General features: G+C 28.6%; 2 long non-coding RNA genes across 2 annotated transcripts; one reads left to right on the forward strand and one right to left on the reverse strand.

Annotated features, from left to right (window-relative positions):
- Positions 1-14,266: 14,266 nt before the first annotated feature.
- Positions 14,267-52,790, forward strand: LOC122269371 (uncharacterized). The gene is made up of 2 exons (XR_006225149.3): positions 14,267-16,630; positions 52,611-52,790. It is a non-coding gene; the product is annotated as an uncharacterized LOC122269371 (long non-coding RNA).
- On the reverse strand, positions 50,280-117,961 carry LOC122269372 (uncharacterized). Its single transcript, XR_006225150.3, has 3 exons — positions 117,749-117,961; positions 108,167-108,246; positions 50,280-50,456 (listed from the first exon to the last, which is right to left on the reverse strand). It is a non-coding gene; the product is annotated as an uncharacterized LOC122269372 (long non-coding RNA).
- Positions 117,962-144,179: the final 26,218 nt, after the last annotated feature.

A 144,179-nucleotide genomic window follows, 5' to 3' on the forward strand; every position in this document is an offset into this window, starting at 1 on the left:
GACAATTGTACACCTGTAGCAGTAGACCAATGTGCTGCCAGCTGCCTGGAGGAAGCTGTGCGATCATTCACCGCCATGCGGAGCAGGTGTCGATCATCGCGCTCTGACGTCACCTTCTGTCGTCCAGTGCCTGTTTTTCGAGTTGTTCGGTGCTCGTCGGTCCACTGCTTCCAAACTCGCATCACTGTGGAACTGTTCCGCTGCATACGAGCTGCTATTGCGCGATAGGAAAATCCTCCTTCTCGAAGGCCGATTATCCTCCCTCGTTCAAACTCCGTAAGTTGCTTGAATTTCTTATTCTTCCGTCGAGGAGGCATACTCAGGTCTCACTAAACGTTTGCCACTAACAAATAATCATAGACTATTTTCAACGTCCCGCTACAGCACTTTATTTATACGCTTTCAGCATCAATTCAGAGGGCGCTGCGCGCGCCACGCACGCGCGATGGCTCTGAAACTTTATTAATTTGCATAATATCCTATAATTGACATTTGCTGCGAATTTCATTTGATTCTGATGATTCCTTCATGGTGTTGCATTTTCTACAAACAGCAGTTTATATATATATATATATATATATATATATATATATATATATATATATATATATATATATATATATATATATATATATATATATATATATATATATATATATATATATATATATATACTAAAAATATTTGGCTAAAGGAAACGGGTCCAAGTGCAACATAAAATTTGGATATGAAACAATACTTTTGGTTATTAATTTTGAGACGCTGGATTTGAATATATTATTATTATATTAATTTAAAGGTCTTTTTAATGTTTCTTAAGTCCTGGGTCCTCCAAGCAATTATCTATTTGAATGAAAATAAAACTTTGCTAATATTATCTCTTTGAAATGAAAATAAAACTTTGAACAGCCGTTTTGAAAATTATTTGGATGACTCCAAGCCTAATAAGATTTCTTAAACATTATATTTCTTATTATCTCTTATGAAAACCGGTTAAGCACAAATGAAGTAACTTTAATAACAAATTCTCTACTTTTTATCGATTGTTGTTGAAAGACATTAGTGCGATGGTTTCGCACTAATTTTATTTCCAATGGAGAAAGTGCAGTGCCTAAATCAATCTATCTTAATGGTTCGACGGGATGATCTCAAATATTCTAATTGATTAGTGCAGATGGTGCTTTAAGTAACAAAATAAGACATTTTTTTCTTCTTCTGTGAATAAGTAAACCTTGTTTTGACGTGTCTTAACCCACAAAATAATGGAGTCCAGCCGCATCATAGAAAATATCATTCCAATAATTTGGTCAAAGGAGCTGTCGAAGTTTTACTCTCAATGACTCTCAAATTTTACTCTTAATCACATTTTTATGGTTTTTTCCATCTTGAAGAAGTTTTGAAATTTTTATTTTTTTAAGAACTAGTTAACCAATTATCCTCCAATTTTGGATTCTGTAATTTAAAATTAAGTTTGGAATTCGCTTAAAAAGCTCAAGAAATATGGCGAAATACGCGAAAAGTGAAGTTAACATTAATGGGGCCTAATTTTTGATCGTTCCTCTGATTAAACTAATAGGATTATATTTTCTAAACTATGGCAACCCCACCCTCCTCCTGAGGATCAAGAATCCAAATCCGACGAAAAAAGGGAATGTTTTAAGTTTGTTAATAGATAATATGTTTTTTTTGTGTCTGTTTTCTCAACTTAAATTATCGTATGTACTAATTAATTTAGCATATTTAAGGTTAGTCTTACAACCCATACATAGAACGCGATAATTCAATCCTTACATCAAAAATCATTAACGTATTTACTTTTTTTATTTTGCTCACCGTTCAAATCTAGAAGTTGTTCTAAACTTGTAGGTAGTACGGTAATCTTAATTTTTATTCTTTTCCTACAAAAACTATAAAAATAGAAGCCCTTATTTTGCATTTCCAAATTAAATGTGAAAAGATGATCAAATTAAAAGGGGAAGAACTTCCCAATAAGAACTTCGTAAAACTAAATAAGAGAGAACTTGGAAAAAAAGAGAAAAAGAGCAAACTACAAAAGTAACATGTGACTGATTTAGAACATTCGCCCATTACTCTTTTCGCCTTTCAATCAAATCATAACCGGATGTAACAGGAGTGGACTTGATTAGCTGTTAAGAGAGATTTTAGGGCAGATTCACCCATTCGTGTCATAGCATTAGCTGCATAGCATCAAGGCTAATTTTGTGATGATATGTTGCATAAATTACTTTATATAAATAATTTAGAAACCACAAAAGTGGGAAGAAACTTCTAAAGTGAAGTGAATAAATAGCATATTCGAATTCAACGCCTCAAAATCTATAGCAAAAAATTTGATCTATATCAAAGTACTATATTATACTTTGTGCCATTTTCTTTAAAGTCGTATTTGATTCTTAGATAATCATCTAATTTGAACAGTCCGGGTCCACTAAAGAAGTATGTGCATAACAATAGTGGAACAAAACAAAGCCTTGACCGTGAGAGAAAAAATTATTAGAAAAAGTTGAAGTGGCCTCGAAATACATTACATATTCGGATTCAACGCCTCAAAATCTATAACAAAAAATTTGATCGATATCAAAATTCTATGTTACACTTTATGCCATTTTTTTAAAGTCGTATTTGATTGTTCGATAATCATCTAAATTAAATTGTCCGGGTCCACTAAAAAAGTATGTTCATAGCAATATTGGAACAAAACATTTGACAAAGCTTTGACCGTGAGAGAAAAAATTATTAGAAAACACTGGAGTGGTCTCAAAATACATAACATAATCGGATTCAACGCCTCAAAATCTATAACAAAAAATTTGATCGATATCAAAATTCTATGTTACACTTTGTGCCATTTTTTTAAAGTCGTATTTGATTGTTCGATAATCATCTAAATTAAATTGTCCGGGTCCACTAAAAAAGTATGTTCATAGCAATATTGGAACAAAACATTTGACAAAGTTTTGACCGTGAGAGAAAAAATTATTAGAAAACACTGAAGTGGTCTCAAAATACATAACATAATCGGATGCAACGCCTCAAAATCTATAACAAAAAATTTGATCGATATCAAAATTCTATGTTACACTTTGTGCCATTTTCGTTAAAGTCGTATTTGATTGTTAGATAATCATTTAAATTGAATAGCCCGGGTCCACTAAAAAAGTATGTTCATAGCAATATTGGAACAAAACATTTGACAAAGCTTTGACCGTGAGAGAAAAAATTATTAGAAAACACTGAAGTGGTCTCAAAATACATAACATAATCGGATGCAACGCCACAAAATCTATAACAAAAAATTTGATAGATATCAAAATTCTATGTTACACTTTGTGCCATTTTCGTTAAAGTCGTATTTGATTGTTAGATAATCATTTAAATTGAATAGCCCGGGTCCACTGAAAAAGTATGGGCATAACGACAGTGGAACAAAACATTTGACAAAGCTTTGACCGTGAGAGAAAAAATCATTTAAACAGTAGCATACTAATATGCCTTGCGTTTCAATCATCTCATATAGAAAGAATCAATCATAATTACGAATAATTTTGTTGATAAATGAGGTTGTCTTATTTATGTTACTTAATTCTATTTATAATTAATTCTCGATATCTTTTTTAGCAGTTTGCTCACACGGAAATTTCTAACTGAAAATGTTTCAGTTTTCAAAAATAAATTCATTTTATTTTGCTGTGGTTATGTTTATTTATGTGTAATGTTTTTAATCCGTTCTACTTATTGAATTGTGAATATTTATAATACGTATTCTTTTAAGTTTATTTTTCCTTCATAAAATAAATATTTTTTTTTTCGTTTCTAAATACACTTTCTCTTTTGTAAATTGCTTTTATACGAAAGTATAAAAATTACTCCAAGATTTTAACTGCTATTTAAGTACAATAATAAATTTGAAGATCGTATTGAATTCTTTTCTCACTTTAGTAAAGAGAAATGAACTGAAGTAATAAGTTCACAAAGGAAAGAAATTATCGAAGACAGTGTCAATATATTTTTGCAATTTGCAATAAATAAATAAAATTGTTTTTATTATTATTTTTGTATCTGGAGCTAAGGAATTTCTAATACAAAAAATGTGATCTTATTTACTTGAAATTTTAATTTTATTGATATATCTAACTAAAATTTTATAGCATGTAGTTTATTTAGTTTGTAAGCAGAATTTAAGTCTTTTATTCACCCTTAATTCTTTTAGAGTTGTATAATTTAAAAAATGTTATTTTAAGGTAACAAAAATTGCACATACAAGATTTAAACCGTCACTATCCAATGAAAAAAATTTTGCAAGAAATCACTTCAAAATTTTCAAAGTTTTAAGTTTAAAGTATTAAAATTCGTCGTTGAGTTTTCAAATCTGGACACAACTCGAACTGCGTGTTTCCGAAAATGATCACAGCTTGAAATGCGTGTTTACGAAAATGGACACAGTTCGAAATGCATGTTCACGAAAATGGACACAGCGCGAAATGCGTGTTTACGAAAATGGACACAGCTCGAAATGCGTGTTTTCGAAAATGGACACAGCAAAAAAGCACCTTTTCAGTTACAAGTCAAATTAACAACTAAACGAGGAATTAAGCGCTTACTTTTTCTTACTTATTTAAACACTAGGCACAATCAATACTGGGAAAGTCCAGGATTTCGGGATGGCTAGGTATGTTACAAATACGCAATGTAGTAATAATATAGCAATTGTAGTAATAATCAACTTAAATTTACTATCACTATTAGAAATTAAAAGCAACCTTGTAAAAACAACAGTTGACTTTTAATATATTTTCAAAAAAAAAACTACTTTAATGAAATGTTTCACGTGATTTATACAAACGGACGATATCACATAACGAATTTATTTGGATTCATTAGTTTATTCTTAAAAAAAGAACAATACTCATAAAAGAAGTTTGAAATATGGAATTAAATGCTATATTCATCTTCTTAAATTGCTATGTCGATTTCTGTAAACACACATCTCAAGTTTTGTCCATTTTTGAAAACATGCACTTCTAGCTGTGTCCATTCTATAAAAACGCACTTTGAGCTTTGTTCATTTTCATAAACACAAATTTTAGCTGCGTCCAATTTCATAAACAAGAGTTTCGAACTGTGTCCAGATTTAAAAACTTACCGACGAATTCATAGAGTTAATATTTGCAATGAAAAACAAGATTGACAATATTGCTGTCTCCTATTGTAGCAGAAAACTATTCATCACTACTTATTGATAAGAAATGTTGTGAAACAAGCTTTCAACATTTAGATAACTGCAAAATGAAAAAGTAAATATGCACTGATGGAAATTTATGATCTTGTTGTGACAATATGGTGTAATTTTGTAACCTTATATGGTGTAACCTTATTACAGTACCAAGTTGAACCACAGTATTCTGCAGATTATGATATCTTAAACTTGATTGCATGACACAGTTCAAATTAACACCAAATTAAAGTTATTATGGATCAAAGCACAAGTACAATATCATGGTTCAACGTTGAACCTATTTTTCTCAGACTGTACAAATAGTAAATGTAGAAAACTAGGGCTATACAATAATATAAATGAGTCTTTAAACAGGTTTTCCTTTGTTCAACAACGTATGTTTAAAATTGAAATTAGAAAACAATTCTAAAAGCTGCTATATATCAAATCGGTTTTTAGTTCGAGTTTTCTTAAATTTTCAACAAAACTTGTACCTTTTCTTATTTTAAAACATTATTTTTGGACGAAATATGACATATCAAGACACCTATTGGGTTACAAAATATTTTAAAGTAATAGATTGAAAGATATTTTAAACATATTTTTATAAAAATATGTAAGTTCAGTTTTCTTTTTAACAATTGGAGACAACTTAAAAGAAGAAATACAAAAAATAATACAGCATTTTATTGGGTTGACAAGAAAGAAATTTTGGTTTTTTAAAGTGAACTGAGACTCAATTTTTTCTATACAAAAATTGAACCTTTAGCAATAAAATATTTTTTATTCTGTTCGATGATCGTTTGTCGCCATTTTCTGGTAACTTTCAGATTCCTTGCTCATAGAACTTCTGGTCATAAAAAAAAAAATAAAAAATAAAAAATAAAAAAAAAATCGAATCGACTTTATCGAATGCGATTTAAGATCATCGCTATTTGTGAAATTTGTAACATTGAAAAAGTTTTGTAAACATCGAAGTAAATGGTAATCTGATACTGCGAGGTCGGAGCCATGTGGGGGATGTGGTTTCACTTCACAACCAAGCTCCAATAATTTCGTACGCGCTCCTAAAGATGTGTAAGGCCACGTATTGTCATGAAACACGATTCCTTTGAAATTTTCAATCCCGACTTTGCACCATCGTTTGTTTAAAAACAGCATTTTGTTTAAAAAATCGATGTACTGTTAACAAACTAATATTGTTTATTTATTTTATCTGCTTTCCTTAATGTTAAGGTATGCTCGAAAAAAAATCGGCTTATTATTTAAATGTAATATTGGTGCCTTGAAACGTAATAAGGTGCAAATTTTCTACGACCTTAATAAATTATTCAATTGCACCATGATATCGTGTAATCAAGTTTAAAAAAGCAAAATAATATTGTTCAACTTAGTACGATATTAAAGTTGCAGTAAATTTGAAAGACCTTATGCAGCTCGAAATTTTTTAACAATGTATAGACAAAATTTCATTCATATTTTTCTAAGAAAAATATTAGTACACAGAGAAATTAATCCGGAAAAATTACTGCGCAGTAAGGTAATGGCATTTCTGGGGAAAAAAATAAACCATAATTCTGGTTAATAAAATAAAAATATACGGTATGTAAACCATTCATTTGGAAATTTTTCCGTTCATATGGTAACAGTTTACAGGAAATTCTGATTTTCAAAATAATAATTTTTCGTACCTCACATTTAGTAAAAAAAAACAAAACTGAAAAGTAAATTTAACAGAATAAATGGCTTTTATGCCAAGGTCTACGGATCATAAAAAATATCAAATTTCACCTCACTTAGTAAGTTGACAGGGGTTAGGGAACTGGTTTTGCACCAGAAAGGATCTGGGTTTGAATCCCGGGTAAGATAGGGATGTTCCTTACTGTCCTTAGCGTTTAAACCCTTAAGAAGCTTTTCCATTACTATTTTGGTATTTTTCAAATTTTTCTAATAATTTATTCGCTTCAAGTTAAAAAGTATTTTTCATGTTTTTCATGCATAATGAGCTACTATACTCCAAGTAATCTAAAGGAATATTTTAGGTGTAGTGGAACACCTAGATCCAAGAGTTACGTATTTTATTAATGGCAGTTATGTATAAATGTATGAGCCGCAGTTATGTAGCATGTATTAATTGGAAATTATGTAGTTATGTATTAATTGCAGTAAAATTTTCGTACTGCATGGTAATATAACATTTCTAGTGAAAATAAAATAATAATTAAAAAGTAAAACATTCTGGTAATAAAAGCAAAAATATAAACCATTAATTTGGTAATTCTTCCTTTCATATGGTAACGGTTTATCGGAAAATATGCTTTTCAAAATTATTGATCTTATTACGACACATTTAATAAAAAAAAAATAAAAAAATTTAACTTTAACCGAAAAAATTGGTTTTTATGCCAGGTTCTAAGGTATTTTGATTACCAAATTTACCTAATTTTATCACGGATTATAAAATGATATATTATAAGTTTTACTAAAATCATTACCAAAGCTCTTCGGTGAAAAGGTCCAAGCTTGTTAGTGCTCCTATAGAGCCAGAACCACGATAAATTTTACCATATTCTGGTAGTTTTGATCAAGCTTATTTTCTTGGTATGGTTCTTATCTAGTTTAGTTTTGTTTCCAAATGCAAGTACTATAGGCTTTTATTCTCTAATAAAATTGTTTGAGGAAACAATTATTTAGCAACTAAAGAATAATATTCTAGCACTCGAGGACTAACTCTAGCCCATGCTTGTAAAACTCGAAATGTTTACCACGTCTATTGATACAGGTATCAACTAACATACTGAATGCAAAATTCCTTCACTTGGTGCCTCAAATATTTAGACTGGTCTAAGGAACATTTACTATCCTAAGTCTCATCTTCATGTTTATTAAGAGAAGGAAAGAAAAGATTCTAAATAAGATAAATGTATTTTTTTAACAATGTATTCTTTATATTCTCTACTTGTAATGTAATAATTGAAATTGATAGTTAAAATTAAAAATTACAAGTTATAAGAAAATACGAAATAAGTTTTAATAATTTTATTTTTAGCTTGTGTTTCATTAAGAAACGTGTTTAGCGATATCAAACTAGCTGCTTTCTCTTTTATTAACGTGTTTTTTCGCCTTTTTTGCGTATTACGTATGCTAGATAATATTTTTGACGGAGCATCTCTCAAATTATTTAATTTTTGTATAACCGTTTGTGTAATGTAAAACATATTTTCTACTTAAAAAAATCTTTTAGCTTCAAGAGTTATATTGAGAATAAGTATTATTTATCTTTATTTTCAATTTGAATACAACTTACTACAAATTAACAAGCAAAAATATGAAATAACACGAACAAATGGAATGAACAACAAATGGACAAAATAATGGAAACACTTCTATACTAACACATTTTTTTATTTATTTTTCTCAAAAAATATTAAGAAAATTATTTGATTTAATTTAGAATTGTTAAAATCATACGATTTCCCATACTTATCAATGAAGTTTAAAGCTTTTAGAGGTTTGAAGGACCGACAATAAATTACAAACTCATAATAACGTTTTTGAACTGCCTATGTCAAAACATGTGGCAATAAATTTGTTACTTGTAACAACTATTTTGGTTATTAAATGCAATAATTAAAAAAATTAGTAAATCTGGCTTAAATATTTATGGAGATATGGACGTTTTTACACAAAACTCATTTTTTTGTCTTACGACTTTTCGCAATAACTTAATACTCAATAAGATGAAACAAAATTTTAGGAAAAATTTAAAATTATTTGTATGATTATTGCTTTAAAATCCGAAAAATATTCGTTAGAAAATGCGCAAGATATGAGTAATTAAAGTAGTTATTTTATACTGCGCATAAGCAAGAAAAATTTAAATTTTTGTTTTCTTAATTTTGGTGCGAATCGTATTTGGGAACTAATAAAAATAAGTCCGATCATAAGAACCTACAAAGTTTTAATCAATTTTCTAAATAGTTTTCGTCTTTTTAAAAGAAAACTAAAAATTATTAAGGGGTTTTCTTCAAATTTTCTTTTGTGCTATTAAGCAAGATTTATTAAAAATGACTTCAAGATTGTTGAGGATCTTCTGCCATCAAAGTACCTTTTCTTTCGCATGTTTTATTTCTTAATACCATCACACTTTGTTGTCCAGACCATTATTTTAGGACATTATCATTTATTAATAAATTTTGCTTTACGATGCAAAATAATATTTTAAGAAAACCCTTTATCTTTTTCAGCTTTTATTTTAAAGAAAGTATAAAAACTACTAAGAAAATTATTTGAAACTTTTCAAATTTTTAAGATATTCACATCGGACATTTTTCATTAGTTGCCAAATGCGATTTCTTATAAAATTATAATAAATTTTTTAAAAATTTTTTCGGCGCATACGCAGTACAAAAGAACTGCTTTAATTGCTTATATCTTGCACAGTTTCCAACGAATATTTTTCAAATTTTAAAACAATAATTATATAATCAATTTCAAATTGCTCCAAAAATTTTGTTTAATTTTATTGAATATATTTTAAGTTATAGCAAAAGACGGGACAAAAAAAAAATTGTTTTCTTATTTTTTTTTTATTATATAAAAACGTTCATATTTCCGTAAGTATTTAAGCCTGATTTTCGAAACTTTGTGCAATTATTGCATATAATAACCAAAATAGTTGTTACAAGTTAGAAACATATTGCTGCATTTTTTGGCATTGTCTGTTCAAAAACACTATAATCCGTTTGTAATTCATTGTTGGTCTCTCAAACTTCTAAAAGCATTAAACTTCATTGATATGTATGAGAAATCGAAAGTTCTAAACAGTTTTGAAGTTGTAAAAGGATTCGTTAAGTATTTCTTGAGAAATATAAGAAAATGTATTAATATAGAAGTGTTTTCATCATTTTGTCCACCCTCTGTATGTTTCCTTAAAAAACTCTTTTCACTTTTACGTTATCAAACCAATTTTTCTTCATTGCTTTTATACATTTTCACACCTTTGCTAAGTATGTGTACGGCATGTATGATTTTCTCCGGTTTGCCAGCCGAAATATTCAGTTTTGGAATCGCTATTAGTGTACAATTATTTAAAAACGCAAATCATCATCTTAGATAATCACATTAAGAATAAATGTTATTTATCTGAATTCTATTATTTTGCATACATTATCCACTTACAAAAATGCTTTTTAAAATGGGTAATGTAATGATGATGTTATTAGAATATGCATTTGTAAGTAAATAATGTAACAATTTTTTAAACAGATCTTTTAGCTTTGGAAATTGCAATTAAATTTATTGTTATATATCTGATTTTTATTTTGCTTTAAAATTTATAATTTATTAAAAAAAAACATTTTTAACTTTTCGCACTGATTCTTCTTTCTTTAATTAATATATTTTTTCACCTTTTTTGATTACATAATAATTATGTACCGCATGTATGATTTTCTACTGAATGCCTCGGGAATTACGGAGTTTTCGAATTACCATTTGTGTAAATTATATTAACTATTTTTTTTTTTAAGTAGAAGGAAGGATATTAACTTTTTATGTCAGAAAATTGCATTAAGATTAAATTATTTATTTCGAATTTTCATTTTGCATTAAAACTTCTAATTTATTTCAAAAAAGTCTTCAACTCTTAAGGTTACACACTAATTCTTTCTTTAACTAATGTATTTTCCGGCAGATGTGAGTACATAATAATTACGCACACCATATATGATGTTCTACTGAATGTCTTTCAAATTACGTAGTTATCTATTTACCATTTATGTAAAATATATTAACTATTAAAAAAAAGCTATCTTTTAACTTGGAAAATTACGTTGAGTTTAAATGATTTATATCTAATTTAAATTTTGCATTAAAACTTATAATTCATTAAAAAATGTTTTTTACTTCTAGGGTTTCATTCTAATTCTCACTTTAATTCATGATTTTCTTCTGCATTTTTACGTACACAAGAATTGCGTGCGTCATATAGGATTTTCGACTAAATGTCCTTCCAATTACGTAGCTATCAAATTACCATTAGTGTAAAATATATTATCTACTTGAAAAAAAAGCAATTTTTTAGTTCAGGAAATTTTATTTAAATAACTGTTATATATCTAGTTTTTATTTTGAATTAAAAATTATACTTCACTAAAAAAACGTTTTTTATTTTTTATTTTTGCGACATCAGATTAATTCTTCTTCATTTAATTAACATATTTATTCGCCTTTTTTTGCGTACGTAATAATTACGTACGCCATGCATGATTTTTCACAGGATATTTCTCTAACAACGCAGTCTTCAAATTATCATTTGTAAAAAATATATTATCAACGAAAAATATATGTATATATATAAATCTTTTAGCTTAAAGAAATCGCATTAAGAATACATGTTCGGCGAATTCAATCGAAATTACTAGCACTGAATTTTGTGGGGATTTCTTACTTCAGAGCTCTTTTCTCTGACATTTGATTAAGCGAAATAGGTGCTCTGACTTGTAGCCCACGTGTATCAACGAATTGCAATGAAATTACATATCCCGTCATATCCGATTCTTGATATTCACATTAATCTTGTCGCTCTGTCAGTTAGACCATCTTCAGATGAAATTATGCTAAATGATGTTCGGGTGGCCCTGCGGCAACTATAATAGATCTTCTTTTCTTCTACTGTTATTCGGATTCTCTTATTTTGTTCTTGAAAAATTGGGGATTGTTATATAGTAGCGAAGTGGTTTTTATTTTCAGCATTCAGTTATTAATTCGGATATTGAAGAACATTAAAAAAAATAATTTTATGTTATTGATTACATTTAAGGAAGATTTAATAAAAACAACTGTAAATAAATGAGTTTTTTTTCTTCCGACTCATTTTAGCTGTTTAAAAATAAATCTCATATTCTCATAAATGGTTCAATTTCTCATAAATGGTTCATTATGTTTACCCAATTTTTTTATTATTTATTTGAATTTTTTTGGAAAATTTTTGATTTAAAATTATAAGTGAATGGTTTTTGAGAAAAAAAAACTTTGCAAATTTAATATTTTTCGAAATATTAAAATTTTAACAGTTCAAAAGATCATTTAAAAAGTATATAAATTGCTTTAACCCGTTTTGAAAGTTTTTTAGAAAATATTAAAATTCGTGTTGGCAAAACTACACTGTAAAAAACTATTGCTCAAATTTTACGAAACTTCTTAGTTTTTGGCGAAACCGTTTCCGGATATATGTTCCGAGCAGAAATACAAAATAACTATACTGCGAGGAAACGAAATTGGTCAAAAGTAACCAAATATTTCATAATTTAATTTTTTTTTCAAAAAAAAAAGAAAAAAGAAGAAAAAGAAAAACAAGCAAACAAACAAACTTTCAGCGTCTAATGTATTTAACTTTTCCAAAAAAGACTTTATCGTTTGCAAGATATAGGTAGATCAATGTCCTAACAACACAAGCAGGACAGAAAGAATGGAGAGTACGAGGCCATCTCCTTGATCACCATACAGAGTGGTTGATTTGTTTCGTCACTTTCTCTTGGATCGTCTAGTCTTCTTTCGTCATTCTAGTCAACATTTTCGACTACGATAAGGAAACATTTTTGTCAATTATTTAAAAGTTCCTTTCTTTTTATAAATCACATGATTTCACGACGAAATGATTCTCAAAATAAATAGAAAATATATATATATATATATATATATATATATATATATATATATATATATATATATATATATATATATAGCTATATTATAAAGCTATAAATATATAGCTATATAGAACTATATTATAAAGCTATAAACGCTTCTAAAAAAAATTCTACTCATTTTTGAAAATTGACAAATACGTATATTATATTTATTTAAAAAATAGAAATAAAAAATAATTTAATAGAAAAATAGTCTAATTTTTCATACTGAATATTAGGAATATAAGGAATATAAATTAAAATGTAGCACTTTTGTAAAGAATTTTATTGAAATATTTTGTTTTATTTGAAAAAGAAAAAAAATCAGTTCATTTAGATAATGCACTCAATATCTTTTGTTTTTAGCACTAAAAATATTATTTTGATTAATGATAACAGAAATGGCCTTGTACAAGATCCTATAAAAAACTTATTCTCAATCTATACTTGAGAAACTAAAATTGTTAAACAAAATTTTTTGTTTTCGTTTTCGATTTCTAAATGTTATTATTAAATAGATGAGTTTTGACTTAAAAACTATTCAGAAAAAATGCACCCAAAAATTTGCCTATAGCAGAAGCAATAGCTTCCACTTGTTTAAAACTTATTTTTAAATAATTTATTAAAAAATAATTTATAAAAGAACAATAATAAAATAGAGCAAAAATGGCGATTTACCGCATAAATTAAATCCAAATATTATCTTTCTCTCTTTCTTTTGTTTTTTCTTTTATGCTATAATTTTAAAAAGTTTTTCTATTTTTTTTAATTTTAAGAAATACGAAACATTAACTTGTTGAAAACCTGTTTTAAAACAACTTGTAAAAATAAATAAATATATATATATATAAATAAATATATAAATAAATAAAACTAAAAAATAATGATTTACTTTACAAATTAAACATTTCACATTTTCTATCTTTCTGTTTAAACCTATTTTAAAACAATTCATAAAAAATAAATGAATAAATAAATTAAACAAGGATGACGATTTACCGCGCAAATTAAACCCGAACATTTTCTCTTTTTTTATTGATTATTCCATAATTTTGAGACGTTTTAAATAAATAGAAATGTCAGCACTTTTATGATAATATAATTCCCTGTATGGAATTAAACAGTAACTAATTAACAGAACAATATCAAATTGGTTCTCTTTTCATAATTCATCTTCTTTTTCCCGAAACATAGAAATCTTTCCCACAGAGGGAGCATTTCATAATTATAAATACAACCAAACTTCGGACTATCAACAAGTAAAAAGCATCTAACTTAATTTGTGTTTGCTCCCTTTATCGAGGAATGCACTTGGACATGAAAATCTACATACGTTTGGAGTGTTGTGAGGATGTGGCTCATAAGGTACTCTTTTGATCATTTTCCTCCTCCTCCCGAGCTATTTATCCTCCTGAGGAACAGCATCTTTGAAGCTGTCATGTTCTCTATTGCAAATCGCATCCACTCATTGCATCGCTTATTATTGAAATTGCAATAATCACAGCGTTTATTTGTCATGGGATAAGAGGGGGGGGGGATCTAATGGGGATAGCCATAATACTTGCTTTCTCTCTTGCAGTCTTGTCTCGTTTTTAAATGCCTTTTTAAGTCATGTCCTCCTTTTCAAATGCAGCTTTGTTTGGTAGTGTGGGGGGATAGGAGAAGGGATGGGTTCAATGAAAGAGAAGTGTGCAATCACGAAATGATAGAGGTCCAAGCGAAGCGGGTTAATTGAAGCACAGATGGCATCCATTGGACCAACTGCATGGTGATTACGGCTCAATTTGCACGTTTGTGATTGCCTGCACTGCCATAAAAACCCTTGTCGCTATTCAGATGGATTCAGAACTCTCTTAGATACCTTCTTTAGGCGAATAACTTTAAAATATCATAAAGAAACAGTTATCTCATTTTTTTCTGGAATTTTCATAATTTGCATAACATCAAAAAATACTAACTTCGTAGGATTTTACAAAGGTATGCTTCTGAATTTTGCATGAGTGAATGAACTTCGTCTAAGTGGAAAAAGAAATATATTTCATATTTTCTTGGATTAGTTTTAAGGTCTTCCCTGAAGTCCGGAGGAATTGTGAGCTTTTAAATAATGAAAGAAAGAGTTGCATTATTTTTCTGGAACTCTTTACTTAATTATCATAATATCTAAGACTACTAACTCATAAAGACTTTTACAAAGTGCTATTCTGGATTCCGGAGTGAACTTCTTGAAAGTGAAAAGGAAATACATTCCATACTTTGTTGGATTAGTCTGTCTTTAGCTAGTTGTTTTCTCTGAGATAAGGAAGAGGAAAAGTGCTAAAAAGTGTAAGTGAAAAAGTTATAGAAAAGTGCTATTGAAAAAGTTTCCCAGGCGTCTTTTCTTTTGGCGAATACCTTTATCCTGAAAGAGAAAGTGATCTAATTTTTTCAATTTTTTTCTGGAACAATTTGCGTCATTTACTTAATGCCTAATAGCTGCTAACTTCAAGAGATTTTACAAAGTGTGTTTTTGAATTTTGCTTCAGCGCAAGAATTTCTTCAAAGCGAAATATATATATACATATATGTATTCTATATTTTTTTGGATATCAAGGGTTATTCTAGCTGGCTGCTGTCCTTAAAATAAGGCGGTGGGAATTGTGTGCTAAAAACTTAAGTGAAGAAGAACTCTTAAATAGAGAAAAAAAGAAAAGAAAAAAAAATAACCAAGAAACCTAGGTGAAGAAGAGATGAAGAAGAGAAAAAAAGCCTTAGAAAATCGATTTAAACGTAAACGCTCAAAATGGAAATGTAATTAAAAACGAAACAAACATATTCCATATTTTATTAGACTGATACTCAGATCTAATCTAACTGATTATTTTTCGTTGTACAAGGAAGAAAAATTTTATGTAGGAAAGAAATGGTACAAAAATAGAATTTCGAAATATCGCTGAAGTGATTTTGAAAGAAATTGCAAAATGAAAGCAAAAGACATGTGTTCCATTTTTCACTAGATGTAAAGCATCTAATTTCATTTCTCCAAATAAGGATGAATGACTTGATGTGAAAGAAAGGAGTAAGGAAAAAGATATTCAAAAGAAGAATTTTAAACCGCGTGCAGTTTAGTTGCATCTAAGTTTGAGCAAAATAGCATTTAGAGGTTTTTGAGCACGATTACATAATTTATACAGCTTAAGATTAATTTTGAAAGGTAATTCACGTAAATGATTAAAAAAAAATTTCATAAAATCTTACAATATAATTATATGATTACAAGACCTGTATTATTGATTACTAGAAAAATTTATTTAAACAGCATTATGACGAGTTTACATTCCTTAAAGTTTGAATACATAATAATATATAAACATCCTTTTACCGAGTAGCTGGACTTCCAATATTTGTGAGAACCTCAGTGGAGTAAAATACTTTAATCAATCTAGGACAATTTCTTGACAAATTTAAGTCACTTTAGTACAAATTAAATCTCATTTGCTTTCCTTGAAACTTTAAGCAATGCAAAGTTTTGCATAATTTGAATCCAATTTTGCGTTATCTTGTTCTTGTTATCAATGATCTTGTGACGAATTTTGACGAAGAAAAAAATCATTTTTTGACACGCAAGTGTTTTCAAGACCTATACCTATGAACAAAAAGGAAGACCCTTTCGAGTTGAGAGGTTTTTTGCTGCATCCGCTTCTGCGGTTAAAAATTTGAGCAACAGGTGCGCTTTTTTTTAATTTTTTTATCTGTAATCCCTAACTTCCTTTATCTTGTGAAGTTCTCTTACTTCTTCCTAAAAGGAAACACTAATTCTAATTTTTTATTTAAAAAAAAAATTAAACCTTTAACTTGTATATTTTCTTATGTAGTTATTTTTTTTAAAAAGAGATTTTTTTAACAATAAAATTTTTTTTTACTTACGATCAAATGAGAAATTAAACTTGAATAAAATTTTTAAACAAGTTATAAATATTTTCCTTAGATAATTTTATTATTATATCTTGCTTTGATAAAAAATTATGATAAAAAATAATTTGATAAGTGATAAAAAATTAATATAATTTTACTCAATTGTACCTTCAAATATAAACTTCAATTTCAAAATCAAGGCAAAACTTATTATATGTCTATATTAAGTTACAATATGTTTTTTTCTTCTTATTTGTAATCTTAACAAATATGTGCTCAGCTTTTCTAAAATAATTTGTATTTAGTTTTTATAATTACTAATTTTGTCTTTAAAAATATTAAATAATATCAAACATGCTATGTCAAGTAAAAAAGAAAATCTGATTTATTTAAATTCTTTAAGAGATTTATAATTAAATCAGTAAGATATTGTCAAAAAATTTAATTATTAAGAAACTTCACTTAACAGTTTTTTAGTTCTCCAAAGTGATAAAAACTGAGTATAAACACTAAAGAATAAATAATGAATATGCACAACAAATAAATGAGTTTTAGATTGTATTTATAGTATAAATATTATTTTGTTTCTATGTTTATTTTAAATTAATAAATTTGTGTTGATTTACACTTTAACTTTCGTTGTTTTTTGTTTTGGTTACCCTTTGAAAAAAAGAACTAATTTTTCGTTATTTATTTATAGTGTTAATTCCTAATATTGAAACGTAATTTCGTATTTCAAAATTTTATTTTGCTTAAATAAGCCAAGATAAAATAATAATTTTTTTAAAAATTTTGTTTCATAATAATTAAATATAATAAATGTATTAGAATAACATTTTCATTACATTTGTAATTTGAATAAACTCAAATAGTTCGTTTATATTTTATTTGTAGTTTATTAATGTTTTTTAGGCAAACAACATCAACTTTATAGTATGTATAGAAATTTTTCTTGAACTATTTTAAATATCTCAAACTTATTAACGCCTGGTAAATGAGTGCGTTACAATTGTTATTATAAGAGTTAGGTAAAATTTAAAACAACAGAAGTTTTGTTTTGTCTGGTGAAATATTTTTTTATTATTAATTATCTAAATTTGAATACTTACGAATTTTTGATAAAGGCCAAGCGAAAAGTAAAACAATATTAAAAAAAAAAAATAATGAGAGTTTAATTTATTTTGGACTCTGATGGTAAACAATAATCCTCTATATCGGTTATGCTTCAGTAAGCACTTGATAACAGGTTCAATACATATGGTTATTTGTTGATATATATATATATATATACATACATATACTTTTAACCATCTGAAACCCAGCTTCCAATATATTGTACACTATTTGATATAATTTAATCCCTTAAAAATAATATTTTATGATTTCTTTTCTGTGTAGATACTTTTACAAAGCGATTATCCATGTAAAATTACAAAAATAATTGTTTGCCTAAGCTTTTAATTAAAATGAAAATTCTTAAGTAATGCAAGAAATTCGAATGCAGTAGACTTATGAGCAGTTTCGAGGTATGTAAATGCTTAAATATTTAAGAATAAGTGGAGTTTGTTACATGACCAAAAAGTGAAAAAAAAACCCATAAAAATAGCCTAAAATGCGTAAAAAATCGAAAAAAAAATCGAAATTTACAGTTTTTACAGCAAACTGAAAGTATTTAGAGAAAATTAATTAAATTAAATTAAATTAATTGAAATTATTTTTAAAATAATTTATTGCATTTTTGTGTTCACTTTCTTCTAAACTATATATTTTAACGAAAAAAATCTCATTTTCTGTCATTTAAAGCTTAGGTCTCAAGAGATTAAATATTTCTAATTTTTCAGAAACATGAAGTTCAATATCATATTACAAATATTTTTTTGAATTAAAGAATAGTAATATTAAAAAGCTGAATGTAAAATAAATAAGATTAATTTTGAATTTTTTATTGGTGATAGGATTGGTTTAATTTACTTATTTTGAATTATTTTTGTTTACTTATTTCATTTAGTCAATAATTTACTTTCATAAATGTTTCATGCCAAAAATTTTGTGTTTTAGTAGTAAGTATAAAATACAAAGTTTTGACTTGAAAAAATGTATTATCTAGTTATAATTTTAATCTTTAAGTTTTATTCGACTTTATTGTAATGTTTTATAATTTTATAGTTACATAAATATTTAGACAATATGAAATGATGTAACATTTTAATGATCTACAATATTTTATAACATTACAATACTATTTTTAAAAGCAAAAATATATTCTTTTTTAAATACTTTTCTAAGAAAAAAAAGCAAGAAAATTGTATCAAGTAAAAGTGACACAAAGTTTATATTTTAATATTAGTTAAAGGAAGAATTATTTTGACAAATTTATTTAACTCATTTCCCATTTCAAGTGTTTTATTAAAAAAGTTAAAGCTTGTAAAGTATGATCATTAAATTTTACAAATGGTACGAATTCAAAAATTTCTTTATATCAACTTTTAATCAAAAGCATTTTATTTGACTAATTTGTTTTAAAAATATGCTAAATTGACTTTTCAAATTTTAGAATGTACAATTAAAAAATAATGCTATTAAGGATCAGATCTCAATCATGGAACATTTCATTTTTAAAAAGTACAGTTAACTGAAAATATGTCTATAAGAGACAATTTTTATTTATATAGTTCATTGTTTTATGAGGAAACTTTTAAAAATGCCGATAAATACGGGACAGATACTTCTATTTTAAATTAATCACAACAAAATAAACTTAATTTGCATTTTTTATCTATCATTTTTTAAACATTTATTTATCTTTATGGAGATTTATGGGGGCTATAGGCTTTCCACACCTTAAAAATAAATTTTTTCATTTTAATATTTTAATACTTGTAGAAATGCTAAAAACCAAATTTATTAAATGTCAGTAAGTGAGATACTTAATAATACTCTCGTTAAGTTATACAGAATTAAATAAATTCCTTGCTCAATTTTTTTTTCATAATTTGAAATTTTAAAATTTTTTGTTAAAAGTAGCCCTTACACAAAATCTTTTACAAAATGTTACATAAAATCTTTTTCGAATGCTTTGTTTGAAGTACAATATTTTGAAATAAAAGCCCTTTGCATCACTTTTGTCACAAAATTTTTTTAAAAGAAAAAGTTAAGATTGTTTAAAAAAAAACTGCAACAAAAGGGACTTTTTTAATTAAGTGCAATTGAATATATATTTAAATTAATGTCTCGCTTTTTTAATAATTTGTTTTGAAAATTTGGCACATTAAATATACTGTATATGCATATTTGATACATGAAAAATAAGCAGATAGAGCATGGAGGTAAAAATCTTTTAAAGGTCCACTGTTTTCCGAAATGTAAATAAATTGTAATGTATTTTAGATTATTAGAAGAAAAAGTTTAATTAGTTTTTTCAAATATATATATATATATATATATATATATTTCAAGTTATAATTTTTCTTATGTTAGATTTTTTTATTCTGTTTTAAATATCTTTATTATTTACAATAATGATTAATGACAATAATGAATAAATTAAAAATTGTTTCATTACTTGAATTTTAAACTCCTAATAGGCAATGATGGTTATTAGATCAAGATAGTAAATATTTTTTATATTGAAATTTAATTCACGAGTAACTTCAACACTTACCTACTTTTTCCTAACTTTGTTTGAAACTATTATTTAATAAAAAAGGTTTTGAGTATGTTATAAAACTGATTTTAATTATTATAAGTGTCATTAATTCTGTGTATTATAACTAACATTTAAATTGCTTAGTAAAAACATAAAAAGTTTAAATTCAGAGTTTCTGTTTGGCTACGGACTTCAAAAAAATAAATATTCACTGCTTCTCCCCCTAAGAATTGCACAAACAGTTTTGTTTAGTATATTTTCTGTACAAAATATTAAAAATGCATTGCTAGTAATTACAGTAAAAATGCTTTAATAATTTTAATTTTTTATGTTTTTAATTATATTTAATTTTTATTAAGAAGAAAGAATTCATAACACATAGAAAACATTAAAAAATTGTATTCAAACAGTTTTTCACTTCCAGACATCTAAGAATGTAAACATTTTTGGTCACTTATCTTTAATAATTGTACAAACAGTTTTGTTTGCACATTTTGTTAGTACATTCTTTTCACGTTGGTTTTCTTTTAATTACTTCATTACTCTTATCTCAATTTTTATTCATAAGCTATTTATATCTAAAGAATATAGAAAATTTAAATGCTTTCGAATTTTTTTTTTGTAATGAAAGAAGTAATATTAGATGGAATAAAATTTTACGAATTAAAAAATATCTAACATTGATAATCTTCCCCATCTTAGAATTGTTCATCGTTCAAAAATATTTTCTTGAATATTTAATATTTCTTACAGATTCTTGCAGCAACAAAATTCGTCTTTATTTCGCAAAACAATAAAATATAATATAAAAATAATCATTTGATTATAAATAAAATTTAACAAAATTCGTGTTTATTTCGTAAAACAATAAAATATAATATAAAAATAATCATTTAATTATAAATAAAATTAATCAAAAATATTTTACTTTTTGCATGATCAAAATTATCATAAATAGTAGCACATCTCATTTAATTTTCTTGCTCGGCAATTCAATGACGGAAATTAAACTCGTATTTAATAATTGAAATTATCGTAAAATTTCAATAGAAGACATACTTTTATTATAAAATAATTGAAACGTTGAATTTTAAACTAATAATATTAAAATTAAATAATACTTAATAAAATTTATGCAATAATAATTTATGTAATAACATTACAAATAAAAATTGTTATGAAATGAACAAAGAACTTCGTTATATCAGATTACTTGTTATGTATATGTCTCCATGCATTTTTACCTGCAATTGAAAATCAGTGTGGTAGTTCGTCATTATATCACGCTTGAATGAGGTCAAGAAAAACGCAAGATGTATCCGAATGTGCGATTTAATGAGAATGGTTGAAAATAACAAAAATGGTAATATATAGGGCAAAATTATTAGCAACATAACAATAAACAAATTTTTCATTTCGTAGAGCAGTCTGACATCAATTATTGTAATTGACTTTATTGAAAGAGTATAATCCTGCTCTAAAATTCTTATCGCTTAAACTTTGGTTCAAGCGATATGACATAAAGACAATTCTTACATCTTCAAATGTAATGAATTCATATAGAATGTAAATTATTATTTTTTCTCGAAAAAAAAAATCTCGCATATTTTTTGGCATTTTGGGAGCTAATTACGCAGAGAAAAGAAAAATAGTCAAAACTACCAGAATATGGTCAAATTTACCGTGGTTCTGGCTCCATGGGAACACCAAAATTCTCGGTAATTTTTATCGAAGCGCTTCTGCAATGATTTTTGTAAAACTAACTATAAAATATGACTTTATAATGTGCGATAAAATTTAGTAAATGTGATAAAATTTACTAATTTAAACATGATACCTTGGAGTTGGGTGTAAAAACTATATATTTGGTTAAAATTATTTTTTAGTTTTTGTATTTTTTACTAAATGGGTTGTAATAAGAACTGTAATTTTGAAAACCTGAAATTTCTGTACATCGTTGCCATATGAACAGAAAAATTATCAAATGAATGGTTTAAAAACCGTATATTTGGGTTTTCTAAAGGAAAGTTGTGTTTTCTTTTTTTTTTATTTATTTAATTTTTATCAAGAGAAATGTCATTACTATGAAGTACAGTAATCTTACCAGAATTATTTTCTCCGTGTGTTTTTTGAGTAAATGTATTTTTTTCGAAAATACAAATAAAGAAAATGATAATGCGCGATATAACAAAAGGTTATTGCATTTTAAGGTTTAACAAGCAGTAAAACGAAAATTTCTGTTTGATTTCTGTATCACTGTTATAAAGGTGAAAATTACACAAATAATGCACTATTCCTCAGCGGTACGAGAAAAATATAATTTTAAAGCGTTTTAATGTGGCAATTCTCTCAACATGAAGTAACGCAATGTTTGTAAGAAAATACATTAAAGTCTTCGTTATTATTTTTTATAATATAAAAACTAAATGTTAAGTTTTAAAGCAGAATAAATAAGTTGATTTCAATAAAAAAGAAAAAAAATTGCAAATTATATTTTTCTACTTCAAATAGTCAAACGCCAATAAATAAACCAGCTAAAAAATAAATTAAGTTCAAATGAAACAATATCTGTTAAAAATACGTTTCTTAAGTTCGAAGCTTCAATAAGTTCTATGTGATATGTTTTTAGGCAACGCTTCGAAATATCTGTTTGTTTTAAAAGAAATACAATATTACAAAATATGTTTGTTCTAATGGAAATTTTTATATTAGTTAACATTAATTAGAAATATTTTGAGTCCCAGTAAAATAATATTTTAGAAAATTAAGGTAAAATGATCATTATATGTATGATTTAGTCACCTTGTAGTTTTTTTTTACCTACTTTCTTTTTCAACTTCCTAAAGAAGAAAAAAAAACTTGTCGAAATGGTACAGTTTTTTATTTTCTTAAAAGGTTTCATAATGTTTAATTAATAAACATTAAATATAATTGTAATGAAAAAATGTTCGAACAATTAATTTTACCAAGCTTTCTTTATTATTACAAATTATTAATTCTTTATTATTAATATTCTAGAAGTCATACTACTAATTATTTCATACTGTAATTATTGATAATACTTTCTTGTACCTTACTTTTATTAAATCATTTCACTATTATTTTTAAAGAGATAAAAAATTATTACACTTCGGTTCGGTAAGTTTTTTTGTTTTTTTTTTTTGTTTTTTGTTTTTTTGAAACAGAGAAAATAAATGGATTTAAAATTATTATTTTTTTTTTTACACATTAAAATGAATTCGTAAAAGCATTTCTTTATACTTCACTCGTATTAGTTATTTCTTCGCAATTATTTGTAACAAATTCGATTTCATTCATGTTACAAAAAAAATAAGAACAATTAATTACATATAGAAATTGAAAATAAATTCAGAAGAAACCTATAATATATAATTTGCTTATACGACTTTCATTTCCTTTTATTAATTAAATTTTTTGCACACTGTTCTATTTTTAGGCTTGATATAATTTGTTGATAATTAAATATAAAGATTGTGCTTACTCTGCTTGTTCAGCATGCGGCATAATAAAATTTTTTTAGCCATCAATTTTAATTATTTTCTTTAAATTAATTAAAAACTAAACGATATTTTTTGGTTTATATATATATATATATATATATTAGAACTATAAAAGATGCAATTTACTATTGAAGCGCTCTTTTCAATCACTAAAACTGTGTCCCACTATTGTTTATTTCCAAATTTGGTGTTCCCTGTTTTATCAGTAAAATTTAAATTGCTATTAATTAAAATAAAATTAAGTTTAAAATACATTAATGAGCATTTTACAGTTTAGTTTATTGCAGCTTAAGTTATACTACTTTATTTATTTTTCTTATTTTTAAAAAAAAAGTCATTCTAATAAGAGAAATATTACGCATAAATTTTCTTTTATTTTAATCAAAATATTTTAAATTCTTCTATGTTCAGCTTTTTATTTTAAAACCAGTTTATTTTCTTGTCAATATTAAAAGTAAATTTGATCAATTACTTTGTAATGTGTCTCACAAATCGTGGGTCTCAAGATTTGGGGAACTCGAAATTGGGTCGCATTAAATAATTTTGATGACAAGATTATGGAAACCCTTTCTGAAACAAACCAGTTAACATATATTTCTTGAACCATTGAAGCTGTGTCCCTCTTTCTTCAATAGCCAAATTCAATATTTCTTGATTATACTGTAAAAAGTTAAATTGTTTCATATGTTAAATTAAAACTATGTTTTAAATTAAAAAAGTTAATTTTCTTAATTTTCACAATTGTGATATTAGCTTCAAATTCTTTATGAAATCACTTGAAGAATTTGAACTCTGCAATCTTCAATAAATAAAAAACTTCAACACTACATTAAATAAAAATAAATTAGAAATAAAAGTAATAATTAATAATAAATAAATATATAATAAAAATATAAAAAAATAGTAATTAAATATTTGTATAATAATAATAAATAATAATAAATAAATAAATAATAAAAATAATAAATAAATATATAATAAAAATAAATATATAATAAAAATAAAAATTGTAACTATCATTTTATTGATACAATTAATAGACAGGAAAATGACATTACCTTCATGACAAGAAAAAAATTAAGGAAATTAAAAATTAACATGGACAAAATAAGGTTCGAATTTTACACTCCCACAGCTGTTAAGGACAATTTTTTTCCGTAAACTAATTTGATATGAAAATATCAGTCATATTTATTACAAATATTATCAAAAATAATTTAGGGATAATCTAGGATTATTTCAGATTTTTTATTAAATAAACAGCCAGCAGAATTGTTTTTTATTACTCCGCTTTTTATTTTCTTATCTTGCTTTATTATTTTATAAAGTCATTCCTTAACTTTTAATTTAGTTATTAGAGAAGTCTTCTTTTTTTCCGAACTGTATAAAATAAGCCTGTTTTAGGAATTAAATCTTACCCCCTTCGACATAAAAATGATTCATTCCCTAATTTTCAATTTACATTTTAGAGTACGCAACTTAATTTTTGTTCATATTGTATGAAGTAATAAATTTTATTAATTAATTCTTACTCTCTAGCGTACATAAAAATGATAAATTCCTTTACTGTCACTTAATTTTTTTGTGTATGCAACTTTTTTGTTTTGTTTCGTACGGTATAAAATAAGTAAAATTTATTAATTAATTCTTATCTACTTGCATACATAAGAATAATTCATTCCTTTACTTTCATTTTACTTTTTAGAGGTCGCAACTTTTAGTTTTGTTCCGTATTGTATAAAGTACGTAAATTTAATTAATTACTTATCATCCACTTACATAAAAATGATTCATTCCCTTATTTTCAACTTACTTATCAAAGTACGCAACTTTCGGTTTTCTTCCGCATTGTATCAAATAAATAAATTTTAAATGAATTCTTACCTATTTACATATAAATGATTGATATTTATTAAGTATTAAATTCTTATCTCTTAGTCATGCATGGCAAAGAAAAAGGAACAACGTGATATAAATATTATTATGATAGTGAAATACATTTAGATAAAATTTTTTATTGCATTGAATAGATAAAAGTGTTATTGTGTAGGAGTCCCTTGTTTTTGGATTGCATTTCCTATTTTGATGTGGCAGCCGACCCCTTCAAGTAGGAGGATGTGACGTCACAGGATGTAACAGTTAGTACCTATTAAGGACCCTTTTGCGCGATTTGTTGAGTCGTGGGAGATGATCTTGTCTCTATGACTCATTGTCCTTTTGAAAGGCTCAAATAAATCTCTCAATGAAGAGTGGCATCCCCAATAAAGAAGGTCTTTAATTTAGATGGCTTTCCAAAACATGTGGCTGATGTTTACAATATTTTTTTTTCGTGACAGTTTGAGAAGTTTTGTTAAAAAAAAACAAATAACTTCCTTTTTTTTTAATTCATAGATATAAAAATAATGAATGGTAATTTCTAGATAATTGTTTTCATAATTGTTTGAGATTTTTAGAAGGTTTGAAAAATTCTCTTACCAAAGATAATAATAATAATTTTATAACACTGCAAAAAATTCCGGATCAAATTACGATTAAAAGTACTGGCACCCTGGGAGCAGCATTCGGAAAATCCATTTTATCTTAAAATTTATTTTAACCCTTAAATTTTATATCATAATTTTTAGAGTGATATTTAATTATTTACAACAATTCAGTGACTTTAGAATAAGTTTTAGTATTAAAATTACGGTATTTAATTACAATGATTCAGAGATTTTGGAATAAATATTGCTGCAAAAATTACGCTATGTCAGACTTTTTTTCCTTGTTTCGTAAAATTTGACTGTGAAAATGGATTTTACGGTAAGAGTACAGGCACCCATTCCAGAATATAGCCTTTAATTTGAATAGCTTTCCAAAATATGTGGCTGATGTTTGCAAGAATTTTTTTTTTTCGTGTCAGTTAAACAAGTTTAGTTAAAACGAAACTTCACCGTTTTTTTTTTTCTTCTTTTTCTTTTTTTTCTTCTTTTTAATATTTGATAGTTTCTAATGCATAGATATAAAAATAAAGAATCGAAATTTTTAGTTAATTGTTTTCAAAATGGCTTTTGATTTTTAGAAGTTTTGCAAAATTTGAAATCTTGCCTAAGAAGGATCAGCGAAATTCTCTCACTAAAGATAATGATAATAATAATTTCATTACGTTTTTCAAAAAAAAAAAAAAAAAAAAAATACCGGACCAAATTCCGGTAAAAAAAAATACTGTCACTATGGGTGCAGCATCCGCAAAATCCACTTTATCGTAAAATTTATTTCTGCCATAAATTTTATTCCGTGATTTTTACAGTGATATTTATTTAATCACAGTGATTTAGTGATTTTAGAGTAAAAATTACTGCAAAAGTTACGCTACATTAGATATTTTTTGTTCCGTAAAATTTTACTGTAAAAATCGATTTTTCGGTAAAAGTACTGGCACCCTAAGTGCGGGTATTTTTGACCGTAATTTGATCCGCAATTTTTTACAGTGTACGTGACCTAGGCCGCAAGACTCATTCACAATTTCCTTAAGTAATATTAATATTAATAATAATAATAACAAAGCCACTACTTGAATTCCTTAAACTCGAAGCAAAGCTTTAATTCTAAGCTATATTTACTAAATCGCTGCATAGAATTGACTCGCAAATTACTTAAAAATTATCAAAACTCTCTAATTGCTTATGTCTATAAAGAATTAGTTAATTTTTGAAAGAATTGCGAATTCAGACAGATTTTTCCACCTGGAAGTTTTTTAAAAACTATGCGTAATACTCAATTTTTGAATATTTTTATGAGTTTAAGCAATGTTTCATTCAATGCAGCGGATATAGTTATTTTTCACAAATGCTTTTTGTTTTCATATAATTGATTGTTGATATACATTGATATTTTGTGACATTTTTATAGTTAGCATCGAAAGCAATGGTTAAAGATGGGCAAAATTTAGTTCATTGATAAATGTTGCAAGCGCATTACAGTTATAAAAAAAATAGTTTATTATTTATTATTCACTGAAAAACGTTGTTCCATATGAGAAAAAAGCGTTTGAGAATAGTCACAGACAAGTTTTGCCATTTTTTAAAAAATATTTGATAAGTTTTAATGCCTAGATTTAAAAGTAATGAGAAGAAGTTTTTGGCATCTTTTTACAAAATGATTTACAGTTTTTAGTGATTTTCAAAATTTCAATGTTTGTCTTAAAAAATTTCTTATGAAAATCATGAATGTAACAATAGCAGATTATTAGTAGCTGATGATGAAAATAATCAGATAATCTTTAAGATATTCATAAATAAATTATGGTTTTCTGAAACTGTAATATAAAATTTTCTTCAAGAAAACTAATTAAGCATTTAAATGATGTTTCATAATTAAATTAATGAAAAAGCTTCTGAATTCTTTTACTCTAAATTAGAATTCAGCAAATCAGAGAAATTGTTTCTAAAATAGTTTTGCATGTAATCTTATCACGCAAGCATAGTTGGCAAACTTCCGTGCACAGCAGGCCTAATAATTCGACAGTTGTCGTATTTTCTTAGCCACAGTTATTATGTGCAAATAATAACTACCATAATTGCAGGTGTGGAAAAAATGAAACAGCTAAAGTAGTAATAGAGTTTTGCAAACATTATTAATTTCACGATTTATTACTTACAGCAATTTTCTAATTTTAGTGTGAAGGTAATAGAACGCTTACTTACGATTCAATCAATGGTTTTTAGGATTTTTAAAAGCCGAGATTAAGTGGTTTACATAAAAAGCTGTCGGTTATGCACCAAATTCTTAATAGGGACATAATTATAATGAAAATTAAGCAACGAATAAAAAAATGTGGTCAAAATTACCAGGATATGGTAACATTTACAGTGTTTCTGACTCTATGGGTATAATTTTAAAAATGAGAATTTCTGATAAACCGTTACTATATGAACTGTAAAGTTACAAAATGAATGATTTAAGGAAATATATTTTAATTTTATTAACCAGAATTGTTTTTTCGCTGGAAATGTCATTACCATACAGTACGGTAATTTTATCAGAATTTTTTTCTCCGTGAACTTATGAATTCTTTATTTAAGAATGGAATTTGAACATTGAATTATTTCATGAGAGAAGAAGGACGTTTATTATAACTGAAACAATTGTCATGGCTTATTTGTGACGAAATCTTAATTTATAAATTCTTCAATTAAAATAGATTTTAAATATAAAAATGTATTATATGGAAAATAATGCAAGCATTCCATTGATAAATATACTCCAGGTTATCCTTTATAATCCTTCAACTATTGTATTGATTTCTTTAAGGAGAAATTTTAAATCCTTAATCAAAAATCCATCTTGAACTTAAAAATTAAAGTAGGTAATAAAAATATGAGAACGTGCTATTGTCATATACACTCGTGGTTATTCTTTATGTACTTCAAGGGAGCCATTGCCATAGACTTTTTTTATGAAAAAATCGTTACTAATAAATTTTTCTTTTATAATCGATTTTGAACTTAGAAGCAAAATTAGGGAAAAATAATGAGACTGTTCTACTGTTACCAAAATTAGACTGTTTTACTGTTACGAAAATGTTACTCAAAATTACCCTTTATATAATTCAAATCATAGCAGCTACTTTTTTCTATGGAAATTGTTACCAAAAATCTTTTATTTATAATTGATTTCAAATTTTAAAATAAACTCAGCAAAAAATAAGATTATTATATTTTTAATAAATTATTCTAGATTATCTTTTATTGACTTTCAAACCATTATGAGTGACTTATTTCTGAAGAAATTGTTACCTATAAATCTTTAATGATCTAATAAATCCAATTTATTTTAATGAAGCTTAACAAATTTTTTTCTCCAATTTATTTTCCATAAGCATAAAAGCATCTTAAAATTATCATGGGAATGTAAGAGTATTTAGTTGTTGGTTTTAAAGTTAGTTGGTTAAAATATATTAGCAAAGTCATTAATAAGAAGTACAGATCATCTTATTTTTCGAATAGTGTTTTCTAATTTTTTCCTTTTAATTTCTTGTGTGATAAGTGTAGGTATTTGGACCAGTTTAAATATTTTTCAGATATAAAATGTCTGCCATCTAGGAAACAACAAAATATTTCATTCAGATATAAGCAAATATCTCTCATTCAGGCATTAGCAAACATCTTTTATTCAGGCTTTAGCAAGTATCTCTCATTCAGTCTATAGCAAATGTCTCTCATTCAGGCTTTAGCAAACAAAGTAAACAACTCTCATTCAAGCTTCAGGAAAGATCTCCCATTCAGACATAAGCAAACATCTTTAATTGAGGCATTTAGCAAACGTCTCTCATTCAGGCACTAACGAAATGTCTCTCTTTCGTTCATTAGCAAACACTCTTCACTCAATCATTTAAAAAAGCAGTCAGCATCTCTTATTCAGGCATTAGGAAACATCTTTAATTCAGGCATTATAGCAAACACGCTTCAACCAAGGAATTAAACAATAGTAAGTAATTTTTTTTGCATAAGAATTTTAATTTTTTTAACCGATTTTGGAAAAAATAGAAAACAATGCTAGTTTATTTTGAAGTTTTGGATTTTGTATTAAGTCCCTCCAAAACATAAATAACAGATCCAGATGTGAATTGATTTCTAAGTAAGTTGTCTACATACTTATCGTTGAAATACAAAAATATTTCTCGACGTCATAGTCAGATGGAGACTTGTTGCAAAACTCATTTGGAATCGTGAATATGTGGTTGCATGTGAGCAATTCCGCTCTCGGAAACAAGGATTCTCGATTTCGAGGTTCTGTCACGTACATTTTCTAAACATCTGCAGTAAAATATGACCCATAATTGCGGGAAATTCTATCTAAGCAATCCATTCATCAACCGCTCCCATTTTATTTTATTATTATTGTTATTATTTTTATTCTACTTTAGAGAAACACTTGCTCTTCGAATTAAGCACTTTTTCTTCTCCCTCCCAGCACATTCTTCCCCTTCTACAAAACTTTCTTACCATCTCCTTCTCCCCCACCCCCAAACGAAGCTCATCATAATCGTCACACTGCAGCTCGAGAAATATGTTAGAGAGTAGCAGCATGTAAAGGGGGGGCGCAAACGAAAGAAACAAAAATGAAACAAGATAAAGAAAAAAGAAACATTTATGGGGAAGGGGGGCTTAGAACTTCTTTGTCTATCATTAAAGATCTCCTCCTTTCTAGATTCTTTCTCTTTCTCTAAGAACAAATTTTTCCCAACCTTAAAAGCCTGGGGATATGAGAGCGAAAAACCGTTTCTGTCGAATCTGAAATTGGGGGAATATTTCAATAAAAAGGGGACCGAACCCTAATGACCATTCCCTGGGTTTCGAAGGGAAGCGGGGGAGAAGGAGGTTGGAGGTATGTCCACTCTGTGGGGCCAATGCCTATTGGGCTCGGCCTTAAAACTGAAGCTTCTTTAGTCCTTTTAGAGCAATTATAACGCGCGGAAAAAATAGGGAGTGTGCGGTCTAGCTGGTGTAAGACATTCAAGAAGGGGGAGTTTACTATAAAAGAGAAAAAGGGCAGCGATAAGATCCTAACCGCCTCCTTTATTAGCTTGAGAAACCGGCTTTATTGGTGTATGAAATCATTTTGATGGTGCAGAGATATCAAGAGTAGAGTTAATTGCTTTTATGGAAATCAAACACTGCCTACAATATAGTTTGCGTAATTATATGGATCTCGTAGCGCAACACTGTTACTCTAATTATATAGGGCACACTCGAGGATTATTGAATGAAGATTCTACAAACATAAAAATATTTTTATTAACTGCGAAAAGAATTCCATTTGGTGTGGTTTTCTTCAAAAAGTAATTGTTGTAGCTGTTTCGTGAGAAAAATGAGTTCTCGCCGAGTAAAATGCAACTCAATTATGATACCTTATATCATTGCTGAAGAATTAAAAATTGGTGTAACATATTTCTTTAAGGAGTTTACATATTATTGAAAACCCTGCTTTTTGAGAGTATGCTTTACCAAATCGATATTGTGGACTTTTGAAAACGTAATTATGTTTCTATTATTCGTTACTTCGTCAATGAAAATATTTTTAAGGAATACAATTAAGGAATGACTATAAACATCTGTTAAACATGGAGCAATAAATTAATTTTGCAAAACTCTTGCTTGGACTATTTGTCAATTGATACCTGTCAAGATGCAGTAGATAGGAGGCAACAACAGAGCTATACTTCGGAATCTTAAAATACCTTTTCAATATTATTGCAGTCAGCGTTTGATTATATTGAACGAAGACCCAACACATTATTCGTTAATCGTTACTTTGCTAATGAAAAAAGTCTTACATTTATTTTTTATGTGAATATCAAACTAACAATACTGCTGAGGACTGTTTATTGACTATGAATTTCTTGCTCATAATTTAAATGAAGGACTGAGAACGTCTGTTAAAGATAGAGCAATAAATTAATTTTGGGAAATGATTGCTTGGAGCATTGGTCAATGGATATAGCTGTCAAGATGCATTTGACAGGAAGCAACAACAGAGCTAATTAGGAATCTGAGAATACCTTTTCAGTACTTTTGAAAGTAGAGTTTGATGATATTGTACGACGACACGGCACATAATCATTTAACTACAATGACTGAAATAAAATATCCTCCGTGGTAGACAGACAGATCATGTGTTAGAATTAACTTGTCGTTTGGCTAACCGTGGGTGCTTTTCGTGGTTTTCCTTTCCATGCAACGCATATACGGGCTAGTTCCACCAAAAAGTCCTCCGCGGAGACTAGTTTGTCCCATTGCTTGATCCTGGAGTTACCTTATTTTCTGTGTTGGTTTGCAAATTATAAGGCTACGGAGTTGAATTTGGTAGTCGTAAACTCAGAATCAGATCAGCTGCTTAACACCGGTTATAAAATAAAATAAAACTTCAACTGCTTTAAAATCGCATCAATATTTTTTCCCTTCAGTGCTTAATATAGATGGACATTGCTGTAATGACACAGCAGTGCATGAAATAGTTAGATATTCGAAGATTTTTCTTCTTCTTCTGAGTCCATTCTTTTTTTATTAAATAATCTAAAAGAAGGGTATCCGGGGTAGATATTTCCAATTATTCAAGTTATGCATGCTTTGCACGAAGCTATAATATCACTTTGCATAGCTTTAAATGCATCTTTCTATCATATAGTTGAAGCTAGAAACAATGAGAATAATTTAATTTCTTTCTTATGGTTACATTAGAAGATGGAAATGCTTAAAATCGACTACAGACAGGACCAGCCATACAAAGCTAAATCCTAAGGCCCTATATAATTTAGGATAACACAAATAAGCATTCATTTTGTATAAATTTAAATATTGTTTAATTAATGTTATTTGTTTAATTTTTTGATATTTGTAGGTAACAATATATTGATATAACAGATGTAATGGTGTAAAATAAAGAATTTCTATTTGTTTAAAATTGATGTATACATAAATTATTAATTATGATGCTTGATGATGAATTGTTTTTCAGACTTGATTGCGTAAAAATGAACAGTTGAAATTAATAAAAAGAAAAGTTTTTAGTTCTAAATAAAAGTATAATGGCATTTCATCATATCAAGAAATTCTTTTATTACCTTATTTATATTATCTCAAATAAGAGTTTATCTCAAATTTTATTATAATGAAGATGACGCCGGTTGTCATTGGATAACTTGTAATTATTTATTGTTTTATTACATTTAATTTTAAAATGCTCTAAATGTACAAATAATTACATTACTGTATAGGGATAACATTCCTGGTGCAAAAAAAAAAATTAATTAATTCTGGTTAATAAAATAAAAAAATTAAAATATACTGTATTCAAACCATTAATGCCGTAATTTTCCATTTCAAATAGTAATGGTTTAAAGGCAATTCTAGCTTTCAAAATTATTGTTCTCATTACCGATGTTTAGCAAAAAATCCAAAATTGAAAAAATAAATTTTACCAAATAAATGATTTTTATACCAGGCTCTGAGGAATCATTATAAAATAACCAATTTTACCCCATTTATCAAAATTTATTCCAGATTATATTTTATTGTTCATTATACCCAAACCATTACCAAATCGCTTCGGTGAAAATTAGCGAGCTTTTTGATATTCCCATATAGACAGATACACTGCTAATTTTACCACATTCTGGTAGTTTTGACCATACTTTTCCCTCAGTGTACTACAGATTACTTCAATTAAATTCGATTAAAAATATATATATATATATATATATATATATATATATATATATATATATATATATATATATATATATATATATATATATATATATATATATATATATATATATATATATATATATATATATATATATATATATATTTAATTTTAAGAAAAATTTAAAAAAAAATAGACCGAAGAGAAAACGGGAAAAAGGGAAACTCCTTTATTTTATTTAGGTCAAAAATACACAAAAGTAATTAATAAACAACACCATAAACACACACTCTATGCTTCTTCGGAATAACAGAAACATCACCCTAATTTAATTTCCTGTTTCTGGGACATGAAGGAGTAACTAAAAGAGAAAAAAAAGGGACTAAATTATGCTATTGGTATCAGATATTTGCACATGAAACAATGTCTGCATCATTTACGCAGTTTCGAGAAAATCACTATGGTAACAAAGCAAGGGCGTGTATAAAGGCGCATTAAGGTTTTAATGCCAGTGGAATATTTAGCACCACAAAACCCTCTGAAGTCTACTTTTTCCCGGGTGTCTACATGTGTTTCACGAAGCGTGCACAAAACCGACATCAGTCGTCGCGTACACATTTGTTAGTATGGATGTGTGGATGAATAAATAGATGGTGGTAGACCCTTTTATACCATACCCAAATCGATAAATTCTTAGCCATCATGCATCTTTTCTATGGGGGAGGTGGGGCATTTAGCGGCAGAGATTAATTAGTTTCATTAAATAGGCCTTGCTTTAGCGAGGCCGCGTTCCGAAACTAGAGACCATTTCTTATACGATGACTGTTAGGTGTTCTTTATTCCATTTCACCCACTCGCTACCGCGTTTGCTTGTGTTATTAATAAAGCGAATGGTGATTAACATGGATTTTTAACATGCACGGGGCGTACATTAGTGGTGAATATTCCTGGCTCGCGAGATTCATATGCGTCTGTTTGAATGACTTCCAATTCTGAAAAGAAAAAAAAAAGATAAATGTTCACTCGTAATGATAGCATAAAAAAGAGGAATATAAATCTAACAAATGAGTCATTGTCGAAAAATAAATTAACTGCTATACACTTTAATTTTTTTTTATGATTGTGAAATGCTTTTCGATACCTCTCTACTTAATTTTTAAGATTTATTGGGTACTAAATTTTATGGTGTAAAGGATTAAAGCCAATGTTTAAAAAGATTCACTTCATTTGCTATCTTGTCGGTAAATATTTATTTAATTTGTTTGTGTAGTTTAAAAGAATTTTAATAATAATAATTTCTGCGAATAATTTCTTCATTATACGTTCAATTAATTAATTTATTATTTTCTTGCGCTTATTACTTTATTTTTAAACAATAATTTCGATGAGGATTCCGAATTCGTCATTATTTCATGACGATTTTATTCTATAACGATTTTATGTCATTATTATAAAGACGATATTTTTTGAAAACATTATAAGATAAGCATAAATTAAACCGACTAAATTGCAATTTTGGAGCAAATGAAAAAATTTTAATCCAAAATTTAAAAACAATAAATAAATAAAAGTTTTAAAAGCAATAATAAATAATAGTTAACTTGAATTCGTAGGAAATTAATAAAAAGCAATCAAAATGTTGAATTTTGAAATTGAGTTTACTTAATTGAGCTTACTTTGTTTGTAATAAAGAAAAAAAGTATAGTAAAAACTATCAGAAAATTGTAAATTTGAGGTGCTTCTGGTTCTATGAGAACACCTAAAAGCTCCGTAATTTTTACCGGAGAGCTTTGGTAATGAATTTGGTAAAATTAAGAATCAAATATGGTTTTATAGCATCTGATGAAATTTAATAAATGTTGTAAAATTTTTTAATTTTATAATGATACCTTAGAGCGCGACATAAAAACAATTTATTTGGTGAAATTTATGCTTCTCAGTTCTGTGATTTTTACTAAATATGTGGAAGTAAGAACAATAGTTTTTAAAACCAAAATTTCTGTAAACCGTTATCATATGAACGGAATAGCTACTAAATAAATGGTATATATGATTGATTTTATTATGGTTTATATCTTGATTTTATTAACCAGAATTGTGCTTTTTTTTTCACCCAACAATATGGCAATTTTACCAGATTTTTTTTTCCTTGTGTATAGTTTCGAAATGAAATTGAAACGTAATCAAAAGTAATTGATACAATAACATCTCTTTTAGTTGAGAAAATGTAATTCAAAAGCACAATATTTGCCGTAGAATTCTAGGCAAATAGCAGAATCTCTAAAAAAAAATCAACATTTCTTCGTGATTTGAAAATTGGCCAATAATTGATATTAATAACATGATAAAAATATCTAACAAAATACTCTTTTGGAAAAGTATGACGCAATTGGTTTTCTTCGCCCCCCCCCCCATAACAATATGCCTTTCCCACCAATACTATTCTACACCAATTTATATTACTCTTTTAAAAGAAATCTATTAAATGGCGTAAGAACTTTTCTCCATTTTTAAAGTTAAATTCAAATTTATTTCAGTTTTTTTCAATGAAGTAAACATCAATCTTTAACATATCATAAAAAGTTTTATTTTATGAACTCATAAAAATATAATTTTATTAACTTTTTCAAAATTAGAATTGTTTTCCCTTTTCTTGGTTGCAGACCAATTCATTTCATAACATCATTGAAAATTACAGAAAAGTATAATATTCTTAAGAAATTGGGGAAGTTTTTACTCTAACTACTATTAAATTCATTATTTAGTTAACCTGTACCTTTCAGTCTCAGCAATGCTAAATAAAAACATGTTTTTTTTCTCCTTTTTGTATAAAAATAAAATATACTGTGTATAAAAATATATTAACTATTTCTAAATATTTTCTCCTTCATCTGAAAACAGTGAAATATTTCCAGGAATTAAAGAAAATATTTCTTGATTATGTTTCACACTTAAGGGCTTAAAAAGTTAAATTTTTTCAAAATGGTTTTCTTTTTTTAATTTATATTGTTTTTATCAATTTTTTAGAAGAATCATGTTTGAAAAATTAACCTGTTTATTAAATAATTTTAATACGTAACATAATAGATAATTTCGTATTTTATTTAAAAATATTAAAAAAGCAAAAAATAATTTGCTGATATACTTTTTTTACAAAAAGTTATTTTACTAAAAACGAAAAAAATGCTAAGCATAAATTTTTATTTTAAGTCAGTTTCAATTCAGATATCGTTATTAAATTAGATAATTAGTAAAGAGGCTCCTATTGTTTTTAATTTGTTTAAAAATTTAATTTGAATTGTTATCTAAAATTATTTTACAATGTATTGTTGCATATTTGATATTATTTTTGTTACTACTTTAATTATAAGAGACTTTTTTTTTTGTATACATATCTTTTTCACTCCTTCTGTTGAACCAAAATAAGGGCACCTTGGATCAAAATAATTTGAAATGCAATTGCTGCAATTTTATATACAGAACAGTGTTTCTGTTCAAGTTGAATCACATTATCGTGTAATTAAATTTAAGAGGCATTAAATTGCAGGATTATATGTTTCAATTTGACATAGTATTAAGATTTCTAGTGAATTGTAATGATATTAGAATTCAATAAGATCCAAATTTTCTAATAGTTTATTAAATTGCTAGCAATTGCACAAGGTCAAAAAAATTCGTTAATTGAACCATAATATCGAGCAATTTGTTGCAATCATAATAAGGTGCTGAATTGAAACATGTTTCCTATAAAGTTCAACCAGTTCTGCCATGCAATCAACTTTACGAAGGATTGATTTTACTCTGCCAATTACAATATGCTTTTATTTGTCAACTTAATTCATTGTGTAAAATATTCTCGTAAGATTACCGTACTGCATAATAATAATATTTCTGGTAAAAAAAGAAAAAAACATAATTTTGATAATAAAAGCCAAAATATACGATATTTATTATAGTCCTTATTACCACAAATTTAGTAAAAAATACAAAACTGATAAGTAAATTTAACCGAATAAATGATTTTTAGGCCATGCTCTAAGGTATTAGGTAAAATTACCGAATTTTATTACACATTACAAAACCACATTTTATTGTTAATTTTACCAAAATCATTAATAAAGTGTTTCGGTAAAAATTACCAAGCTTTTTGGTGTTCTTATAGATTCAAAAACACGATAAATTTTACCATATTCTGGAAATTTTGACCGATTTTTTTCTTGGCGTATAATAGCTGCAAAATTTGTGCTATAATTAGTTCAACATATTGCAATATTTTTTACAGTGTACAATCAAAATAAAATCTTGATTAACTATAAAAATGTTTCGCCATTATTAGAATGTAAGGTGCATATTGAACCATAAAATCGCTTAAATTAGTGGCAACCGTAATATGTTGAACCGCGATATAGTGCTTTTTAAACATGATTAGATGGTACTATAGTTCAACTTGGAACGGAAGTATAGGACTTGGAACGGAAGGGAAAATTTTAAATGGAATTTAACACAATATTAAGGTTACTCCAAATTAGCACCATATTATGGTTAAAGGTAGCGATGTTATGGTTCAACGTTGGGCCAGTTGTTTTTTCGGCGTGGGTGTTTCGACTACCATTGCTTGCATTTAACCGTTTATGTCATGCAGGAATATATTAAGGTAAGAAATCTTGCAGAAACTTGAAGGTATCTCGATAGAATTAGACTATGTTAGCGCATTTAATTTTCTTAAACATGTCTAACATTCTAGAAAAATATAATTTAAAAACTTCATTTAAATGTTAGAAATTGATTCTCTTATTTGCTTTTAAGTTAATTTTATTATAATTTAAAAACTAATGATTTCATAACTAGAGCAAATCGCATTAGTTATAAGAATTTTAGATTTGGATATAGTCAGCTTATGTAAATTATCTATGAGTTACTATTTCGTTATTAGTGGCCGATTAGTTATAAATATTTAAACGGTTGTAAAACAGTATGAAAATGAATATTCAGGTTTTGAAATTTTATTTTTTAAGAAGTTTCACTAAGTTAGATTAATGATGTGATTAAGTGAGTTTGAATTTGTAAATCGAAGAAAAGTAATATCTGAATAAAACAATATATTACGTTATTTTAAAATTTCTAATAATTTCCACCTTTTGGCTATAAACCTATTTTTAATTTTATTTAAATTGAATATGAATTCTCAAAGCAAATGTATAAGCATTTTAGATGAAAAAAAAATAATTAACATCTTCCCTCCCTTTTTCTAGTAAAAATGAAAATCTTATAGCAAACAGATCAATTCTCTTCGCTAAAAAAAAAAAAAAAAAAAAAAAAAAAAATTATCTATTATTTTTTTAAAATAATAATTTAAAAGAAAGTGTGAGTATATCATCAGATTCCTCAGAAATGTGTATGGGATGTATGAGTTCGGTGAAAAGATAAATATTAAAAAACGAGTATGTAACTATTCAATAAAATAATAAAATACGACACGAAATAATCGACATAGCCTTAGAAATATAAAAGATAAATAGAATAAAATCTCAAGTCTCAATGCTTAATGACTCAAACAAATTCAGTTAAATTATAAGTGTTTTCCCGAGAGGGGTAAAAGTGGATTAAAATGCTTTTATTTTTGCAAAGTGCATGTTTTTTTATTTTTGAAATTTTTTTGGAAGATATTTATTCATGAGTGACTAAAATATTCTCAGTAGTAATTTTATTTGACTATTAAATGGAATAAATACTTAATGAATGTCGTAACAAGCAAATTTAAACCGATAAAACTGATCAAATTATCATGGCATAAATACAAATAAAATTCTAAGAAAAGGATAAAAGAAATTAATTATCAATTTTTTTGTTATGTTTTATGAACTTGGCTCAAAAGTTTGATCTCATAAAGAATTGAAGAGAAAAAAACCCACACAAAAAAGAAGAATAAACTATGCAAAGTTTAAGACAATCTATGGGCTATTCGTAGCACGAGAAAAAATGATTTCGAGATAATTTGTCTTACGCACGCACGTTTTCATGGGATTTTCAAGTAAAATGAAAATAAACTGAAAAATAAATAAAACGCAAAAGAAGATTAAAAGTTGCCGCAATGTTGAAAGGAATCACTCAGAAAAATCCAGTTTTGTCTGCCTCTGCTAAAAAGATGATCTAGATAAAAGCATATATTTTTTTCTCGTCTTTTCTTTTCAGAAGGAATTGTTTTAAAGAAAAAGTGCAGTTTTGAGACGCCTAATTTTTGATAGCAAGAAAAATTCTTGTTTCACATCAATCCCATCAGCCATCAATTTCTGTCAAAATAGCTGCCATAAGAAACAAAGATCCATCCATCTTTGCCTACAGTGCCGCCAGCGGGTCTACACTTCCCGAATTCTCTCCGCATACAGTCAAAGGTCAAGTTAGTGCTCCGCCCACCCTCCTGCTCTCTAGCCAACCCGAACGGACGCCCCGCCCAATTAAGGTGCAAAAAATACACGCTCATTAGTTTGTCCCGTGTAAAAGCCCTGTACAGAAAGGGCGTTAGCCCTGCAAGGTCTCGGGTTCGGCCTCCTTTCTACGACTCGACTCGCGAATTCGAGCTTACCTTGTAACTCAGGTGTAGAGATTGGGATTGGTGGAATTGGGCAGATGTGCACTGTCTTTTGCTGCCATCTAGCGGTAGGGAATATTTTTTTATAAAGAGTTCCTATTATTCTAAACAATAGTTATTTCCGATCTTTTATTTTGTTTTTCTCAAGCTCTATTGCCGTTAACATGCTTGATTAGTCATAACAAGTAATCTAATATCGAAACGTATCTTCTGAAGTTGTTTTAGAATTAATCGGTACTTAATTAAAATAATTAGAAATAATTTTTAATATTTTTTTTTTAAATGAGTTTTTTTAAAATCCAATTTTGTAGTCTGAAGAGTTATTTTTTAAGCAACATGTTTTTAACTGATAAAATTACTGAAAAGCATTTAGGTGATTTTAATTTTTATAGAGTCCTAACATAAATCGACAACTATTCCGTATTATTTTTATTTATTTGTTTATTTATTCCATCTGGCACACTAAAACCTATATGGAAAAAAGGCTTGGATTTATAAAATGCAACAGATTTTAGGAATTAATAATGACAATGATAAAAATAAATAGTAAAAAAACTTTAATAAAAAATATTTTAATTAAAAAAATATTTTCAAATGTTTATTGAAAAGTTTGGTTTAATTGCATTTTGTAATTTCAAGTTTATAAATCCGTATTCTTTTCAAATAAAGAGCTTAATGAATGAGCATTTTAAATAAAGTTTTGAGTTAATTTGAATTAATTAGTTTTGAATTAATTAGTTTAATTTAAAATATAGAATCATCATGAAACTATATGTTTATCTATAGAATCTATCGAAATATGTTAATTAATAGAAATTCACTTCGTTTACAAACTTAATAAATTAAAATTATATACATCACTAAATATACTAAAATCACTTAAAATCTTCGAATGAGCTTTTCAACAGCCAATCCCCGTTTTATGTGGATTTGAAAATAAATATGCTTATGGTTGTCAAAAGAAATATAAATAATACTGTATAATAAACATTTATATACGACATCTAAGGATTCATTAATTCAGTAATAGAAAGATATAAATGTGTGGCTCAAAACTGAATTGAAAACCAACAAATATTTCTCTTTATGTATCTCAAAAAATTTTATATATTAATGTGCAGATAGTACAAAATACTTATTCTTTTCGATGGAATTGCATTGAAATATGGTCATCAATTAACTGCAAAATTCATTTTATTTTTTAATGGGTAATAATGACGAAATAAAATTTTTTATGAATTTTTTTATTCATCATGAATTCCTTATTTTTGTAAATTTTTTATTTCATAAATTTTTATCAGATTAAATTTTTTTTCCAGTTTTTACAAATTCTGATTTTGAACAACTTTAAAAATTTTTAAATAAATTTTTATTGGTTTTAAATCACTAGGCATTAAACTTTTGCTCTTACTAAAATAAGAATTTTTAATAAGAAATTATAGTAATAAGATAAATAAGCATTTTTAAGTAAATGAGTGTTTTTATTGAGTATGAAGTTTTTTTTTAAACTTCCGATACACCAAGTGACGCATCAATTGCCTTAATAACAGTTCATTATGCAGATGTAATTAGCTACTACCAATTTCTCAGACACTTATGACTTAATAATTTGGCGATTCATCAAAAAATTCATCTTAAATTTTTAGAGCAGAACTTTAAAATTTTGCTTTTACTGAAATAATAATTTTTAATAAGGAGTGATAGTAGTAAGCTAAATAAGAACTTTTAAATAAATGAGTGTTTTAATTGAGCAGTTCCGATACACTAAGTGACATGTTAATTACCTAAATAATAGGTCATTATGCTGATACGACTTGCTATTATCTCATTTCTCAGAAACCTCTTTTGACTTAATAATTAGGCGATTCATCAATATATTCAGCTAAAATTTTTAGAGCAGAACTTTAAAATTTCCCTTTTATTAAGATAAGAATTTTTAATAAGAAGTGAGAGTAGTAAGATAAATAAGAATTTTTAAGCGAATGAGTGTTTTCATCGAGTATGAAGTTTTTTTAACTTTTGATACACCACCAAGTGACACATTAATTGCCTAAATGAAAGTTCATTATGCTGATGCAACACTGTACTACCTAATTTATCAGACACTTTGTGATCTTCTTATGACTTTATAATTAGGTGATTCATCAATATTAGTTCTTCAGTTCAGCATATGATTCTTTCCATTCACCAGATAACTAACTGTAAGGTAGTTCATCAAAGTAGGTTCCTTAATGACATAAACAATACATCCGTAAAGTAAATAGTTTTAAACGTTCTATCAAATAAGGTTTTTTAACTTTCTTAGACCATTCAGATTCACTCGAAATTTTTACTTTAAAGCGTTTCACGAAGTTAAATTCTTAATTTTTCGGACAATTTCTATGATTTTTGAGTTAAACTAATTTTAAAGCTTTTCATCTTATTAGGTTTTTAACTTTAAAGCGTTTCATTAAATTAGTTTATTTAACTGACGATACCTATATCTTTCTTAAATTAATTAATTATGAAATGTTTAATCAAATGAGGTATATTGATTTTTTCCCAGGCAATTCCTATTATTCCTGAGGTAGCTAATTTTAAAGCATTTCATCAAGTTAGTTAAATTTTTATGAGGTAATTAGTTTTCAAGTGTTTAGTCAAGTAAGGTGTAAAGATTTTTTTCAGATGGTCAATTTATTTGTGAAGTAACTAGTTTTTAAGAGTTTCATCAAATTAGGTTTTTCACATTATTAAACTATTTCTATTGTTTATCAGGAAATTTCTAACTTCAAAGTGTTTCATCAAATGACACAATAAAAAAAAAATCCATATGAAAATACGGACATAGTCCCCGATAGATTTGCTACATTGTCCGTAAAAAAAAAAAAAAAAAAAAAAAAAAAAAAAACAAAAAAAAAAAAAAAAAAAACTAGACCTTAAATTACGAATCACTTGTAATTTTACATTGTAGTACACAGTAATTTTACATTGTAATTTTAAAATATAGGATCAGTCAGTAAAATTAGCACTATTGCCAATAAAATAACAATTGCTACGTAAAAGAACCCTAGTAAAAGGATGGACACTGTCCATAATAAAACATTAGAATAAAATTAAATTTGGGACCAACAATTCACCTCAATTTCGAGACCGAATGCATAATTGCGATAATGCTGTCAGCCTTAAGCGCACGCCACCTATCGGACGCTGGGAAGACTTCAAGTCGCCACTGAGTATCGAACCCGTATTCTTCAAGGTGACAGCTAGCTTAGAACAAAACTTTTATATTTTTATAGATGATATGACTAAGTAAGATTCTATATTCATAAGTCATTCTATAAGTCACTTTTCAAATGGGGTCATCTTGGTAGCGAGCAAGTGAGCTTGGTTTACAAAGTATAATATCGCATGGCAATCTTTAAGGGGTCGGAGAGCCCCCGAAAGCAGAGGAAGGAGCCCACTTGTGGTTTTAATATAGAAAATAAAGCTTTCTGTGATGACGTCACTGACAAGCTTTCATTTGAAGGCATTTAACTCTGAAAAAAAAAACCGTTTTGTTGTACATTTGAACAGCCTGCGTGTATAAACGGATTCTGCCCGTAAAAACACTCTAGTATGCTACAGTTATACACTAATAACGTGTATTTACGGAATTTATCGTTTGGCTAGAAAAGCGGACTTGGTCCTTAAAATTATACGTAAATTGTCGCTAAATTAAATTTTTTGACAGTGTGTTTTTTCTTTTTGTTCTCATTTTTTTTCTTTTTCTTTCTTTCCTTTTTTATTTTCTCTTTTTCTTTCTTTCCTTTTTTATTTTCTCTTTTTTCCTTTTTTTTCTTCTTTTTTTTCTTCTTCCAGACAATTTTTGCAGAGTATGAAATTTAACGTTTTACTAAATTAGGTTTTCCACCTTGTGAGGTGATGCCTATATATTCACTTTAAACTTTAAAGCGTTTCATCGAATTAGTTTCTTTACTTTTCAGAAAATTCCTAACATTCCCTAATTTACAAATTTCAGAATGTTTAATTAAATACTTCATGTTAGCTGATTAAAATGTTTCAACATTTTATTCCCCCTCTCCGTTACTAGCTTGTTATTGCTGCTCTTCCGTAATTTCAGGTTAAAAACCTTAGATCTTTTTTAAAACAGTCTAATAATAACAAAAATCACAGTTGAAACCTCAAACATTTCTTCGGTTACCTGAATATTTCACGCGCCTCGCTGAATGTTTTTAATTGTGTAATTTGCACATAAAATTTCATTTTATGTCACTTAGATCTTCTTACAAAAATTTTAAACTTTTTTATTGAATGATGTCTTAAAGAATGAAATACTTTGCAGCGAAACTTAAAAACTACATGTATTGTTACGACAAAAACGAGCAGCAGAACGTAGCTATTTTATTTATTTTATATGTAATTACGTGTCAAAGCTTGAAAGAAAATTCTCATTCACCACATTATTTTGTTATTTATTACCAGAACTAGGATGTTGAATGCATTTTTTTTATTTTTAGTTTTCTATTTTTTTTATAAAGCATTATTAATATTTTTTCTTTCTTAGTTATTTTTATGAATTTTGAATGATATTTTTCTTTTTAGGAGCATGTTGCTTGTGAAATAATATTTTTTTTTATTTCTTATAAATTATTGTAAAATTTGCATTGAGTCTTTTTATATTAAATATGCGCCAATTACAAGTGTTGACTTTGATAGGATTTCTTAAATATATATCAGTTTGCTTTTGGACAATAGGCGTTCCTTCGGTATCAATAAAACAAAAATTTTTTGACAACACAATGCAATTCTGATGTTCTTGTAGATAATAATTACAAATTAATAAATTTCTACTTACTTTTATCAGACATTTATTTACAAATTAATTTATTTATAAAGGACATTTTCTTTCCAATTATCACTTTGTTTTTTATTAAAGTTACAAATATAAATTACAATTTATATATAATTTATTTAAAGCTACTAATGGCGTCGAAAGCGGTTTTCAAGATTTTTATTAAAACTTTCATTTTCAACGGCATTTTTAGAAAGTTTCAGTTCATCATTATTCTACCTCCATTTATTACTAAAAATAAATAAATAAAAAATAAAGTAAAATTAAGAACAATACATAATGAACAATGACAGTATGAAAGTACTTAAAAACACTACAAATCATTATAAATTCATCTTTACAGATATTTTATTGTTCATGATTAATTAGCAAAATAAAAAAAAAATATTTTTTTTAAAAACTCAAATAATTATCAGATAATTACAGAAGCGGCGTGCTATTGAATTCATTGTTAACTTCCAAAATATATTAAGTGCTTTGTTCATTGAAAATTAACTTCTGCTTACGTTTGATACACTCATATCCTCATGCTTGACCTGTCAAGTGATCAAAGAAATCTATATCTACATTGATATAATGCCATTTACATATAAATGGAAAGCGAGAAATAAATAAATAAATAAAACCTTAAATGTAGTTTGCACGATCAAATGACACGCCATATTTGTAAATAATGGAAGTTACTTTTGAAAAGTGATGAGCATATGTACAATTGAAACACTAGTGCTTGATGACATTTTATGTCATACGCTTGGAAAGGCATACATAAAGTAAATATTTTTGTTCACTTTTGTTTATTTATCTTATATTTCATTGACGGTCATACTTCGTTAACAGTAGCTGTTGAAATGTTTTATTTTTTAGTGCTTTATAATTATGGACATCGCTAATCAGTTTCTTGTTGTGCAAATTAGCTGAAAATTTTGATTTTTAAAAAATATTCAACTAAAGTTTTTATTTTATTTCTTCATTTTTTTAAGCATTTTATTAACTATTTGATTTAAAACATTAGTTGAAAAAAAAACATAAGTTTTAATTTCGTGGCTGGAATTCATCTTTGAAAAGTTAGTTTGAAGTTTCACCTGCAAAAAATAAATTTTTGTGCATTCTCAGAAATATTGGCTCAACTCTGAGCCATAAAATTGGGGCCTTCATCCAGGTCATAATTTCGTACCAATTTAATATTCAGCTCATTAAAATGAACCATATCTTGTTCAAATGGAACATTAGTATTGTCTAATCGAATTAAAGAGGAGCGATAATATGGTTCAACTTAGCACCATTTTAAGGTAGAATTCATAGCTAGAAAATGAGTTTGAAGTTGCATCTGGAAAATTAATTTTTGTTCTCTCTTAGAAAAATTGGTTCAGCGTTGAACCTTAAAACTAGTACTTTGAGCTATAATGGTGTGAAAATTTGCTTCAAACTTGATAGCGCAAACCATGTATTCAAGTTGAACCAGAAAATCGTTTAATCAAATTTAAGAAGTTTGGTAATATAATTCAACTTATTACTATAGCAAGATTGCAACACATTTAATCATATTGGGCTGAAAATGTTTTAACGTACCTAACAGTGTATGGAATCATCTCTAAAAGAATCAATGAAAAATTTTGTTTATCACATAGTTGTATGTTTCATCTAATTGCACAATTTATATGTAGAATAATTTTTATTAAAAATGCACCGTATTATTCGTTTTGAGTAATTTAAAATTTTAATTCAGGTTAATTGACCAATGAAACTGATTTTTGAAAAAAATTGCAAACAAATTGTGATGAATAACTTTTAATTTAATTATTTGATTTTTGATTTAAATGGGATTTAAAATTGCTGATAGATAAATTTGGATTCATCTTATTGCATTCCAAAACTGAGACTGGTTCCTAAATTTGTAAGCCGATAAAATTAAAATATAGTAAGTAAAATTATTTTATCAAACTTTGTCTAACAATTTAAGCTTTATATTGGAATGCAGAATCTGTACCAATATACACTTCATATATCAGTTTAGTGTGCGTTATAATGATAGAGAGAGGAGAATATTAATTTTTAATGATCTGATTACTAGCTAGCAATCTGATTTTCATCAGTAGTTTAAAGTTTTTCTTATAAAAAATAATCTTTTTAATTTTACTTTTGTAATATCCTTTTTGTACCTGAATTAAACCTAATTTGGAAAAATGTGGGTATAGTATGAAGCATAACATTTTAATCTTCTGTTGAAAACATCAGTGTTGCAAAGAAATATAACTACCTTGAATTTTTAAAGATAGAGATGATAAGTAAAGCCTGTGCCCATGTTTGTAATTAGTGCTAGAAAACGTTGTACTTTTGCTCAATGTTTACTTTGTATTTTTTTATGCAAAACGTAATAATCAAAATGAGGAGTAATGCAATTTTCTAATGAACAAATATTACCTTATCGCTACTAATTTTTTTTGTTTTTTTTTTTTGATGTAAGAAAAATCGGTACAACAAGGTGTTGCTATTTAGCCCCGGAGGGCAGTAACATCGAAGAAAGATGAAGCTGCCTGCTGTAAAATATACTGTTTTATTAAAGATAGCCTCGCACGTATTCTGTGAGATTGAGATAAGGAGAAAAGATAAGCTATGACATGCACCCTCTTATCGAAAATTCACTCGCCTGAAAATTTTGCAATGCGAATAAAAGCGTTGTCCATTTGAAAAAACGAACTTGGGCAACCAATTCTCTCGTCAAATGGCATTAAATGAGCGTCGTATAATTGGAAGGTTTTGTGTGATCTGGAGAAATAGACATATTAAGTTTACCACCATTGACAAAGCCTTCTCACAATTAATGAACCTCCATCAGGAGTGGAGAAATTCATTCTTTCATCGTCTACTTTTCTTTATTGATTTGATGGTTCAAGCAACTTGCGACTTAAATGTTGAAAACTATCAACAAGCAAAGATGAGTTGAAAAGAAAAACATTTGCATGGGCTAAACAGCATTGCGCTTTATTGGCATGTCATAAAAAATCTGTTCTAATTTGCAGTTACTTTACTACTAATGTACAGCTACTCTAATGTCGCATGAAAGCTACCGATTAAAAAAATATACTAGAAAACCATTCATTGCCATTCGCAGAGAGAATTGATTGGCCATGTTGGATTTTTCAGCAGCATAATGCTCCCATTAACTTTGCGAATACCTCACTGGAAAGGGCTTTAGGATAATATGGTGCATGTCATGGAGTGACCCGCCTTTTTTCTGATCTCATTTTCCAAGAAAACGTTCGTAACTTCCGTTAGACTGTATATGCCAATGATAGGCTTGTTCAGTCAGGGCCGGAATCAAAGGCTTATATTACGGTTATTTTTATAGTTTTCTTATTTTATTTTATAACCGTCGTTGAACAGGCGACAAAATTCTTTTTGGGCTTACGACTACTGATGTTCACCTCTGTAGCCTTGTAATTTTGAACCCAATACAGAACACGAGGGAACTCCTGGATCAAGTATTGGGAGAAATTTGCCTCCGTTCAGAATTTTTCGATGGAACTGACCCACATTTGCCTTACATGGAGTGGAAAACCATGAAAACCTTCCATGATTAGCCTGACCTCAAGGTGACTCTAACCCATGATCCGTCGACCACTGAGGATATTTTTACTTCAGTACTGTGGTTGGTGCAAGCCCGATGCGGCATTCGTATGGACTAGCTATTGCTGGGATTCGAATCTGGTTCACCTCATTGGAAGGCGATAGCTCTATCTCCTGAGCCTTCACTGCTCTATATTACTGTCGTTGTCTTATTGTCTTCTAGTGATCTGTAAATGGTATTCAATATCATATATTGCTGACCCATGAATAAATATGACGTATATATTAACAGCATTGGCTTTATTATGGAGTGTATATATATATATATATATATATATATATATATATATATATATATATATATATATATATATATATATATATATATATATATATATATATATATATATATATATATATATATATATATATATATATATATATATATATATATATATATATATATATATATATATATATATATATATATTAGTACAGGTGGGTAGGAAATAAGTTACTCCTTTTAAATATACATTTGACAAGTTACTGTGCACAATCAAGGCTGCTTTATTTCAGTGGGACATACCTTAAAATTTCAACAAGTTAGAAAATCCACTAAAGTTTAAGAAGCAGGAAGGAAACTTTACGTAGAGACTTGCGACTAAAAATAACTTTGTTTTCATGATAATAAGATACTTCACAGATATCTCGCTTATTAAATTTAATGCAAAACAATTTTTTAAAATTTGATGTATAAAACGCAAAATAAACATTTTTTAGAGAAACACTCTAAGCATCACTGGTTTGAAATAAAATGGAAAAAAAACTTTTTCTTCAAAAGACTATCCATTTTATTGAGTTATTTGACAGGTTTAAGATAAAATAAAAATGAAACCCTTTTTTTCCCTTTTTAATTCAAAAGACTATCTATTTGGTTAAGTTATTTAAAGGGTTTAAAATGAAAAAAACTTTTTTTTTCTTCTTCAAAAGACTATCCATTTTATTGAGTTATTTGACAGGTTTAAAATAAAGTAAAAAAAAAAAAACTTTTTTTTATTTTTTATTTCAAAAGACAATCTATTTTTTAAGTTATTTGACAGGTTTAAAATTGAAAAAAACTTTTTCTTTTCTTTTTTCTTCAAAAGACGATCTACTTTGTTGAGTCTTAAACAATTGCAATTCTTCGGTTCTTGTTACCAGAGCAATTTCATGAAGAATTAAAAAATTCGCTCATCCAAAAATTTACGTCTTGAATATTTCTCAATTAAGGTGACAGCAAAATATTCCACTGATAACCTGTAAAAGATGTTTACAAATTATATCATTATATCAGTTCAACATAAAATTTAAAGGTTACATAATATTAACGTGACTAATGCGTTAGAAATGTCTTGCAAAGAGACATAATATTTAAATTTTATATGAGTTGAAAACCATGCATTTTGTTTCAAATTTATAACTCAAATAAAAATTTTGACGAATATTGTAACCAGAAATGTCCTGATATAAAATGCATAACTCTAATTAAATTTTTAAAAAAACATATAGTGACATAATATTTAAATATTATAGTGTGGAAATTCTTCAAGAAATTAAGCTAGAATGAAATTTATTTTCTTACCAGTTTTTGTCTTGATCTTTATAAAGATGTAATAACCTTATTATAGACCTCTTACAGATTTGGATACTGTGTCTCTAATGTCTTTCCATAAACCAATCAAATTGTTTTCTTTCAGTATTCTTGAGGTACTTTTAGATAATAACCTTTTGTAATTACCTTATTAGGGACCTCTTACGGATTAAGATACTGTGTCTCATTTTTGAGTTACTTTTAGAAAAATAATTGATACTGATGAAAAGTAATCATTGGAAGGATGATAAAAAAATAATAAAAAATATCAATTTAAAAAAAATACATTTAATCTGCTTTTGGTTGGAAAACAAGAAAATTATCTTTCAAATTTTTTTCGTGATTCTGCTTATTACTGGTCGATCTAAAATGTAAAGATACGCTTTAAAAGTGGTTGTAAAATTCTGTTGGACACTATGGTAATCAGTTTCTTTTATTTTAACTACAGTTAAATCAATAAAAATAGTATTTAGATATGACATCCTATTTGATTCTAATAAAACTAATTTTACTAAGTTACCAAAATTTACTAATCTAAAAACGATTCATCTACTCTAAATTTTTTTTAAAACGTTTTATTCGATAAATTAGTGTTACCCAGCAGTTTTTCTTCACTGTGAAAAATGTTGGTGTACAGTTGCCACCATTTTTTTGATGAGGTTAGCTAAATACATTTTAAAGTACAGAACTGCTACTATAATTCAAAAATTTCGATAAAATTGACAAAATAACAATAATTAGTGTAATTATATTACAGAAAATGCACTTGCTTTTTAAGCGAAATGATTTTGCAATGATCTGCATAAAAATCGATTCTAATGCGCATAAAAATGTGTGTTGTCAATAAAAACACAAACAAAAATTGAATTAATAAATAAAACTATAATAGTTAAAAAGTAAATGAAAAATGTGTCTACATACACAATGAAAGATTTTAGTTTAGCTCATCAAGCTCGCAACCAAACAAAGTGGCAACTATACACAAAAAAATTTTTTACAGTATTTCATGCAACTAAAGTTTAAATTTCTTCAAATACTTTTAAAAATAGTTATTTTTAATACCTTGAAATATAAATATTTACCGAAGGAGTAACATCAATTTTTGATAATAAAAATAAAGTTAAAAAAAAATCGAAATTAAGGAAATAAAATGTGATTTACCAATACATTTTGAGAAAAATTGGGTTAACTTTGATTCATAGTATTGGTACTTTGAAAAGTGTGTAAATGTGCTGAAAACTTAATACGGTATTAAATCGAAATGCTCATTAGTTCAAGTTGAACAAGCTGCGGAGTTGAGCCATAGTGAAATCAAATTTAAGAACAATTATTTTACACGATAATATTATTTAACTAGTTTATTAAACTACAAATTAATAAGAGAGTAGCTAACTTTTTTTCGTCAAAATAACGAATTATTTTGACGAATGATTATCAAGGGTGATCACGCTCACAAAAATGAATTTAATTCATCAAAATCTTTTTAATTCATAAAAATCTTACTTTTTTGCATAATAAATTGCAAACCCATTTCAGTTCGATTTGACAATTAAACTTGTTTTTGCTTATTCTATTCCCTTCTTTGTTTAGATCAACCTCGAAAATAATTCATCATATTTTGACAAAGTTTGTGTTGCTTCTAATTTTAAAATTAATTTGCGAACTCCCATGTACATATTTCTTCAATTTCAAGCTTTACAAAGATTCTAAGAATCTGCACAAACAACGTTAATAATTTGAAACATACATTTTTTTCCCATTCTTTATTTGTTTGCTTATTTATATTCATCTTTTAATAATTATGAATTAATTTTTTCCAGAGAAAAGTTGAGATTTCAATGGCAAATTCATAGAAGAAATGGAAAATCAGGATTTCAGAGAATCATTGCCTGTTTATGTTTTCCAGTCTCTATTTTAAGGAAATTAATCAGCTTTATTTGCTCACATACTTGAGGATATTTTGTAATGTTGCAGTTAATAAAAAAATTTCATGTATGTAATAATTTATTCTCAAAGAACTCACAATTTGGGTATTCTCTTGCAAATGAATTTTCATTCTACACTGTAAAAAATTCCGGTGAAAAGTACCTGCACTCAGGGTGCTGGGACTTTTTACCGTAAAATCAATTTTACCGGGAGATTTTACGAAACAAAAAATCTGAAAGCCTTAATTTTTACAGTAATAATTACAGTAAATTACTGAACCACTGTAATTAAATAAATATTACTGTAAAAATTACAATATAATATTTTATGATTAAAATGGATTTTGTACTTCATACAGTAATTTGATCAGGAATTTTTACTGTGTGCATTTTTTTTACATATTTTAATCAATGTATGAATTTTTACGTTATGTTTTAGAAAGAAATTGTTAAAACTTCAATTTTGATTGTTTTTTTCCCATTTATTATCAAACAAAACTTGCAAGCCAAACAATGGAAAATAAATAAATAAATGAATAAAAGAAAAGTGAAGCTTTTCCTTATTAGACACCCTCACCACATTTTGGGTAACCTTTCCAAAACGAATCTGTACTTTCTTTTAAGACAATGCCTAAAGCATTACCTCCATAATAATTTATGCAATCTAAAAAGATTCTTCTAGACAAAAAAAAAATTTTTTTCTGAATAAAAAAAAGGGTTTAAAAAGGTGAAACAATAAATTTATCAGGGTGCGTGAGGCATACTTTTTACAGCCCCCGTAAATCATAACAATAAACGAAAGATTTATACCCGTAGGCGTGCTGGTTTTAAAAATGCAAATCGATGCATGAAACTGATAAGGATGAAGTAAAACTAAGGCATAATAACTCCAAAAGTGCATGTTTCTTTAAAAAGAAAAAGAATCCCTGATAAGTAATTCAAGCTATAAATAGTTCAGCGGTGGAAATTATTATAAAAACAGTAAAATGCATGAGGCATATTAAATATATAAATAAGTTAGTAAAGCGTATTCATTTTATTAAACATGCCTATAAATAGAACTCAAATTATTGTTAGACTAGATGGTAACAAAGTCTCTTAATAATTTTAGATTTTAAAGTGAAACTAAATCATTAAATAAATTTATCATACTTATTAAAGTATTCAAATATATAGGCCAACTTTTTAACAAGAAAAAAAAAAGTTCGAACATTCTTAGAAAAATTGGTTTAAGTTTGAATCATATTAACATTATCGGTGTTTTGAACCAAAGTACCAATAAAAATAATAATTTAACCATATAATACCTTTAACTATTAATTTAACCATACAATTTCAACTATACGACTTTAACCATACAAAAGCCAATTTAGACCAGTTTCCCATTCAATTTGAGCAGCAGAATCAATTGTGTAATCAAATTTAATCTGCTTATAATATGATTAAACTTGACAACGTATTAAGTTTGTAGCAATTGTGAATGATACTATGGTTCAATATTAAAAGGGCATTGAAGCGCTTTTGCATTAAGAATTGACGTTCACAATCAAATTAATAAAGCACATTAAAACGGAAATCAATAAAGCTCTCACATATAATAACATCATCCAATCAATGATAGCAAAGTTATAAGGGATTTCTTGCCTCAAATCAATAATATAATTTGCTTCAGATCAATAACTTTTTCAGGTACACTTTTAAAATAATTCCCCCTAAAGAAATGTAGGGCCATATCATAGGACCATAGTCACCATATTATAGAAACTAAAATGAGTAATGGTAAATAGATCTTCTGTTCCAGGATAATAGTGTGCCAATGTTCTGTATCTTAATTAGGCGCATAGCATGATTGCCTTACATCTAACCTCACCATCAGAAGAAATCAAAACTCAATCGAATGTGGTTGCCCCTATTAAAGAATTTGTAATAAAATGATTGCAACGTTATCAATTGATATCAGGTTAGTAATGGGCCAATATTCGCTATTTTTATTCGGTGTATAACTGTTTTTAATGTGACCAATCGCTCCACTAGAGAAAGCTAGGAGTTGTGATATGCTTGCCTTGATTGGCGGTCAATTGCTTTAAAGATTCCAAAATTGTATTGAATGTGATTAAGCATTAGTAGGAAAAATTTGCATCATTAATCCGTTTGCTTTTCAAAAGCGACTTATGCAACTCACTTATTTTAGGAACAGTGACTTTAATTTAAATATCGGATAATTAAATTTGATACAATGTTTGGGATCTAAATGATTATCGTTGAAACCGTAACTCTGGAGCCCAAGTTGCAATTTTACAATAATATTCCGTTAATCCTAAATGGCGTGAAATCAACTAAAAATTTTGCCCAATTTTAAAATTGTTAGTTTTATTTGTAAAAGTAGAGAATGCCAGAAAAAGCATTAATTAATGGGAAATTCCAACGAAAAAAGCATTCTGAGATACATGTTTATATTATGCTGAAGGCAAATAAATTGATTTATATACATTTAAAGAAACTATCATTTTTTTTTCTTGATCTTGAAAGTAATTACTTTCGAACTTGAATCTATTTGTTTTATAAGAAAAAGTACTAAAATTACGTGAGATTCCATGAAAAAAAAAGAAATTACACTACCTGTATTTACTGAAATACTTCATGAAACTAAAATATTTAATACAAATAAATTAATTAATAGGTTTTTAAGCAAATTAACACTTTATTCTAGACATTACGAACAGTTAAATTAATGCAAAAGGCTACAATTTAAACCGAATGCTTGATACGTGCTGTCAATTACAAAATTGGAAAGAAAGAAAAACTTAAAAATAGCTTATGTCACATTTATATTGAGTTTATGATGCACTCTCACAAAAAGTGCACTCTCACTTCCTAAAAAGGACTGAAATAACTAATGGTTAAAAGAAAAAAAAAGTTTATTCACATAAACCACATCAGTCATTATTATTCAACTTGCTAAATTGATATCACAACACGGATGACGATTTTGGTGAATGCTTTGTGTAGCATTAATAATTACCAATCCATTGTCAACAATATACTTTTGAAAGAAAAACAAATTGATACATTAACGCTCAATTATTCTAAAATAATGATTATCTACAATGGATCTTAATTTTTGGTATTATGTCATTCCTGTAGGCAATGAACTAAGACTTCTGCACTTGAAATGCGTATAATGCTCAATTGCTGTTAAACTGATATGGTTGATAACTTGTTTCAGTCCTTCTTTTCATTCTGGGAAAATAATTGTTAATCACGAAATAAATCCATCATTTTGAGAGCACACCTGATACATCAACCATTTTTTTTCAATTATACTCAATTGTTGTTACGTGATAATTTTCATAGCTTATCATAACAAGAAATAAAAATAACGGTTTTTATAAAAAAATATTTTTATACACCACAAAATATTTTTGAGATTTAAAGCCTTCTACAGGAATAAAATTTAATTTTTAGAATATTTGCAATTTTTTTCACATATTTTTTTGAAATTTTATACTTTAACAGTGCATCCAAGATTTAAATTATTTTCTCTTCTTATGCACTCAATTGTACACTGGTGTTTAAAATTAAGAGAAATTCAAGATTCGGTCAGTTATCTCCAGAGCTTTTGGTCAGATTTAAAAAAAATTGATATGGACATTAGCTTATATTACGAATAAAATAACAATTTAACAGCTCTGATGTACACTTGTGACCGAGCATAGCACTGGTTGGAGCCAGAACGTACACAATAGTGGTCACAAAATCAAACTGAGAAAAAAAAAAGATTTATGATAGTAATAGCTGCCTCTTACAGACAGACATACACACTATAAAAAATGGAATCTCAAATATCACGAACCAGTTTCCTGGTATATGCTTCGAACAAAAATTTCGCATAAGAGACGAAATAACTATCGGAATCTATTTGATAATTTTATTAAGATACCTTAGAGGAACCATTTTTTAGGATAAATTTAATTTTCTGTTTTGTATTTTTTACTAAATGTGAAGTAATAACGCCTTTTATTTTGAAAACTAGAGTTTCCGGTAAGTCGTCTTATGTGAACGGAAAAATTACCAAATGAATGGTTTAAATACAGCTTGGTTCTTAAGAGAAGAATTATGGTTCTTTACCAGAAATGTTACTACCAATTTATAATTTTACTACTATTGTGGAAATTTTACCAGAATTTTTTTTCTCCACGTGGAAATTTAACCAATGAATCAAGCCAACATTAAAAATGCTGTTTAAGATTATCTTTAAAAACATTTTTAGGGAGTTCAACTTAAAAATACGAGCTTTGAGATTAATTTATTTAAACGCTTAAATGTATCATGAAATTTTATTAAGGATAAGTAAAGGGGAAATTTATCATCAATGCGCACGTGATTTTAAATGATCCAAGACTTCTCTATCAATGCATGATCTAATGATGTGATCTAAGACTTCACTAAGTTGCTATTAGCACAGGAAAATTGGCTACATGAAATACGTTCCCTACATCAAATTACATTGTAATATTTTTTTGCTTCAAAAACTGAGATTCAACTTTTTAAATATGATGAGATTATATTTCACAAAAATTTTCGCTTGCACGAAAATGGAAAAAAAAAATACATTTGTGAATTAAAGTATTTAAGTTAGCATCGCAAATCTAATTTATGGAGATTACTTATGACAGAATTTATTTTAAATATCTGATCTAAATGTTCATGTTACTAATAAATATTCGTTTTTCCCCGTCAACATTGAGGCATAATATCTTCATTTTGATTAAGTTCAGAGTTTATATTAATTGTAACAAAAATCACGTTTTTCTTGCTCTCATTGTTTTAAATATTATTCAAATGGATAAAGTCAACCTGGAGTTTAATACGTAAGCTATGGTAGATTTTTATCTAAGAAACATCATATTTTTAAACTGAAATATATCTAATTTATGTTACTTTCTTATAAATATTTCAGTAGTTAAAATTTTGTTAGAAAAATACTTGCTGATTTAATAGGCTTCAGAAAATTTATGAAGTACTCCTGAAACTTCACTTAGTTTTTAATAAAATTTCCCATTGTTTTATTCTCGTTCATTTATAAATAGATATAAAAATAGATATATATACTGGTTTGGTTTAATTTCACAAGAAACTCATATATACGAGCCTAGTCAATAAATAAGAATAAAAATAAAAATAATATATTTGGAAAAAAATTCGGTCACATTCTGCTTTAAATTTATTATGTAATTTTATCACATTGCATGAACTTTGAAATATTTTACAAACCAGATTTGCTAACTTATATAGAAAGATTATGATCATAACTAATAAGTACTTTTGCATCGTTTTATTTAAACCAATTAAAGCAAGGCCAAGAGCTTCTTCCTACAGCTAGAGCCTTGGAGATTTTAAAGCAAAACTACTGACTCTATTTGAAATATCCCTATCACATGTAAAAGAAAATGGCGTCCAATTCATCTATAAGATATTTGCACTAACTTTAAGTTAGCTGAATAGTTTCTTCCTATTACAAGTGTCTCAGAAACTTTTAGAGAAATATAAATATCATTTCTTTTTACAATACATCGATCACATTCATTCAGAAATGGTATTAATTGTACCTAAAAGAATTTAAACTGATTAAAGTAAAAAGAAGAGTTTTTCTCACTACAAGTACCTTGGAAACTTTTATAAGTAAAACTACTGCCTCATTTTTAAGTATCGCAATCACACACAAAGGAAAACTGCGTTCAATATATCAATAAAACATTTGCACCAACTTTAAGTTAGCTGAATAATTTCTTCCTATTACAAGTGTCTCAGAAACTTTTAGAGAAATAAAACTGTCATTTCTTTTTAAAAAACATCGATCGCATGCATTCAAAAATGATATTCAGCGTACCTAAATGGAATTTAAACTGATTAAAGTAAGAGGAAGAGTTTTCTTACTACAAGCACCTTTAAAACTTTGAGAAGTAAAATTACTGCCTCATTTTGAAATGGTTACATACTTAGAAAAATAGTTTTCGAAGTATAGGTAAGACATTTGTGCTAACTAAAGTTAGCAGAAGAGTTTCTGCCTACTAAACGTCTTTTATAAACTTCAGAAGGGAAAATACTGCCTCATTCTTAAACATAACTATCACACACATAAGAAAATAGCGTTCAATATGACATTTGAATGAAAGTAAGTCTAAGAGTTTCTAACTGTTGTAAGTGACTTGGAAACGTTAAAAAGTGAATATACTGCCTCATTTTAATATGATTACATTCATAAGAGTCCCGCAGTGGACTGATCGCCATGACACGGTTCCCAGCAGATCACCGAAGTCAAGCATCACTGGCTACGGTCAGTGTTAGCGTGGGTGACCACTTGGATCAGCCTGCGTAGGGACCGAGGGTGTGCGGTATGGGTCCTCGTTAAACTGTTCTACCGTAAAGGGCTCGACTTAGCGTGCAGGTCGTCGGGCTACCGAAGCAGGGGTGCCATCCCCTCTGAAGAGGATCAAAATTGTGATGGCATGTCTTCGGATCATCTTCAGGGATGTTTCCCAGACCGTCGCCAATAGCCCATTGTGCAGCTCTAGTGTCACATAAATGAATAACAACAACAACATTCATGAGAAAATGGTGTTTATTGTATGTTTGTGATATTTGAACTCCCTAAAGTAAGCGGAAGAGCTTCTTCTGCAAGTTGCAAGAGGAATTTTTATAATCCGAAAATGTTCATCCCATTTTGAAAGACAGTGATCAAGATCAAAGCTTTTAGAAAACTGTGTTTATTGCATCAATACAACATTCATATGAATACAAAGTGGAAGAATTTTATTCCACGGTATTAGCCTTGGAAACTAATTAACTTAAGATAGCTCATTTTGAGAGGGCTTAGGTAAAAAAAAGGGAAAAAGAGAAAAAATAGGGCCAATGCAGGCTATTGAGACTTATATCAAGCAAAAGAAATTCAAAGCTTGGTACCTTTTGAGAAACCATTGTTTTAAAATTATTTTTTTAGTTTTTTTTTTTTTTTTTTGAGAATTCGATAGCCTTAATTCATTAAAAAGGAAAATAGACAGATTAACATACAAAATTACTTATTAAATATTAAGAAAATATTAAGAGTCAGGCAGAGTGGTATTTTTGATTTTGCTGAAATTTTCGGGATATGTTGTTCCTTTGTGCAAAACTATTAGACATGTGTGCTCTTATTTTTAAGTTTTTGGGAGGTTAAAACTGTAAGTTTTTTGGTATTTTGAGAAAAACGCATCGAATTACATATTGTCAATGCTTTTTGGGCCATGAGTGAACCTCAGCATTGACACTTATTTTGTGTTCTTCTGTTTCCACATCAACTCTTATGACATACATATGATTGACACTTGTCACAAGAGTCTTAAGTTCACTCAAAGTTCTGTGTAAGAATACTTATATTTCAGATTTTGAGTGCTGAAATCTAATCAAGCCAACAGAGAAACATAAAGGTTTTTATTTCAGAAAATACTTACTAAATAGTACCTAAAAAACACAATATATCTGTGGCGCACTTTTAACATGCCATTAGAATTGACGTAAAATTTGTGAAAAGCTGAAGTTTTATTAAAATTCAAAGGTCATTAACTAATTTCGCCAAAAGTAAAACGGTGTGAAATTTCTTATAAAAGAAGCTTTAAATATAGCAAAAACAAAATCATTTCCAAAATCTTATTCAACTTTATATAATGCAGCCGTAACTTTGAGGCCCATTCCTGAGCAGTTGATTACTTAAATAATTGGAGGAAATTTGAAAAATGTTTTAAAAGCGGTGCTTTAATCCCAATATGGTTATAACCTTTCACCTTTTGTACACTATCTTGAATTAACCGAGGTGTAGGAGGCCAAACGGGGTGAAATTTATTACGCTTTTTTTGAGAATTTTATGAAAGATATTAGTAACCAAAGAAACAACTACAAGACTTATAGACAAATTGAATTTTGTCATTATTGTATTTGTCTAATTATTGTTTGGTATTTGGTTTCTCCGTTGCTGCATCCGTTTCTACATGTGTGTTCATGCGGAGTGGTTCACTTTGGCAAATGATGTATATCAAGGGTAACTATTGGAAATAATAATGATAAAATATGAAAAATAACTCTGGAGACACAGATAATTATATGAGAAGAAGAGGAAAGCACATATAATCAAAAGTGGTTGTAGGAAGAGCAAGCATCTGATTCAAAATTTGAATTTCCTTTTTGTAAAAATAAATAAATAATAAAAGTTTAAAACCTGGTGGGATAAATAATTACAATTTTACGCAGTACTTTATTTTCCAAACTACCTCTTCAATAATAAATGCAGCAGAAGCAGTGTTGCATGAAAAATATGCCGAAAAAAAAGAGAAGTGTAAAGTCCAGACGGTCAGATAAAAAGAGACTATGGGAGTTCCATAGGAACACCGTCCAAGCTTTTTCAAACAATAAAAGGAAAAAAATGCACATAAATATTCGTTGAAGGCTATAAGTGACACCTTGGTTTTTCGAAAAAAAAAAACGAAAGAATAAATACCCTCAAATTAGCTTCAATTTTAACTCAAAATGTCGTACTCCTTATTCTCATTCGCATCTACATACCTTAAAATTCTACCGTTTCATCCTTTCTAGTTAAACACACTTCCCATATTATATATAATTTTTTTTTAGTCTTTCACCCACACGGAAAATATAGCTTTAACCTACCGCAGATGAAATGGAAAGGGAATTTATGGCTTTTTTTTGCCGTCATGTCCGAAATTGAATAAAGTAGAATAACCATGTTTTGAAAATTTCGATTCTAACTGTATTGTCGAGTATTCATTCCTAGGGAAATCCTTTTGGATCAAGAATTGTTGCGTTTAATGTAATGCGCGTTTTCCGACAAGAGTTATTTTGAAAACAATTTCCTTCTGTTTGTCTTATAATATTGTTATTTATCTTTTTCTTCTATATTTGAGTCTATTTATGCGTCTGAAAGTATATTAAGTGATTTGCATTTTTACACTGTTAGAAATTTTGGAGCGTGTTGTTGTTGGTATTAATAAATTAACAGAAAACTAATTGTTAGCTTATCTAGCATCCTACTTTTTAAACTTGATTACACGATAACTTGTTTATATTTATCATATTAAATAGCTTTCTTGTGATTTTTTTTTCTTCATTTTTTTAAGAATTTCAGTTAATTATTTTTCATACTATCTAAAGTAAACTTTTCAAACCTTTTAAAAACATAGTCTAACGGTCTTATTTAATTCCTGCTTGACTTTTCACTCTAAAATACCGTTTATTAAATTAGAGAATTTATTTATTACAGTGTATTAAGTAAATTTATGGCAGACTAATAAAGCAACTAAAATTTCAGACTAAATAAATAATCAAAAATATTAAATTTTTCAGTTAAAACAATGAATCTATTATTAACTGAAACACGCTTCTCCATTTTTTAGTTCTTAAAATTATTTAAAAAAATAATAATTTTCATATTATCAACGCAGGCATTGTACACAAAAAAGAAAAATTTGGTAAAATAACTATTCTGTAGGGTAATAATTCTGAAAAAAAAAAACGTAATTCTGGTAAATAAAATCAAAATATATCGTATTTGAACCATTCATTTAGCATTCTTTCCGTTCGAATAGTAGCAGTTTACCAGAAACTCTGGTTTTCAAAATTATAGCTCTTATTTTCCAAAGATTAAGTAAAAAATATAAAACTGAAAAATAAATTTAGCCGAATAAATGGTTTTTATGCCCCTCTCTAAGGTATCAGGCAAAAATGACCAAATTTACAAAATTTTATCACAGATTATAAAATTATATATTATTGTAAATTTAATAAAAAAATCATTACCAAAGTGCTTATGTAAAAATTCTTGGTGTTCCCATAGAGCCACGGTAAATTTTACCATATTCTGGCATTTTGGACCATACTATTTTCTAACCAATGCATTAATTAGTTAGAACTGAAACTAGTTTTTATTTAAATTACATTTAGTATTTCTTCAGCCCATAAATAGTTAGTTAAAATTAGAACACGTATTATTGCATTTTTAAAATTATTTTGGTTCAAATTTAAATATTAAAAAATTAACTAAGAAATAATTTTTTTCTTTCATATTAATCTTGGTTAACTCTACAGTAGGCTTGAATTACAGTCGTGTACAGTGTGTACTGCTTAAACTTTTGTGGCCATAACATAAACTAGAATTCTGATTATGAGCACCTACATTTATAGTATTATCTTTTTGAGGGGCCGAAAATGTATTTAAAAATAAAATTTCACAAAGTCAGAATAATTCTATTTTAACTCTAGTTTAACAAATTATTTAAATGAATTTTTTACATTATTTTGTTTACTTTGTGATTAGGGTTGAAAGGAGTCCTTCAAAGAGTTGAATCATTTATTTGATAATGTTTCAGTTCATTACTATTATGGTTTATAGGAAATTCTTGTTCTTAAAATTGTAGTTCTTATTACCTAAGCATTTAGTATAAATACTGCACTGCAAAATAAATATAAAAGAAAAATGGCTTTCTAGAAATACTCTGAAGAAACATGATAAAATAACCAATCTATTCTTCAGAAAATACCATTAATTTGATCATATATCTGATAATTTTGATGACAATGCCGTTTATCAAATAGAATAGTAACAGACCTCATAATTTGTTTTCCATACTTTCTGGTATGGCTAATTCAAAATGGCGGGACTGCGGATGGATGAGGAGTTGGATTACGTAGATTTTTGATTACGCGCTCCAAATTATTTTTTTCCTTTTACAATAAAATTATAATTTCTTTTCCTTCACTTTACCGATTTTTACTTTCCCTAAAATATTTCTTAATTATGACCGAGGGAAAATGAGCAGTATTGATGCTTTCAAGTGCTTAATTGTACTAAACGTACTAGATGTTAAACATACTAGCTACTTGTATGTTAAGTGTATTAAACATTCTAGACTCCTGGAGCCTCAATTTCATGTGGTGGATAATTGTATTTACGATTTCTGTATAATTTGACTTTGACATAGCGAAATAAACTACTGTAGTTATAACAAGGAAATGGCATCTAATTTAACATTAAAGTTTGATAACAAACAACATTGTTTTATTATTATTATTTATTTATTTACGTTAATAAATCTTTACTTTTTATGCATTTAACTTACATTTTTAATAGTTTTTGCATATATTTTTTCGCAGTATGAATTCCAATATAGTGCTAAGTTAAACCGCATTACTCCAGTTTTGAACATACGAAAGTATGGTTCAAATTTAAGGAGATTATGGTACAATTTAATACTTAAATAAGGTTGTAGAAAATTCGAACCTTATTGTGGTTCAAGGCACCTCAATTATGGTTCAACGCCGAATTAGTTTTTTTGAGAGAAATTAACGTAATTAACGTTTTCAGAAATTAACGTATAAAGTATAGGAATAAATTAAGGAGCAGAAGGAATGCAATGTCAAAATTTCATGACGCACATTATAATTACATGAAATTCACCTGGATTAAAATTTAAGATGGTGGTGCTTGAACTGATTTTTCAAAAATGAAATATGACCAGACCATATTCGCAATCCACAATTTCAATGGACCAGGCTATTGTTGCTGAAATATGACTAGTCCTTATTTGCAATCTGGAATTTCTTAATCTTATAGAGAAAAATAATAAAATGAGTTTTATTTATTTAAAAAAAGCACTTTCGAAATAAATAGTTCTAATGGTAATAAAAATATATATACCATCTAATTAAAAAAAATGCTCTACATACGAGAAAATCTTTATTTAAAATAGACCACAGATTTTTTAATAGATTTAGATGACTCTGTCTATAACATATCCAGGTTGGCGTCAGGTAACAAGATACTCCTTAATAATTATAAGCGTTCTATCTTGACTGTCCGGGTTTAAATGATTTATTTGGGTAAATACTCCAGAAAATTGCTTAATTCTACCTTTCTTGCATCGAAAGAAGGTTAACTTCGTGTGAAAGTCAACTTTAACCCCTAACTCTACAGAAGAGCTACGTACACTTGATGTTTATAAGAAATTTGGGGTATAGCCCTAAGGGTATTCTCAGTGAACCACATGTAGTTTTGTGGTTCCTCTGTCGCCAGTCAAATTTTGTTTTTCGTGAATTTTTGATACAAAAAGTTCCCAGATGGTGAATGCAAAAGGAAAGTGTTTACAAATTTCTTAGCGAAGAAAAAAATTATTCCTTTTAAGGTTCTCAATTTAATTAGACTCCACAACTAAGCAGTTAGCACTTTGTAAACAAAGATTCAGACAAGACAAGACATATAAATATATATATATATATATATATATATATATATATATATATATATATATATATATATATATATATATATGTATTAATAACGTTTCACAATGATTAAAAATTTCATGATCGAGTATTTTTTTCAATTGGTAGAATTTTATTGACCTAAAATTTGTACCAACTATAGTGGACAGGAGAAATTTGAAATTTGTTTCTTTTCTGGGCAACAAAAATTTTGAATACATTTATTTTTTTACAAAACAAACCATTTTTATAGAATTATTTTTTTTAAATAAATAGATCCGCTAAGTTAAAGCAATCAGAAAAATATGCATTTTGTTATAAAATAATGATTATTAGAGTCAGAATTAGAGCAATTTCAAAATCACAGTTATGCAGAAAAGAACCCAGCTCTAAATTTTTTCCCTTTATCACTAAAAAGACATCCTTTTAAATAATTAAAGACGGTTAAGAGAGGTTGGGACATATTTTGTGTGGGTACAATTGGCATTATTTCATGAATGATTGATCATGAAATTCAAATATGTGCTTGTAGTTTTGATAATTAAAAGTTTTAGGGATCTTCAAAAGGGGAGGGGGGAGACCAATATCACCAATCACCAATCACCAATTTCTTAAGTAATTACAATGGCAAATATTTTTTCAAAGATTCTTTTCTACCGAATAGAATGGTATTTATTTTGAGTTATTTCGATTATTCCGATTTATTTTGATTAAAATATACACTGTAAAAAATTAGCGCGAAAAGTACCAGCACTTAGAATGCCGGTTATTTTTACCGTAAAATTCATTTCTACAGGAACATGTTGAGGGACAAACATTTGATATAACGTAAATTTCTGGAGTAATAATTAGTGTAAAATCAATGAATCACTCTAATTAAATAAATATTACTTTGTAAATACGCTATACTATTTTACGGTAAAAATGGATTTTACGGATGATGCACCCACCTCACCGGTACTTTATACAATAATTAGATCTAGAATTTTTACAGTGCATATTGATATTTTTTATAACAACATTATACATTTGAAATTATTTTATGCTAAAAATTTATATTATGTCATCATAACATTCGAAAACCTTTTTGGTTTGTTGACTTTAAATTCTGAGTGACATTCTCCACAAATTTCAGAAATTTTGGAGTATCTTGTTCCATATCATAGAGTGCAAAAATTTCAGGATAAAATTACTGTAAAAAATTACTGTCACGTTGAGTACAGTATTAGTAAAATCCAATGTTACAGTAAATTTTTATGTCGTAATTTTTGCAGTTATAATATTATTTAATTACAGTGATGCAGCAATTTTACAAAAAATATTACTATAAAAATTACGGTATATCAGATTTTTTGTTCCGTAAAACTTAACAGCAAAAAGTACTGGCACACAGGATGCCAGCACTTTTTACCGGAAATTTATCCGAAATTTTTTACAATAGTTCAATTTTTTGCCATAGTTCAAATAAGCTACAAGCTTAATATAGCGACAAGTAAAACCCTATTATCGTACTTCATTAACCTGGTTGCATGATGTTATGGTTCAATTTAAATGAAAATGTGATCAGTTTATTACCTTTTTGAAATTGTATAAAATTTTCACTGTATTTTGGATCATGGAGATTAAGTTATATATATATATATTTATATATATATATATATATATATATATATATATATATATATATATATATATATATATATATATATATATATATATATATATATATATATATATATATATATATATATATATATATATATATATATATATATATATATATATATATATATATATATATATATATATATATATATATATATATATATATATATATATATATATATATATATATATATATATATATATATATATATATATATATATATATATATATATATATATATATATATATATATATATATATATATGTATGTATGTATGTATGTATACTCGAATACTATAGCCCTAAATAAATAGAAAGCAGCCTTGAACAAAAAGGACATCCTTTTAAATAATTAAAGACGGTTAAGAGAGGTTGAATGAAAGGGACGAAAAGATGTTGCATGTCTTTGGAAAGTCCTTGAACATTTTCGGATTTCAAGTGAAAAAATGTTTTCTTCAAGGACGATTAAATATCATGATGTATATTTTCTTCGTTCTGCTCCTTTACTTTATTTTTATTTTGTTGTTAAATAAGGTATTTAAAAAAACTCTTAACAATCCTTCGCTTCATTTTAATGAACTTTTTTTTCCTAGCAAATCATTGTTTCTATTGTATTTTAAAAACTTCAAAACTCTTATTGCTTTTTATTAGTCTAATAATTATTGATGTATTGGGTATATGGAGGGCAATTATGAAGACAACATACATTTTAAAATTTTTCTGGGATCATTTGGAGATTTCTGGAATTTTTCTTAAGGTGAAAAACGTAATCAATTTTCAGGTAGGTAATGAAATGTTTCTGTGCATTGCGGTGTTATCTAGTAATAATCTAGGAATCTTTATTAAATTATTTTTAATTTCTTGTAAAATGAAAATACATTGTGAAAAATTTAAAAAATCCTTTTTTAAACTAATTTTTTTAATTGAAATTTGAAGTTGTCAAATATATTCCTTTTGTTTAGTAATTTTGTATTTATTTCGACACTTAAAGCAATTAGGGAAGTGTAATGGCAAGGTACATTTTCGCATATTTCTGGAGAGTGTTCAAGATCCTTTTCGGTAAAAAATAAAAATTAAATACTACGATTTTCATGTCAACAATAAGACATTTCTGTGTATTGTGTTTTTATCTATTGAAATTTTGGATACTTGTTTAGTATTTTTACTTTGCTGTAAAATATTATATTTTAAAAAAAAGTCTCACAATCTGGCGTTTTTTTCTTAAACTGAACTTTTTAAATTAAATTTTTGTTTCCTAATTGAAATTCCTCTGAAAACAAATTCATTACTAGTAGAATAAGAAATCTTTTTGAAAATGTCATGCATAAAATTCATTTAATGTAAGAATTAACAATATACAATTTCACTTTTTTTAAAAATTGATATATCTATTAATCACATTATATAAATAAATATAATGTGCATATTTATTTAAAACATTATAATAAAAAGATATGCACATTATATTTATTTATTATATAATCTATTATTTGATAAATCTATAACACTTGAGGAAAATATGATTTAAAGGGATCCGGAACATATTTTTAAACCTTTTTTTTTTAAAAAGGATGTACTGTTTTATCATTTAATATTGTGTTTTATGAGAAATGCATACAAAAATGTTCACAATTCTTCTGTAAGCAACTAAAAAATAATAATTTAAGAATTTTAAAATATGGTGTTTCTTTTCTTTTGTATATTTGAAAATATTATGATTCTATATTAAAATTTTTAATTCATTTTGTATAAAACTACACATACTTTAATATAAACTAACTATTAAAGTTTAACGTTATTTAGCAAATTTTTAAAATTAAAAATTCTTCTTTTACGTTTTAATATCTTTTATAAAAATAAAAATAGGAAAATGCTTTACAAATTGATGCATGCTTTACAAATTGAAGATAAATTGAAGTAAAATAACTAAAATATATAAAACTTCATTCTGTTATCTTCAGTGGGTTTTAAAGTATATTATTTTAAAACCAGAAGAAACATGAAAAAATGAAGAAATGAATTTTCCAGTTTCAACATCAGTTGAAGTTCAATAAAGTAAAAAAAAAAAAGGAAATCACGTTTTACCTTGCTTTCTTATTGAGAAATTGTGATTAATTTAACTGTTCTTTTAAACAATAAAAGCTCATGATTTTTAAGATGTTAGTGTTTTGGACTTAATTTATTTTTATATGCGGTTTCCTAAAATATAGTTTCTAAGCTGTGAATACATAATAACTAATTTCTAAAGAAATTAGCTTAAAAATGAATTATTTATCATCACTAATGTGAACGCATAATTTTACATCAATACCTTTTCTTAAAAATAAAAAAGTGTATATTTTCAAAATGAAAATGAAATTGAATCTAAAAGAGATGATAATGCACATTTGTAATATAATGGATAGCTAATAATTGGTTTCTATAATTGATAATGGAGCATCTAACATGTTAATAATAAATTGCAAAATAAGTCATGGATGGTAAATGCGTAAAAATGTGTTTCTTTTAAAAGCATTGCTTTTGATTTAAAATGATCCAAAAATTCTGAAGGCAAAACTAAATGACTTATTAAAAGGCAGTTGCAGTTTTCATAAAACCATGTCTTGAAAAAAATAATAATAGTAACCAATAATGGTAATAATAATGGTTACTTTTACAGAATTTCAGCCGTTCATATCTTTGAACCCGATTTAAATAGACAAATACCAAAAGAGTTTTCGTTTTATTTAAATGCAGTGCGATAGCTTCACAAACCCTTATTTTTGATGGTTTGTTTTCATTATGCAGTTTCAAACAAACAAGTAGAGCTTTTTTTTATTTTTATTAAATTCAATTTGTTTAGGCGTTCGGAAGAATCGTATACAAGACAACTTAAGATTCAAAGCCATTAATTAAAATAAAAAATAAAAAATCTTGTTTACATTCCTTTAAATGGTGGCGCCAGACAGGAAAAAAGAAAACCGTTGAAGAAGAGTTTGTTTACAACTTACTTATGTTTGGTATACCTATTATATTTTAAATGTTTTTTTTAAAAAAAAGAGAAAAAATTTTGGAACTGTGAGCATTTGTTTGAATTCCATCACATATTTCTGTTCTAGAATAATGCTTCAGTGCAATTTAATAGTCGGTAGGAAAAATTTCATATCGGAGGCTATATATTATGGACTGTATTCAGTCCAAAAATAAAAAAAATTAAAAGCGTTTCAGCACTGTTTTGCTTATGATGAAATATTTTAATTTTTTAAATTTTGATAGAAGAATTGTTTATTTGCCTCTTTACAATTTTCGTTCGAGTTCAGAAAATGCAGTGATTTTAGACTTCAATTATTTCGTTATTGTTTAATAATGTAGATTTTAAATAATATGTTAGATTTTTTTTTTTTCAGAAAATATCTTCGTAAGGAAAAAGCTAGTACTTTTTCAAATTTATAACTTAAAACTAAGCTATACTTTCTTTGCAATATTAAACTTTTGTTAGTTATTATTCTAATAAATCTTATATAATTGACTAAAATATATCCAATTTTTTTCAATTTCTTATTGTTCAATTTTCTATCACAAATATATTTCCTGTGGATTGCCCAAATCACAATATGTTTTATGTTATGTTTATGATAAATAGGATTTATTTTAGTCACTTAAAAATTTCATGAAAATTAAATTTTAATTGCACTAATATTCAAATTCATTCGGCTAGCAAGTTTCAAAACAAGGTAACTCAAAATGAATGTAATCCAAAGAATGGCATCCAATTGCCCAAGGTACAATACCATGTTATATCTAAGAATTTTCGTTCTAAGAATCTAAGAGCAAAATTTTAAGAGAAAGAAAAAAAAATTATGTATATATGCGTGACCGAATTTTTTCACTAAGTCATGTTAATACACAAAGAAAAAAAATTCTGCTGAGATCATCAAACTGCATATAGTAGTAACATTGCTGGTAAAAAAAGAAAAAAAAAATGTTTTTTTGGTTAATAAAACAAAAATATATTGCATTTAAGCCATTCATTTGGTAATTTCCTCTTTCATTTGGTAACGGTTTTCTGGAAATTCTGGCTTTCAAAATTACCATTCTTATTACCACACATTTAGTAAAAAATAAAAAGTTGAAAAGAAATCTAACAGAATAAGTGGTTTCTGTGCCATAATCTAAGGCATCATGATAAACTCTCTAAATTTTACCACAATTACCAAATTTTATCACATGACATAACATCATATTTTATTGTTAACTTTACCAAAAATCATGACCAAAGTGCTTCGCCAAAAATTGCCAAGTTTTTGATGTTCCCATAGAGTCAGAAACAAATTGTTTTTGACCAGATTCTAATAGTTTTGACCATACTTTTTTTTCTTCTCAGTGTAGACAAGTATATAATTTATTTCCCTCAAAATTTCTGAGTTATTTTAATCATTACTAAAAATAAATTATTTAAATTGGCTCAATGTACAAAGGTCACTTCCCTACACACTTTTACATTTATTAATTTTAACATGAGATGAAACGTGTAAAAGAAGTATTTTTAAAGATGGTATAAAATTCTCGAATTTCGAGAATTGAAATAAGTGATAAATAAAAAGTTTAATCTTTAATTACTTGCGCAAAGAGTACAGATTTCTGAGTAGCTTAACAAAAACTTACTTGCTCTTCTTTTAATTGCATTTCTAACTTTTCTGTTACACAAGCTGTTTAAAAATGATCTATCAGATTTTAAGCGCTTTATTGAAAAAGAAGTTGTCACGCTTGAAATATTTAATGGTACATGAAAATGGGAAATGTTAAGTGGCCTCTTCCTTCACGGCTGAATTAAACAGTCAGAAGAGTGTGAATGGAGGGGAAATGATAAGTATACTTTTTTTTTAATTATCTTGATTTAATTTTAACAAATAAGCTAAAGATTGTTATTTAATCTACTTTTAAGTGTTTTTCGAAACACATAACGTAAAATAAAATCGCCCATTCAGATGAAAAGTTATTTTTTAATTTCTTCCGTTTTTCCTTTTCAAAAATACACCGATCCATTTCCAAAATTAGAATTTTCTGTATAGCCGGGATAGCCTGGTCGGTAAGGCGCTGAGTTCATGTCCAAGAGTTCGTGGGTTCGATCCCCGCCGGCCGAAGAGTCCCCGTGTAGTTGGTGACTGATGCACGTTAAAATTCTGTCGAGTCGCAAAGTCCTTCATGTTCCCATAACAAATCAATACCTCTGAGGATACTGGGTTGGAGATCGATCGTCTCTGATTCAGGTCAAAATTACGATCTGTAGATGAATGAATGGGTCCGCCTTATAAACAAGTGTGACGTATGGTGTGGCAGAAGTCGAAGTCTTGGCCATAGATGGCGCCACTGGAAAACAAGAACAAACGCACCCCCTCTGCCTAAACAGGCATATGTCAACAACAACTTCGATCCATTCCAAAATTAGAATCTTCCGTGGGGCTATTTAATATTATGTGTCATTTTGTTTTTCGATTTTGAAAATTGTTTTTGTGTTTGCGTAATTCACATTGCGATGGAAAGTATGGTTAAAACTAGCAGAATTTAGTCAGAAGCACCTTGCTTTGGGTTCTGTGGGAACACCAAAAAACTTTTAATTATTACCGAACCGCTTTGATCATGTTTTCAGAAAAATTTGCAATAAAAAATGGTTTTAGAATATGTGATAAAATTCGGTAATTTAATTATAATACCCTAGAGCTTGGATGGCATAGAAACCATATATTCGGATAAATTTCCTTTTTCAGCTTCACATTTTTTACTAAATATGTGATAATAAGAACTATAATTTTGAAAACCGGAATTTTCGGTAAACCGTTACCATATTGACGGAAAAATTACCAATTTTTGTTTTGTTAATCAAAATTGTGTGTGTGTGTGTTTTTCAAGAAATGTCAGTACTATACACTACGGTAGTTTTAGCAGAATTTTTGTTTCTCCGTGCAGATTGAAATAAAGTACAGCATTGGTTTTATGAAAATAAAAATAAATTTTAAAAAATAAATCACTTTAAGTTTGACAAATTTTAGAAAAAAATAAAACGGTTTAAAAAGCTTTAAGTTACTATGTACTATTTTCTCCCGATATTTAAAAAAATATACAAATGTTTTGATATATTTTTGATAAAAATAGAAGTTTCAGGCTTTTATAAATGATTTTTCCTAATTATATTAAAAAACTTATGAACCAGTTGTTCTGAAAATTGGAAGAGTTATTCTTAATTATATTCAACCTTTTTAAAATAAATTTACAAACAATTAAACAAATATTTGAGGAAAAATGGAAAAAGCAATTGAATATTACAATTCAATTTTACCCTAATAAAGCATGATCTTCAATTTTCACCTTTCCTAACCGAAATTGCACTGTTAAATGATACGGCATCTTAAAAAGTTCCTAAAGGCAAATAAATAAATAAATCTAAAAATGAAAAAAATAAAAAAATAATTTTACTTAAAGTTTAATGCTGCTTTTAAGTGTCCTTTAACATTAAACGTGAGATGTTTTGCAAATATTACAACAGATGTTTTAAATAGAATTTTTTTCTGAAATTTAAAAATCAGGTGATAGATTTATTAAATCACAATTCGTACCATATTTACACTATTTAGTTTTGAACTTAGAAATAAAATTACTAAAAGAAAAAATACAGGGCTGAAAATTATTTTAAAACTGTAATAGAATTTATTAATTTATAGTGTTGCGTTTTACCTTAAATCAAGTTCAAGTACTCATTGTTGAAAAAACTTGTATATATCACTTTAATAAAAATATTTTTGTTCAAACACAATACAGTTCATGATTTTTTGATAACTTTTTTATGGATAATAATTATAGTCCAAAAAAAGCAACATTTATTTGCGAAGTTTTTATTGAATATTTACGAAGCAAAAGTTCAAAACATTGCTAACATTAAAAGGTCGACATCTTGTATTAATGAAATTGCTGTTAATTTTTATTCGGCAATTCAGAAATAGAAAAAAAAAATGTTTTATTGGTACCTTACTTCCGCAAACCGTCCTGCACCATTAAGCATCTTAACATTTATTGAAATGAGTTTTTTTCCTTACCCATTATTGTTCCGCGTGGCATAGATGGCGTTTAAATGATTGTGGCGACCGCCAAACGACTAGTTTTTAGTTCGTTCTAACTTAAAACAAATTGTTTATTCTTAACCTTATGTCTCGCGTAACAATTTGGTTTTATATTTCATATCAATCATTCCTTTCAGTTTCTCTTTATCTGTATAAAAATAGTATAGTAAACACATGATATAACTAGCTTTTATGTGTTTCAAATAAAGATGATTAACATTTCTAAACATGCAACATAAAATTTATGAAAATAAACAAAATTTTCGTAATCTTTTACAAACAATTTGTTTTAATTACTTTTCATTTTTTTACCCGAATAAATACTGAATTGTTGAAAAAGTTTTTAACCGACTGACAAAGTTTAACGAATGATTTAGAAGCGTTTAACGTTTAATAAAAGGGGGGGGGGGAAACATTTTGTTAGTAGTTGATAAAAATATCCAAATTGGTTCATTAAAAATTTCTTGATTAAATTTATTTAAATATCATCTTGAGCGCAATTTGCTTATTACTAGCATTAAATTCAGGTTTCGTCGCTTTTCAACTTTATCTAATTTTTTTCGGCATTCAAACACGTTTTGATTTAATTCCCCTTCCTCAGCGTTTTTTGCGCTTTCCTAGCTTAAATAGTTGTTACTGACTCTTAATGCGTATAATTCAGTTTTGATTTCATTACGGCACGAACTCTAAAAAATATAATAAGAGCGGTTGTTGTGGAACACCCTGTTTATATACCAAGGGGAAAAAAAGAATCACAATGAATAACGTTTGATCTAATGATCGGATTTTCACGAATTAGGGCTCAAATCTGATGGTTCTCGGGGGTGATCTCAAATATGTTTATTAATTTGTGAAGACAATATTTCAAGTTACAAAATCAGACTCGAAAACCTACTTTTTCTGAATAGACGCACCTTTTATTTCACGTATTTGGATTCCTTACCTTCACAAAATAGGGCTGAACGCAATCTAGGAAATATGGTTCCAATAGTTTGGTTAGGAGGGTGGTCCCAAAGTTTGCTAACTTTTCTTTTTAGGTATTTCACTATATCTCGAGAACTTTATAGTGACTTGAAAATATTTCAGTTATCCATATAAAATTCATTTATCCAAAGATAATTCCCAACAAAAAATAATTTTCGATAATTTTTTATTATTTTATTTAATAATAGTCGAAAAATTTTGAATTGTGAGGCATAAAATTTTTGCATTCTTTAAAGGAATGCAATTTTATATGACAAGATACAAAATGTGAGCGAAACTGAACGAAAAGTTCCTGAGAAATCAATTTTAAAAAAGTTGCGTATTTATGAAAATAGAATTTGAAATATTTCTGTCATCAGCCTGTAGTTAAAGAGAAACACTATCGTTTTAATAAAAGATGATTCTTGAGACCGAAACTATTTAAAACACGGTATATATTTAGGATGAGTGAGACTGAGTCCTTGCTTCCTAATGAGCGGATCCAGGTTCTAATTCGATCAATTTGCATATTGCTCTCAGCTCGCACCATTCTTAATGCTGAAATTTCTAGTAATATGGTTTCATTGGGGTCCTAACTATTGGGTTCTCCTCCTTATGTTACGTAAAAATGCTTTAGTTTCACACATAAAGTCATCTATGTAAGCAAGTTTAATCCATTGTTTGATCCGAAATTCCTTTTATCTCCCATGTTGGTTTTAAAATTACAAGGATAAGGCCGCAGTTTTGTTACGCACCAGTAATTTAATGTCGGAGATAAAAAATAAAATATTTCTCAATAGATGTTTTAAAACGCTTACATTTTTAGTGCTACCAACAATTACCTTTATAATGTTCACTTTCCATCGAGCTTATAAAGCCAAACTAAATGCATTATTTTGAGATAATAATATTATGGAAAATCTTGAATAAATAATATCACCACAAAAACTGCTAATGGTATGTATTCATTATTACCTGCATAAAATAAGAAATTATTATAAATTGTATTTTTTTCTTATACACGGAAAGTTATTATATCTCTCCTAAGAGTTTGAATTTTCTATGTTTCAATTGAGGAAAAAAAAAGAATGGTAAAACAAATACAGTCTATTTTTAATTATTTAGGGATCCTGAGGGAAAAAGGAAGAGAGGAAAACCTCTTATTAGATGGTTAGATGATATAATTGAGATATGTAGGAGTAAATAGATGACGAGATAGGGATGGATAAGCTGCATGAGACAACAAACGCTGGCAACCGGTCGTTGTTCTATCCAATTGAATATCATCCAATATCATACAAATATTACATTAGTATGTTTTTAGCTATTTTGGACACGTTTATTGCCACGTTTTTGTGAAACGTTTCCATTTCTTTTGATGCAAGTAGCTTGTAAGCTGTTCATTCATTTTTCGGATCCTAAATAAATAAATACTACGAAATAAAAATAAATATATGTTAAAAATAGGCTTTGTTTCATAATGAAGCTTTTGTTAGCTAATGAAACAGAAAGATTTTTTTAACTGATGAAACAGAAGCATCACCCCGATAACGGAACAAATATTTTGCACGATGATGGCGGAATTAATGATTCTGCACGAGGACGTAGTGAATAATTTTTGCACGATAACGAAACGAATGGGTATGCACAATGATCGATTGACTGGGTATGAAAAATTACGGAACTCATGAGTTTGCTAGATAATAGAATGTTTGTATTTGCATGATAATTAAAAAAACGAAAAGATTCTAAGCAAAAAACATCCTTTTAAAATATTCACTCCAGCAAACATATTAATTCGATAAACGAAATGGCAGCGAAAAGAAAACGTATCAAAATCATCTACGCGATAAAGGAACGAATCAGCCATATGAAAATGAAGAGATAACTTTTTGAAGATTGCGAAATGAAAATGATTGATACGAAGCGAAAAAACGAAAAGGTTCATTTGATGCTGTAACTTAAAAGTGTAACAATAATTGCACAAAACTAAAATTAGGATTATACGAGTATTAACAAACAATTATGAACAATTCAATTAACAATAGTTATGTGGGGAAATACAACAGTAAAATACGAATTTTTTTATATACGCATGATAACTAAATAATCAGTAGTTTAGACAATTTTGTATGTACTTACTTTTAATTATTTACTTTTGTGCAACGATGATTGGCAAACGAAAAATCGAAACTCAAAAAGTGCGACAACGATGACGGAAGCTGCTCGAGAAACAATAATGAAAGGAATGCATTAGTAAGTTAATGGAATAGAAAGATTTTCCTGAAAACGGAATGAATGGTTTTGCAATGATAATGGGCGAGTGAGAAATAAAAACTAAAAAAGAGCGTCAAGGATAGCAGAAGCTACTCGAGTCACAATAATGAAATGAATGCATTTGTAAGCTAAAGGAATAGAACAATTTTCAAGATAATGGAATGAATGGTTTTGCAATGATAGTGGGCGAGTGAGAAATAAAAACTAAAAAAGAGATAGCAGAAGCTGCTCGAGTCACAATAATGAAACGAATACATTAATACGATAATGGAAAAGAATGATTTTTGTGATGACGGAATGAATGGTTTTGTACGACGACGGAACGAATAATTTCGAAATATGATAGAACTCTCAAGTTTTAAAGCTAACACAACTTCGCTTGCACTATGACGAAACAAAAAATACTCACGAAAATGGCGCAGAATATTACTGTGATAAACGAAATGAAAAGGTTTCGTATTAAGAAAACTGATCAGAAGGTATTACGCGATAACGGAACGAAAGCAGTCGCTGGATAATGAAACGAATGAACGAACTTTTCACGATAACTAAATGAATATGTTTCTGCAATAAAGACATTAAAAAAAAAAAAAAAAAAAAAAAAAAAAAAATATATATATATATATATATATATATATATATATATATATATATATATATATATATATATATATATATATATATATATATATATATATATATATATATATATATATATATATATAAATATATATATATATATATATATATATATTTATATATATATATATATATATATATATATATATATATATATATATATATATATATATATATATATATATATATATATATATATATATATATATATAATATATATATATATATACATATACATATATATATATATATATATATATATATATATATATATATATATATATATATATATATATATATAGTATATGGATAGATGTGTGTGTATTATTAAAAAGTAGTTTCTTTTAAATTTCATTTTATTGTTCAAAGTCATTTGATTTGAACTCAATAGCTTAAGTCACAGACAAAAAACAAATATTTCATTTTACGACGTTTAGTCAGAATTAATAGACATTAAAGACAGAAGCAATAATAAATTACAAGCACTAAAGATTCATTTTGTGTGAATAATGATAGTAAATATTATTAATTTCATAATTAAAGCTTTGAAATTAATCAATAAAAATAATTTTAACGCTAGAAAAAAAAAATCATATTATGTAATTATTCTCCTCACAGCGCCTTCTATGTACTTTCTTGTAAATGCTCGAAATATAAAAGAGGAAAAAGATGTTTTTTTTTATTGAAATAAAAAAAAAATATGTAATTTTTTTCTGCAGACAAGCTGCTCTGTTGTTATAACCCGGATGAGGGTACAGCCCTTTCTTTTCGTATTCTCGAATCTTATAGGTGGTTTTAGTTTATGTGGGGTGGAAACCTCTCATGTAATTAATGACCACAAGGGGGGGGGGGAACAAAGAGAAAAAGTAAGGAGGGATACACCTATGTGTTAGTAAAGAGAGAGAGTTAGACATAGATAAATGGATGCAGTGTAAAAAGATGGATTGCCATTAATTGTTATGCGTGGAACCATGTCCATGAAGCATATAAATATTTTTTGTTACTTCCTTTTTGGGGTGAAGTTCGTTTTAATTAGCCTGTTGTGGCTCCGTTTATAAATTATTTTTTCGCTGCTTGATTTATATCTGTCTTCTCATTTTGTACAAGTATTAATTCGGAGTGGAAAAATTTGCATAAACTCAGTAGCGTTTAAAAGAATGGAAGATGGCAAACTTTCCCTTTCAAACGACACATATCTGTTAAGTTTGAAGAAGAAAAAAAATTCATTTGTCTAGTATTAATGAGAGAAATGCATTTGCTTAGTTTGATTATTAAAGATTTCATACTTTAATTTCAGTTAAAAGAAGGTCAATAAAACTTTGATGTTATCTCTCATAAACTTTGATATTATGATGTTTTTCCTTTCATTCAACAAGTATTCGACAAATTTCGAACAAGATAAAAAATTTCGTCTGTCTGGCATTATTGAGAAAAATGCATTTGCTTAGTTTAATTAATAAATATCTCATATTTTAATTTCAGTTAAAAGTATGTCGATAAAACTTCGATGTTATCTCTCATAAACTTTGATATTATGATGTTTTTCCTTTCATTCAACAAATAATCTGCAAAGTTTTAAGAAGATTGAAAATTTCGTTTGCCCGGTTGTCGAGAAAAATGTGTTTGCTTAGCTTTGATTAATGAAGATTTCATATTTTAGCTTAAATTTAGAATATGTCCATAAAACTTCAATATTATATCTCTTTATAACTTTGATATTACGAGGATTTTTCTTTCATTCAACAATTCGGCAAAGTTGAAAAAAAAAAATGGAAAAAGATAAAAAAATTCGTTTGTCTGATACTTGAGAAAAATGTACTTAATTGGTTTTATTACAGAAAGAGATTTAATATTTTATTTTTAATTCGAAGTATGTGTTGAATGTTTATATTATCACCCAAAAATTCCGATATTATAATGTTGTTAATTTCATTCAACAAATATTTGGGAAAGTTTGAAGAAGTTATAAATTTTGTTTGTCTGATATCACTGAGAAAACTATCTCTGCGTAATTTGATCAATAAAGATTTTGATCTTTAATTTTAATGAAAAGTATGTTGATAAAATGGTGACATTTCCTTCTAAATATCACTTATTATTCCCAACATGTATGTACAAGTTCTTCAAATTTTTCAAGTTCCAAGCGCATTAGTGAAAATAAGAATAATTAATAAAACTTCAAAAATCCATTTTTAAAATTGTCTAAGATCATGAAGAAAACTGTTTGGTAGTAAAATCATACTGTTTGGTAGTAAATATGATAAAATTTGGTAATTTTATCATGACACCTTAAAGCGTGGTATAAAAACCATTTTTTTGGGTTTATTAACTTTTCAGCATGGGGTCATTTGTAAGACGAATGGATGGGGTCATTTGCAAGACAAATGTATGAGGTCATTTGCAAGACAAGTGTCTGCACGAACAGTTCGACGACGTTTGCAGCAGCATGGACTGTCAGGCAGTGCACTATGCATACATTTATAAGCATATACTTAATACACTGAGAAATAAAGTATGATGAAAACTATCAGAATATGGTAAAAATTTAGCGAGTTTCGGTTAAATTTACTTTTTAGTTTTGTAATCTTTACTAAATGTGTGGTGATGCACTATGATTTAAAAATACGGAATTTTGACAAACAGTTGCCATATGGACGAAAAAATTACCAATAGAATTTTTTAAATACCATATATTTTTGTTTTATTACCAGAAATGTCATTATCATTTTAGTACCATAATTAATATGCAATTTTATTTTTCCGTGTAGTATTAAAAGATACATTAAGAAAATTATAAAAATAAAAATATCATCTATCATTCATAAGAAACGTCAAGAGAAATGCTCTTAAAATTTAAAAATTATAAATAATCAAGATAATTACAATGTTTAATGAAAAGAAAAATCCGTCATTGAACTTTTTGTTATTAATAATAACAAGATATTCAAGTAATTTAATCTATTCATGTAACTATAAATTAAGAAAAAACAAAAAAACATATTTTTTTTTTCCTTTTTTAGTTATATGCAGTTTAGTTATAATACTTCTTTTCTAATATTATTATAATTATATTTTTTTATTGATTGATTTTTTTCTGAAAAGTTGTTTTTATTAAGACCAAACATGTAGGAAAAATATTCCCGACATATTTAATTCCTTTTAGCATATTAACTTGTTCTTTCTTTTCTCTAAATAAATAATAAAAATATACTTGAAAAATGAAATGAAAAAAACTTTATTGAAAAAAGTTTTTTATGACTATTTTTTTTAAAATTTTTTTAATTATTTTTAATTATTTTTTTAACAGATTTGGAATAAATTTCACTTGCTAATTATAAATTAATAGTTGTTGGACTTGTACATTAATTAAAATAAGTATTATGAAGATTAATAGAAAAAATTAGTTAAACTTCAGTTTCACTTGCTTTTTTTTCTAAATATAAATGGAATCTAGTTAATATTTGTAGCTTATAAACACTAACCCTATGCAATTAGTGGTAACAAAAACAATAAATAAAGAATATTTGAACATCATACATACAAATTAGTTTTTGTATCAATAACAATAATAATAATAATAATAAAATAACACTAGATATCATTGAAAATGATGCTTAGTTTATTCTTTTGTGTCCAGTTTCTCCAAAAACCTTCTTCTTTTTAACTGGTAATCTATAAATAACTTCAGTTGAAACATAACTATTGTAATTCTCTTTAAAATGTTATAAACTTTATTTAGTAAAAGTAAAATTTTTAAAATTGGTTTATATATGTGAGCAATTTATCAATATTAGTTTTGGTTCGACGTTTATAAGTAATTCGAAGCTTATTTTTTGTAGTGTTGAGCTGAACCATGTTATCACTGAAGTTGAACTATTGTATCTTAAAACAGTATCTGTTATGTTGGTAATGTTGAATTAAAAAGAATTTTTTTTAAACATATAATATCGACCACATTATATTTTATCGAAATCAGTTTAATACTAATCTTATAAATAGAAAAATGTAAATTTCCTGAGAATAAAATATGGATAAATACTTTTTACATCGTTAGAATTTTTGAATTACAGAATTTATAAAACATATATGTGCTTGTGTGAGTATAAAAACTTTGATTTATATGCAAAAAAGTTAAGTTATTAAAGTTAAATAATAATAACTGAAGCAGATTTTCTAAATGATAATTGCAAACATTTTCTTCATCAGATTTACTAAGAAATATTTATACTGTACATTTAAATTAAAGCAAGAACCTTCTCTTGCCTTTTGAATTAAAAGCCGTTTTTTTCTTTTTCAATAAACGTAGGAGTAATTTAAAATTTAAGCCATAAAAAAGAGAGTTTAGGTGAACCTAGATTACACCATGAAGTTTCGAAAGCTGAATATGTATTTTCTAAATAACTTTTTCTAAACTTCGAATTATTGAGGGAACGTTGGAATACTAATGAAGGGAAAATAGACTTAGCCTGGAAAAGTATCTACCTCGGTATAACGTTCTGGTAAGAAAAGCTGTGAATTTGAATGCTGCTGTGAATAATACACTCCAAAATTTCTAACCGTGTAGTCCTGTTAAACTCATAAGATTATTCTACTTCTATTTCTACCACCTGGTTGAATGGAGAGGAAAAAACCAAAAAATGGATCAAATCAAAGTGAGAAAAAAGAAGCTTAGGAAAATGAAAGTTCCAACAAACTTTTAGGTTGTAGCAAATATGAACAGTATTATGATAAAATACACTCCAAAATTTCTTACCGTTTAGACTTTCATCTTATAAGCTTTGAAGCTCAGAAATTAGTTGTTACCGGAGATCCATTGCCTGGCTGAAAGGAGAGTAATTATCCAAAAATGGATTCAATCTGAACGGAGAAGCATAGCCAAATGAAGGTTGTAGCAAATATGAGCAATATTATGATAAAACACACTCCAAAATTTCCATCCGTTTAGACTTTCATCTTATAAGCTTTGAAGCTCAGAAATTAGTTTTTACCGGAGATCCATTGCCTGGCTGAAAGGAGAGTAATTATCCAAAAATGGATTCAATCTGAACGGAGAAGCATAGCCAAATGAAGGTTGTAGCAAATATGAGCAATATTATGATAAAACACACTCCAAAATTTCTATCTGTTTAGACTTTCATCTTATAAGCTTTGAAGCTCAGAAATTAGTTTTTACCGGAGATCCATTACCTGGCTGAAAGGAGAGTAATTATCCAAAAATGGATTCAATCTGAACGGAGAAGCATAGCCAAATGAAGGTTGTAGCAAATATGAACAATATTATGATAAAACACACTCCAAAATTTCTAACCGTTTAGACTTTCATCTTATAAGCTTTGAAGCTCAGAAATTAGTTGTTACCGGAGATCCATTGCCTGGCTGAAAGGAGAGTAATTATCCAAAAATGGATTCAATCTGAACGAAGAAGCATAGCCAAATGAAGGTTGTAGCAAATATGAGCAATATTATGATAAAACACACTCCAAAATTTCTATCCGTTTAGACTTTCATCTTATAAGCTTTGAAGCTCAGAAATTAGTTTTTACCGGAGATCCATTACCTGGCTGAAAGGAGAGTAATTATCCAAAAATGGATTCAATCTGAACGGAGAAGCATAGCCAAATGAAGGTTGTAGCAAATATGAGCAATATTATGATAAAACACACTCCAAAATTTCTATCTGTTTAGACTTTCATCTTATAAGCTTTGAAGCTCAGAAATTAGTTTTTACCGGAGATCCATTACCTGGCTGAAAGGAGAGTAATTATCCAAAAATGGATTCAATCTGAACGGAGAAGCATAGCCAAATGAAGGTTGTAGCAAATATAAGCAATATTATGATAAAACACACTCCAAAATTTCTAACCGTTTAGACTTTCATCTTATAAGCTTTGAAGCTCATAAATTAGTTTTTACCGGAGATCCATTGCCTGGCTGAAAGGAGAGTAATTATCCAAAAATGGATTCAATCTGAACGGAGAAGCATAGCCAAATGAAGGTTGTAGTAAATATGAGCAATATTATGATAAAACACACTCCAAAATTTCTATCCGTTTAGACTTTCATCTTATAAGCTTTGAAGCTCAGAAATTAGTTTTTACCGGAGATCCATTACCTGGCTGAAAGGAGAGTAATTATCCAAAAATGGATTCAATCTGAACGGAGAAGCATAGCCAAATGAAGGTTGCAGCAAATATGAACAATATTGTGATAAAACACACTCCAAAATTTCTAACCTTTTAGACTTTCATCTTATAAGCTCAGAAATTAGTTTTTACCGGAGATCCATTGCCTGGCTGAATGGAAGGTAATTATCCAAAAATGGATTTAATCTGAACGGAGAAGCCTAGCCAAATGAAGGTTGCAGCAAATATGAACAATATTGTGGTAAAACATACTCCCAAATTTCTTAGCTTTTAGACTTCCATCTTATAAGCATTGAAGCTCCTAAATTTATTTTACAAGAGATCCCCACCACCTGGCTGAATTGAGTGTAAATACCCAAAAATGGATTAAATCAAAGATGAGAAAGAAGAAGCTTGGCCAAATGATTTTCCAAATTTATCCAGAGAATATGGGTGTGAGACAAATAGTGAAACATGGCTTTCCAATCATGAGAATGGGAGATACCGAGGTGTGAAAGTGCAATGAGAAAAGATGGAAAATGTCATTAGTTTGAACGATTCTGAACTTCCGTGGGGTGGGCTCCACTGACAGTAAGTAATTGTTGTCATTATCCTAACGAGGACTAAGCTCAGATCATTCTCCCATTTTAAAGCGGTGTACCCACGAATCAGAATTACCTTTAGATTCCACATGGAGGGTCTGTTGAAAGAATTGAGAGGAAAAAAAAAAGAAAATGCTTTCGATTCTCATAACGATGCTTTTGCATAATGGCACTCAATTCAAATGTTGAATGGAGTTGAAGGAAATTCAGTAAATATTATCGCATAAATGAAAGGCATTATAACTTATTGGGTGAGATCTTGAAGTTGAAGTTTTGTTAATTCACGAGGAAATAAATGACTTTTTTGTTTCTTAGAAAACTTTCATACTTTTATTTTTGAGGAAAATTTTTAACATTTTGAATTGTTCCTGAGATGTGAGAGGAAAAATTCAAACATTGGTTAATTTCTTTTAAAACTTAATAAGGAAAGAGAACGTTTTGGAAATGTTTTAAACTCATGATAATGTTTATTTATTTCACTTTTAAAAAGGCTCAATGCACTCAAAATTATTGCAATTTAAAAAGAAAAAAAAGTTTGGTTCGCTGCTTTCGTGAAACGTCTGCTGACACAGCAATAAGTCCATTATAAACAATGGTTCACTATATCCAAATTCTTTGAAAAATTATTTTAAACGAATCACATTTATAAAAAAAAAAAAAAAAAGAAGCTTAATAAGCAAAGAACACGTTTCGGAACTTTTAATGTCATGATAGTGTTTATTTAATTGACGTTTAAAAAGTCTTCATATATATCTGAGACTCATATTTATTGCGATTTCAAAAGGAAAAAAAAAAGGTTGGTTGAAAAAAGTTTGCATAGTCGGATGTTGCTATACTACTATACAAAGCAATAGGTTCGATCTAAACCCAATGTTTCACTTTATCTGAATTCTTTGAAAATTATTTTTCATTTATTGTCGGAAGTTGAAGTAATGTTTGCGCCAATTCATAATTTGCTTATGAATGAACTAAAGACAGTAGAATCTCCTTACAAGGAAGTTTCCTTACAGTTAATTTCTCATTGTAACAAAAATTTTATGGAGACTAAATAAATTCAATATATTCACCACAAAACGAAGAAGTGTAGCCCTATAGCGAATTTTTTAAACGCTTATCTTTTTGATTACCTTCATTTTTAGGAAAGTTGCATTCGCTCTCTCCTGTGCCTTTTTTCTAGAACTACTTGCATTATTGATTACAGTGACAACACATACCTATAGAATTCTATGTGTAAAGGTAAGTGACTAATTTCAAACACTCTTTGATGAGCCGTGGTGGCTCTGGGGATAGAGCATTCAAATTCGAAAGAGCTGAACCGGGTTCGAATCCCAGCAATGGCTGGTCGATACGAATCCCACACCGACCACAATGCTGACGTAAAAATATCCTCAGTGGCCAACGGTTCGTGGGTTAGATTCCCCTTACCTTCAGGCTAACCGTGGTTTTTTTATGGTTTTCCTCTGCATGTGACGCAAATGCGGGTTAGTTCCATCACAAAGTCCCCCAAGAAAGCAAAACTTTTCTCAATACTTGATCCCGGAGTTCCCTTGTCTTCCGCATTGGGTTCAAAATTACAAGGCAACGGAGTTGAACATTTGTAGTAGTAAACACAAAATTAGGTCGGCTGTTCTGCGATGTAAAACACTCTTTCGTGATATGTACTAATTTTATGTATGTTACTAAATTTTTCACACAAGGGCCATAATTATATACTTTTAAACTTATCATATAAACTTAAAATTTCGTAAAATTTATTGAAATAATTCCAAAAAAGAAATTTAAGTTCATTACCCATTTTTTTTGCTGTCATTGTCCAGTTCATTACTATTAAGTTCATTACCCACACTGTAAAAAATTTCGAATCAAATTAGAGTATAAAGTTTCCGCGCATTGGGTGCACTGTTAAAATTTTCATTCTGAAATCATCTTTAAATAACTGGCAGCAGTCAGTTCATCCGATTAACTGTAAAGTTTACGGTAAAGAACGATATTTACCTTTACAGTTTTGAAACCGTTTACATATAATGTGGTTAAAAAGTTATGAATGCAAAAACTATATAGGTTTTTGACCATTTATAACTAGCTTGGTTTCAAAATCATGTAAATAAAATTCCGGTTGTTTAACCGTATTTGATGAAAGCAATTAATAAATGGTTTTCATCACTGATAACAGTTTGAATACCATCTTATTTATGGTTATTTGACAATTTTGTTTGAATATGTTGAGTTATTATCTAACCATTTTTTCCCGAGAGATTTCTAACAGTGTGTATTATCCGCAAAATCCATTCTTATCGTAAAAAATTAGACGGTAACTTTCGCTTTAATATTTATTTAATTGGAGTGATTCAAAAATTTTACGGCAATTATTACTGCGAAAATTACGATATATATTAGTTTTTTTTTGTTTCATATCACGCTAAGGCAAAAATGAATTCTGCGGTTGAATGAACAGGCACCCTGAGTGCTTGTACTTTTTATTGTAATTTCATCCAGAGTTTTTTTACAGTGTATAAGTGTATGAAATAACATTAGTTTAGCAGATCGGAAGAAACCACTAAAAAAGCTCACTTGAACCGAGTGAGCTATAACCCGGGAAGTAAGTTTTTATTATTTATAATAAAATAAGGATGACTAATGACGAAAATGAAAATTTGAGTTATCTGTTATTTTTCATAATGTTTTACGCAAAATATTAGAATGATATCAAGTACGAGAATTTGTGAGAGCTAAATAAGTTTTTATTCTTCTTTATTTAATTTCAAAAAGTAAATTTCTCATGTCTGCAATTTATTTTACTCCACAGTATTTTATGAAGTTTTATGAAGTATCAGTTATTTTTCTTTATGTCTTGCGCAGAATATTAAGAAACCTCTTTTCTCACGAATGATACCAAATTCGAAAATTTGTAAGAGTTAAATAAGTTTTTAATTTTGCTTTAGTAAATTACTCGTGTCTGCTATTTATTTTACTCAGCAGTATTTTGTGAAACATACAGCATTTAAAGATAACAAATAACATTCCGTCAAAATGCGAAAGACATCAATATATAAAAGTTGTCTCTTCTTAAGTTATGTTTTTGTTTGTTTATTTCGTAATTAATTAATTTTCTTTTTATGTTTAAAAATATGCTGATACAAAGTTTTAAACAGCGTTATAAGAAACTCATTATTTTTTCAATAATTATAATATTACTATAGATATCGAATTTGAATAAGCTGTTACTTAAAAACATATAATTTTGATAATGAACCACAGTTGTGGAGAAACACAGTACTTTTTCAGATTTTACAAAAATGAAATCTTTTTCAGCTGTTCAGTATTAAGTTTTTTTTATGCATTATTATTTTCAATTATATACGTTTTGCTCCTAGTCAGAGTATTATTTTCTCAGTAATTACTTTAATTCAAAACTATTGTAAGTATCATTAATTAATGAACTGGAAGAAAAAAAAAGGCTGCATTGAGTTAGAATTTCAAAATAAAATTGTTAAATCAGTAAATTTTGACTGATTTAACAGTTCTATATGGTGAAAAAAAATCTGGTAGTTTTTTGCAGTGGTACCGTATTGATATTCCTGGTAATTTTTTTTTGTATGAGTCTACTGCATTAAAAGGATATTACCCTTTTCATATCTAGTATCCAGACAGAAGGAATTTACTTGACAACTATAAAGAATTTTTGATCTTCAGAAAAATTGTCGAACATAACTGAAGAATAAAAAAAAAAAAAAAAAAAAAAAAAATATATATATATATATATATATATATATATATATATATATATATATATATATATATATATATATATATATATATATATATATATATATATATATATATATATATATATATATATATATATATATATATATATATATATATATATATATATACATATATATATATATATATATATATGTATATAAAGTAAACAAAATAATTAAATAATAAACGAAAAAACATCATATTAATTGTTTAGTTTACTTCCTTCTAACCAAGTATAACTCTTCTAAATAAAATTTTGCTTTGAAATCACTATTTTTCAAAGTATGCAATAAATATTACTGAAGCATTTGAAAACGTGTCATATTATCTCTCATGGAATATAAAATATAAGCCGCTTATTAATAACAAGTTTCGACTTGCAGTACCACATTTATATTTACTTTCAGTCGGCAGTTTATATTGATTTCATAATACTGCATCAATTAAAGAAATAACAATTATTGAAACCAAACAAAGATTGTTCTCTATGATATGCAAATGGAATTTAAGTACAACCCTAGCGTAAGTATTAAAACAGAGTTATGTATCGGCAGAAAAAAAACAATAAATGGGAAGATAGAAAAACCCTGCAGTAACACGTGTAATAGTTTTCTACAGAAGATAACAGACCTCACGAACTTACAGAAAACATGAAATAACAAAGGACAGCACAAAAAAGTACAACCGAATGCCGTATCATTGGAAGCGCATTGTCCGAATGGTGGCGCTGCACTAATGTGTCAATAGCGTGTCAGAACAGCATAAGGCCTTGTCATAACGAATTTGTTTCGACATTGCTTAGGATAATACACACGCCAATGAATTTTCGTCCCCCCCCCATTTACCATGTCGACCCTCCCTGCCATCCCATCCGTATCAAGAAAGTGTCTAATGCAACTATGCCATTGTGGGAGCGGTTCCTTACATTTCTATGAAACTTTTCTTTAATCATTTATGTATTTTCGGACCTAAACTTATGGAATTTATATGAAACTCCTCCCTGTAGCAGAGATTTCCGTGCTGCGATTCGATTATCCCTTTGGTAAAATAAGTTTGGAGTCAAAAGATGGAAAAAATGACACCAGCTGGAATTAGTCCAAAAATTGGCTTTAAATATGTTTGTTACAATAGTAATAAATAATTTAAATGCAATAAGTAATCAGTTAAAATACAAATATGATTAGTGCAATAAGCATAAAACAGCTATTTTATAGCAGCATGACATCAGCGTTACATTTCTTTCCCGTTTTTGTCGCAATTAAATTTCAAGTATAAAACTTAAAACACGAAATTGTTTTAGTGAATATGGTACATTTATATATTGTACCCTGATTCTACTTAGCAAAATATTCTACAACGACAAAATATTATTATCATTGTGTCATATTTTTTGTTGTCTTTACAATTTTAAGCGCTTTGTATACATGAAACTCCACCCTACAGCAGAAATTTTCGCTCTACGATTCGATTATCCCTTTTCTAAAACAAGTTTAAAGTCAAAATATGAACAAAATAGACACCAGCTTTATAATAACGAATTAAAATGCATAAAGTAATCAGTTAAAGGACACATTAGTGCAATAAGCATAAATATTTAATTAATTACACCATGCTACAATATCATATTCCTTTAAAAAAGAAAAAAAAAAACTATAGAACAGTTTATTGGAATGTTGAAGCTATGCGTATTTTCTTTCATTTTATTTAAGAGGGGGAAAAAAATCCATTTTTTGCTGCCCGGGAAAGTATATAAACTACACTGGTTATCATAAATTAAGGAAAAATCACAAAAATAGCGATAACTCTTTCAAAAGTAAGCCAAACCGTGCAAAATTTGCATATGTTGTCCACTAAGAGTAGCTGAGTAAAATTGCAATATGCAAATTAGTGGCGCTGCACTCGGCTTACGTCATCTGCCTGGAGCATAAAAGTCCAAGTTTGAGAGAAAGCACACAAATTTTACTGTGATTGCGACATTGAAAATCTGAGATAGCCAATTCGTAATAATGACCTCTAGGCATCATTTGCCTGAAGAACTACGATGGAGAGCCATCGGGAGACTAGAGGCAGGGCAGAGTCAATCAGAAGTGGCCAGATGGCTAAATGTGAGTCCATCTGTGGTTCATAGACTTTGGAGGCAATTTCAAACCACAGATTCGGCATCTAGGAGGTTCAGTCAAGGACGGCCAACTGTTACGACCAGTGCCGATGACCGATATTTGACATTAAGTGCACGCAGGAATAGAACCGCTACTCCGACACATCTTAGATCCTCTCTTGCTGCAGCCACCGGAAGGTTGGTGTCAACGTCAACTGTGCGCAGAAGGCTCCACGAAGGTGGTCTGTATGCGAGACGACCAGCCATTTGCGTGCCGCTCACATCACGCCATAGGAGAGACCGTTTGCAGTGGGCCCGACAACATGTCCACTGGACGTCAGATCAATGGAGGCCTGTTCTCTTTACGGATGAGTCCAGGTTTAGTCTAGAAAGTGACAGTAGACGTTATTTGATATGGAGAGAACCTGGGACCCGTTATCATCCATCAAACATCCGTGAAAGAGATGCATACGGAAGAGGCAGTGTCTGTGTTTGGGGAGGCATATCCTTAGGAGGGCGCACATACCTCCATGTCTTTCCAAGGGGAACCGTGAATGCTCAGGTTTATCGAGACAACATCCTTGATGCTTATGTGCGCCCATATGCCGGGGCAATTGGTGATTGCTTCCTGTTACAGGACGATAATGCAAGACCACACAGAGCTCGCATTGTTGATGATTATCTTCAACAGGAAACAATTACTCGCATGGAGTGGCCAGCTCGATCCCCGGACTTGAATCCTATCGAGCACGTTTGGGATGCTCTAGGGAGGCGTGTATCTGCCATCAATCCGCCCCCTCAGACCCTTGCCACGCTTGCAACTGCTTTACAAGAGCAATGGCTCTCACTTCCTATTGAACTGATAGACCGCATAATTGAAAGCATCACACATCGCTGTTTGTGCTGTATTGCTTCTAGAGGCAATCATATTCCATATTAAAGGTACTTTTTCTATTGCAAACCGATACTTCCAATTTGTTTATTTTATACATGTGCTAATTTCTATACTACTATTAATGTCTGATAATTTCTTTTTATGTTGTTTAATACCTTACTATGTGTTGTATATTGTGGGTAAGTTTCATAAAATTCCATGTGTAATTTCTTGAGTTATCGCGATTTTTGTGAATTTTCCTTAATTTATGATAACCAGTGTATATAGGCATAAAATATACGTTTAGTTTCAATTTAAATAAATATTGCAGGTGCTATTATTTCATTATTCTCTGAACTATAGAGTTAGTTGTCAGTTGTAAATTTTGATATGTACTCCCCACTAGCAAATTCCGCAGATGAGTGGATATTATTTTAGACTATCGGTGTATATTTTCATGGAAATACTCAGATTTGATGCTATGCATACTTTTTCTGCACGAACATTAAAAAATATTTTCCTCAAACAATATATATTAATACTGGTTTTATAATAATATGCTTAACCAGCCAAAGATCGGGCACCTTCTTGATGCATGTGATGCTAAGTTCATGATAGCTGCAGTGAAGCGGAGTAAGAAGACTACGACATCCTAGGCTGAACAAAGATTTCAAAGGTTCCAAGGCAAAATTCATCCCGAGTACCATCTTCAAGGCACAAAGCAAAAGAAATTCTCTGTAATTTTCGTCGGGCTCCTGGACAATTATTCCTTTCTCTCCCCTTCTTGGGTACTGCCTTGACTGCATCACATATAAATGACATTTATTAGACTGTTGTATATATATAAAATAGAAATATCTGCCACTGAAATTCGTTTATTTGACTGAATATCGTTTATTTCTAAAATTCCCATAAAGTTAACACGTGTGCCCGATATTACCTTACTAGTAGGGTAAGAACAGGTGATTTGAAATTTTCTAGAAAAAATCCATTTAAGAAAAAAGTAGCACATCAATGACTTTTTAGGAATATTGTGCACAACAAAACAGTGAATATCGTGATTGAATCTGAGAGTTTCTAGGTCGATTAGTTTAACTCCTATAGACTCTTATCCATGCAGTGAATGTATAATATTTCAAAATAATTTGCTTCTTTTAGGTAAACGTGGGACTCTTGATATCAATATTCCCTAGTGGTGTTTTGCTTTCCTCTTTTTTACGGCAAATTTAGTTTATAGCACCTTTAGTTCTGCTTACCTTGAGAAGTATTTATGACTTGTAATTTAATTTTTCTACTTTTATAATTAGTTCATGACTGTTTTACGCAGTTAAATAAAGTAAAAAAACCTGCAACAGCCCGTGATGGGCCAGTGAAGTCATGGATGCTAAGGCTCCACATTTTCGAGTCTAATGGCATGATTGTGGCAATGTGGTCAGCATTGCATACATTCCACCCTTACTTCCCAGGCAGGCGATATCCATTGATCTGAAGCTAGGTGGGGTTAAAGCCGCCACTGGGGATCGCACCTCAGTTCTTAATAATGACAGTTTAGTTCCATAAATACTGAACCATCACGTTTCATTTTACACTGTTACCAGCGTAATTTTGCAGTAATTTAATTTCTGCTAGATATGAAATTGTATGGTTCTGCCTAGCATGTCTTACTTGGAGCTTGTGCCAGTAAATTCAATAACAGTAAGTGTATGCAGGCTGACATTTCAATTTCCATTTCTGCACTGGCCATTTTAATCATAATATCACATCATTAATCATTATCATTTATCGCTATTTATATTTATTCCTTGATTTCATAATCACAACCTACCTATAGCATAATGAAGATAAAGTCAGATGCATTAAGTTCCGGTTATGAAAAGTATTACTATAATTGAATTTTTTATATAATTTAGAAATAAAATATAACTTTGAATAATTTTATAAAATACAATTAAAATGCATTAAGGTTTTTAAATGTATATTTCTGAATTTCTTAGCAAAGCAAATAATGGGGAATCTTTTTGGGAGTCACTGCCATTACCGCAATAATTATTCGGAGTGATCAATAATCAAAACCGTAACATGGCAACATTTAATCACGGCAGCAAATTGTTCCGAAATTCTGAAATAGGACAGCTTTAAGTTTCTTTCAAACTTCTTTAGAAGAAACTTCGAAAAGATTTGAGTTCTAACTTAATGACCATAGCAGGGTGTTTAGCAAGTTGCTTCAAGGATGGAGTGATGTTTAATGGAGGGGAACGCGGTACAACCTCCCCTTGCCAATTTGTTCCTGAATATCGCGCTGAAATCCCTACCATCTTTTTTTCTAACCATTTCAACTGACCTTTTTTTCCCTAAACTATTCTGTCCCAAGCCATATAGTGTTTTATTATCATTTTTATGCGTATTTGATGATGTCTGGCCACTGTCGGTAAATACAGTCAACAACATATTTTTTTCTTCGAATTGTCTTTTTTTGCCATCTTTTTTTTCCATCTCTAAATACTCGTCCGCTTAATGATCTGTGACAAATAATATTCTCTTTTGCTAGAGATTGTCCAGGAATCATTTAAAACATGAAAGGTGCTTACGTCTTAGGAGCACAACTTTTTCTTCATATTTACGAGAAAAAAATATTTATTTGTAACTAATGGAATACTTGTGTAATAAATGCTAATTACATTGACGGAATCAAAGATATTGGAAATAAGAGTAGAAGGAAAACTATTAGTTATGCCAGCGAAATGAAATTTCTTTCATGGTTTATTGGATGAAATATCTTTTCGTTATTTATCAAAAAAGAGTACAATGAGACTTCCCCCCTCTCCCCCCAAAAAAGATCCAGAACAATTTATGTTTTAGTGATTGGATTTTCATGTACAAAGTACCATCTTATTGGTTCAAAAGATTAACTTCAAATATTCTAAAATATACACCGAAGAGCCATTACATTATGACCACTATGCTAATAACATGTAGGACCACCATTAGCCCTCAAAACTGCTAGCACCCACCGTGGCATTGCTTCCACAAGGTGCTGATAGGTAGTCTGAGGTATCTGATACCAAGCGCTCACCAACTGGTCCTGCAATTCCCTCACATTGCGAGGGGGGAGCTTGGCAACACGAATTTGGCTTTGAAAGTAGGACCACAAATGCTCTATTGGATCAAGGTCAGGTGAATTTGGGGGCCAAGACACGACTTTAAAGTCACTGGAATGCTCCTCGAACCTATCCATGACGATTCGACCCTTATGACATGGTGCATTATCCTGTTGGTAAACACCATCTCCAGCAGGAAAAACTGTTGCCATGAATGCGTGAACCTGGTCTGCAACTATGTTCAAGTAGCTTACAGACGTCAGGGATTGTTCTATGAGGATTATGGGTCCTAATGTGCCCCATGAAAACATTGTTCCTGGCCGAGAAACCATGAAAACCTGGGCGAGCCCATTGTTATAGATGGAGGGTGGTCATAATGTAATGGCTCTTCGGTGTAAATATTAACTTTTAACTAAGCTACATAAGTATTAATAATTTTTCAAAAATTATTATTAGAATTTATTTTATAATTATTAAAATTGAAGCAGGAAAGGTGCCCGAGCCTAATAAGTACTACTTTAACTTCATAATTACGAGAAAAAAATTAAATTGATATGTAGCACTAATTACATTGATTTAACCAAAGATTTTGGAAATATAAGCTGAAGAAAAACTGTTAATTGTGCCAGTGCAAAAATTTTTTTTTCATGGTATAGAGGAGGAAATATATTTTTGTTATTTAAAAGATAAGGCTACAGTGAGCCCTCCCCCCTTAGTGTCCCAAATGTCACCCTTAATAACTTATGCTCTGATGATCTGACTTTCGTATACAAAGTGCCAATATTATTGGCTTAAAAGGTAAATTTGAAATACGACAAAAATAAATTTTAAAATAAGTACTTGCTAACTATTAATTAAGTTACGTAAGTATTAATAAATAATTACATAGACTTCTTCAGTAGGTCAGCATGTATCTAAACAACCCGCTCCTGGGAGTGACATGAGTAGGGATTGACGTTAAGAGCATGATTAACATAATGGAGGACACTTTGCAAATTTTTCATAATTATTTGCTGAAATTTATTTGAAACTTGTTTCAGATTAAAAATCAGTTAGAGTAAAATTTTTCAATTATACCCTTAGTTATGAAGAAATAAATACACAACATTTTTAAGAAGCGTTTGTTTAGTCCAAACCATACTTCGTAAAGAGCCATGATACGATACGTTATCCCTACTAAGAGCTTATCAGTGAGGTTGAACTCCCATCTATACTGAGGAAGTGGGGGTCAGCGCTCATCCTATAGACAAGAGGGCATCGATCCGAAGTGAGATGGAACGCTTATCCCATAGCACTATAGTAATAGATTTCTTCTGCTCTAAAAGTGGGGTGTAGCGCTCGTTTTTTCCCTACTGATATGCACACCGTTAAAGCCTGTAAAATTGAAGGATTTTTTAATGAATTTTGAAACGATTTTGATAAATTTAATTCAGTGCATTTTTTTCAATCTTATTGTACTTATTTTAATTTTCATTTTATCGCGCTACTGTTCTGCTTTTTTTTTTAATAAATGCATGAATGTGTTTTTCGTTGTACGTAGGATTTTTTTTTTTTTTTTTTTTTCTTTTTTGCAAATTAGCGGTGTTTTGGAAAAATATCAAAAATTAGCGCTAAGCAAGCTGCATTTTCTTGGATTACTCAAAACCAGTTAACCTATTTAAAAAAACTCCCTACCTTCAACGAAAACTATATTTATTGTGAATTTTGTGTCAAAATCTGATGTAAATTGTACTAGTTTAGAGATATAGTAAGAAAGAGAATCATAGTTTCGAGTTAAGTGGGTTTAAAGTTTTATGATACTTACAGATAAATAAAGTTTTGTATCTAACTATAATGTATCAATACCATGTTCATAAATTGCTTCTTCTCCATCATTTTCTGTAATCTTAAGTTCTTGTCTAACGCTTTTGTTCGTTGATCTACCCTCATGTGATGCCTCATTTGTTTTTAGATAGCAGCAAAATTTCAGCTGTCATCTTCATTTTGAGCATATTCTTTGGCTACAGGACCAATATTTATTTCTAATTGTTTCAAAACTCTCAATAACTCTTTGCAACCTTCATTAAAAATTATTACAGCTTAAAAATTTGCAATTTTAACTACTTATATTGAAAGTAACATTAATTCTTTTCCTTACATAATTTAAATAAATTAATTCTATAAAATGGTGAAAGTGATTGTATTTTACTAAAATGTTTTGATTGGAGTGAGCAAATTCATTAATCAACCGAGGACACAAGTTCACTTGATCTTACATGTCGCAGTGAGCTCATACACGCTAGCCATATTATGCTGTGACTTTTTTTACGAAAATCAATTCAGTATTTTTGTATAATAATTGTTCCGTATAATTGCATAATTGTATTGTCTCAAAAGGATAAACAATCGAAATATATAATTTTTTTTTCATTTTTCGAAAATTTTACCGTGTAGTTCCTCCTTAAAATAGTATGATTTTGATTTCAGCTTTTATAATAAAAATGATTTCATGAATATAATCAGTTTCTTATAGTAAAACAACAGTTCAACGAATTTAATGGCACAGTTACTTATCGATGAACATGTTTCAACAGAGGAAAAATCATTCATTTTAGTACAGATTTCTTCAAAAATTTTCAAATACATGAGCTTTATTTAAGACATTTTCAACGTTGTTTAATACATTTATAGCATGATTTTTTTTGAAAAAAAAAATCTAAGTCGTCTATAAAGGAGTCAGTGACGTCTACGCGTTGAAAATCATTTAAAATTTGAGTTTTGCGAATAACTCTTAAATTTTTTTCAGTACTTGCTTAAAACATCTATGGGCAATATATTGAACTAAGAAACCAGCGCTATTGAAGAACGTAGATATCATGCATAGATAACTTACATTCGTTATTATCATTTCCTCTTCATACAAGTTTTAAAAATATTAAAAATAACTATTATACGCACATATTTTTTTTAAAACTCAAATTGTCTGTGCCTACAACTGGGGCAGTCATACATTACTGGGAAATCTTACATTAATATTTCTGCCTCCGGCCTCGAAATTTTATCTATCTATTTTTGAACATTTAAGTTGATAGATTATTAACAGCTATATGATTGCGAAGCAAGATTGAAAATTGGTGCCATGGTAAAGAATACTCAGAATAATGATCTGGTTTGCTTGTTTATCTTGTTTACTTACTTTTTCAGAAGTAAAAATTAAAATAAAGAACAAACCATTTCTCGTCTGAGAGTCACATAACTATGCAGAAATGAGTTCATTTTTATCTTATTAAAAGCTTACTAAATAAGAAGTAAGCAGAAGATGCAAAAGTAAATCAATACTTTTTAGAATAGAATGCTCCTTAGAAGAAATTTATCAAAAATAAATCAAGTAATAAATTAATTAAGTGAAACAACCTCTTCAAATATCGAAAAATGAAGCGTTTATTTATTTGTAAACATGCACGGAAATAGAGCATTTTAAACAATTTTTTTAAAATTATTTTCTTACCATTTTCAACAAGGGATTTGAGGGGCGTTTCAATGACCTTTCTTTTATCTAGTATAAAAAAATAGAGGACCAAGATTTAATATTTTTCTGTCTTTTCATATTTAGTGAATCGTAAAAATTTTCTACTTTTAATACTTTAAATATACTTTAATACAATAAATATACTTTTAATACTTTAAAACTGATATTTATTAACAAATAGTCTCAATCATATATTTTAATCGAAGTAAGTAACTATAGGATTCATTATGAGTTTTTAGAATGCATAAAAAATTATATAAAAAGTTAAATTCTTAACATTATAAAAAATTTTAAGCTTTTATTTAATAAATGATTCAAATTAAAGACGGTACACGTACTCCAATAATTGCTATGCTTGGGGATATTTTTTGCATTAATATTTTTGATCTGGTTTTTTTCGAAATCGTTTGTTAACCAGTATATCTTTCTTGAAAAATTGACACTGAGAGATTAATTATTGAAACAGATGGTAAACATTTTATTACTATTATTATTTTTCTAAGCTATGCTAAGAAAAGCTATGCTTCTAAGTTATGCTATGCTTTCTAAGATAAGTTTTTATTTATTTATTTATTTATTTTTGCTTATTTATAGAACAAATCGTTCCAAATGAAAATTAAATTAATTTGCTTATGAAAGAATTAAGATTTTGGAGGACAAAAATTTCGTGCAATTTTTGACCAAATCACTACAGAAAATGTGAAATAATCTTTTTTTTCGAGACTGAAAAAAGAGCAAATAAAAATGAAAAATAAAATCAAACAGTGTGATATTAATTTAAGCTTTACATCTAGCAAAACTTTCCTTTGTTAAAATGGCAGTTTTAAGAAAGTGAGGTTGCTTAAATACAAGAATATTTAATGGCTGCTTCCCGAAATGAGCCAACATCATTGTCATTTAAAGGAAGAACTCATCGATCAAAAGGCAGTAGGAAGTCTGAAAGTTTGTACACCTTCACTTGTTAGGAAAAAAAAAGAGAAAAAAAAAACGAACGGGTGAAAAGTTACCGGTTGTCTCGTTGCCATCCTTGCTTATTTTTTTCCCGAAAAAAAGTCTTCCTGCTTACAAATTTGAAATAAAAGGCTCATTTTAAAGGAAAAGTAGGCGGTGGTTTGGTGAATGATAGATGGTGGATGTACTTTAAACCGTGTGACGTCACTGTAATGGAGCCGGAACAAAATTATATAGCAGGACTAAAGTTGAGGAAACAGTGGCAGAATACTTGAAAAAAAGAAAGAAAGAAAGAAGAAAAAAAAAGGCCAGATAGAGTTCTTCATATTCAATGCATTCTCTAAAAATACGAATATCTTTGCTATTTTTTGAAAGAAGTACTTATTCTTACTTTGGTTCAATGGAAGAACTGATTTCCATCTAACTATTACGTATATTTAGTTTTGATTAAATCCATTGAATTGAGAACAGATTATGTGAAACATTTGCAACATGCATTTGTAGTAAAGCATATAGTTTCTTAATAAAAGGAAGACAAATTATTGCTTAAGCTTTAAAGTAGGGTTGTGGTTTTTGGACAGAACACGTGGGATTTATACCAAATACTGACCGATGTTTTTCAAAAGGGTAATAAAGTGTTCAACACCTATTATTATGATCAATAAGTACTTTTTTTTAAAAAATTGCACCTTCTTATTTTGTTTCAAAAGAGGAACTGATTCCTTGCTCTTATCCACAAAATACGATTATATAAGATATCTGAAGTTTGTATTTTTAGTTCATTTTAATGAAGCATATTGTTTCTAAAAGAAAAGGTCGAACTATTTAGGCTTTCAGTTGGGGATGAGGTTTTGGACGTCTTAAACTGGCTTTGTGCAAAGCACCTTTAAGCTTCTGTATGAAATTGCGCAAAAAGGGTATTGATGTTTCCAAAACCTATTGCATAATATTCGGTTTAATAAGTATTTTTTCAAAAAATATTAATTCATTCTTTGGATCAATAAAATAACTGATTCTTGACTCTTTTCCTCTATGTATATTTTACTTCAATTAAATCCATTCAATTGAGATTTGATTATGTGAGATTTTTGAAGTCTTCAATTGAGTTCATTTTAATAAAGCAGTAGTTAATATATCAGTCAATATATTTGTATGAAATAAAAAAACTTTTGCGAAAAAGTTTTGGAATTTTCTTTTTCCGATTGTATTATTGTGTCCGAAACTTCACCAACCTTGTTTTAAATTCAAATATGTTAATACGAAGTTAATGATTCCACTCCGTATTAAGTTATTGATAAAATTTTATAATTAGTATTCCCTAATATTGTAAATATAGTAATAATTTAGTAATATATTAATAATATAGTAAACCTCTGAGAGATCAATTATGACTTGACAGTGTTTATCTAAAACATATTTTAGTCTATATTTTTGCTTCTCTAAAATCTATTTTTAAAATTGAGGTTCTTTAATTTCATTGATATTGATTTTGAAATTTTATTAGCGAAACAAAGAATAGTTTAATCATTCGGGATGCATTTAAAACACAATTCAAATAACTCCGTTTGACGAAAAGAAAATAATTTGAAAAATTACTCGTATTTTTCTCATAAGAGCAACTTCACTTAAACAGATATTTTGAAGATTTAAATGAAGCAGAACGAAGCACCAATAGCTTTTGAAAAAAAATTTTTTTTTCTAAAAGGTTCAGTAGGTAGAGCTATGCCAGTTAGGAAGAATGTGTTCACTACAAATAAAGGATAAAATTTTAAAAGGCAATGGTAAAAGGCTTGGGCAAAATCAAAAGATCACCTATTAAGAAATGCTCTGATAAGAGCTGAGTTTATTAACAAAAGATTTAAACGGAAGGTTCAAGGAGGCAACCAGAGGTGATATGTAGTTTATTTTGATAAGATTTGTACAAATATGAGCTTAGGAGTGTACGAAACATCTAATATAATTTAGAATCATTTTAGTTATAAAAAATTTATAAATAATTATTATTAAATTAAACAAACTAATAAGCTTTTTTCTTATTGGACTAGCACATTAAAAATCATAACCTATGGATCTGAAATCTGGTTCAATAGTCAAATAAGAACAGTCAATAGAATAAAGAAAATTGAGCGAATTCAACTACTGAACATCACCAAAGCCTACAGGACGACCTCAACAGCGGCCCTGCAGGTACTAGCCAGGACAATCCCGCTTGAACTCATCTTACAAACAGAAGCGGAAATGGCAAATACCTACCTACACGACTAAAATATGATCAATAATCCAGATATACCACTCAAACATCTTGCAGCTTTTATAACCATACCATACAGTTTCGATTTACCGACAGGGAAGGAAATAGAAATATACAGACGGTTCCCGACTGGTACACGAAAATGAATACAGGATCGACTGTTCTTTCACAATCTACGCAGAGTGTCGCCCTGTAGAGAACTACATATACAGACTTATCATCTTTTCTTCAGTCTTCAAGGCAGAACTATGGGCTATACTCCAGTCAATCTACTGGATAAAAGATAATAACCTCAACATAAACATAAACATTTTTTTCCGACTCATTATCTGGACTGCAAGCTATAACTAGGGCAGAGGATAAGGATTGCCTGATAATTATGATTAAAGAAAATTACAGACCAAATATCAAATTTCACTGGATTAAGATCCACGAGGGCAACGAGAAAGCTGACAGCCTGGCTAAACAAGCATGCAAAATACCATCAATAGATATTCAAGATTTTCCATCTAAAAGATCAGTCAGACTTACATTACTACAACAGAACTTAACAACCTAGAAAAACATATGGGAGGATTAGATGAATCAAGACAGACATACACACGAATTAATACCAACAGTCAACCACAGAAAAATACATTCAGACTTTTATATCAACCAATTCCTCACCAACCACGGAACCCAGGGAACATATCAATCAAAATTTCACGGCAAAACAGCACAGTGCATAATCTGTAGAACATTCGAGAACCTACAGCATATTCTGATCACCTGCCCGAACTTCGAAGCCATAAGAAAGAACTTCTTTCCAAAAAACATAGCATATACTATGATTAAATAGCACTGGAGGACATCAAAAATCAATAAAGGCATAGAACAAATCCTTAAGAGCCATTTCGAAGCCAATGTTCCTGCATGAACTGAACTACTTTATCTCTGTTTCTCTGGCTATGTATAGACTCTCTTCACACCTGTAAATGGCCACAAAAGTACTGATCATCTGTTTGCTTCCCCTTAAAATGTGTAGAACTCACCTTTTCATCTGTGAATATTCATAATCTATGTTTTCTTCAGTCTTTTGATGACTAGATAGTTTGTAATGACTGGATCTGTTTATTTTTCAAATAAATTTTTGCGATCTTCCTTTCTGGAGGTGGGGGTAGTGGACTGCTGATGCTGCTCTGCGTGCGAGGCAACCAGACTACAAACCATTTCTAAATATCATCTGTACAAGTATTATCTAAGTAATATAAGTATGGATCGATACATTTAACGTTTTAATCATTTTTCCGTGCATTACTCCTACCCGGGTTTGGCCTGCCCAAATCACGGGACTACCATTGCTCGCTGGTGTTGCCTTTAATCGTTGCCAAGACTTCTTTTAAAGTCCATTCTTTCACTGATGCAGTTTCGAGCGCCCACTTCGGATCTCTAGTATTCCCTGAATGCCCCCTTACGGGGGCGGGGCAGGGTTAAGCGAAGTTTTTCTTACTGGATGGATGACATTTTAACAAATTTTAAATTGCTTATAAAATAATTAATTTCAAAATATAAACTACACGCCTAGAAAAATCGGATCAATTTTGAACTATAATATTGGTATTTTGAAAGATATCATCGCATAAACTTCCTGCAACTTAAATAAGGTCTTGAACTGAACCTTTTTTCTGCTCACGTTGAATCCAACTTTCATGAAATCAAATTCAAAAGAAGCGAAATTAAATTACAAAATTACTCATATTCATGAGCTATAATAAAATCATTCAGCAAATTTAAGCAAATTTTTTTATTGGTTAAACGTGTTTCAAATTTTTTGACAATGCACAGTGTGAAAAAGGGTCTCTCAAAATGGAATAGAAATGTATCAAAATAGCCCCGAAAAAAATAATAGTCGAATTTAATAATTTCATTTAATTTCAAATTGAAACAGCATATACTCATTTTTGAGCAAAATTATAAGTCTCTAAGGTGAAATGGAAAGAGATAGTCGTCAGCGGTCGGCGGAATTAAAACCAAGAACATCCGGATTCATAGTAGGACGCTCTAACCACCCTAGTTGTACGCCCCAGTCAAGGGAGATTTAAAAAGGTTTATAAATCGGCTTTATATAGTACTAATTTACAATTTCAATGATACAAAAGCTTGCTATTTGGAAAATATGTTCTCAATAGCTTCGTCAGGAAATAAGTAATTTTAATTTTATTTTCGGGTTTGTGGTTGCATGACGTGGGCGACGCTACTCCACCGCCGTGGCTTAGCCATAGGTGCTCACTGGGTAATGATAAGAGAGTAGCAATTCTGGTATTTCTGAGGTCAATGGGAAATAGACCCAAGTGCCCGCCATTAAACAAAAAAAAAAAATTCATTTAAAAAAAAATTACTTTGCTATATCTAAAAACCTTTTAAGTGAATGGAATGTATGTAACGGGTCATTGTGATGACCACTATATAAAGCTTCCATATTCTTCCTGTATTAGAGCGTACATTTCAAGTGGTCAGAGCATTTTGCTACGAATCCGGGGTTATTGGTTCGAAACTTGCCGATTGGTTCGAAACTTGCCTCTTATGCATTTCTTTCTCCTCACCATGTTTGAAACCTTGCATTTTGCTCAAAAAGCAGCACATGCTGCGTTTCAATTTTGAATACATAGGGATTCTTGAAATTCTTCTGTTATTTCTTCTGTTCTTTAACTGTTATTTGTTTCGGTGCTATTTTGTCACATTTTTGCTCAATTTCGCCAAATACTTTTTTACAGTGTAGTTATTTAAAAATTAGTATTACACAGAAGAAGCTTCTACTCCATTTGTTTTCTATTATTTGTTTTCTATTATTTGGATCAATTTTAACGTTTTGACATGTTCATAATGCTCATGCAACAGAATGTGATATTAGGCAAACATACAATTATTTTTATCTGAAAATGTAGCAAACAGTAAAAAATTATCTTTTGCTGGCAACTAACGAATACGATTCATGTGCAAATATAAATACATTTTTGTATGAAAGATATACACTGTCATAAGGTTCAAAGCAAGTTCAACGATAATATCGTTCAAATCGGCTGCAATCTTAGCACAGCACTAGTTTAAGCCATATTATCGTGACTCTTGCATGATAATATGGTTCCCTTTAAACGAAAACAAAGTTTAATTCTAAATTAAGGTTACGGAAAATTTGAACCTTATTGTGTTTCAAAGTACTGACATTATGTAAATGTAGATATATTGATGTTTTTAATCAAATTAAATTCGTTGATTTATAAATCGTTAAATCACTTTAATGATTCTTTTTCGTGACTGGCTAAAAATTGTTCCTTTAAGTTCTAAATGAAAAGTGTCTTTCATTTGAATTTTTAAGAAGAGAAAAGTGATTTATGAGTCACATTTTCTTGCAATACGCTTGTAACTCAGTTTTTCTTTTTTCCACATGAAAAATCTCCCCAAAGGAGTAATTAAAATCTAACGCTTTGGATCTTTCTCAAAACCCGTTAACAGTATTAAAGCCTACGTTTTATTCACTGTACTTGTATTCGAAAAGCACTTGCTTGATAGTATAGGTATAACAAAAGCATTTGCCACTATAATTGCAGCATAGGGTATCATTAAAATCGCGAAAAAGGACATTTTTCTAGCTCTAAACACTGTATTCAAAATAGAATGAGTTGAAATGCTTATTTAAATAATTTTTCACTCCTTTGGATGTTTTGTAACGGGGAAATTCCGGTGCGGGAATGTTTTTGTTGATGGAATTGTTTCTTTGGAAAGAATTCAACTGTTTAGAAATATGATGACAATAATTCATTGTAGTTTTTTTTATATATATAAGCAGTTGAATGTTTAAGAAGAGGAGTTATTTTTCATAGTTTTTTTAACGAAGTTTAAAAAATAAACATTATATATGTAAAAGAAAGATTGTTTCTGTAATTATACAAACATTTTAGCTACTTTTACAATAAGAAAAACTTTCAAAGAGATATTGTAAATATTTTATGATTTGTCAGTTTGTAACTTTTCACTACAGTATACAGTAATTAAATTTTTAATTTGTATAGATTTCAGCTAACCTATTTAAATTATATATATATATATATATATATATATATATATATATATATATATATATATAATATATATATATATATATATATAATATATATATATAATATATATATATAATATATATATATATATATATATATATATATATATATATATATATATATATATATATATATATATATATATATATATATATATATATATATATATATATATATATATATATATATATATATATATATATATATATTTGAAAATACAGTTGAAAATATCTTTTTTAATAAAAGGCAGCAGTCCGTCCAATCAACAGCAAAGTTTACGATTAGAAGCATTTTTTACCTTCAATGGTTTTGAGACTGTTTACGACTAGTAAGGTTTCTAAACTGTAAAAATGAAATTTAATAGGGTATTGGAATTAGGTTATGCTTGGCTTTTCGATGGATAATTGACATTGGAGTTTGGTTACGGTTAAGTTTTGTTGTCTCGATTGAACCATGAATTTCGGTTAACTTAATTCAACGGAGGGGGGGGGGTGGAACTATCGAGAGAAATGGAAAATACTAGACTTTCCTACTAAGCAGCTTTGAGGTGCATCTATGCGAGAATGAGAGTTTAGTATTCTATTGTTCAGGGTCACAGATTGAAGAGTGCTGATCACTGAAAACTCTTCATGTGTTCAAGGAATGGTGGAAATATTATTGCGTCAACACTGGGATTCGAATCCCCGTCAACAGGCCATGAGATTGATAGATTAGTCCTCTCGGGTATAGTTGTACTCAGCTGCTAGGAACTAAGTAGCTTCATAGGGAGGGCCTAGTGGGTACAGATAAAATTCTAATTGTTTAACCGTATTAAGTGATTACAGTCAATAAAAATTTTTTCGCACAGTTAACAGTTAGAATACCATTTTTTTGATAATTAGTTGACTGTTTCAGTAAATTATGGTAAAATAACAATGAAATAATTTGTTACTTCACCATTTTTTCCGGGAAATTTTAACAATGTACAATGCGCAAAATGAAAAGTGGACCACCCTGAATAACTTTTGTTCTAATAATCGGATCTTCACGTTGTAGGACTCAATGGATCAATAGGGTGACCTCGAATATGCTAATTAATTAGTCAGCCACGAAATAAGACACGAATATGTACTTTCTGTGATTAAACATACCTTTTTTCAACGGATTCAGATTTCTGACCCACGAAATTTAGGAGATAGTCGCAATAAGGGATATATGGCCCCAATAGTTGTGTCTAAGGAGCGGTTTAAAGTTTGAAATACTCATTGTTAATTTTACTTTTTGCTTATTTCACCATATCTTGACAACTTTTTAAACGAATTGAAAAATTTTTGCACCCAATTATAATATTCATTCATCCAAAGATAATTCCATGTAAAATATAACTTTTAGTAAATATATATTATTTGTTATTATTTTATTTCATGGAAATCGGAAAAATTTATTCTTATTGTAAGGTATACAAAATTCTTTATATCATTTTAAGAAATGCAATTTTAAATGGCAAAATGCCAAATTTGAGTGAAAAGGGTAAAATAGTTTCTGAGAAATTGAACTCTTAAAAAACGTTGTTTTAAAATTGTATTTCTCAAGAACGATTCAACCGATTTCCTCCCTCGAACTTTGAACCATTTGAAATTGTAATTCCGAAAAATGATGTAAAAATTTGAATACCTTGCAATTCAAAATGTTTTTTGACTATTATTAAATAAAATAGTAAAAATAATAAATGCTTACTAAAAGTTACTTTTTTGAGTGAAAATAGTATTGGTTAAGCGAATTTGATTATTCTGAGCAAAAAATTTTCAATTCGCTTAAAAATCTTGTGAGATATAACAAAATGCGAATAAAGTAAAATTAACATTAAGGGGGTTCAAACTTTGGACCGCTCTCCTGACCAAACTATTGGGACCATAATTCCCAGATTCCGGGTATATTGTGGGCGTCATAATTCCGAATTAGTCTAAAAAACGGTATGCTTATTCAGAGAAAATGCGTTTTTGTGTCTGATTTCGTAACTTATATTATCGTCTGCACTAGTTAATTAACATTATTGAGGTCACCCCTTTGAATTTTTAAGATTGAGTCCTGGAACGTGAAGATCCGATCATCAGATCAAAAGTTATTCGAGATGGTCTTTTTTTTTTCTTTCCGGCACTATACATATATAGTTTTAAAGTAAACATCGTTGGAAAATAGTATCGTGTAATCTAGCTTAAGGATTGAAGGATTGAATCAAGCTTAAGGATTGATTGATCAAGTTGAAAAATAGCATCGTATAATCAAGGATAAGGACTTAATAAGGTCGATAATACGGATGGTTCGAATTTTTGGATGGTTTAAAACGGTTTAATATGGAGTTAATATGGATGGTTTAAAAAGACTTCAAGAAAAATTGTTTTAATGTTGACCTAAAACATATATACTTTTAACCATGTTACATACGAATTTAATTTAGCCGTAATAATTTATTAACTGTGATCGCGGTATAGATGAACTAAAGTGCATTTGTAAAGTACAAAATGTTCTGCTGGTATATGCTGAACTATACAATAACTTTTAAGTTTTCTTATACCTTAGTATAATGCGTAATATCGTAAATATTATCGTACTTCCTAAACTTGATTAATGTTACAATGCTTTAATTTGAACGGAACGAACTACCACTTTATTAAGTTAGCAGCAAATTAGCATCGTTATCATGATTCAAGTTACTGATATTACGGTTCAGCAACATTCAAAAGTTCTATCATTGCATAATTTTGCAGAATTTGATCTGCTTTAAACATATTTTATAAATATAAAAAAAATTGATTTCCTTAAATGTTTATTTATATTTTGAAGAACAGCTGTTATTAATTTATTATTCATTTTTTGAAGTTGAAATTAAAATAACGAAATGTATACATATACATACATAAATTCATAGTTTTTATAGCAGAAGCAAATTGGAAAACTACAAAACAATAAATAACAGTCAGGAAGCTTTTAAACGCATTTAATGTTAATAACATATACATATATTGTCGGAAAATGACATCGCGACAATCATTTAAAAAGAATGTAGTTTTTATGATCAATATCAGTTTGCAATTCTAAATACATTAACATCAAAGATAAAAAAAGAAATAAAAAGCGTGTTTAATGGTTTTTACCTTTTCACACAGTTTTACAAGATGGATTTTACTTATCTATTTTGCAACAAACTTCTTTCATTTGCAGTGGAACTCTATACCTGTAAGAACAAATAAACACAACCTTAGAAATTTACTGATGCATTTTATCAATAATAAAATATGTCAAACATACAACAAACGTATTGATATATTTTCTGGGTCACTGAAACAGTTTAATTTTTAAGAGGAAAAACCACAGCTTTGATATGTTAATAATCATAGAGAAATCATAACGATTTATTGGCAAACACAAGAAAATGTCGTTGTTATACGACATACGGTGTAGCGTATAACAACGTTATTAAGTGTTGTTCATATACTACATACATTACATAAAAATACACATGCTATATTGCATGTTTATCTTAAAACGTATGATAGTATTTATGTAAATGGTCTCGCTGTATTGGTAAATGTCATTTCGTGAAACCTTAGCTGTAGCATGGAAGGGGTGGTTCGCCCATGGAATAGGGGTTGTCCATTCATTTATTCTTTAATTTTACCATAATGGGTAGGTAGACATAAGAGGCAGAACTTATTACGTGATGAAATATGGGGACTCGCGTTTTATGGTAGATAAAAATGACAGGGACATTAATTTCCTCCCGTTTTGCTCATTGAATTCCTCGTAGAAACAAAGACACTTTTTCTCTTGGGTTTATGTTTACAATAAAAACTCTTAAAAAGTAAAAAGAGAACTAACGCAAGTTTAACATTCCTTTTTTTTACATAAATTTTATTTTAATTTAATATTTGTGATTTTTAATTTTATTATAATTAGGAAATTTGCATTTTGCGTATTTTGTTTTTTTAAATTGCTATTTTCTCAAATGAACAAATGCAATCCATATGCACGCTGAGCTTGGGATTACTGAAACTCGAAGAGTTAGCAGAAATTCTGTTAAGCATAAGCAAATTTGTTTAATACAAATAAAAAAAAATATTTGCTATTGAAATTAATTATCTATTAAAAAAAATATTTTGTTTTATTTAATCTATGGTAATAAACATTAAAGCCACATTTTCTTGACTTTATTTCTAATGTGTATTTTTTACTATTTTGAATTCATAAAATATAAAATTTTAATATGTTAGGAATTACACTGTTAGAAATACATACACTGTTAGAAATTACTCGAAAAAAGGGTTAAATATCATATCGATTTATTTAATTGGGTTTTGCCATATTCAACCAAAGTAGTAAAATATTCATAAAAAATATAGCATTCAATTATTTAACTGTGAGAAAAATAGTTTATTGACAGTTGTCACCTAATACTGTTAAAAAACTAGAATTTCACTCGCGCAAGCTAGTACCACCTTATGAAATCTGTCGATCTTATGACTAGCTGAACAGGGGTTCGATTCCCAGCGTTAAGACGACAACAATTCTTCCATTCCTTCAACTCACGAAGAATTTACAGTGGTATGCACACTCCAATTGATGACCCTGGATAGCTGGAAGACGAAAACCTCATTCACGAATAGATGTTAGCACCGTGAGCTGCTTAATACAAAAAATTCCTGTATTTCCCATCTCTCATGATAGGTGGCACCGCCAGATATTTTAATTAAGCCCCATTCTACGGCTCATTTGACGAAAGTACACTCAACTACAACCTTGTTCCAATATATATTGTTTAACGAAAAGCCTAACTCCAATGTCTAGTTGAATATCATTTTTTTCGGTTCTGAAACTATACCAGTTGAAAAAGGGTTACAAATTCCTACAGTTTTATATTAATGATTTTTTAATCGTACTAGTTGTAAACCATAGAGTTTTCGTTTAATTGATAGGACACACTGCTGTTGGTTATCTTACCGTAATTTTAGAATTAAAATTCCAACAGTGTATACATGGCTACTTCACCATACCTATTTAGGCATAGCCAATGGTTAATTAATGGTAAGAAAAGGCAGAAAAAAAAAATAAGTAAATAAATAAATAAAAAAAAAATTGAAATCATCATCGCAAAATATGATTATTTTTAAAACTTTTTAATCGATAGTTTACTTCGACATTGCAATTATTGTAGTAGCTATGAAAAACGATTTTTCTCTACCGTATTCTAATTATATGACCAACTTTTTAAATGCATATTTCTTTCATTTTCAGTTTAGTTCACCGTTCTAAAAATCCGCTGGTCGGCTCAAAAGTCTGTAGATATATATCAAAGACATGTAACAAACTTGTTTCCATCTGTCACTATTTTAATTGATAAGCGTTTCATTGTTTAAAAAAAATTAGAGCAAAAATAAACAAAAAAAGTATACATAGTATTTTTTTAATTCCTAATAGCTGAGATGAGAATTAGAACATTTTCCCTTCATTTGAAGTTGTCCTCAAACCATTATTATTATTTCTTTATTATCATTATACCTTTATCACGGTTTAGGAAATTATTTCTACTATCTTTTTAAACTTATATAAACACTGATGAAGGAAAACACATAAACTTTACTTAATTAAAAATTCATCGATAAAATTTTCTATTTTTAAACTCTACAAGGGGGTTATGACCCCGTTGTCCCCCTTTTGACTACATCTCTGAAATTTGGTACCGTATTGAGATTGTAACAAAATTGAATGTTATTTTAATTTAGACCATGCTAAAATTTCCTACAGTGTATTAATTGGAACCTAATTGTATATAATAACTATTGATGCATAAAAAAGTATCGCAAAAAAAACATCAAACTTTAAAAAGGGGATTTTCCTAGTTCTTCTCCTATTTTCTACTTACTATTCTTTCAATAATTAAAACTTTTATTTTAAAAATTGTATTTGTTTTTTTAAATGAGTCTTTATACTAATATTTACATAATAGTGAAAGTTTTTTCGTTATTATTTAATACATTTGAAGACAAATAAAAGCTGTATGTTATTCTGGCTTCGAATAAATAAGATCATTGTATTTAAATAAAATAAAAAAACGCCACCATAGAAGGAAGAAAAGTGAAATATATAATAAAAAAGCAATATTGTGTTTATTTGTTTTGTCTGAGTAACAGTTTATGGTTGTTTTGATATTTTTTTTCACCTTTAATTTCAGTGTGTTGTGCTGCTAATTTAAAAAAAAGTACAGAAAGTTCTTTAACTTTATATTAAAATGCATATAACAACAGTTTGTTTCTCTTATTGCAGCATATTTATAGTATTTTATATACATATTTGTAGTATTTGAACAGTCTCGAAATCTAGCATCATTAATTGAAGTAAAGTTATATAAAAGCAGTATTCAGTTCAACTGTTTTGTGTAATTAATAGTTGTGCTCGCTTTCAAAATTGACCTAAGAACTGTTGATAAAGTTAGTTTACTGTGATTAAAAATAAGGAACTTCTTTTATACTACTTAATATAACTTAATTGTGCATAATAATTAACAGTCTCAATAGTTGCTGCTTTAGAATTTTTTCAGGGATAGGTTTTGTCTCAAAAATTGATTTTAATCAAATGAAGAAATAAAGACTTGAAAATAAACTTGATAGCAAGTTAAAATTAATAGATTTTACTTTTTTCTAAGTTATCAAAAAGTTGATTCATTAAAAATAAGTTAATCAATACAAAGACCAGGTAGCAGAATTGATAGAGTCAATTTGCATCACGATCTTTATAATTTAAAATTTGTCTGAAATCCTAACACAGTAAGACATAGACAATTCCGCAAAATTTAGTTTTAATAGCATGTGTATAGCAAAATTAGCATATATAAGATAGGAAAAAATTATATACAAAAAATGTCGTTAAAAACCTGCTATTTTCATTGGAATATTTGTACACTTATAAATGAATGGAATAATTAAAATTTAAAAAATGGGTTAAGTGCCCATGCAGTTCAAAAAAAAAGCAACTAGAAATTTAGAAATTTTGGAAATTGGGAATTTATTTTTTGCATTTTTTTGTAATTTGAATTTCTCATTTTTAAAAATTCCAGTTAATGAAAAATAATTATTTGGAATTCGAAAAGTCATTACTTTTCGTTTTCTTATACAGCTGCAGATTGGCAAGCAAATTTACTGTTTTACTTATCAAGTTTGCATTCCTTTTGTCATCAAATCCACTCTAATAATACAAGGACCTGAAACAAAAGATGATTTTTCTGTTTCTCCTCTCTCTGTCTTTTTTTCTCTTTTTAATTTGAATTGAAAAATAATCTTCAAGTGTTTCAAGTTTCTTTAATTCTGAGTTGAAAAATATTGTACAGATGGTCTGATAATCTACAGCGCCCGCGGTCATGCTGGAGGATTTTTGCTATGGGCACACAGATATAGCATAATTTATAAAAACTAACATAAAAGCAATTAAATAGTTAAACGAAATATATTTTAAAAGGAAAGCACTTTAAAATTTATGGAAGCAGCATTCTTTTGTTGTTGTTGCATGCCATTAAGACATAGTGAGCTTCTTCTTGCTCTCCAGTGGCGCCATCTATGGCCAAGAATATGACTTCTGCCACACACATATGTCCCAACTCATTAATTTATCCACAGATCGTTATTTTGACCCTGAGCCAAGTAACGATCTATCTCCAATTCAGTACCCCCCCCCCCCCCCCAGAGGTATGATTTGTTGAGGGAACATGGAGGACTTTGTGACTTGAAAGATTTAACGTGCACCAATCACCATTTACCACGCGGAGAGTCTTCGGCCACGGGGATTGAACTCATGACCTCTTTTGGACATGTGCCCAACGCCCTACCAACCAGACTATCTCGGCTACATTCCTTTCTAAAGGCTTTACAAAAGTGGTTTGAACTAATATAACATCATAACATCATTAGTGTGCGTTTCACGCAGAATCTTTCTCAGCAATTCTTTCTTGCAACGGAAACTCAATATATAACATATAATATATATAATTTTTTTTTCTCCAGAATTCTTATTTGAATTCTTTTAAAAAAAATCTTATTGCTCTTTTATCAGCCAGATTAATTAGCTGCATGCGTAGTATCGTCAGTATTTTTTTATTTCTTTGTATTGTTCTGTGTGGGGGCTTCAAAAAGATATTTATTGTTAACGTAATTTCTGATTTCAGATTATGTAGTGCACATTCAGAAAAATCGGTTCAATGTTGAACTATAATATTGGTACCTTGGACCAATATATCGCGAAAAATTATTTTAACCTTGATAAGGTGTTAAATTGAAACATATTTCAGTTCAAGTTGAATCATAATATCGTATAATCTACTTCATAAATCACGATAAAATTGTTCAATTTTGCACCGTAATAAGATAGTGGCAAATTTGAGCGGTACTCTGGTTCAACGAGCACCAAAGTCTTTAACAGTGTCTGAAAGTTTCTAACAGTAAGTTTTAGCTCACGTTGAACCGTGATATGACTCAAATTTGTAGCAACCTTAATACGGTGCAAAATTGAGCAATTTTATCATGCTTCATGAACTTCATTACACGATATTATAGTTCAAGTTGAACTAAAATTTTACTATTTGCTGCTGATATCACTGTTTGCTTCAGAAGAACAAGCAATGTGTTCACACACAAAGAAATATTTCATTAACGTTCGCCCTAATATGACCCAAGCAAATATAATCACGCATAACTTTAAAAAGCTACTTTCCAAGCAATAAATATTTTATTCCTTAGATGACCATTAAATTAGAAAATAAATAAGATTTGAGAGCAAAACGTGTTCTCAATTCTATTGAAAAACATGAAAGAATCTATGGAGATGTCGCGAAGTCTTATTAATCTGTGAAAAGCTGTCTATGACATCAGAGCATGAGATTTGTGAAAGGCTCAATAGATTAATTAACGGCATGGGCAAAGTCACGCGAGTTTTCTGTTTGCCCAGTTATGGAGTTTGAATGGTCGACTTTACAAAAGGTCACTCAACTGTGCCATAAGAGAGACAGCAACATGTGTCATTGCCGGTTTGTCAGTGCCTCTCATCATATTCGTCAAGACTGGAGGCCAAGTGTTTCTTTCTCTTAGAACGTTTTTTTCTTTGCAATTTTTCTTTCCTGTTTCGTATCTTTCGGCGCTTTTATTATGCTCACATTCATTGGAATTTTGCGTTCGAAGTTGAGGGGTTTTTTATTGTTGTTATTTGATTGATTCATTCGTTTTTTTGCCAGACTTTAATGATGGACTTAATTTAGGGGAAAAAAAATCCGTAATTTCTTTTGCTTTGTTAGCGTTGCTTTTCATTATGACTTTATTTAAGCGAAAGTTGAAATTTTCATATAAATATATGTATATATAACACAATAAAGAGACAGAAAATAATAAAAGAAAAGAGAGATTAACGAAGAAAATTATGAAAATAAAGAAAAATAATACTAAGTTTTATTTACTGCGCATAAGTTGCAAATACGTAGAGAGCATAAAATAAGTTTTAAATACAAAAAAAAAAAAGAAAAAAAATATTAATGAATAGAATTTTTTTTAAATATTTAAGAAATAATAAATCACTCTATTATATTGATGCATTTTACTTTAGTTACACTAATAAAATATTGGAAAGCGCTCTTTTTTGCAGATATAATCGTGTAAACTTACGACGATATTCTATCTTTTCCTTATTTTGTTTTCCAGCCTTTTTAGAATTTTTTTAAAAATTTTTTAATATTTTTAAACGGAAAAACTATTAATAAACCTTTTATTTAATAATTGTTTTTCTTCTTCTTTGAAAAAAATTTTTTTTCCTTGTTTTCTTTATATTTTTAACTGTAGATATTTTGATTTAAAAGTGTTTTCTCTTCGTTGGATAACTTTATTTTCTTGTTATTGGTTCCAATTATAACAGTTACGAATGTTAAAAAGCATACACTCTACAAATTTTAGGTTAATATTCAATATGGTGATTAAAAGATAAGTGATATTTAAAAGTTGAAGTTCATCAGCTTATAATCAACAGCATAAAATTTATGAAAAAAGAGGAAACTTCTTTAAGTTCTATTTATTTTGTGCTTGAAGGAACGGAAAGATTTTTTATGCATTAAATATTACATTAACTTAAAAATGAAATGAATGCCTAGCAATTTTAAATTTTTTCTTTCAAAATGAGAAGGAAGAAGTTAAAAAAAATCATTTAGAATATTCCAAACATATTGTTGGTTCAATTATTTGTAAAATTTTTACGAATTTAATGATTTTCATTGCGTGGAAAATATTAAACAGTTGTTATTTTACTAATAGCTCATTATTTTTTTTTTTCCAAATCGTCTTTTATCTCGAAAAGTGAAATAAATTTTTATTAGGTAAAATACGTGTAAGGTAAATTTTAGTTTCAACAAAAGATTCAGTTTTCAACAAAAGATAACTTATTATCTAAAGGAAAGAACGATAGGTTGATACTTTGACCTTTAGAACTGAAAGAAAGACAATGAATTTTGATTAGTTTTAGAAATTATAATTGAGTAGTCAGGTGCAAAATCTCCTAACTAATATTTTGATATATTCTGAAAAATAGGAAAACTGTGACAATATTACAAAGCTTGTCAAAACGATTTTTTTTAAATAGAAAAATACATATACTTATTAAGCTAATGCAAATTTAAAAATTCTTTTTTTGAATTAAAGCTTAAAAAAAAAATGGATTTAATCCATTTTTTCCCAATTTGTGCAGCTTATTCATTTTAAGCGCTTATTATTGTTACTGTTTTTAAATCGGAAAAATTTAGAGCTTGGAAATATTTAGTACAATTCTACACTGAGAAATAAAGTATGATCGAAGCTACCATTTTATTACCTTATTACTTTTGTAGTACTATAGTAAAATTTACCGTATTTCTAGTTCAATAGGAACACCCAAAGCACTTTAGTAATGAGTTTGGTAAAATTACCAATGAAATATGATGCTATAATCAGTGATAAAATTGATAAATGTAGTAAAATTTGGTGATTTAATCATGATACCTAAGGAAAAGTCATTCATTCGATTATATTTACTTTCAAATTTTTAGTTTTTACTAAATGTGTGATAATAAGAACTATAATTCTGGTAACCAGAATCTCCGGTAAAGCATTATCATATGAACGGAAAAATTATCAAATGAATTATTGAATTACCGTATATATTAATTGCTGAAATACCGCTTTATTAATTCGTTTTTTGTTACCACAAATATTTTTACTCAACAATACGGTAGTTTTACCAGAATTTTTTCGGCCGTGTAAGTTTGAACATTACCGTGACGAGTCAAATCTCAAAAATACCATTTTGCGTCCTTTGGGTAAAATGTTCAAAACAAAAGCTTTCAAGCTGAATTCGCCACCTCCATTTCATTCATTTATTTAAAAAAAAATAATTGAATAACTTGGTTTTAAACCTCAAAAGAGAAGTATTAGATAAAGTACGAAGCCTTTATTCGTAATGGTATTTTTCATAATGCAGAAATTGTTAAAACCTAAAATATATAAATAAAGTGTTTTAAATCGTTTTCTGAGAAATATAGTTCAGAAGTTCTAGTCAAGAAGACAAGCAAATTTTTTAAAGTGGTATTTTTGGGTGAAAAAACTTACTGCTAGCACCATTAGTGCTTTGTATACTGTGAGAGTACGATTCAAACTTAACCATTCCAATGACTCTTTAATTTTTACACTTCATCAATTCTTATCCTTTTGTAACCTCTTCTATCTGCATACTTTTAAAAATATAATTTCTTTAACTTTTTATCTCGCTCATACGAAACAGCTTCAGATGTTATTAGTACTTCTTGCATAAAGATAATAACGTTATAGGAAGATGTTTTTAACTAAACTTTTTTTTCAAAATGGTCTGATTTATTTATATATTTATGTTTACTACTTCTCAATTAACGGCATGCACGATTAACAAACTGCATTAAAAATTTACGTCATTATTATTGTTACAATAAAACAATAATTGAAGTTTGTTTTTATTTATTTAAGATCATCAACAAATTCATTTGTTTTCCTGTTTTCGTCATGGTTCATTATTCCGCATTTTATAACCATGACTTTTTAAAATAATATAGTTTATATTTTGTTGCAAACTTCTTTGTTTTATTATGGTTTTCTGACAAATAATCATAAAAAACTAATTGTCAAGTAGTTTTACTTGTTTGATTTTTTTGGCAACTTTCTGTATGGAAATAAATTAATAGATTGTTATTTCTGTAAATATTTTATTTTTTACATCAGAGTTAAAGAAATTTGCCAAGTTCTTGTGAACTAACTAGTATTTAAGCTGTATAATCAATTACATTTTGAGGAGCAGTATTAATTAAAAGCAATAGCTACAAAGTATGAAAATGACAAATTATCTAAATAGTTATTCAGAGTAATCTTAATTTAGTTATTAAGATTACTATATTTTGATTATAACAAACTTTCATAGTATCTAAATTTTCATAATACTAACTACTTTTAAATCGAAATTAATGGTGAAAATTAGCAATAAAGAAAAATTATCACAGTGTTGATCTGTGAAGATTTAAAGACAAACCATTTAAAGAGTAAAAAAGATTGGGCAATTTCTTTGCAGTTTTAATGACTCATTGTTGATTTTTTTTATATCTTGATCTAAGAATTAAAAAAAATAATAAATAAATAAAAGTAAATAGAAAGAATTACCTCCACCTAGAGTAAAGTTGCGCGAGTCCTCAACCTACCGGCGCCATATAAATCCAGGTAATAAATTTATCCGCAACTGAACGGAGCAAACAGAAAAAAACCTGGTCGTGATCTTGAAAAATAATATGATAATTAGCCGCGGAAATAAACTCCACTTACAACCACTTAGGCGAGATTATACATTCATTCTTTACTCGAGTAAAAGGGCGGTTCATTCGACTCTGCTATTAGGCGACTGTCAAATGACAATTGTTATAACCAGTATTCCAGGGTGACGACAATTGCACGAAGCCCTTTTTAATAATAAAATTACAGTGACAAAAATGAAAAGAAGAGGTGGAATGATCAGGTAAAAATGTTTTTCTAACAAGCTGTTAACATCGAAATGAGCTATTATTCCGATCTCGTGGGAGCCCTTTCATGTTTATCGGTCACAAATTAGCTCAGTTTTGCGACATCTCCCATTTTGTCCCATTTAAGGCATTTAAGTGGCAAAATTACTCGTCACGACGTTTACCTTTCAACTATGATGTACGGTTGATGAGGAACAGCCACTGTATTAGTTTATTGTGCATGTAATATGGGACTTTTTATGGTTTTGGAAAATCGTTTCAATTTGGATGAAAGGAATAGCTGTTATTTTTCTCTTTACCAGTTAATGCTTAGCATGCGTCTTTATGTACGGTTCTAAAGAGGTATGAACTCACAGACATTATTTTTTCGACATGGATTCTATGTAAATTATTACGTCGAAATAAATTTTATGCAAACTACTTTTATCATGGAAATTCCATGTCAATTATTCTTGCGACACGGATAATATGTAAATTACTTCTCAACATGGATACTATGTAAATTATTTAAAAGAAATAGATTCTATAGAATTTTTGAGAGAAATTCTATGTAAATTATTTTTTCGACATAGATTCTATGTGAATTACTTTTTTTGCATAGATAATGAGCAATTTCGTTTTCTTTCTAGACATTAAATTCTCGAAGGAGCCCTTTCAAACTTATCGGTCAAAAATTAGTTCATTTTTGCGATGTCTCCCATTTTGTCCCATTTAACGCATTTAAGTGGCAAAATTACTCGCCACGACGTTTATCTTTTAACTATAATGTACGGTTGATGAAGAACAGTCACTGTATAAGTCTATTCTGCATGTAATGTGGGACTTTTTATGGTTTTGGAAAATTGTTTCAATTTGGTTGAATGAAATAACTGTTTTTCCCCCCACTTAACCAGTTAATGCTTAGCATTCGGTATGACTCTAAAGAGGTATGAGCTCACAGCTTTTCGACATAGATTCTAGGTACATCATTTTACTCCATGGATCCTATGTATATTATTTTTTTGAAATAAATTTTATGCTAACTACTTTTCCCACAGAAATTCTATGTATATTATTCTTTCAACATGAATCCTATTTAAATTATTTAAAAAAAAAAAGATTTTGCAGACTTTGCAATCGAAATTTTATGTAAATATTTTTTGGTGAAACTGGTATTTTTTGTAACTCTGTTAACTAGAATAAGCGTTTGAAAAAGAAGTTGTGTAATAGACTAATAGTTAACTTTTTAATTTTTGACGTAGCAAAGTTAAAGAAGAACCAGTTCTGAGGTGCTAAGAAGTTTTTCTTTTCCTCAAACATACACAAAATAGAGCTCGTTGCGCAATAGAACATATTGAATATCTTCCCTGGCATCGGAGATCTCAATCTAAGGCAAATATTTCCATTGAAAACAAAACAGTTAAAATGCTCTGCCTAATTCTAGTTATGTATTATAGAGATATTTTTCTGTTTTTTTTCCACGGTATTTTTACGGAAATATTTTACAGTATTAAGAACCAAATAATTGTTTTTTCAAATATATACATATTTCATCTCAGTTCTGAAATAAATTTTCGATTGCTCAAAATTTTAATAAAACTACGAAATATTCTAAAACGATCTTAGATTTGTTTAAAATAACTTGATTTATAAAAGGTCAAAAAAAAAAAAAAAAAAAAAAAAAAAAAAAAAAAAAAAAAACTAGTTTATTTACAAACTATTCTTATCAAAACGCCTAGAAAGCAAAACATTCTAGTTATGGCTTATTGACGAGAGATTGTAAAACAATTCTTCAAAATAATTTTTATTTAAAATGAATCTAAATTTTATATTTACTAAGAGCTTTAGGCAAAATAAACTTAACAAATAGAAACAAATAAACAAAGAGTCCTGATGACGTTTGACAAAGAGTTCAAACACCAGTGATTTAGTCAAACAAGTATTAAATCATTTTTGTATTCTTTTGCGGAAGAGTCGTAAAATAAGGAAGAAAAAAAATTATTCATTGTGGTTATTAAAAATATATTTCATTGTTATGACTTTCTAAATGACTTTGATTATTACTGCTATTAAACGACCTATTGTTCTCCAAGTTGTAGAACGTTACACTACAATGAATTTGCCCTGGTGGAGATTTAAGTGGCATAGAAAAAGTAATTGCGATAGTAAATTAATAAATCCATTTCTGAAATGAGAGTCTCGTTAATATAGATTTGTTTTGAATGAACTGTTTCCCCTTACTTAAGTTACTCTTGAAAAGAAAGTTTGTAAATATAGTTTTGTAGAGGACTTGGCAGACAACAAATATAAAATATAAACATAATTAATTATAGAAGTATGAACTCTATGAATTATGGATTGGAGATTAAACCATATCTCGAAAACTTTTTAAGGGGACTGAAACATGTTTACACACAATTAATAAATTGGCTTATCTGAAAATAATTCCATACAAAAAATAAATAAATAAATAAATAAATAAATAAATAAAATATAGTTAGTTATTATTTTAATTTTATTTTATTTAAGAATAGTGGAAAAAATTTTGAACTATAAGGCATGCTGACTTTTACATCATTTTAAAAAATGTAGTTTCAAATGGCAAAATATGAAATTTGAGCAAAGTCGGTCGAATAGTTCTGGAGAAATGGAACTTACCTATAACTGGAGAAATGGAACTTACCTATTCGACTTTTTTAAAATTCGATTTATTAAGAATTATTTGACTGATTTCGCTCAAATTTTGTCTTTTTTTTTTTTTACATAAAATTACATTCTTTAAAGTTATGTAAAAATTTTTATACTTAAAGCTTCAAAGTTTTTTTGACTGCTATTTAATGAAATTAAAAAGAATAATAATAATAAAATTGATTGTGTGCTAAAATTTTTAGATTTCGCTTAAGTTTTCGATATATGGCGTAATACTTAAAAAGTAAAATTAACATAAAGGGTTCAAGCACTGCTCCGCTCTCTTGTTCAAACTATTGGGGCCATGTTTCCCAGATTGCGGCTATCTTCTATATTTTGAGTTTAAGAAATCCGAATCCGACAAAAAAAGATGTGTTCAAACAGAGAAAGTCTGTTTTTGTGTGTGTCATTGACTTAAAATATCGTTTCCACAAATTAATTAGAATATTTGAGGCCACCCTCATGAACCATTAAGTACCTGAACCTTAGTACTCGAAAATCTGATAGATCTAAAGTCATTTCAGGGTGTTTCATTTTTCTTTTAAATTTTTATTTATTTATTTACTATGTAAAGCCAAATTAGCACATATAATGTAGTTATACATCAATATATATATATATCAGTTATACATAAAAGAGTGTTGCTAGAAATTTATTTTAATTAAAATTTCTTTTACATGTTTAAATGAACGGAACAATTTAAAATTAAAAAATAAAATAAGTTTCTATGCAATCGATAAACAAGAAACTAGAATTTTTGAAAATTAAGAATTTATTTTCGAATTTTTTTCTGTAATTTAAATTCCAGTTAGTTAAAATCAATTATTTTAGAAACTTCGAAAGTTATTATTTTTCGTTTTCTTGTGTATATACATATTGGCATACACATTTTGTTCAGAACCTGAAACAAATAGTAAATACGTATATTTAAAAATTGAAGATTATTTTTCTGTTTATCTTGAAATGAAAAATAATCTACAGGTGCTGTGATACATTGTTTCTTTTTTTTAAAGAAGAAAAATTGTGTTGAAAAATAGTCTGCAGATGCTTTGATATCTGCATCTCTCATTGCCGTGCTAGATAATTTCACCTACCTGTTTGCTTGCGCATAAAATTGACATGGAATTGAAGCAAAATATTTTTCTTAAAAATTGCAATTAAAACATTTAGATTTAAAAATTCAACAGTAGAAAATTTAGAATGGAAATAGATTTTTAAATGAAGGGAAAAATTTAAAGTTAAAAAATAAAATAAGTTCCTATACATTATATTAACGAGCAACTAGAATTTTCAGACATTAAGAATTTGTTTTCGAAATTTTTCCTGTAATTTAAATACCAGTTAGTTAAAACCAATTATTTTAGAGCTTTCGAAAGTTATTATTTTCGTTTTCTTGTGTACATGCATATTGGCAAACCGTTGTCGTGCTAAAGGATTTCTGCTACCAGTTTGGTTGTGCATAAAATTTATATGGATTTGAAGCAATACATTTTTCCTAAAAATTGTAATTACGACATTTAGATTTAATAATTCAGCAGTTGAAACTTTAGAATGGAAATAATGGTAATAGTTTTAAGTGCATTTGCGTTCTGGCCATGTTTTTTACTATAACTTCAAAAGTTTATTGCTGGCATAAAAATAACAAAAAAATATTTGTATTATTATCAAGCACGACAACTTCTTTTACTCCTTTTGCGACAACCAATCACATGAGCCGTGATGGCTCAGGGAATAGAGTGCTCGGCTTCCAATGAGGTGAACCGGGTTCAAATCTCAGCGATTGCTGGTCGATACGAATTCCGCATCCGGCTTGCACCGACCACACACAGTGCTGACGTAAAATATCCTCAGTGGTAGACGGATCACGGGTTAGAGTACCCTTGTCAGTGGTTTTCATAGCGTTCCTCTCCATGTAACATAAATGCGGATTAGTTCTATCGAAATGTTCTCCACGAGAGCAAATTTCTCCCAATACTTGATCCAGGAGTTCCCTTGTCTTCAGGATTGGGTTCAAAATTACAAGGCTACGGAGTTGAACAACGGTAGTCATGAGCCCAAGACATTGGGTCGGCTGTTCAACGACGGTTATAAAATAAAAAAAATAAAATAAAACCATTTCCATACGTTAAAGTACTAAAAAAAGTTGTTGCATGAAATGACACAATTTTAATAAAAAAGTACTTTGCAATCAGTTTTTGTCTGATAATAAAATGCCAACAAATTTTGATTTCATTGGAAATAAAAAACTTAAAATTAAAAATTAAATGCCAACTTATGGACAACAATTCAAATTTTCAAAGAGATGAAATAAATTTATGTCAAAAAAAAAGAAAGAAAATCTCTTATATTTTTGGATTAAATAAAAATTTTAAAAAATAAAAAAATTTTTAATTTATTTATTTTTCAATATCTACAGTTACTTGTTCAACTTATTTGATAAATTAAAACTCAAAATATTAGTTTAAATTTACTAGATTTCTCTAATTATAATGTAAAACTTATAATTAAAATTTAATTTCTGCATGTTCAATGCTAGAAATTTGTATTTTCTAAGGGATGAAGTAAGTTTACGTCTATCAAAATATATATCACATTAAAAACAACTTTTTTTAATAAATTAAAAATATTAAACGTTAATAAAAATATCATTTTAATATTCCTTTAATTGCTTCAATTATTAGTTGTTAAAGTAATCAAATTACTAGTTAAAGTATAACTTAAACTAAGAGCTTAAATTTAAAATTTTTTTTGGGGGGGGGGGTTTAATGTAAAACTTACAAGTTATTTGTTCCAAATTCTAAGCCATTTGTATTTTTAAAATGCTTACTCTAATTTTTGTTAGTCAAAATAAATATAAAAAATAAATAAAAGCAATAAAAAAATAATAAAAATTTCCTTTTTGGATAAAAAAAAAGATAAAAAAAGAATAAAAAGAACTTTTTAATAATTTTTCAATAGTTTCGATTATTTATTCTAACTATTGGAAAATTAAAACTCAAAAATTAGCTTAAGTTTTAATTTTTTTTGGGAGTTTAATGTAATTTCTGGTCAGAAATTTGTATTCTTTAAAGGATTAAGTTAATTTACTATACATATATCAAAATAAATCTATTCATATAAAAAAAAAAAAAAATTGAAAAATTTTAAAAATTAATAAACATAATTTTTTAATAATCTCTCTTTATAGCTACAGTTACAATTTCTTAAACGAACTATTAGCTAAAATAAAACTCAAATTATATTAAATTTAAAATTGATATGAAATAAAACATCACGTTTTATGTGGAGGAAATACAAAATGCAATTAGGAATATTCGACAAATTTAGCTTTTTATTAGAAATTTCAGTTTCTGCGAAGTAATGCACGAAATGAACCTAACGGAAATCGGGAAGTACGAATCCAACCCAACCTCAAATTTTCGACTTCCTAATAGCTAGGGTGGGCGTCATATCGGTAGTGAAAAAGAAAGAAAGCGACAACAAAAATGACCTTAACAGATGATTGAATTAATCTCGCCGCTCCCTGTCGTTCTAGCCCGTCGCCTGATTCATGAGGCATATTAAGCATCTCTAGTTAGGACATGTGTCTACTCATTTCTCAGAAAGCTTTCAATTGTTTCATGAACTGTTCTCGGAACTGCTTTTTTACTTCGACATTTTAATACAGACAAGTCTAAAATGAATTCTTGCCAGAGGATATTTTAATTTTATTATTTTTCGGCATAAAATGAAAAGAAAGTTGCGTTTAGTAAGTCCGTGATTTTCAAAAAAAAAAAAAAAAAAAGAAAAAAAAAAGATATGTTTTTCTAAGAAATTTGTGCATATTATAATAGGAAAAAAAGTGTTTATCGTAGAAACACTGTAAAAATGAGCACTCAAATTTCACTAAGCTTTTTTCGTTTTTGACAAAATCGTTTCCTAGTATATGCTCCAAACAGAAATTTCGTGTCTAACTGATAAAATAACTGTCGTTGTTTCTTCCAGGAAAATAATAAAAATAATCAGAAAATATTATAAAATATTCAGGAAAATTTCAAAAAATATAACTCAATAAAAACTTTTAAAACGAATCATAAAAAGCGTAAACGTATCATAAAAGATTCCTGATCATCATTTGTGTCAGATTCATTAGCGTTAGCATTATTGTCACACGGATCCCAATCTGCAATGGATTCTACTCCATCCTCGTCTGCTGAGTCCCACAAAAAATTATTTTCACCCCCATCCAAAGAATTTGGAATTTAGTATATATTATAATAACATTTGAGTCCATATTTTCCACATGTCCAGTATAATTTGTCACATGACGTCTGAAGGAAAAATGATCGGCTTACGAACAGCGGTCGACTTATACACCCGACCTACCAGACATTTGCTATTTCGTAATCAAAAATTGCAACCCAGAGTTGACACAATATTTTCTCCATTCCCGAAGAAAGAAGGTGCGTTAATTTCAGAAATTTATTAGGTGATCGCTTTTGTTATCTACAATTATTTCAAAAGATTTCAAGTTAAAAAGATTTTAGCTAAAAAAATTACTACTACAGTCTTTTTAGATAAAATAGTTAAGTGCTTTGACTCTGGTATTAAATTAACGCAGAAATGGAAATGTTAAGTTAAAAAAACCCGTTAGCTAATCAGTTTTTTCAATTAATATGAAGTAAAAATGCTGTTAAGAAAATTCTCGACAATGAACAATGTACTGAGATTGTGCTTCAAATATGCAACTACTACGCTTAAAATAAATAATAAAATTAATCTATAATCGTGGTGAGTAAATAGAAATATTTATGCTAAAAGTACTGTTTTCAGTTTTATAAACAATTCATTATAAGGCAGTATTGTAATTTAATCTAACGATGTGTTTCGATTTCAATTATGAGTGCACTCAGCCTTGGTGTGAAGTCAATTTGACAAAGCCGAGTAATAGGTAATGATAACGGTTGACTTCCGCACGCGCGCATGCTGTTAGGAAAAACCTTGACAATAAGCAATGTGCCAAGTCTGTGCTTAGATATTCAAATACCTCAGTCTCTGCCTTCAAAAGTGCCGTTCAAGTTCCCTGAAAACGGGAACCTCTAATTTCAGAAACTTGAATTACCCCTAATCATTACGTTTGCTGTCGATCCGCCTATTCGTGCTGTCGAAGATTTTCTGGCCACCGTGAGAAGAGGCTACCTTCACCCTATTACGAATTTTGCTGCTCCAAAGGTTAAATATTCTTGGTTCTAGGAAAAAATTAACCTCAACAAGATGTGTGATTTGGTTCTTTGGTTAAAGAGAGAGAGGGGGGGGGAAGAAATTCCAGGACTATTTTTTTCTAACATTTATATGGTTTGATATACCGCAGGTGCAAAGAATCTTCTTATATGTACAACCAAACATCTAATTTAAAAAAAATAAATTATAAGAGCAGACAAATAGTAGAAATATTTCCCAGTTTCTTCAAAATGCTTTAGCAATATTTTAATTCGTCTGTGGATAAATGGCAGAACTAGTTTTTATATTTTTATCAATTTTTAGATTTTGAAAAAGCATTTATATGTTTTTTTTAAGCATTTATATGGTTTGATGTACCGCAGGTACAAGGACAACCAAACATCTAACTTGAAAGGAAAAAAATTATAAGAACAGACTAACGGTAGAAAGATTTCACAGCTACTTCAAAATGTTTAGCAATATTTTAATTCGTCTTAGCATAAATGCCAGAACCCGTTTTTATATTTTGATTGATTTTAAGAATTCGAAAAAAAAAATTATATCGTTTTTTTTTCCTTCTTTTTTTTTTTTTTTCTTTTTTGAAATATTGATATGGTTCGATAAAGAGCAGGTGCAAGGAATCTTTTTATACAACCAAGCATCCAAAGGGAAAAAATTATAAGAGCAGACTAACGGTACAAAGATTTCCCAGTTACTTCAAAATTTTTAGCAATATTTGAATTCGTCTTTGCATAAATGCCAGAACTAGTTTTTATATTCTTATAGATTTTTAGAATTTGAGAAAACCTAAGCTGAAAAGTTCTGTTTAGTTTTTTATAGAGTAATTTACGTAATAGAAGTAAAAACAAAAAGGGATTTCATGTGTGTGTGTGTTTTACCATACAAACACGAGGAAAAACTAATACACTTCCTCTCTTTTGCCCAATCATTTGTAGTTGCTTATCATTATTTTCCTTGAATGTCAAGTATCAGCTAAAACTTTAAATATATTTTAGTAAATAACAAGCCAAATATTTCTGAACAATCAGAAATAATTAATGATGAAATAAGGCAAATATGTAGGAAAGAGTGTTGTACTTTGGACAACTTGTACCTTGAATCAGCTTAAATATTTGTGCCCCTTAGTGGAGGATTTCTGCAGTTAGTTTATGTAGTTTATACCTGTTAAATCATGTGCCATCAGCTGTATTGATGCTCATTTTAGAATTTCCAAGCATGAGCTAGAGAACTTCTTTTCAGGATTAAGTTGCTGAGTAACTGTTTTCAATTTGCTTGATTTGAAAACAAGTCTTGTAAAACTTGCATTTAAAAATAGAGCTAAAGTAGACTAAGAACTAAAATGCTCTTAACCCTTGGGCACAGAATTTTAATTAAGCAAATTTTTCAGACTAATTTTCTTACATAATTTAGGTTAAAATAAGCGAAAAATATTATGTAGAATATTTTTAATTTATGGTCATGAATTCTTGCATGAAAACCAAGCATCTTTTCCTGCGCTAAAGTTATAATCTTCCGAAAACGCACACTTACAAACAATAATTTTTCAAATTTGTACTCATCTCTAGTAATTTAGATCTAAGAAAAATAATCATCAAAACTTTTTTAAGTACAAAATCAATTATTGATAAATTTTTGAAAATGAATGAATTTTTTTTAACTACTTTTTTGGATTTTATATTTTGGTTTAAATATAGTTCCCATACTCTAACAGATGCTTTTTTAGTAACTATAAGACTAAATTTTATAATTAAAAATTACCAAAAAATATTTTTGCCTGTATGAGTCAGAAGTCAGAATAAAATACATAAAAAGAACGCTAGGAATTATAAATTAGTTACTTGGGAAACATGGTTTAATTTAACATTTTACTATGGTTTCAGAGGAGCAACTTTGCACCATATTATGGTTAAAGCACTGACAGAAAGTTGAATATGGAAGTGATTTTTGGTGAGTGTTTTCATGCTAATTAATGTTTTCTGGTTATTATTTAACGTAAATAACATACCATATATTGAATGTCGATTATGCCCAATTTCTGCTATTTTTATTATTATTATTATTATTATTACTTTTCATGTAAGCAAATTTAATTCTCTCTTTGCAATTTTCCATAATCGAATTATATTTAACAGATTTTTTTTGTATTTTCATCTTGTTAGAAACTAAGCCCTGATGAAAACTGAAGTCGAAACATGTCATTTTTCTTTCTTTTTTTCTTTTTTTTTTGAGACCTTTTTACTTTGATAAGTTAGTCAGTACTGGCGAATGGTAGCAAACAAGGCAGGGTGTCAGGACAGAGGTTCACGCAAAGAAAAATGCTTAAATTGAACCAGAAATTTATTTTCAATGTTTTAATAATTTTTTTTTTGTAAATGAATTTTCTATTCAGCAATTTAATTGACTCTAATATTACCAATATCAAAATGATTTTTACCCTTGTAAAGAGTTAATACTGAACAGAATAGAATCACGTAGATTTTTATTTATACGATTTATAATTCATAAAAATTAAAAAAAAAAATTCGTAGGTGATGAGTTAAAGCTTTCGGTCATCCGAATCTTCCCTTTTTTACCACTGTAATTCAAATGCCTCAGTCGCTTATTATTTTCATTTCTATTTATTTTCACATACTCAGGATCAAAGCCAGACTATTTTTGCATTCACAGATATTTTTATTTTTTTGCTTTTAATGTGAATCCCAAAATATAATTTTATTTTATTTACTGCAGATTATTTATTTTATTTTATTTATATTTTTATTTATTTATTTTTTTGCTCATCAAATGCATATCTAGACGTTCGAACTTACAGAAAGACAAGAGGGGGAGGGAAGTGCTAAAAGATATTAGTGCATCCAAATGCCGTTCTCTTCAAAGAAAGTTGAACATCAAAAGAACAAAAAAGAAGGAAAAAAAAAAGATCGCAGTTAAAAGTCGAAGGGAAAGAGGGAAAAAAAAATTTTTTTTTTTCGATGGACAGCGAAGTACGACTAAGACACGCCTCTCTTTGCCGGCGTCCCTCCGCCCATCAGCGGCGAATCCTTCGCCGTGCCTGCGGGCTAAGAGCCACGGCGGCGCCGTTCTATGGACTTCCGTCTGTTTTACCACTTAAATTTCTTTTTTTTTTATGTATATATAAGCTTAGATATTTTCTAATAGCCGTAGTGTGGGGAGTAGAGGGTAAAATTTAGGGTCTTATTTTCGCGTGACCCTAAAAATGGAGCTGAAAAAAAGGACAAGTTCTTGTTTATGTATGCTTTTTTATATTATTATTACGTCTATTTCGAATGAATTTTTTAATATCACGCACTTTTTTTATTAATTCATATCTTTGTGTGTCGTGAAATTGGAGGAGACGGAGGAAGAGGTAGCATCTCCCGAATACACAATAGTTGCTCCTATTAAAAGACTATAAATGAAGAATTGTAGACTAATCTAAAAAAATCTCAGACTTTTTGCCTCCAGTGAAAATTTGAATGCAGACTGAACATTAACTCTACGATGGTAAGATTATAATAATAAAAAATACAACCAACAATGGTATCTCGAGTGAATCATATATGATTTTAAGCAAAAAGACGAGACGAACAAAAATAAAATATTTATCGCGAGATATTATTCTCTAATATTTTTTGTTCTGTTTTTCTGCTTCAACAAGAAGCGATTGTAGTTGAAAAATATTTTAAATAAAATTATTTAAAATTAAAGAATAGAGTGAAAAAATGTATGAATTATACTCGTTAAACAGGTAGCAGCTATCATTCATAAATTTTTTGGACCTTAAATGGATGAATAAGACGAGAATATAACAAGACTAGACTGACAAACATAAAATATTTATAACGAGAAATTATTCTCTGGTATTTTTTATTCTTATTTTCTGCGTCAACAAGAAATGATTATTATAGAGAAATAATGATAAAATAATTTTGAAAAAATACGAATTATAATTATTAGAGATGTAGTAACTATCATTCATAATTTTTTTAAACCATAAATAGATTTATGACGAGGACGATGACAAAATGAGACTAAAAAAAATTATATATTTATCGCGAGAGATTTTTTTCTAGTAGTATTTTTTGTTCAGATTTTCCGTTTCAACAAGAAATGATTTTTACAGAAAAATAACAATAAAATGAATTAAAAGTAAAAAAAAAACGTAAAAAATTCATGAATTATAATTATTAAATGCGTAGTAACTATCATTTATAAATCTCTTAGACCATAAATGATTAATAAGACAAGGACGATAATAAGATGAGACTAGCAAAAATAAAATATTTATCACGAGAAATTATTCACTAGTACGTTATATATTGTTCTAATTTTCTGCTTGAACAGGAAATGATTCTTATAGGTAAAATACTAAAATGATTTAAAAGTAAAAAATAATATTTAACAAAAAGCATGAATTGTAATTATTAAAGCAGTATACATTTTCAGACCATAAACAGATTAGCAAGTAATAAATTCATTCGGAAAAATTTTCACACTAGACAATAAGCAGTACAAATTTTTTTAAATGGAAATTGTGTGTATAAGAAATATGTTTAAGAAGTTTCAAGGAGCTAGATTAAGGGTTCTTTTATAAGGAAGTATTTTTTATTGTATAACATTTCTCACAGCAAAATATAAAAATATATTCATGATTTCTTGCATGCTTTATGATATGCTTTAATGAATCAGCCACGAGTCAATCACATTTCACACAGATATTACCTTAGGGAGCTTTAAATAACATTTAATTGAACCTTTAAATTAAACCTTTGAATAACAACTTTTAGTAAAAAAAAGATTAAGGGCATATTTTTAGTTATAAAGGAAAAAAGAACATTTTTAATCATAAATATTTTAATCAAAAACATATTTTTTGACAAAATATTTTTTGCCAAAATTTAATTCCTTGTTGCTTAAATTAAGAATACAGCTTCAGTCAAACTTCCTGTTAACCGAAGACACTCTTTTTGGAATAAATTTTTTAATTAAAAATCTTAAAAAAAAAAAAAAAATTCATTTTTGAATAAAGTTTTTTTTCTTCGAAACCCACAAATTTTAATTAGAAAATCATTCAAATCGACCTTAAATCTCGATTACTTTTTCTTGGTCTGAAGTTGAATAACTGTTGAAGTCTTTTTTTTAATCTTGCTTTCGGCTACTGCAATTACGAGGATCAATTGACGAAAAGGATGATAATGGTTGCTAACTGACGATTTTATTTTGATTGTGATCTGTCGCAAAAATTCTTAAATCTACTTTGAAACAAATTTGTGATAATTCCATTCATAAGAATCATTAATACTTTCATATTTACTTATTTTATTTTATTTTCAATCATGAAATTAGGACTTACAGAAATTGAGTGAAGAAAAAAAAATTATGACGTAAGCAATTTTTTCAATTTTGTTTTAAAATTTGTAATGCCATTAAAAAAAATTAAGTTCAAACAGCGCTGTGTAATATGTATAATAACACTGACAACACCATAACGAAGTAAAATTATTTTTAGAATAAATGCGGAGAATGAACAAAGTTTTAATAATATTTTTTAATTCCTGATAAAAATATTAGTAACTCTTAAATTTCTGATAAAAATATTAGTAATTATTGATAGGAGCCCGGATATAATACTCCCCCAAGACTGATATAACTTTATGTAGCATGCAAATTATGTATTCAACACAAATTCTACCAACAAATTACATATTTAACATAAACAATACATACCAATTTTTAGTTTTTAACACGCATGTTGAATGTAGAGCTTAATTTTAAGATAACACAGAGGAACAAGGTTTTCTGTTGCATTTGCACAAATACTTGATCTTGCTTAATCCGGGTTGTGGGGATTTCAAACCTAAAATTATTTTTGCTCCTATAAAGCTACAGACATTTTTAAATGTGATTTTCAGTTCATTTTTGTTGAAAGGTTCAAGTTTGAAAGCATTATATATAACAGGCTGTTGCGTAAATGTTTCGACTAACTTCTAAGGGGAATTAGAGCGCATTATCAGGGTTAAAAGCTCATAGAAAATGTCGTTGTACACGATTAGGGGCGCTTCCCGATTATGAAATATTCAGAAGCACAAGAAGAAACAGTTAATTATAGGGAAGCCCCCTAGCAGCGTGTTATGACATTTTCCGGGCACGAAATCATATGTAATTGCCTTGTTCTTTGTTCGCCAAGGTAATTTCAGTCCTGATGATGTACCCTAACTCTCTTAGAAATTTGTCGCTGAATTTATGCAATTCCCTGTTATATATAACGTTTTTAATATTGTACATTTTGATAAAAATAGATTAAAAATGTCATAAAGAAGCAAATTGCAGCTTGGAAAGAGAAACCGAGAGCAGATTGGAAATCAGCTATCCGAAGTATTTAAGATTTGTTCAAAAAATTTCATGCAACAGAGATAAAAAAAAATATTTCTTAGTAAAATTTAATCTTGTGAAAATTTCGCAGACATTAATCATTGCACATAACAGAAAAATTATTTATAAATTTGGTATTTAACATAAATTTCAAATTTTGAAGGGTATTTTAAAAGTATTTAATAGTTCTCACGAAATACCATGGAAAAGGAAATTACATTCAAGCTTTGTTCTTAGCATAAATGTTAAATGAAAGAAATGTTAAATATAAGATTAGAAAAATAAATAGCTCTCACCAAAGCATTGGACGCAAATTAGTTTTAATTCTTTTTAGTTTTTAGAAATTGGAAGAAATCAAAATATTCCTTCAAATATTAAACATCAAGTGTTCTCTCAGGGAAAAAAAACGATTAACGTTGAACTATAAAATTGGTAGCTGCAACCTTAACTAAGTGTTTATGTGAACCATTTTTCTGTTTAGTTGAACAGGAGCCTCCCTGGCCCACCCGCCAAACGCTCTGCAGTATGGAGGTTGCGGGTTTGAATCCCACCGTAACCTTGGACATCCGTCTTTGAATTTTACGATACGTCTTTCTAAAGCCGTGCTGGCTCAGAAGATAGAGCAAATGAGGTGAGCCGATTTCGAAACCCAACGATGGCTGTTTGATACGAATTCCACACCGACTACAGTGCTGATGTAAAATATCCTCTGTGGTATCCTCATATCATGGGTTAGAGTCCCCTTGCCATCATACTAACCGTAGATGGTTCTCGTGATTTTCCTCGTCATGTAACGCAAATACGGGTTAGTTCCATCAAAGAGCTCTCCAATGGAAATTTCTCCCAATACTTGATCCAGGAGTTTTTTTGTCTTCTGGATAGGTTTCAAAATTACAAGATAAGGAGTTGAACATTATTTCACTGTGTTTCTGAAGTAGGAATTTTGAGAGAGCCAGTTTGTAACAAGGACCTCCTGGCATCTTTTGACCGGAGAACTCCGATGGAGATCTATTGGTAGACCAGAGGCAGGACAAAGTCAGACAGAAGTAACCAGATGGCTAAATGTGAGTCCTTCAGTGGTTCATAGACTTTGGCAACAATTTCTAACCATAGGTTCGGCCTCCAGAAGGCTGTGCCTAGGACGGCCAAATGCTACAACGAGCGCCGATGACCGATATTTATCAATAGAGCCGCAACTCCGAGTCTGCTCTAATTCTTTCTTACTGCAGCTACCGGAAGATTGGTGTCAACGTTTACAGTGCGTAGAAAGCTTCACGAACATAGTTTGTTTACTAGACTACCAATCCTGTAGAGCTTGTTTGGGATGCTTTAGGAAGATGCTTTAGTTGCTCTCAATTCTCTTCAGATCCTTTACACGCTCGCAACCGCTTTGGCTCGCACTTCCAATGGAACTGGCAGAACGCATAATTGAAAGCATCACACATCGCTTATGTGCTGTATTGCTGCTAGAGTTGATCATACTCAAGGAGTGAAGGTGCCTTTTCTATTCCAAATCGACAGATCTGATTTATTTGATAGGGGAAATGAGTACCAATCACGCTAGGGAACTAAACACTGGAAGATACGCGTCACCCAACCGGAACATCTGCTCTTGCACCCCAGAGTCCAAAGGTCAAGAAAACTGAGATGGGCACAGTAGGCCTTGGCCCTCTATGGGCTGTCGAGCCACTGAGTTTAGTTTAGTTTAGATTTATTTATTTCATACACATGATTACTCATACACAAACTAATTTCTGTAACACCCTAAATGTCTGATAAATACTTTTTATGTTATTTTATGCATTATCATGGGCCCTATAATGTTTCATTAAATTTCTATGCTTAACTGTTTGAGTTATGGTCTCTTTTATGATTTTTCCTTAATTTATGATAGCCAGTGTAAGACATGCAGTATTTAAACCATTCATTTGATAATTTTGCTGCTCATCAGGGTAACTAAAATTTTGGTTGTCAAAATTATAGTTCTTATTACTACACAGTTAGTAAAAATACAAAACTGAGAAGTACATTTAATCGAATAAAGGTTTTTATGCCATGCTCTCAAATGTCACGTTAAAACTACTAAAATGTTCTTCAGAACTGAAATTCATTTTACCAGTCAACGTTTATTTCACCATTGATAACATTGATTCACTTTTTGATGTCTATGCCCTTTACCATATAGAATAGTAATAATCTATTTAATATATGGTTTATTTTAAATAGTGGTTTATTCAAATTGTTGGTAAGAGTTAGATTGCAGTTTATCATTTCGTTTCCTAATATATTTCTCAATTATTAAAAAGTGAAAAAGAATATGAATGATGGATTCAAATGTTAAACTAAAGAATTTTGTTGATACTGGAGTTAGATAAATCAAGCTATGGTGTTCCTATGAGGTAGTGATTTTTCATTTATTTATTAACTTGCATAAGTGGGATTCTATGTAAATATAAATATCCACAGATAGAGTGTTCGCCTTCCATTGAGATGACCCAGGTTTGAACCCCAGCGGCAGCTGGTAGACACGAATTCGGCTCTCGGCTCACAATGCTAACCATAAATATCCCCAGGTGACAGATCATGGGTTAGAATCCCTCTTGTCGTCGGTTGCAAAGCAAATACAGAAAAAATTCCATCAAAAAGATCTCTACAGGGTTCCTGTGGACCTTGCAAAAAGTGGAAACGAAAATTAAACAAATGTCGATAATTTAATTTCGGTGTAGCCACCACTAAAAATTGTTTTCCAAAGAAATAATATATATCCATGAAAATTTTAACTTCTAAACCACTTAACGATTATGTGGTATATTAAAATAAGAAATATCTTCTAGCATTAACCTAATTTAACTACCTCTACTAAAATTTTTCAATGATCGTGGGAACCCGGCCTCCACGAAGGCCAGTTTGTACCAATGCTGGATCCAGGAGCTCCCTTGTCGTCCATGTTAGGTTCAAAATTAAAAGACCAAGGACTTGAACATTGATAGTCGCAAATTCAGAATTAGTTCAGCAATTCAACGCCGGTTATAAAATAAAAATATGTGCAGACAGCTCATCAGCATACGAAACAGCAAGAAAAGAAATGGCTGTTTTCATAGGAGTTATATGTAGTGTGTACGAATGATACTTACAAAAATTAAAAATATTAGCTTACCTTTTCTTATTTTTATTCCAGCTTTAAGCATATTCTATGTAATAGTTACGCAGCTTTTTAATGGGATACCAGGAATTAGATCAGGAAAGTAAATACTAAGTTCAAAAAGAAAAATCTCAGTTTAAGCCATTTTGCTTTTTTTGAAATTTTGAAAAAGAAACAACGTTACAGTTTGAAGAAATTAACTTAATTAGATTAATATAGGCACATTTAATTTTATACTGTCACTTATATGCTGTTTTAAGTAAGCCGTTTAATATGCTTCCTTCTTACATTTTTCTCTTTTAGAAAAGGCATCTTCTGTTAACTGAGGTAGCCCAACACTTGGAAACTTCTGATTCTCTTACACAAGCAATTAAAATTAGAAAGGATTCGATTCCTCAATTGTAGCTGTTACTGCTTTAATCGAGGAATCAGATCCATTCTAAATCTTGAATCGGATCCGTTTGGTGAATGCCAGTATGCTTATTGGTGGGGATGTATTAGAGTCGATAAGTATAGTGCTCGAAAAATAAACGGCTCACCTGAATAACTTTTGATCAAATGATTGGATCTTTCTAGGACTCAATCTTTATGACTTGAGGGGGTGACCTCAAATATGCTAACTAATTAGTGCAGACGATATTTTAAGTTACGAAATCAGACACAGAAATGTACTTTCGCTGAATAAACATACTTTTTTTCAACGGATTCGGATTTCTGACTCCTTGAAAATATAGGGGGTTGCCGCAATCTGGGAAGTAAGGTCCTAATAATTTGGTCTGAAGAGTGGTTTAAAGTTTTGACCCCTCAATGCTAATTTTACTTTTTGCGTATTTCGCTAGATTTCAAGAACTTTTCAAGCGAATAAAAAAAATTTTGCACGCAATTATAAAATTTATTTATCTAAAGGTAATTCAACGAAGAAAATAAAATTTAGCAAGTATTTATTATTTTTTAAAATTTTATATAATAATAGATGAAAAAAATCCTGAATTTTAAGGTGTACAATTTTTTACATCTTTATAAGAAATGTAATTTTACATGGCAAAATAAAAAAAATTTGAGCGAAATTGGTCGACTCATTCGTCGAATTTTAAAAGAGGCGTATTTCTAAATTTCGATTTCTCTGGAACTATTCAACCGATTTCGCTCCAATTTTATGTCTTGCCATATTAAATTACTTTCTTTAAAATGATAAAAAAAATTGCTTACCTTATTGTTCAAATTTTTTTTGACTGTTATTAAATAAAATAATAAATATTTACTCAAAGTTATTTTTTGCTTGGAATTATCTTTAGGTAAGTGAATTTTATAATTGAGTGCAAAAATTTTTCAATTTGCTTAAAAAGTTCTCGAGATATGGCGAAATACGCAAAAAAATAAAATTAGCAGTAAAGGGTCCAAACTTTGGACCCCTCTCCTGACCAAACTATAAAGATTATATTTCCCAGATTGCAGCAACTTCTTATATTTTTGGGGTCAAAAATCCATATTCGACATAAAAAAAAGGTATGTTATTAAGAGAAAGTACATTTCCGTGTCTGATCGTCTGCAATTAGCATATTTGAGGTCACCAGTTATATAATACAGTCCTATAAGGTGCAAATCCGATTCTTTGATCAAAAATTATTCAGTGTGGTCCGTTTATTTATTTTTATTTATTCATTTTTTTGCGCCCTGTACAAATCATTTTCTAATTACAATTATGTGCTGTGAAAATGAGGAGCTAGTCCGATCTCCTGAATACATAAATCATGTCTGTGATGCTTTTGGCAGAGCATTTATAGCTCAACAACTCTTCCCAGAAGTCTCTCAGAGCTGAAAACTGCCTTTAGAGAATGGGGATTATTGTCCAAAACTTTATAAGCAGCAATGTAAACAGCATTAGAGTTCGTTGCAAGACCTCCCTTTTCTCAAAAGTGATCATAATCTATATTAAACCACAAGTACCATTTTGATACATCAGTCATGGACTGTTGTCAGTTGTGTCAGTTATGACTTCGTGTTGTTGATGTGTTGTTAACGTTTTGTTACCATCAGCTTTGTTACAATTTGATACAAGTTAATATTTAATTTACTTGATTTGGTTCAATATTTCTATTGTCCCAAAACTTTATGAACAAAGCATCGTAAGCGACATGAGAGATTGCTGTGAGGCTAAAATTGCCTTCAAAAGCGATCATGCTTAGATTGTTTGTTCTCGTAGATTTTGACTGTCAAAATCTAAGAAAATAGCCTTCTTTCGAAAATTTTTGAATGACCTTTGACATTCGATGTAAAGGTCCATTGGAAGTATAGGCCGGGATAGCCTGGTCGGTAGGGCGCTGGGCCCATGTCCGAGAGTTTGTGGGTTCGAATCCCGCCTGCCGAAGACTCCCCGTGTAGTAAATGGTGACTGATGCACGTTAAATCTGTCGAATCGCAAAGTCCTCCATGTTCCCGTAGCAAATCGATATCTCTGGGGGTACTGGATTGGAGATCGATCATTCTCTGATCCAGGTCAAAAATTACTATCTGTGGATGAATGAATGGATATATGAATGGGTCCGCCCTATAAACGGGTGGGACGTGTGTGTGGCTGAAGATGGATTCTTGGCCATAGATGGCGCCACTGAAAAACAAGAAATGCACCCTCTGCCTTAAATTTGCTCGGTTTGTCCAAGCAGGCTTGCTAGCGTGGCAAGTAGCGTTGGAAACAACAACAACAACTGGAAGTGTTTATGTCTTCGTTAAAAAAAAGAGAAGAAAAAAAATCATGTCAAATTGTTTTACAAAAAAGAAGAAAATTATAAGTTTTAAGAAAATCAGAAATGTGAATCATCCAACCCTGCTTTACTCTTAAAAACTGGCTCTTAAATGCAGCGCTACCGCTATTTCTTAATTTTAATAAAGATTTATATAACTTAAAGCTACTTGTTATAATCACTTTAATAATAGTCATCCAATAATTTCATTAATAAAAAATAAAAAAAAAATTGCACAATAAAGGATGATCTTTACAAAATCTGTGTGTGGTTTATTGCTAATTCTTTAAACTTAAATATCGTCAAACAAAATGTATTATTTTCTAACTCATTAAGAGCAATAAAATTAATCTCAATATGACTCAAATATTTGCTCAAAAGAAATAAAACGGAGAAGTAGGAAATTAGAATATGTAACTATAATAAAATACTTAGGGGAAAAAATGAAAATTCAATGTAACGAAATTGTCCGTAAAATGATGAAATTGCATGTAATTGCATGCACCACATTTATTGCATTTCTACTGTATTTGTTGCTATATATTGAACTTGTGAACTAAATTGAATTTTTGTCTTATTTTTTATTTTTTTTCCTTCAAATTAATATTATTGCTAATAAAAAAAATTCAATTAAAGTGTTATAAAAAGGTGGATTTAATGAGTATGGATTTAATGATAATATGTGGCGGATTTAATGCGTATTGCTGGCTTGAAACTCGAGTGATAAGCAAGCATATTGGTAAGCTTTGAAGTATATTGGTGAACAGGTGAAATTTCATCTCATGAAAAATCATAAAATTATTTATTAAATTTTATCTCATATTAAATAAAGTATGAGGGGAAATTTTATACGAAGGAAATGTATAACCGTCTTATTTTCTTTTCACAAGTCTTTTTCTAAATAAAGGAAGTTAAATAAAACTTACTGACAGATTAATCACATTTCATATCCTTTTCATTTTAAATGAAACATGATCATCATTTCAGAGTCTTTTCTAACTTTTTAGAAATGTGAATCACAGGGAAAAGAAGAAAAAGGAAACATTTATACATTTCATAGAGCATATAAAACTGTTTTCAGAACGCCATGAAACGTTTTCGCACATTGCTAAATACTTCAAAGGTACCCAATAAGTTCTCATACATTATTGTTTCGTTTTTATTATTATTTTTTTTATCGAAATGTACGTATAAAACAGTATTTTACTTCGGAGTTTTTAAATATCCATGCCATCCATGCACAATCTTTTAAAAAATTATTTTGAAGGGAAAGTTTAAAAAAGACAAAAAAGCATGAAATATCGCATGTCGTAAAAAAGAAGAGGGTGCAAATATATGACAGGTACAAGTCTTCTCCGAAAGGATATTTTTTGGTCCTCCTTCCAATGCGGCCAACCGGGTTCGAATCCCAGTCGATACGAATTCCGCATCCTGCTTGCACCGATCACAGTGCTGACGTGAAATATCCTTAGTGTTAGACGCTTCATGGGTTAGAATCCCCTTACCATCAGGCTCACTGTGGGTGGCTCTCGTGGTTTTCCTCTCCATGTAACGCAAATGCGGGTTAGCTCCATCAAACAGTCCTCCACGAAGGCAAATTTCTCCCAATACTCGATCCAGGAGTTCCCTTGTCTTCTGGATTGTGTTCAAAATTACAGGGCTACGGAGTCATGGGTGCCCATAGGGGAGGGCCGAAGGGGCACGCCCCCTAGAAAATATATACTTAACGAAACATATGCGTATTTGATTAATCATGTATAATTAAAAGTGAAATCAATTTAAATTAATTAGTTATTCAGCTAATTAAGTTAAAAATATTTAAATAGATAAAATTTCCTTTCATTAATTTTTTAATTCATTAAGCTATTTATCGTTTTCTTTCATGAGCCCCCCCCCCCCTAAATTCAAACAGATGGACGCCCCTGTACGGAGTTGAACATTAGTAGTCGTAAACCCATAAAATTGGGTTGGCTGTTCAACGACGGTTATATTTATATTAAAAAAAAAAAAAAACTAATCTATTAAGATCAATATGAATTTCAAACACAAAATTTTAAAGCGTTTCTTCAATAATGGTTTGGGAGCATTTTTAAAAGTGGGAAACTTCCATTAGTTTTCATTCATAAGGAAGTTAAAGTTTGTTCAGAAGTCTCAAGTAAGTGCTGAAAGAGATTTTGGCTGTTATTTTGGATCATATATGGTTTTTGCGATCAGTGAGATGGTGCTTACTAAGAATATAGAAAACATTGCCCACAAAAAGTCCTCCACAAAGTCTAAGTTTATTCCAATATATGATCCAGGAGTACTCTTTTCTTCTGAGTTGTAATTGAAATCACAACGCTATTGAGTTGAATATAGGTAAACGTAAACTCAAAGTTGGACCTGCTATTTCAACACCGGTTATATTTTATTTTATATTTTATAACCGTCGTTGAACTTCCGATCTAATTTTTCGGTTTTACGGCTACTAATGTTCAACTCTATAGCCTTGTAGTTTTGAACCCAATCCAGAAGACAAGGGAGCTCCTGGATCAAGTATTGGGAGAAATTTGCCTTTGTGGAGGACTCTTTGATGAAACTGACCTGCATTTATGTTACACGAAGGGAAAACCTCGATTAACCTGACGGCAAGGGGACTCTAACCCATGATCCGTCTAACTCTGAAGAAATTTCACGACAGCACTGTGATCGGTGCAAGCCGGATGCGGAATTCATATCGACCAGTTTTCGCTGGGGTTCGAACTCGGTTCACCTCATTGGAAGGCGAGTGCTATATCCCCTCATCATGCTATATCACGACTCATCACGGGTTATAGTATAAAGAAAAACATTGCACAATATTGATTCTGAGCTGACACTATGGATGAGTTTCTGCGAAAAAATTTCTGACTCTTATCTTGCTGGATTTTAATCCATTAAATTTTTTTCCTTAGGTTACACGTTATCTAACTGAAAGAGGATAAATGTATCACTTTGAACCAATTTTGGAGTGTTATGGAGGCAGTGTGTGAAGAAATTTCTTTAGATGTGTACATTCTTTTACACTAATTTTGAGGTGAGAAAATTGTAAGGTGTAATCCCACCAACCACTTGCTACAATTATTTTGTAAAGAGTATTGTTTATATTTGGTCTAAATAAAACCAAAATACTTTTAACCAAACTTCAATTTTGTTTTGTTTATTTGAAATTGTATGATAACTTATTGAACATCCTATGTAAGCCATAAACCAGTAACATTACTTTTGCGCCTTGTTGACATAGTCATACATTGAAAAAAAAAAGAAATCCACTCTGTAGTACACTTAACACAAATTTCTTAAACTATTAGTTCTGCTCAAGTTCAAGATAAAGAGATCTAAGTAATCATTAAAAATTAAATGATCTGTACATAAATGGTACTTTTCTTAAATTCAACTTCAGCTTAAAAAAACTCTGGTAAAGCTTGCGAATAAAACTCACTGTTTCAATTTTTTTTTTATAATATTGAGGAACTCTTTCTTATACGCATTTCTAAAAAGAAACAGAACATATTTACATACAAAATATATTGGAAATTTTCTAGTGGGTGTCAACCTTGTCCATCACATACGATCGATATATCCGTATTTTTTTCTTTCTACGTTGAATGTCATCCTCAACTTTCAGTATCAGATTTATTTCTTTTCAAAAGAGTATATTTTTTCTACCATGCTCTGTTGCCGCGAAAAAAATGTTTTGCTCAAGTACTTAACATTTTTAGAAAGTGGCACAGTTCAAACAAAAGAAAAAAGAAAAGGAATTTTGATGTATAATTTTACTTTATGAGAATTATCAAAAATTTGTTAGCAACTTTGACCGGAAATACACATGTTAATTTTGAAAGCTATCTTTTTCTCCTGCTTTGGTTAATCGTTCTTATGCGCTGTTTTTCGTAAAAAAAAATTCATGTGTTGGTATTAGACAATGAAACAACATAACCTTGCTACATCATTTCCTTTAGGATTTATTGCACGTCGAACTTACAAAAATAATTGACACATAAATCTGTATTTTTTTTATCATATTTTATGCTATTACATATTTTAATAATTTTGAATGATGTACAGGCTGTCACAGAATGAACTATTAATTGAAAAACCAACTGAAGAAAAACGGAAGAAGATCGAAATACGTGGTCTGCTGCTTTCTGCTTAATAAACCAGTTTTGATTTTCGCTTAATTTCGAAATACTAACTAAATGCGTGAACTTATGGTAATGCTTACTGTTAAAAACTATAAAAGAATGTTTCAATAATAACCACCATTTCCAGTAGCAATTTATTGAATTCAAAGGAAAAGTTCCGACGCCCGCGTAAATATTTCAGTTGGAATGGTTTGGGATGCATAGAAGAAAATGAACTTAAACTCAAAGTTTGTACAGTTAGTAACGCCATCTAATGGTGATACTCATAACTAATTTTGAAATTTTTTGAGACTAATTTTTTGTTTCCTAAGCACTATGGCAGAATGCAGCAAACCGCACATATACTTTTAATTGCATTTTATTAACAGTATAATCTAAAACATGTGAACAGTATAAGCATAGAGTGCATATTGCATCAGCGTGCATGAAATTGAAAGAAACGCTAATTATAAATTGAGTTTCCTCAGAACAGCGCTTCATGAAATTGTAGGCCTGATAATTTTCATCCAATTTAAAATTTCTATCTTATACGCAATTTTCAAACAATTCACTTAAAAGTTTAACAGTATTGCTGACATATTTTATGTAAAATTTATAATTTGTGAATAATTAAATGTTAAACATTAACTTTTAAAACAATTTACTGAAACAAATTGTGAAAAAGTCCTTTGTTCAGTTAAAGATACAGCAATAATGAGCTCATTTTCAACAAACCAAATCAATTGAAAACTGAAGAAATGTTCGTAATTCTCGTTAGACGATATCTTCACTTGCAGTAACGTTTCGTAAAGTAACATAGCTTTTCCGGTTTAGGTGATGACCTTTAGAAAACTTATACGCAATCTTACAAGTAAAAAAGATAACAAACATCTGTGTGATTTGGCATATTCACCATAACTGGTGAGCATGCCCAGGTCACCAATTCAGTGGAAAGAATTCCCAGGGTCACCAATTCAGAGGATAGAACTTCAGTCTGCAGAGTAGTGCATAATGCTTCCCAACTGAAGGTAATCACCTGGTATCGAAAGATCAGATTTCTGTATAAAGTTACGCTACATATTACACATATGCACATTTAGTTATACAGAATTTCGATTATTTATTGCTTTAACTTGATCCAAGTATAATCAAGGCAATCGAATAGATTTGTTTGAAAAGGGAATAGCGTGCTCTTTAATTTTCATTTTAAAATTTCATTCGTTTGAACTACAATTATTGAGCATGTCTGTGATACTAATTGTATCATTATGTAACGAATCATGCATTCTATAATCGAGGGGGACTATGAGTTATACTTTACTGCATTCCAGCCTCTGTCTCGTTGCGAAATTGCTATTTTAAATTAATTGCAATAGCCAACTTTTAATTTTTTCCTTGGATTAAATTTCGTTGAAATTTTGCAGTCTTGTTAATTTAACTTGTAAATTATATTTAGTTAATGAGCAAAAACAGAATACCTCTCTTGTAATTCTTACACTAAGAAGAAAAAGCATGGTAAAAACTACCAGAATATGTGTAATTTTACCGTATTTTTGGTTCTATAGAAACACCAAAAACAATTTTTACCCATGTGCTTTGGTAATGATTTTGATAAGATTAACATTAAGATATGTTTTATATTATTTGTGATAGAATTTTGTAAATGTGATAGGATTTGGTAATTTTATCATAAAACTCTAGAGCACGGAATAAAAAACATTTATTTGGTAAAATTTACTTTTCAGTTTTAAATTATTTGCGAAATGTGTGGTAATAAGTGCTAGAATTTTGAAA

Source organism: Parasteatoda tepidariorum, chromosome 11 (genome assembly GCF_982258835.1).
Source record: "Parasteatoda tepidariorum strain Cologne lab strain chromosome 11, Ptep-v5.0, whole genome shotgun sequence".
Classification (NCBI taxonomy): Eukaryota; Metazoa; Arthropoda; class Arachnida; order Araneae; family Theridiidae; genus Parasteatoda; species Parasteatoda tepidariorum.